General features: G+C 32.1%; 8 protein-coding genes across 10 annotated transcripts; 4 read left to right on the forward strand and 4 right to left on the reverse strand.

Moving 5' to 3' along the window:
* Positions 1-17,203: 17,203 nt before the first annotated feature.
* LOC114400767 (ABC transporter B family member 19-like) lies at positions 17,204-27,571 on the reverse strand. The gene is made up of 10 exons (XM_028363396.1): positions 26,916-27,571; positions 26,729-26,783; positions 26,078-26,253; positions 25,061-25,261; positions 24,168-24,427; positions 23,756-24,072; positions 23,380-23,603; positions 22,434-23,253; positions 21,741-21,982; positions 17,204-18,645 (listed from the first exon to the last, which is right to left on the reverse strand). Exons 1-10 carry the CDS (start codon positions 27,162-27,164, stop codon positions 17,437-17,439), a joined length of 3,753 nt encoding a protein of 1,250 aa, XP_028219197.1. The 5' UTR covers positions 27,165-27,571; the 3' UTR covers positions 17,204-17,436.
* Positions 27,572-52,069: 24,498 nt separating this feature from the next.
* On the reverse strand, positions 52,070-52,408 carry LOC114400405. Its single transcript, XM_028362846.1, has one exon. The coding sequence runs from the start codon at positions 52,406-52,408 to the stop codon at positions 52,070-52,072; it is 339 nt and encodes a 112-aa protein (XP_028218647.1).
* Positions 52,409-55,331: 2,923 nt separating this feature from the next.
* LOC114400406 (protein MAIN-LIKE 2-like) lies at positions 55,332-56,197 on the forward strand. The gene is made up of 2 exons (XM_028362847.1): positions 55,332-55,994; positions 56,084-56,197. The coding sequence occupies exons 1-2, from the start codon at positions 55,332-55,334 to the stop codon at positions 56,195-56,197; spliced, it is 777 nt and encodes a 258-aa protein (XP_028218648.1).
* Positions 56,198-62,213: 6,016 nt separating this feature from the next.
* On the forward strand, positions 62,214-66,737 carry LOC114398266 (cullin-3A-like). Of its 2 annotated transcripts, none has more exons than XM_028360445.1 (3): positions 62,214-62,398; positions 62,505-62,700; positions 64,461-66,737. In XM_028360445.1, the coding sequence occupies exons 2-3, from the start codon at positions 62,540-62,542 to the stop codon at positions 66,499-66,501; spliced, it is 2,202 nt and encodes a 733-aa protein (XP_028216246.1). In that variant the 5' UTR covers positions 62,214-62,398; positions 62,505-62,539; the 3' UTR covers positions 66,502-66,737. The 2 variants fall into 2 exon arrangements, with proteins under 2 accessions (XP_028216246.1, XP_028216247.1); XM_028360446.1 differs by having other exon boundaries at positions 62,513-62,700.
* Positions 66,738-68,985: 2,248 nt separating this feature from the next.
* LOC114399346 (thyroid adenoma-associated protein homolog) lies at positions 68,986-80,539 on the forward strand. The gene is made up of 4 exons (XM_028361528.1): positions 68,986-72,520; positions 72,809-73,068; positions 75,553-76,143; positions 77,974-80,539. Exons 1-4 carry the CDS (start codon positions 69,215-69,217, stop codon positions 80,372-80,374), a joined length of 6,558 nt encoding a protein of 2,185 aa, XP_028217329.1. The 5' UTR covers positions 68,986-69,214; the 3' UTR covers positions 80,375-80,539.
* An 876-nt stretch (positions 80,540-81,415) lies between these two features.
* Positions 81,416-85,940, reverse strand: LOC114400230 (DExH-box ATP-dependent RNA helicase DExH18, mitochondrial-like). Of its 2 annotated transcripts, XR_003663913.1 has the most exons (4): positions 83,272-85,940; positions 82,301-82,371; positions 81,782-82,027; positions 81,416-81,689 (listed from the first exon to the last, which is right to left on the reverse strand). XR_003663913.1 is itself a non-coding variant. In XM_028362570.1 (3 exons), exons 1-2 carry the CDS (start codon positions 85,704-85,706, stop codon positions 82,317-82,319), a joined length of 2,490 nt encoding a protein of 829 aa, XP_028218371.1. In that variant the 5' UTR covers positions 85,707-85,940; the 3' UTR covers positions 81,416-82,027; positions 82,301-82,316. The 2 variants fall into 2 exon arrangements, 1 of the variants encoding a protein (XP_028218371.1); XM_028362570.1 differs by having other exon boundaries at positions 81,416-82,027.
* Positions 85,941-110,562: 24,622 nt separating this feature from the next.
* On the forward strand, positions 110,563-113,862 carry LOC114399717 (putative NAC domain-containing protein 94). Its single transcript, XM_028361933.1, has 4 exons — positions 110,563-110,889; positions 111,112-111,382; positions 111,798-112,096; positions 112,797-113,862. Exons 2-4 carry the CDS (start codon positions 111,205-111,207, stop codon positions 113,421-113,423), a joined length of 1,104 nt encoding a protein of 367 aa, XP_028217734.1. The 5' UTR covers positions 110,563-110,889; positions 111,112-111,204; the 3' UTR covers positions 113,424-113,862.
* Positions 113,863-116,921: 3,059 nt separating this feature from the next.
* Positions 116,922-121,184, reverse strand: LOC114399011. The gene is made up of 5 exons (XM_028361107.1): positions 120,520-121,184; positions 119,147-120,435; positions 118,120-118,509; positions 117,402-117,637; positions 116,922-117,301 (listed from the first exon to the last, which is right to left on the reverse strand). Exons 1-5 carry the CDS (start codon positions 120,666-120,668, stop codon positions 117,050-117,052), a joined length of 2,316 nt encoding a protein of 771 aa, XP_028216908.1. The 5' UTR covers positions 120,669-121,184; the 3' UTR covers positions 116,922-117,049.
* Between the last annotated feature and the right edge of the window lie 22,995 nt (positions 121,185-144,179).

Here is a 144,179-nt window from a genome sequence, read left to right on the forward strand (position 1 = left end):
TAAGTAGAAAAAATAAAATGCACATCTCCTATAAGTTAAAACTACTTTATTCATAAGTTAAAACAAACTTTTGGAAATAAGAAACTTCTACAACTTAGTTTATTCATATATAAGTTAATTTTGACTTATAAAGACGCTTATTTTATTTTTCTTTTTTATTTCTTAGTTCATAAGTATTAGTGGTGAAACTTATTCAAATAAAATCTAACGCATTGCAAAAATATTTTAAATTGTTTCCATTAATTAATTAATTAGAAGACAAAAATAGAATAATAACCGTTACCAAAATTTTGATCATAAAGTCAATTAGTGCCTGAATTTGACATTGATATGTTGGTAACTTGAAATAAGCTAGGTAATTAATATTTTTTAATATAACTGTAGACATAATTGGTAGTTAGATGAGGTCACAAATTATGTTTTAAGACCTAATTTAGTGACCCATTATTAGGTTAGTGTCGGTCGCTAAAACTAGTTTATCATGTTTAAGTTTTCAATCATATCAGCCTCTTTTAATGGTCTATTTAAAGACAGTGCCAATACTATATATGGGCATCAAATGCAGGGTGAAGCGATCAAGCTATACTTTATATGTTGTGACTGCAAGTCTTCAAGAATATTGTTCATACAAATGCAATCGGACGACACTATTTTGTTATCTTATCCCAATTTTAAGGAATATGAATAGAATAGAATCAACTTCAAAGTAAAACTAAAAAAAGAAACATTATAAAAAAAATTAAAAAAATAATATTGTTCTTACAAAATTTGACAAAATCTTCTCACGATGATTTCCCTCCATAAGCTCCTCCCACAAACAGCGATGAGATGTATCTAAATTAGATACACAAAGGTAAGATAGGTAGGCTGGATTAGAGTTAATTTACCTGAACATTGATGAATTCCTTTTGTAGATGTGGAATGATTAGATCTCAATTTTTCTCGTAAGATAATATAATTAGGAAAATATATGATTTTATTTTATTTTTTCTCTTATAATAGATAATTTTCAATTTTTGGAGATATTTCTATCTTTTTAGTAAAAGATAAAAATTTCTCTCTTACCTTAATTAGATTCAGATTCTCTGGATATCGAGTAGACTACTCGATCGATCATCAAGTACAGAGGTTTGTCAAGTCTGAGTAATACATGTACCAACCTCAAAAGACAAAAAATTATAACTAAACTACACAATTCACCTTGCATTTGGAATAAATAATTTATTGTAAATATCAAAGGGAAAAAAATAAAGAGGTGCAAAGAAATAGGAAATGAATTTTAAGGTGCCAATAATGAAGCACTAAATGTTCCTCTTATTGTCTTCTTACTTCTCACATTATGACAATCAACAAAGTGAAAATGAAATAAAGATAAAAAATTGACAATAAAAGATGAGAACAGAAAAAAAGATTAAGAATGGATGTTAAGAAATATCACTCATAATGGCTAATGCAATTAGAAAGAGAGATAGAAAAACAAAGAGGGAGAAGGAAAAAAAGAATGAAAATGAAAGAAAAATAAGTGTTGAATATTCATTAAGGATTTAATAATTAGCGACCAATTAATTTGGTCGCTACCACTATTATACAATTATACATTAACGCTCATAATTGTCGGTAGTTAACTTTAAATTTAACTAAACAATTATTTTAATCGCAAACAAGTCAAACCACGATGACTCCAAGATGGTTAATATATTATCTAACTCAATTTAACTAAAGGTTATAAACCATGTTTATATAGCCAAAATATAATAAAGAAAGTGGATGATAGGAACATCTTGAATAAGCCAATAAATATGAGATAATGGGTTATTCTATATGAATAATCGATGTTATTACAGCTTTCAAAATGATTCTTTATGCTAATAATCAGTTGTTAAAAGTAATTTGTAAATAAGTAGAAATAAAAATTATAACCTTCATAATTAAAAATAAATCTTTAGTCTAATGAAAATATTTCACCTTCATAATTTTTTTTTACAAACAAAAGATTTCAATAAATTAGCTGATTAAACACAAGTTGTGCCCAACACAAGACACCAAAACAAACATATTGAAATCCAACTTATTCTAAGACAATAAACAAACCCAAATGTAAGGGGTCTCTTCTTCCATGGGAGGCTTCCTTGCCACTCTAGGTGGATTTTCCCTCACAATAGTGAGAGGTTTTTTCCTTTTCCATCTTTTTTTCCTTACCACCTATTTCCCCACCCTCCCTTTCCCTTTTCCAACTACCATTTGCATCTCTTTTTTTTTTTTTTTTTCTAGTAGTGTCTCTAATTACTTATATTACCTTCCTTTCTTTTTATAACTATCATTTTCCCCCTTTTCAATGAAGTTTGTTAGAGTGTTTATTGCAACTGGACCCTTGCCATTGGAGGTGGGTTTCAGGTCTTACAAAGAAAAGAAAAATTGAAGAAAAGCTCAAGGCTCTATCTAGATTATTTTATTTTATTTTTGTAATAGGAGGAAACATTTCTCTGTTTTGGAGTGCAATTTCTAGTTGCTATTTGTTAGTATAGCTAGTGTTGAGTGTGTGTCTCATCTTTTCTATTGTCTTAACTCTTCGATTTATCAAAGAAAAAAAACTCTGATTAATCTAAAGTTCGGTCGAAAGATTAGTAAAGTTTAACAAAAAATTATTTATGTTCAGAATTAAACTTGGATAATATCCAAATAATTTTACTTTAATTTCAACACATTAATTATTTATCGTAATCATTTGGTTGTGTGTGTTTGATCTTTCATTGTTCATATGTTGAGCAGTTGTAATACTATTTTAGCACCTTGTATGGTGCGGTTGTGCATTTTTAGGAATGAATTTCTCTATATATTTTTTTTACAAAAGTTTCTCTATAGCTAATATATAAAAATCTCAAAAGTTGATCATTTAAAAAAAATAAGAAAAAAATATTTAAAATTTTAATTTTAAAAATCTCAAAAGTTGATGTGATTGTAATTTAATTCAATTATTTATAAATAACTTATTATAATTAATATTGATTAAATAAATTAAGTATTAATTAAAGAAATAAAAAGGTAGAAGTTTTATTTAAGTTAATAATTAATTAAAAATAAATATTAACACAAGTTGATAATGTAAAAATATAAAAACACTCGACACAAAATAAAAAAGACACATAATTTGATAAAAAAAAACTGAATATAATGTTTACTCAAATTTAATATATAGGAAAACATATAAGAGTTCGCCATGAGTATGTTCTTCTGTTTGCAATAAAGTTAAAGTACACATAATAACAATGTTTTTTTTAAGCAATATAACAATGTTCATCCATGGCCATCTTGTCTTTTGTACATATTTTAATAAACTTGTATTCCACACGTTTGTTATCCCAAAGAAAATTAGGAGTGTTCACAGGTGGGTCTGGGTCGGTTTTAATCAAATTTAAGACCTAATTCAATCAAATTTAATCAATTTGGTTCGGTTCAATTTTTATAATTTTTTTTTAAACTCAATCCAACTCATTCATGAACAGTTTGGTTTGGTTCTGGCTAATGAGTTACTCATTTAAATTTGATCTTTTTTTTCTTATAACTATTATTTTATATCATGATTCATCTAAATATTCAATACAATTACACAATATTATCAAATGCCTAAAAGTAGTAAAATTGATTTATTTAATACCATCAACATAATATTCTAAAATAGACTAATATAAACTAAAACAAAAATTCTTCAACGAGATTTACTATAATAATTTGAATCACAATTATTTTCTACAAACTAATTTCTTGCAATAAGCTTTCCTACAATCAAATTGGTTAAAATAAATGAACAAAATATGACCCTTTAATATTATAAATATGACAAAAAAATATGAAAAAATGTGAAACAAATAACAATGTACCTAAAAGTAATATCTTAATAAGTTTCAATACTAGTAGTCTCAGCATGTAGTTCCAACACTTGGAGTGCCAACATTAATAGTATTTAAAATCAAATCAAACAACTCTAAAAAATTTGATCCGTTCAATTCGGTTTTGATCGAATCTATAAATCTAAACCTGTGACTCAATTCGTACATGAACGATTTCGATCGATTTGGTTCGGTTTTGATCCAAATACATAAATGATCCAATCCAAACTATTTGGATTAGTTTGGGTCAATTCAGGTTCACGAATAACCCGTACATAATAACTAATGTGCATAAGTAGATGTTGTAATTAAAACATATAAGGATTATCAATATTCTCCTATTTTATTGCTTCTTTTTGTGTGAATTATTAGAATTTCGACATCCTCTGAGTTTTTGTGCAGTAGATGCCTAAACTATTAAATTTATATTATTTTGGTGGTTTTTGTTTTGCAAACACACAAACAAGGGATTGGAAGAAAAGTTGAAGCATGAGGATACGTGATTAGCGCGTCAGGCTCGCTTAGCGAGCTGTAGTTGCTTAGCGAGAAGATCCTCACTTAGCGCACGTTACGCGCTTAGCGCCCAGTCACTTACTCACACTTAGCGTGCTTAGCACGAAATCATGAAAATCTTAGCTCGGATGATTTTAAGTGAAAAAGAGAAGGAAAAGAGAGGACACTAGAGTAGGAAACAATACATAACCCTAGAGCTTGAGGAAGAAGAAGAAGACAACCATTGGGAGCCACTCCTTATCCGCATATCCATTTTACTTCCATTTCCCTTCATATTTCTATCCTTTTTTGTATAGCTAAGCCTCTCATAACAATGAGAGGCCAAACAACCCATTGTTGGGGAGCTTTCCACCAAACTCTCTTGATGTAATGACCCTCATTATCTATTTAATATTATTATTAGTTTCATTGTCTCTTTCTGTGCTTGTTCACATGTATTTGGTTTGACCACCCATTTATATGCTATGTTAGGGTGTAGGCATTGGAAAATGTGGTTAATCCTTAGAATTGGAAAGAGCATCTAAATGCGTCATTGTTAGGGATAGTGTGAGGTGGTTTAGCCTGTTTATACATCTCTATTAGTCATGTGGTTCCACTAATTTAGTTCTTGAGGGATTAAGAAAGGAATTAGGAGAATTAGGCTCTCTCGTGTGAGGAATCATAGGTTAAAGGTTAAAGTACTTTAATAGATGTAGATGATAACTAGAGTACTATTAAATAGAGAAAAATTAACTATATTACATCAAGAGAAGTTTCGGTAGGAAGCCTCCAACATATTCAACTCCTGCATTTGCAATTCTTCATCATTCCTGGTGTTTGTTTTCCTTGCTTAGTCTTAGTCTAGAATCATATAAATATCTAATTTACAAACAAAATGATTCGAAATGCACAAAAACTGGTATACACCATCTTGAGTACAAACAAAATCTCTATAAAAATGATATCGGTCTTACCGTTTTAGAATATTACTTAGACGAATTGGTATACTTACCAATGAGTTAATAATATCTGTGAACCCCCTAAAAAAAATATATAGATAAAATATTTAATTCTCATGCAAGTCTCATTTGAGAATAACAACAATATTTGGCGTATGTGTTTTTCAATTAAGAATCATAATTATGACTGTGATATTAATTTCGAATTGCATATAACATCTGAATTAAGTTTGCTTTTGTCATCCTCATGATGAAAAAAAAATCTCAGTCAAAGAACAAAGCAAACAAGAAGAAATTTTCTTAAAATCATATTTTCCTAGGAAAATTTTAATAACTCAGATCATAATAAAAGCGAGCTATATCTTGAAACCAACAAACTCAGCAAAATATATATATATATATATATATATATATATATATATATATATATATATATATATATATATATATCTTGAAACCAACAACCCAAAAATAGAGTGATTTCGAGGAATCCCAAATGATTAGGGATTTTTTTTTTCTTTTTCATACACTTAATTTGGAATTTGGATCTTTGTATAGAGTTATGGAAGGGTTTTCTTTTCATACACTTTTTTTTTGTAGAGTAAACTGGAATGTATCAGTGTATCACCATCTGCCTCATAACTTGACCTTTTTCATTTTGATATCACATCCATGAAAACGAGATTAGGATTAATTATTTACAATGTGCCAAGTTTTTTTTTGTCTCTCTTTAAGCACGAAACTGGATCATTAATTGGTCCCCGGATTTGTCATTTCATGTTCAAATCAAGTATATTTAATCTCGACATTTGTCCCCCCTTAATCCTCAAAATCCCACTACTTTCGTGTTCTTTTTTTAGTTTAAGGATCACACATTTGACAAATCTCCAATGTTTTTGTCGTCCTATCTGGCCTAAGCTTCAGACGAAAATAGCCCACTATTTTGTCCATATAGCTAGCAATTTGGAAATATATTTATCTTCCAAAGTTTTGAAATATTAGGAACATGACTTGTCTCTTATTAAATCAATTTTAGACAGACATGATAAGAAAGCCTTTTGTTTTTGTTTATTTCACTCCAATTCCTTGGATTTAGCTTTAGTGATACACTATGCAAGTCCAACTACCTTATAGGCCCTACAATACATATGGGTCTCTCTCCATTAATTGTCCATTTTTTTCTTGCACCCCACAAAAATCAACCTACACCCCTTCTTAATTAAAATAATACCCGACTACCCCCTTCCAGAAAAATAACCTCTATCCGTAAGGTTAGTGTAGGAATTTTGAAAATATTAAATGAAGGTAAAGGCTTACGTTTTGTAGACAATTATTAAGGTAAACGCATACAGTGTAATTATTAAATATACCTCCCTCACATGAGACCAGGCCTTAAGTTTTGTGGACAACTTGTCAGTAAAGGCTTACCTTAACAATATTTTCTTTTAAGAAATAAGGATCATTTGGACCAAAAAAATGTCAGTATCATTTTGAAACAAAAAAAAAATGAAAACTATACATCGTACAGAACGTAAAAAACTAATTTTAATCTTATAATTAGTATAAATGATCAAGATTAAAATATTTATAACTATATGATTAAAATCGATTTTTTTTCATCAATATATCTCCAAATATATGTGTGCATATGTAGATACAAACATATTATTAGATAAGAGATGAAAACATAAAAAAAAAAAGTCGTATAATTAATACAAACAGTTAAGATAAATAATTAATGAAAATAATTACAATTATTCATATATAACTATGTGGTTAAAATTATTTTTTTCCATCGGATGTCTCCAAATTTTTGTGAGTATAAATACATATTATTAGATGAGAGGCGAAAACATTAAAAAAATGATCGTATTATAATATAAATGATTAAGATTGAAATAAATTTAATTATTCATAATTAATAAAATTAACTTCTTTCATGGGATATGTGTCTATACATATACATATATACATGAACTTTTTTGCTTTGATCTCTTTCAAAAGTAGTATATACTAAATATAAGCACTTTGAAACAAAATATGAGGAGGGGAGGGGGGGGGGGGGGGGGGGGGGATTGGTACCCTTCCCAAATTACCTAAGTCTTAAGACAGCCCAATAACATAAGGCATGAGGCATATTATACTTTACAGTTGCTTCCTGCACCTTTTTAACCTTCCTGAAAATCTAATCTATAATGTAATTTTATGATCCAGACTAATCTTTTCAGAATATAATATGGAAAGCAAATTTTTACATTCTATAATGACTAATCCGAAATGTAAATTACATTTTGAAATGGGGTGCAGGAAGCAATTGCCCATACACTTCTTAGTGTTGCACACTTGCACACTACAAGTCCAAATCAACTAACAAGTTGTGGAAATCAAAGAGATAGAAAATTAAGTATCATTTCGTTTACCACAAGAATTGCATATGCACTACCATAAAAGTGGATCAACATTAATTTTGTGTGTGTGGGTAACATCATTTGAGATATGTGTTATACATCTCTTGCCAAAATCTGAAAGCACAACAAAGGATCATTGAACTATATATAGGTAGATCAACTGTACGTGATATTTCCACCTTCTAGGGCTGATAAGGAACGCAAGCAATTATACATGCATGCTTACGTGTATGTGTGAATGTATTTACACGTTGGATTTATATTAAATGATTTTTTATATATTTTTACTAAATATGCAATATTCCATTTATATGAACTCAGATAATAACAAATACATCAAAAGAAAGTCTAACTTAATTGATCGAATAAGATCTATGAATTATTATAAATCTCTGAATATTTGTCTTCGATTCATTCGGACAAAAAAACTAATAGAATTGAAAAGGGATGGTAAAAAGTGCAAATGCATATGCAACAAACAAAAATGGGAATAAGAAAGAAGCCGTAAACTTTGGCGATAGGGATGAATCAAAGTTGGAAGTTGAAGCAGACCGATAAACGTAGAGAGAGGCACGATGCCATCAACTTGTTCTTTCCAGCAACAAGACAAGTTAGAACAAATCGAAATTACACAATCCTTTAACAAAGCTTTGATTGATTGAACATTAGTTTCTCACTCTCTTATGTGTGGCTCTTTATGGATGCACATAATCTTATCATATCCTCACATGTTCCGTCAAATAATTATTGTTTGGCCATAATGGAGAAATTGGCTGTTTTGCTACAGCTCCATCTCTTACTCTTACTCCCTTTTTCCTCTCTTAATTCCTCCTTTGCTTGTGAAATTTTTAATCATACATTCTTTTAAATAATATGGATGTGATCTTCAGCTTGTTTCATAAGTATAATGATAAAGGATTTTACTTTCTAGACAATTTTTGAGGTGTGCTTTCACCTTTTTTACTTACTGCAGCCTGTGACATGACTCCGTGTTTTTCTCCTTGTCCTCAAAATTCATTATCATACATTACAAATATTAGAGCAAAGTCCCTAATTTGGTTATATCAATGGGTAAATCCTAAATTGTACATATTCGTCATGAGTGTACGTGTATGAATGATCTACTTCAAGATTATTTTAACTTAATTATTAGTTTGGTATAAAAAAAGTTTAATTCATAATTTTAAATTCAAATCATAATAATTATATAATTACACTAAATACTTGTAGAGAGTTTTATTACACATAACATCCTTCTCAAATAAAAAACAATTCTCTTTTGTACACTGTACTTGTAATATGTAAAAATAAAAAAATAACTTGACATGGGTGTCAACAAAAATAAAAAGGTTAAATGATCATATAGTGAATATATTTTTCTTAAGGTTTTAATATAAGATTTATAATTTTATATCATGGAAAAAGTTGAAAAATAAATACATGCTTCTTTTCTCTCTTTTTTTTAACATATTGATATTAGATAATACACATTTCTAGTCAACAGTCCACACTTCCCAATTCCCATGTCAGCTCCTCCTCTAGATTCTCAACATGAAAGCCATTTGTCCGTTAGTATAGAAATATTTATGAGACTTGACACCAAAGATATGGCTGTTGTACCCACACCACTGCAATTGTCATTATCACTCACTACATGTTAACCATTGGACAATAAGCCTTTTAACCAAAACTTTAGTATCATCTACAAACACTTCTTCACCCCTATATTTAAAGTAGGTAAACCACTAGTATCTTATACAAATTAATTTGAGTTGCAAGTTTGGCTTAATTGATAGAGAATGCCATAAATAATTTTCTAAAAAACATTTGAATTGGAAATTGATGAGACAATAGTCTCCCCAGTGTCTAGCAATAATCCATTTTTAATAAAAATTTAACCAAAATACACTAACAAATAACATCTTCATTATTATATAATCATGAATCGTGACATATAGTCAAATTGTTGATTTTTTAAAATTTTACTTTAAAATTCATTTTGTTAATATTTATAATTGATTTACAATGTAAAAACTTTTATGCAAAATTTTGAGTTTGAGTCTTATAAATAAAAAAATATAATTAAAAAAAATTCTATTAAAAATGATAAGTAAAATTTTCCTAATAAAATTAATCATATGATAAAGTTAATAATACTTTGCATCAATATGGGTTAAAAAAATGAAATTCTTATAATAATACTATTATCACATAACAGTTAAGACATTGTTGCTGCAGTGCACCCAAAATTGTGTGGGACACCCAAATTATGTGAGTGCACGTAGACATGGCAGCAATGTATATGCTGTGTACATTGAAAAAAATGTTTCCTATAGATTGAACAAAAAAAATGCAGTATGTCCATTCTCTCTATCCCTGACCAATCTCTAAAATCTACAATAAATACAATGTCTTCTAGAGAACCGTTGCTTCAAACCCTAGCACAGGTTTAGGGCCATGAGAGGGATGTCAGAGTGACTGAGGAGAGAAAACAAAAGGGTCAGGAAAAATTACCAAGCTTCATGTCATAAGGAACTGACAAGAAGGGACCCTTTTTTTTTTCTGTAGACAAAGTGTAATGAATAAGCCAAACTAGGGTGAAACCAGTGGCATTAGTTAGCCAGAACAGTAATTGTTTGTTGTGATATTATTAACGTTGATCATGCATACCAGACTAGTGCACTGGCACCAAGAAGATGAGAGACTATTGAAAAATTGCAGAATATTATTATTATTATTATAATCAAGGTTTTAAATATTAATGGCAATTGCATTGTGATTTTTTTGTGTTACCGCAAATCACAAATATAATCAATACTGTCTTTATTGTAATTACAAATAGTTAAAAAATCTTGATTTTATCGTAATTACAAATAATTAAAAAAATCTTGATGTTGCATTCTAAATTACAGTAACGAACCATTTTTTAAAAATTATCAATTATCAATTATCAAATCCCATACCCCAAGCACAAAAATGGGGTGTGGCCTCGCCAGAAGACATGGGGCTAGCTAGCTGGAGGAGTCTTTCAGAATCTGACTTTCCCATACTATATGGTCAAAAATGTAAGACTCATCACTAGTCACACTACCACACAGCAAAAGCTGATGAGTTTTCTGTACACGTACCATATATTCAAGAATCTAACTTGAATACACGTAGAGGACGACCCCACCCCCTAACTGAGAAAATGCAGTGCTGTTGCACCATTAAGCCCTGTGTGATCCACATGCATTATAATCTGTCATGGTTAAATTTGGGAACTTGGGGCCATCTCTTCATGAAACACTTCAATGTGGTATTCCATTTCAATGGGTGGGATAGTAAGGTCATTTCATGAAAAAATTATTGCATGTGTGTTTGAAAATACGTTGCTTTTTTTTTTTGTTTGGATTGACAAATATTAATTACTATTTTGTTAATGGAAAGATTTAAATCTATGACTTATTCTTTTTTTCTTTTTATCATTAAATTAATTTTATATCTCCATGAAAATACGTTATGAAGTAAGAAATCAGGTATGGAATATTGGAGTGTAACCACCAAACACACTAATATGACTGCTAGTGTTAATATATAGGGAAAAACTTAGATGTAGTGTGTGTTTGAATTAGCTTTCAATTCTATTAAAACCAATTCCAAAATCAAGTTGAAGGTCAAAGCAATAAGTTGTGTGTTTGCTTTAGCATTTGAGACGCATGAATTAATATGAATATTTCCACGTCAAATTGGTTAAAACGACATAGAAACAACTTGGATTTGCTCAAAGTGATGCATGTCCTTTTTCACAATCTACACCAAATGCACACGAATAATTATTTCAACTTTTTTAATTTTAAACCATGATTTTGAGAGTCAAAATTGATTCTAGGAGATATCTAAATACACTAGTAATTTATTAGGTGCATTGGATGTTACTCTTCAATCTGAATTTTAGGTTCACTTCAATAATTTATATTATTTTAAATTTTATTATATAAATTATCGATGTAAAACTTCAATTTTATTTAAAGAACATCACTAAAAATACTTAGGAAATTGCATCAAGTTTTGTTCTTGTGTATCCATTATTCCATTGTCATTGAAGGATTACTATATAATTTATACTAATAGACATCATCCACTAACCTTCTTTTTTTTGGATCAGTACTAACCTATTGTATTTAATGCTCTCTATGAAAGAGTGATTTGGAAGAGGGATTGTAGAAAGGAAGGAATTAATTTGATGGTTTGGAAGTGCCAGCAATTTTTTTTCCCACAAAAACAGAAAAAGGTAACAGAAGAAGAAGCAACGAAGTTGTACGGCATCTAAGACAGCCTGGACCTTTACCCCCTCTCTCAACAACAGTTCTGCTCTGCCGTAAAAAAAAAATACATTTTGACCTTAAGACATCACTTTATGTTTTGGATGGGCCATGGGGCTGGTTTATTTTGTGTAAGGGACATGCTAGGTGCACCCAGCAACATTGCTGGTGCACCCAGCAATTAAGTGAATGGACAAAATTGCCCCTGTTAAAAAAAATAATTATTCTTCCGGAAGAAGGTTCTTCCGATAGAATAATTTATTCTACCAGAAGAACCTTCTCCTAGAGAAGCTACCGGAAGAAGTTCTTCCAGTAACTTCTCCGGAAGAAGATTCTTCCGGATGAACAATTTGTTCTACCGGAAGAACCTTCTTCCGGAAGCTTCTCCGGAAGAAGGTTCTTCCGGTAGAATAAATTGTTCATTCGGAAGAACCTTCTTCCGGATGAACAAATTGTTCTACCGGAAGAACCTTCTTCCGGAAGCTTTCCGGAAGAAGGTTCTTCCGGAAAGTTTTCGGAAAAAAGGTTCTTTTGATAGAGCACAAATTGTTCTTCCGGAAGAAGGTTCTTCCGGAAAAAGGTTCTTCCGGAAAGTTTCCGGAAGAAGGTTCTTCCGGAAGAACACAAATTGTTCTTCCGGAAGAAGGTTCTTCCGGAAGAAGAAATTATCTTTTTTAATGCAAGGGCAATTTTGCCCATTCACCTAATTGCTGGGTGCACCAGCAATGTTGCTGGGTGCACCTAGCATGTCCCTTTGTGTAATCCAATAGCCATACTAATTGGCCCATCTCTTAGTCAAGATAGAATAAGAATGAATAAGATAAAAGAACAAGGTAATACATTTTAGTTGTATGTAAATAACAAAATTGCCCCTCATAAAAGTGGAGGGTGATACCAACAATTGTGGTAGGGACAAGTGGTGGCAATAGTAGGAGAGATAGAAAAGAAGGCGGTATTGTGACTATAGTGAAGGTGATAGTGATAATTATAATAATAGTAACAACAATAGTAATAATAATGACAATACAATAATAATAGTAATGATAGTAATGATAACAACATTGGTTATCATTTGCAGCAATGACAACATTAACTGTAGCAACAAGTAGTAGCAATAGTGTGGTGGTGTGGAAGGGACGGTGGTGATCACAACTGTGGTAATAACAATTATTGATGTAGTAATGACCGTGATCACATATATAGATTGTGGCGGCACATTGATAGTAGTGCTAGCAACTTTAGTAGTAGTAACAATGATAATAGCAACATGGGGACTTAGACAATGGTAATAACAACGAGAATGGTTGAAGTCACAGTAACAATTATGATAGTATTGGTGGTGGTCTTAGCATAGATACAATTTTGATCATGGCTTGATCATAGTTAATTCAGCTTGATCATATTGTAACTAGAGTTAGCTTAGTTAGTTACAAGTTAATTATTCTTGTAACCAACTATATAACCATTTGTAATAACCAACTTTTGTAAGCTAATTTATTCTATGCTAATCACAACTTCCTCCATTTTCCTTTTCTCTTTAGCTTCCTCTACAAGCTTTCATACATCCATGGCCGACATGGATTCTGTTATGGTATCAGAGCTCTTCTTTTGAAAAGCTCTGTTGTGCAACTCATTCTTGTTTTTTTTTCTACATTTGTTCAATTTCTTCCTTTTACTATCCTTCATCATGAGTAACGATCAACCACAACAAGATCAATCATTAAACATCCGCAGCCCCTATTATCTTCATCCAGGAGAGAATCTTGCAATAACATTGGTTACTCTAGTACTCGATTCATAGAATTATAATTCCTGGAGTCGATCTATGCTTATTGCATTGAGTATGTAAAACAAAGTTGAATTTGTTGACGGATCAATTCAAGGATTTGCATCAAATCATGCTCTTCATGTAGCACAAAAAAGGTGTAATAACATGATGGTTTCTTGGATTGTTCACTCACTCTCACCTTCAATCAGACACAACATACTTTGGATGGATGATGTATGAGACATATGGAAGGACCTGAAATCAAGATATTCATAAGATGATTTGTTAGGAATATCAGGATTGTAGCAGGACATGACATCTATCAGACAAGGTGACAAAACCATAATTGATTATTTTACAAGATTACATATTATTTGGGGTGAGTTGGAAAGTTATCAGCTTGATTTAGTGTGTACATGCAATCCAAAATGTACATGTGATTCTCTTATTAGTGTTATAGAGAGAAAGAAGCAGGATTGAGCTATGCAATTTCTTAGGGGTTTGAATGATCAATTGAGCACTGTCAAATTCAATGTATTGATGTGGATCTTTTACCTAGCATAGCTAAAGTTTTCTCTTATGTAGTTCAACAAGAAAGACAGATGAATAGTAATGATGTGATGCATTTTCCTATAGGACACTAATTGGTAGACTGATTTATCTAACCAACACAAGGCCAGACATCACATATGTTGTACAACATCTAAGTCAATTTTTTTGTTGAACCTACCTCGATTCATCAACAAGCTACATTTAGAATTCTCAGATACATCAAAGGGTCCCTAGGTGTAGGGATTTTTACAAGATTACATATTATTTGGGATGAGTTGGAAAGTTATCGGCCTGATCCAGCGTGTACATGTAATCCAAAAGGTACATGTGATGTTCTTACTAGTGTTATGTATAGAAAGAAGCATGATCAAGTTGTGCAAATTCTTAAGAGTTTGAATGATCAATTCAACACTGTCAGTCCACTGTACTGATGATGTATCCTTTACCTAGCATAGCTAAGGTTTTCTCTTATGCAGTTCAACAAAAAAGACAGATTAACAGTAATAATGTGATGCATCTTCCTATAGGAGACTAATCGGCACACTGATTTATCTGACCAACACAAGGCCATACATCATATATGATGTACAACATCTAAGTTAGTTTGTTGTTAAACCTACCTTAATTCATCAATAAGCTGCATTTAGAATTCTTAGATACATCAAAGGGTCCCCAGGTGCAGGGATTTTTCTTTTTTTCAATAGTAGCATTCATCTAAAAGGATTTAGTGATCCATATTGGGCTAGCTGCATTGATACATGAAGGTCTATTACTGGTTATGCCATATAACTTGGTAATTCTTTGATTTCGTGGAAGTCTAAGAAAGAAGCCATTGTATCCAAAAGCTCCTCAGAAGCTAAGTATAGAGCACTGGCTAGTGCTACTTGTGAGCTAAAATGGCTTACTTTCCTGCTTGAAGAGTTCAAAATCAATTTTCAACAACCTGCTGCTTTGTATTGTGATAATATATATGCTCTTCACATAGATGTCAATCTTGATTTTCATGAGAGAACAAAGCACATTGAGATTAATTGTCATATAGTTTGAGAGAAGATGCAAAAAGAACTTGTGAAATTGCTCCATGTTTCCTCAGCAAATCAGCTTGCAGACATGTCTACTAAGGCTCTAATGCCTGGTGCATTTCAATTTCTGTATTTCAAGTTATCATATTGTAACTAGCGTTAATTTAGTTAGTTACAAGTTAGTTATTCTTATAACCAACTGTAATAACCAACTCTTGTAAGCTAATTCATTCTATGCTAATCACAACTTCTTTCATTTTCTTTTTCTCTTTAGCTTCCTCTGCAAGGTTTCATATATCCATGGCAGACATGGATTCTGTTAGGTGGTGAAATAAAAAAATAATAAAAAGTGTAATATGATTGTGTGAAGTGAGGATTAATAGGGGCTATTTGCTGTATCATATCATATTTGTTCCTAATGCAATGTTTCCCTTAGGATCACTATTGAACAAATAAACAAACTAAGTTTGATAATTTTATTCTACTTTATCATGTCACCAAACAAATTAAAACAGGATATAATAGTCCATCGTATCTTCATCCAATTCAATTCTTTGATCCACAGGCAGAGAAAAACATCGCATTTTCTTTGATTAAGTTCAATCCCCATGTTACGTGTCATTTCTATGCTTAAAAAAGTGTTGAATTTATCTAGAAGGAAATTAGCCAAATGACAGAAAATAATTGGAATCTTTTTGTCTATTAGTATAAGTAGTCCTAGCCATAGACTTATATGGTGTCTAAACAAGATTATCCTGAAAAATCCAACACAAAATTCAATTCAGTACTTAACATGCATTGAACTCAGTCTGCAGGCACATATAATTGAGGCTCACTCTGATGCTGATGCATCATCAATCCTTCCAACAACCAAATGTCATTTGAAAATCTCTTTCCACACCCCATTTGATCTCTATTCTTCCCACCCATCATTTTCTCCACTTCTCCTGCTCATAACCATGCATTTGTCTTCTCCACAAACCCTCCCCTCATACATAACTTTAAACACACTGGTCACTGCAGATGTATTTAGGACCTTAAAAGGGACCAATCTCTCTTGTAACTTTCTCTGTTTACTTTTGTGGCAGACCAAGTACACATATGGATGGTAGCATCCTTTTCAGTGAAGGTTACAAGTAAGTCTGATCCATGTGATAAAAGGATATGAGAGATCTGTCCTTGATTTGCATCCTTTAGCTTATGTTGTCTACATTGGGGCCATTCATATTCCCCCCCGCCCCCCCCAAAAAAAAAAAAAATTCTTGAGAGAAAATAAAAGGTGCACTCAATTTTAGTTAATTGTGGTGTGATAAAGTCCCCTTCATGTTCAATGAGTGGCCAGAGAGGGAAATCCTTCTAGACAGCATCAAGTGGGGTCATTTTGAAGATTTAAAGCATTACATTGAATAATGTTTCACCCATCCCTCATCTGCCTCAACTGATTGTGTCTCCATTTTGTTAAAAAAAGGAGATAAGTACGTTTTTTCTTTGTTGTTTGATTTTCCAGCAATGCCACTACTCCTCTTATAGGGGCCCCCTCCATAGAAAAAGCCATATGTTTATCTTTAACTAAGAAAAAATCATGTTAACAAAACACACATTCATGCAGTCAGCACTTTGCAACCGTTGAATGAAGATCGCGATAAAATATGAGTTCTTCGATCTTAATCAGACGATTAAGAATTGTTGACTGTGTGAATGCAAGTTATTTGCTGACTACATGCATGTAGAAAAAGCAAAGGGCAGCAACAAGACATTATAAATTGTACTAATAGGAAGGTAGAAGAAAAGGCTAAAAAAAAGAAGATAGATGACAGGCTTATGCACCATTGGCATGTGATTAAATATAATAATTGATACCCCATTGGAAATAGATCACTTTGAACTCAAGCTACAAACCTCATATCCCACATATCTACATCTAAAAGAAAGAAAAAAAGAAAAACCAAAGCATGAGGTTAATGGGACCCAAACATAATTATCACCCCCACAAGGTCATATTTATCAAATACAAAAAAAACAATAATCTCTTTCTCTCATATTCTCATATGTGATGATGTTGTAGCTGCAAGAGTCTAGAATATGCCCCCTCATGCCTGCTGACAAGTTCAGAATGGCTACCTTGCTCCACAATGCGCCCATCTTGAACCACACCAATGCAATCAACCCCTCTAATGGTTGACAAACGATGAGCCACGAGCACCGTGGTGCGACCCCTCATTAGCCTCTCCAAGGCCTCTTGTAGCACACACTCGGACTCAGCATCAAGTGCACTTGTGGCCTCATCTAGTAGAAGAATTGTGGGGTCCTTAAGCACGGCTCTTGCAATGGCAATCCTTTGCTTTTGCCCTCCAGAGAGTTGCACGCCTCTCTCGCCAACCGGTGTCTTGTAACCTTCAGGCAAACCACTCACAAATCCGTGCACGTTCGCAGCACGCGCGGCCTCAATCACCTCAGCCTCGGTTGCACCTTCTTTCCCATATGCAATGTTCTCGAAAATGCTTGCTGCAAAAAGTGCTGGCTCTTGCTGCACCAACCCAATTTTAAGCCTCAAAGACTTCAAGTTCAACTTCCTAATGTCCTTTCCATCCACCATCACTTTTCCAGCAATAGGGTCATAGAATCTCTCAATCAATGCAATAACAGAACTCTTCCCCGAACCACTTGCCCCCACAAGAGCCTGACTCTGGCCTGCACGGATCCTAAGGTTAAAATCCTTGAACACCATCACATCAGGCCTAGAAGGGTATGCAAAATCAACATGTCTGAGCTCAATTTCCCCGCGAAGCGATTCAACCGGATCAGCATCAGGATCATCAGGGTCAATTCTTGTTGATCGATCGAGGATTGAGAACACTGAACCAACAGCTTCGCCACCGCGAATAATCTCCGGTGCAAGGCTCACGGTTTCAGCCACCGAATTCGCAGTGATCACTAGGACCACAAACACCTTGATGACCTTTGAGAAGGTTGAAACACCTTTGCTGACCAAATGTGCACCATACCATAGAATGAGAGCCTCGGAGGCATAGAGGGCAAGCTGAGAGAGACCGAACAAGAAGCCGGATGTCAGGCTCCGGCGCAGGCTCTGGCTCTGAGGCACTCGGAGCTCGTGGCAGAACACCGATAACATCTTGTTCTGAGCATTGAATGCTGCAACTGTTCTGATGTTGCTCACTCCCTCTCCTGCTATCATACTTGTCTTTGCATGAGCCTTGGCTGTGTCTCCAGCAAACCCTTTTAGAGATAGTTGCTGCAGAATCCAAAGACAGAGAAAATCATTCCATTGTTAGCACTTAATCAACAGCATAATGTTCTAATTCTACACAAACCAAGTTAGATTCCTAGGATGTTCTAACTTCTAAGATTAAATTATTTGAAATCAGAAAAATGCTAGCAAAACACATTATTAATGACTAAAACTTATTAAGAATTTTGTAGGTTTCACTCTATATTGAATGAGTCTCGGTTATGATTTTGTAGTTTCAGATAAATTTTAAGAAATAATAATATGTTATAGAATGTGTTACTAACATTCCACATTGATACAAACAGTGAAATAGACAAGAACATGAGTACACCAAAAAATATTCAAAGTACACCTAAACAAAAAGACAAGAACATTAGAAACACTTGGGACATGTTTGGTTTTGTATTTTTATTTTTTATCTTCAGAAACCTTTGAATTAAATAAAAAAAATTAATAATTGTATAAACCAAAATTGAAAACTAAAAAATGTTTTCTGAATCTTAACAAGTTCCTAGTTTTATTGTAGTAATACTCTTAAACTTTTTCTTTTGGGAACGTGAAGCAAGAGTAATTCTTGAACCTATGCTACTGGATTTTGTTGGCTACTAAATCCATGCAAAGCAAGAGGGTAACAAATAACTGCAAGTATAACGGTAAACTTTAACAATTAAATGTTGAGCTTCTGCCAAGATTGGACAAAGGGATGTTGGTAATTTTCAGTAATTGCACACTATTCATTTTTGGTAAAAAGGTTCAGTGAGGGTGAATAAATCCACTGAAAAAAAAGAACCTAACGGGCTAAAGGGGTGGTGGGGGTGGGACCCGGAGGAGAGAGAATGTTGAATGTTACATGCATGGTATAGACAACTACTACATTAAAAGACATTGATAGATAATAACGTACATGTCCCTGATCAATCAGTCTATTTTCTTGCCCTGTGCCTATAGCATGCGCAGAATCTAGAACACTACCCCTTACAGTATTAACTCTACTGTTATTAGTTTGAAAATGATGCATGAAAATTTGATTTTTTTTTTTTAAAAAAAATATTAATGTGTCATCCTATTATTATTGTGAAATTTGACATTTTTTAAAAATATTAATGTGTCATCCTAATTCCTAAGTGTGACAAAGGCGATGTTATTGTGAAGTGTGACAGATTAAGTGAAAAATTATGTAGAAATACTTAGCATTAATTAAAAAAGTTAACCCATATGAAAAGTAAAAACAACTAGGGGAAATTTTGAATTTACTAATTATTAGTATTGTCTAAGTTTTTATTTTGTTAACTTTGCATGCTTTTCCGGGGGAATCATCGACACAAGCGAAAGTGAAAATCATCACTACTTTTACGCTTTTACATCGTGCGGGGTATTCCCGTGAAAAATATGCACAATAAAAAACTTATATCCCTAAATTATAAACAGAAAAATAATATTTTTACACAAAGTAAGACAAAAGTTACAGCAAAAAACATAACCCAAAAATTGTTCTGCAAAATACTTTTAAAAACTGTCTTTTGAAATAAAAAAGAAAAACTCCATGATAAAATATATATTAACTACATGTGACACTATATTAACTACTTTTACCAAACAATTAGATTGGAGCAGGATCGAGAATTGTGCACCCAAAAAGCAAGGTAGAAAGTCCATGTGATACTATCTCCAGAATTACTCACATGCATGTCCTAATTAAACAGCTGAGGTGTTATCCATATACAGCTAAACAATGTAAATGCAGCAAACCCCACATGGTCTCACGTGCATAGTCAAAATCTCCAATGGTTAAAATAAACACAAATATTTCACCCATTCAACCCTAAAATTTACTAACGTAAGTTTACTTATTTTCTAGAAGAAATATTTTATGGAAATAGAACTTAATTTATTAAAATATTCTTTTTACAAAATAAGTAGATGTATATTAATAAATCTTCACACTTAATATATCTAAGAAAATCAAAAATTGTAACTTATTAAAATGCTCTTAAAAAATAGTAAGTGGGTGTACTTGAACATAATATATAAATATATAAATAAATGACTATGAAGGTCACATGTCTAGGACCTGAAAAAGGACTGAATACGATCACGGGTGGGGAGCTAAAAAATAAAAGTTCAGATTCCTAGACAAATAAAAAAGGTTTGGGGTTTGCAGAAAAATAATGAATAAGAAAATGAATATAATGAAGTTTCCTCTTCAGTACCCCAAAAAATATTTTTTAAAAAATGAGTCTAGCTCTGCAAGGATTTCTATTCTACCAATGAAGAGCATGATTTCTATCTTCAATTCTTTACTATAATAAATTAAAATATACTTCCATAGACAGTTGGCAGAGATATTAGAACTCACAATAATAGTATTATAATAATAATAATAATAATAATAATAATATAATAGTAGTAGTAATTTTGAACTGCAAGACCAGTCTCAGTGTGTGACATCGAAGTTGATGGTCAGGTATGGAATCTGTACCCATAAAATAAATTAAAATTTAATGGCCATTATTAATGTGCTTTTAATAGGCCAATATATTATGAGTTATTTATTTCCCAGAAGTTAATGCACTGGACTTGGAAGAAGGCACGTGCATCGTTCAACTTTGGGTGGGGACTTTGTTGTTTTAGCTTTTTTGTCGTTTAATGCCAGCTTGTATGTGGAGCTAGATTTTCACCAGTGTAAAAGGCCAAGTATAAGGTAAGGATCTAACACTACACTAGTGATATATAAGAATCTTGGGATAGAAAAAATCTAGAGTTACCCCCTTGGCCTGACCCCACCACTAGTCATAGGTCAACACATGCAAATAACAAGACAATTTTAAAAGTTCACTTGAACCATGCTAAAAAACAATTTTTCATGTCTTGGGAGAAGAAAAGTGCTACAAAAACTTGCATCAAAACTTGGATCTAATTTATTATAGTAGTTTATATCATTGGCATATCATATGAATGTTATCATGATAATGTTTGCTTTTAAAACCACTATGGATGGGATGGGAGATTTGGGAAAACATGCATAAGGTCTGAGATTCAATATTAAAAAAAGAAAAAACATATGATTAGAGAGGAGGAGGGTGTGAGATTTAATTTACCTGAGCAAAATTGGCTAGAACAAGGAGAGGGAAAGTTGCCAAGATGAGCAAGGAAACCCTCCATTCAACTATGAAAGCAACTATGAAAGAAGTAAGGAGAGATGTCATGTTCTGTAGAATCACTGATATCCTCTCAGCAATGGCAGACTTGACATCAGCTGCATCTGTGGCAAGGCGAGCTGCAACAAGGCTTGAGTTGTGCTCCTCCTCATCGAACCATCCAACTTCATTCCTCAAAATAGCTATAAAAAAACAATACAAATACCAAAATTTATGTATTTGTTTTATTTGTTATTTCGAAGAAGAAGAAAAAACATAACCCCTTTTTTTACTAGCTTTTTGAAACACATGCCCCTTTAGTAATGATCTCCGATAAGAATTAGAGTTTTACTTCGGTAATCAGCATAACAAAAGTTTGTATAAAAGATCAGCATAAGTTACGATGATTGGCCTTGAAAACTATTTGCATAGATTAGCAAGATGAAACTCTAACTCTGATTGACCTAAAACAAATTTAACTTAAGTTTTATCCTTTGAAAAAACTTTAAAACACTTATTTGCTAGAAATAATTCATTCACAAAACATTGCCAAGACTTTTGGCAATATTTTCAGAAAGTGTTGAAAGAGAATGTGAGAACAAAGTAAAGTAGAGAATACCACACACATGCACACTAACACAAAATAAATCATACCGGCAAGCATCATTCTTCTGACCCTTGTGGTGAGGTTTTCTCCCATGATACTAAAGAAGTAATGTTGTATCAAGTATGCACCAACAGCATAGAGACCAGCACCAATGTAAATGAAGACATACTCCTTAGTCTTCCTCTCCATGGATGCATAATTACTGAAGTAAAAGACCTCAATCATGTTGCTCATAACAATAGCAAAAGTTGGGCCAATGAATCCAGAAAGAACAGAACCAACAGCTCCCATGATTGAGTAAGGCCATTCAGGAGCATTCATCTTGAGCAACCTGAAGAAATATCCATCTGGGGCAGGATTTTTCTTGTCTGTTTCAGCATTTGATATCATCTCAATGCGGCCATCGGCTCCGGTGCTATACTGGTAGCTCAAGTTCCTCAAGCTTCCAGACCGGAGGCTTAAGGACTTGGTTGACAATGAATGGCTCAAGCGAGATGACCGTGTCCGGCGAGTTGATGGGTTGGAGAAGTCCCTATTTCCAACCATTTCTTGGAACCGAATGAGTGAGGCATAGGTGCCTGCCTTGGCAATGAGTTCTTCATGTGCGCCTGTCTCAACAACTTGGCCTTGTTGTATAACTGCAATGGTATCAACATTCCTTATGGTTGATAGACGATGTGCAACAACCACGGTTGTTCTTCCAACCATGAGCCTGTCTAGTGCCTCTTGAACAATGTTTTCAGACCCTGCATCAAGAGCACTAGTAGCTTCATCTAATAGAAGGATTTTTGGATTTTTCAACATAGCTCTAGCAATAGCAATTCTCTGCTTTTGGCCCCCAGATAATTGAACTCCTCGCTCTCCTACCTGATGAGAAACACAAAGTACTGTAATTCACACACACTTGACTAGTACTAAATGACCAAATTTTAAGCCAAAACCAGAAATTGGTACAACTTAGTAAGGCTTGAAAATTATTAGTACTACCCCCACCTGAGTGTTATAGCCATTAGGAAGTAAGGTAATAAAGCTATGAGCATTTGCAGCAGAAGTAGCAGCCTCCACTTCAGCCATTGTTGCATCAGGTTTTCCATAGAGTATATTCTCAAGAATGGTAGTTGCAAAGAGTGCAGGTTCTTGATTCACCAACCCAATTTGATCACGTAACCATTTTAGTTGTAGTGTCTTAATGTCCACATTATCCAGCAGAACCTGACCTGCTTGGCCATTTCAAAGAGATCAACATAGTTGTTCATCCAATAATCAAAACTTGTTATCTTCATAAGCAAGAAATTTCAATAGTATCACAAAAATGTCATAGTAGTACCAAAAATTTGCTCCTTCAAGAGAGTTAAATGTGCTTAGTTACCTTCATTTGGATCGTAGAACCTTTCTATCAAGGAAACAACTGTGCTTTTTCCAGATCCACTACCACCAACAACTGCAACAGTTTTACCAGCAGGGAAAAAGATTGAGAAATTGCGAAAGATAAACATATCCGGCCTCGAAGGGTAGCTGAAAGTGACATCCTTAAATTCAATGTTGCCATTAACCTCAGCTAAGCACTTTCCTTCCGATGGATCTTCCACTATGGTTGGTTTCTGATTGATGATTTCCATCAATTTGTATCCAGCAGCTTTGCCTTTGCTGAAAGCGCCTAAGTTCGAAAATGACTGTCCCAAACTCCTGTTGAAGCAAACAAACATGTCAAGATCAAAAGGCTGGGCTTCATTACAAGTTTAACACAGAATCATCAAAAGTTACTCAAATTAGGCTCTCACATGCCACCAACAATGGCCGAGAAAATAGCGGTGAACGCCTTGCCACCATCTGTTTGTCCATTTCTGATGAAAACTCCAGCATACCAGAAAACTAGTGCCCAAGACATGCAAGCTATTCCATATGTGCATCCCAGGCCTAAACCTTTGGCCATCCCTGCCTTGTATCCAAGCTTCAATGTGTTTTGTATTGCATCGGAATAAGAATTCAATGCCTTGCTCTCACCAACATAAGAGTAAACTGTTCTAACTTGAGCAATTGCCTGTACAAATTGCACATAATGCAGACTAATTAGTCCCTACATTAATCTGGCACTTTTCTTTTTTTCTAATGGAGGCAATTTTTGAGCCAATGATTATGGAAATCAATGTAAAGGACAGATCTAAAACAATTAAAAAAGTAAGCAACTTTAGGCAAGACATAATTTCCTATCATGTACTTAATTGTAAGCAAGGGCCATAGTTGGCATTAGAGCAACACACAACCACCATCATCATCACCATGCTTTTTGATTATTTTACTCACAAAAGAGAAAAAAGCTAGCTAGGAACTTTCATGAGTGCCTCACACGACAAGACATCATTTCACACGTTAAACAACCATTGAACTTAAAACAAGGCGCAAATTCACATGAAAGAAGAGCATGCGCTCTCAAAAGTAGGAGGATCAAAATTCAAAAGCTTTTCCATAACCCCAGATTAAAAAAAGAAAATACACCAACAAAGGTTAAAAAAAAATAGAACAAACACAACAACAAGCACAACCAACTCATCCAAACATTTTATTTCATGAACATATTAATCTTGTGTTGCTTCCATAAATAGAAACATGTGCAACATTCATGCACATGATATGTTCAAAACCAAGTAGTCCAACCATGAAGAAGTAGCCTCACCTGCTCGGCGATGATGCCAGCATTCGCATAAGATTCTCGACTCTTCGATGTGAGGCCAGTGAGTGTGTAAGCATACAATCCACCAGCAAAGGCAATCCCAGGAATCACTGCAACACTCAGAAGTGCAAGCCTCCATGCTGAAACAAAACCAACCACTAGACCAGCCAGAAACGTTGATAGATAGTGTATGAAGTTCCCCACCTACAGCAGCATCACAAAATGATAAACCAACAAACATAAAACTACAAAAACTCTACGAAAAAATAGAAAACATCAGCCATGTGACTAATCCCCAGCGCATGTTAAACCGTGCTTTGCTAACATGTACCACTTTGCTCTATGATCATGTATGGACCCCACTTTAGTGGATATCCATCAACAACCCCAGAAGACCATGGTTTCTATATGTTCTTTTTTCTTTTCATACCATGAAGAAACTGCAATGCAACATCAGCTATGTCACTTAACCCTGGTGCACGTTAAGCCATGTTTTGCTAACGTGCACCACTTTGTACTATGATCATGTATGGAAATGGACCCCACTTTTAATGGATATCTATCAACAACCCCAGAAGACCATGGATTCTATATATGTTCTTTTCTCTATTCATACCATGAAGGAAACTGCAATGCAACATCAGCTATGTGACATATCCCGGCACATGTTAAGCCATTTTGGCTATCGTGCACCACTTTGTACTATGATCAAGTATGTATGGAAATGGACCCCACTTGTAATGGATATCAATCAGCAACCCCGGAAGGCCATGATTTCAATGTACCATGAAAGAACTTCCAACATCAGTTATGTGACTTGACTTAACACTGGCGCACGTTAAACCGTGATTAGCTAACGTGCGCTATTTTTTTCTATGATCATGTAGGGCCCCACTTTTAATGGATATCAATCAACTAACTACCCCCAAGAAGGCCATGGTTTCAAATTGTTCTTTTTTTTTTCTTCATACAATTGAGAGAGAGAGAAAAACACAAGAAAGATGACAAATTCAAAAGCACCTTCTCGCTTATAGCGTCTTGAACTAGAAGAGTATCTGTGGAAACACTGAAAACAATATCTCCTGTTCTTGCATCCGTGTCAAAGAAACCAACGTCTTGTTTAAGCACTGCCTCCAAGTACTTCTTTCTCAGTGTGCTCACTTGCCTCTCCCCAGTGTACATCCAGCATGCAATTTCTGGTGAAAAATTTAATTCATCATAAAAAAAATTAAGGAATTAAGAAATGGTAGATGATTTTTATTTGCTATTTTTAGTGTTACAAAATTTGATGCATGGTAGGGGGGTTCAATTATTTAATTAAGGTAATAGAAATGTGTACCAATCATCAATGGTAATACTAATACATGATAAAGATGAGAATGGAGTGATAGATAATAATGTTAGGCAGGAAAAATCTTAAGTGGTGAGAGTGAGATTGACAAGTGAAGGAAAAGGACGAGTGCGTTTTGTTGACAGACACGTGGGATCGATGTGAAGTGGCTCATGAAACAACAACAATAGTCACACACGAAGAAGTCTCAGAAGCAATGGTCCAATAAGTGTAATCGATTCTTGTTCACAGGTTAGGACCAACAAAACAAAGAGAGAGAAAGTAGGGAAAAAAGGTTCAGTTTTTTTTTTAGAAAAAGAAAGAAAGAAAATTTAACATACCTGCATAGGATGATATGCAAACGACAAGGCCAAGGTACACGAAATAGAGAGCATACTGCAATCACGATCATGAGAAAAAATTAAGGTAAAGAAGAGAAAAGAAAAAATAATTAAAAACATAAAAACTTTAGATCTTGGATCTGATAGAAGGTGTCGATAATAAGAATTCATTGATTAAATAATTAACCTTTGATACTTCTTCTGTCATTTTCTTCAAGTTCATTTGGTTTTTGCCAAAGCCATTAACCATTTCACCAAAGAGGAGGAAGAAAACCGGCATGGATGAGCCATGAATAATAGCTCCTATGCTGCCAGAGATCATGAGCATCCAATCACACTTGTCTGCAAATGAGAAGAGCTTGTAAAAGGGTAGTGTCTGCTCCTTCTTCTTCTCTGCCTCAGGCAATGCTTTATTAGGCTCAGCAGCTTCAGCCATTAGAACAAGTCACAAACAAACAAACACCGCCAAACTATGAAACACAGGTTCTGAAGTGAGAAAAAACAAAAGGGTGGAATCAAAATGGGATTTTTAGAGTAACCAGAGTCTCAATGCCATGAACAAGGAGATCTAGGCCTTGTGAGGTGTTTCATGTTGTGACTTTTTTCTTTACATTGAATGAAGGAGATCTGAAACAACAACCCCTTTTGATATATGCTATCTTTTTGCAGTGTCAATATCGTTTTTTGGTTTGGTAGAGAAAGCAAAGAGAGTTGAGAGAGAGTGTGTGTGTTGGTGGACAGTGGTCAAAGGAAGTTTGGGAGAAGAACAAGAGTTTGGGAAGAGAGAGAGGTGTGAAGTGTGGTTTTATAGTGTGAGTGGTTTGGTTTTAACTGAGGTTGTGAATTAGAGCATGGTAGTAGTATGATGATGATGAATAATCACGGTTAGGTTGGTAAAGCCACAGAGATAAAAGGAATCAAGTGAATAGTGTTATGGGGCTCTGTGCTGTGTCTGGTTTTTTTTTTTTTTTTTTCTTACTTTTCTTTAATAGGTGAAAAAATGAGAATTAAATACAATGTCAAAGTTTTTGTTTTTTTTAGAGTGGTCAAAGTTGTTATTAATTGTTATTCTCTCCTTTCTATATTTTTAGTTGTTCAAGACTAATAATTTATCTACATTAAAAAACAGTTAATGAAGTATTAAATACATCAAATATATAAAAAAAAATATTAAACCAATTAACAAAATTAGTTACTCACCTTGCATCAATTTTAATTAAAATATAAGTTTTTCAACTTATTTTATTAAAATTTGATATAAAAAATAAGAAAGAGTCATTAAAATTAATTATTCAATTAAGTAAAAGATATGTTACTGATAACAATAATATATAAGATAAAGTTAATTGAAATTTTTTATATTTAAGATAAAAATGATATTTTTCTTCTTATATTTAAGACCAAAAGAAATAATTAGTATTATATAAAGGTATTTTTAAAAAAATATTAATTAGACTTTAAGATTTTAAATTATAAGATATTATTTTAAAAAATATTTTATATTTTCTTATAAGAATTTTTTTAATTATTTTTTGAACAAAATAGTCTTAATTATTTTAGATTTTTGAGTCCATATATAATAAATGTTATAAATTATCCCTTTTCTCTCTTTAGGAGGATTGAAGAAATAAAAAGTTTAATTTTAAAAATTAAAACTTTATTATTATGTCTCCATAGTCCATGCATTAATTATTTAAGAATAGTTTTAAGAAAATATTATAATTATAAATAAATTTTACCTTAATAACTAAATTGACTAATTTTTTTAATATCCATAAATTAGTTATAAACATCTTATATGTAGAAATTGATAGAATATATTGAAATTGTGGAAATTTAATCTCTCAATTTTTAATTGTGTTAATTAGATTTTCTAAATTTCATCTTAATCTCAATCAGATTCCTCTATTAGCCTTCCATTAAAAATTTAAAAAATTTAGTCAAGGTGATACTAAATAATGACATAGAACTAATACAATGATTTAACATTATGGTGAAAGATAACATTTTTTTTAACATGCATATATGTTCATGACATTTTTGTGAGGATGAGATGAAAAATTAAGGTAACATCTGAAAATGGAAAAGAAATTTATAATACATGTGAAATGAAATTCAAACATATAAATGAATCATTAAGCTAATAAAATTGCTTAATAAATATATAAAAACTATATTATATATAATTTAAATAAGAGATTAAAATTACAGTAAATTTTTACTAAGAGTGGAGGTTTCACCTATGACACTTTGTTAATTTCTCCTATAACAAAGAGTCAAAGACTCCAAAATAAATGCACAAGACATTTAGATGTGATTTGAACCCACCCTCATCCTTTAAGGTTTGCCACAGCACTAGAAATCTAGAACCGCTTGGGTAATAAATTTGTTTCTTAAATATACAATTCACTACCGACAACATTAAAATATCATATTTATATAATATAATTAATATTAAACGTTACATTTATCAAATATGTATATATAATAGTATCCAAAACGAATTACTTTGAATATCTATAAAATTTTATGAAATACTCTATTTATTAAATAGTAAAATATACAGCTAATTCAACAAAAATTGGGAAATGGGATTTACCCTCTCCCCTTCTTAAAGTCCACCAGCAATGAATTTAAATTACACTATAACTTAAATAGGGATTAAATTACACATATATTTAGTATCATTAAATTAATAATATTAATAAGCATAAATTAATGAATATGCGCTAATAATATTAAAGTTAATATTAATAAATATATAATAATATTATTAAAATAATAATACTAAGTATAATATATATATATATATATACACACAAATAATACTAAAATTAATATTAATAAATGCAAATATAATTTCGTAATATATAATAAGGACCAAAATTACACATATATTTATTACTATTAAGGATGGGTTTCCACCTCTAACACTTTGTTTATTTCTCTTATAACAAATACCTCAAAATAACTCATTAAAATATTTTTTTGAATCATATTTTATAGATTTAATCTCTTTCGCCTTTAAATTTCTTCATCTACAATTTTTTGAATTTTTTATATTTCTTTCCCAAAGCTAGCCAATCCTGGTCAGAGTTTGAAGAAGAACGAACTTTAAGAAGATAGTCATTTTAAAAAGAAGAGAGTATTATTGAATTTCAATGTGTCTTGACATACAGACTCATCCTCTTTATATAGGAGAGGATTCGAAACTAACATACAAAGTCTTATCCATGGAAGGATAAGATTATTATAACAACGGATAACATAGAATCTACTTTATTACAGATAAGATAAGGCTGCATAGTCACAAGATAAGGCAACCTTTAAACGACTGACACATGGCACACAATGACTAGGATAAGATTACGGTCATCCTTATCCTGAAGATTACTCTCTTTACATCACACACCTTTGTACAAGTGTTCTCCAGCAGTTACTAGTCTGACCTGTGGTCTGATCTGGTGGATAATGACAAGTTGTAATTTTGTACCTCTGATCTGGTGAGACTTCTATACATCGGGTGATGATAACGATATCTCTTCTTGTGCAATAAGTCCTCCATTAATTGAGCATTATAGTCTTTCCAATCTTGTTCTAATGAGGAATAATCATCAGCTAAATCTTCTGCCTTTTGAAACTCAGGTTCTGGAACATAAAACTCTGTTCGGATTTGACCATCATCAGTATTCTGGGGTATTATCCTATCAGTAGGATAACTTTCCTTTGGCCTTTGAGATGAACTGGGCAGATTTGGATCTACATTTTTGTATGAGTAATTGTTGATCTCACAGAGATGCCTTGCTAGCTGATGACGATAACTTTCTTCCAAGGGATATACTTCAAAGGTTCCCCAGACTTGAGCTTCATTTCTAGACCAGAGTTTTCCTTGTTCCATAAAATAAGGACGGTGAATAATCACAATAGAAACTAAATTCTCTATGTGATCTTCTGAAATCCCTCTTTGTCTCTCAATGTCTAGAATTTGTTTCAGCTTCATACGCCACCATACTAAAGGAGAAAATCATTCTAACATTGTCCATAAAAGATATTCATCTTTATACGGATCTGTCAATATGTTGTATGTCATCAAAGGTTTTATGGTGATGGGGATTGAATACTGCACTGTGTTACACCAGATGGCCCATATGGTTGGTTCACACAAATCCCACCCAACTTCATAGAATAATTCAAATATACCTCCAAAGAGTATCTCAGGGTTAAATATTTGTGTTGGGGTGTGTTTGAATCTCATGGTCTCATGCAGAAAATGGAAGTAATAAGACTTAGCATATTCGAGGATTTGTGCAGGAGTATGAGTAACTAATCCTGGAGGGAACACTTTAATAGTTTTGGTTGTCTCAGATAATGGTTTTGCCATGAATATCAGTGGGAAGGAGTGAATGGAAGTGATTACCTTAACGGTTTTTTGGTTTGGTCTGGATAGGAAATCAGGAATCAAATTATTCTTCCCTTTTATGTGTTTCACAAAAAAATCATACCTGAAAAACCAATCCTTGAGCCTTAAAATTAGAGGATCTGGAGGCATCTTGTTTTTAAATTCCAAAATTTTTGGAAATGATGAATTATCCATGTGAACCTGAAACTGATGTCCTCTCAAATGAAAATCAAATTTCTTGATTCCATTTTTTACTGCCAAGGCCTCTTTGAATGTAGTGTGATAATGTTTCTCAGCTTCACTTGCATCAGTTTGTAATATCCTCTGGCCTGTTCCAGGGATCTTTAAGGCTAGGGGATTTTGAGCAATCTTTTTTAGCTCTTTGATAGATATCGTCTGTTCTTCTGACCATGGAGAAGAGTTTTTCTTCAAAAGTTTGGATAATGAATTGATATATTGGGCTGCTCTGGGGATAAAATCTCGGATATAATTTACCATTCCGAAGAATTGTTGGATCTGTTTAACAGTGAGATCTTCATCAGGAAAATTTAGTAGCTCTTGAGCTATGTGAGGCTAAGGCTGGTAGGTACCCTGGGAAAAATGCATTCCTAGGAAATCAATTTGGGATTGAGCAAGCTGGATATTTTTTTCTGAGAGCATGATCCCATGCTGGTTGGCTATTTCAAAGAATTGATTCAACAACTTTTTATGAGAGGCAATATCTTTTGAAATAAGGAGAATGTCTCATATATGTAGACAAGAGTGTTTTCCAGAATTGGTTCAAAGATTTTGGTCATGGCTTTCTAAAAGAGAGAGGGTGCTACTTTTAGACCAAAAGGTAGGACTGTCCACTGATACTGAGCATTTGGAATACAGAAAGTTGTTTTATATCGGTCTTCGGGTTTTAGGCCAAGTTGCCAAAAACCTGATTTTAAATCAAACTTTGAAAATAAGTTTGATTCTCTGATCAAGGTGGGGAGAGATGAAACCTTTGGGATGAGAAACTTATCATCTTTAAGAAAATGATTGAGAGGCTTATAGTCAATGACTAACCTTTTCTTTCCCCGTAATTTTTCAGCTCTCTTTTCTACATAAAAAGCTTGGCATGCCCAGTTTGACTGAGTTGGCTCAATCAATCCTTGCCTTAGCAGATTATGCATTCTTGTCTGGCTGTTTGAAGATCTGAGGGTGTCATCCCTGGATGGGTTGCTTTGGTTGGATTGATATATTCATTTAGCTTGAATGGTAGATCAACAAAGTATTCTTTGTTTTTCCATAAAGGAGATGGATGGTTGAAATCTTCATGACTTTCTGCGCACAGGGAGGAAATTTTTTGTTTAAACTCTCCAACTTCTGGCGGGGCTTCGGCTAAAGAGAAGAGCCTTGTGATTTCTGAAAAAGGCTTGAATTCTCTTTTGAATTTGATCCCCGTAGAATGTATCTGGAGTTTATTGACAGTAGTATACACATCCATTCCTATGAGGAGATCTCTATCAGACAATTTGCTTCCAATCACCTTGGTCCAGATGATACAATCAGGGGAAAACTTGATGTCTATAGGAGCATGTGTTACTAAGTCAGTTCTAAAAAATTTTCCATCAGCTGCTACAAAATAGGCTACTTCATTTTTCCAATATTCTTGTGGAATAATATCTGGATCCATCATCGTCCTCTGAGCTCCAGTATCTATAAAGGCAATAACCTTAATTGTTTTTTCAAACTTTTTGCCAACACCTGAATTTCAACACATGGTTGAGGAATCGCAGGCTTGATAGATTGTTCTTCTTGTATGGAGAAGATGGGGATTGAAGGTGTTGGGGATTCTTCATCAGAAGAGTCTGTATGGTTTAGGGCAAATTCAGTCTCATCATCTGGCTCACTCTGTTCAGAGTACAGAGATTCTATATCATCGTATTCACCGATTTGAAGATGAGAGATTAGTCTGATGGCTTTTTGTGACTTCTTAGGACAATGTTTTGCAAAATGTCTCGTCTGGTTGCAAATGAAACATCTTTGTCCCCTAGATTTTCCTCTCCTTTGGCTTCTCCTGAAAAACTTCAATGGCCTTCTTTTCTCCTTTGTGTGTGTTTGTAAGGCTTTCTTTTTCTTTGGTGAGCAATGACAAGTTTTCTCTCTGCATTTGATTTCCAAGTAAGGTTTTTTACATGCTCTGCTATACTTGGCTTTTCTGTTCATGATGTCTGGGAAATGTTGGTGTTATCTGCATAATTTGTCAACGACCTCCATAGTGAATTGATGGATTTGTCCCATAGACATGGTAGAAAAATCCGTTTGGGCGGCTGCTACCATCTTGTTTAATTCTGGTTGTATCTCTTCCGGTAATGATGCCACATATGTATTCTTCAGGCTTGGATCATTGAGACCATTGAGAAGATAAAATCTCTGGTTCATTCTTTGGAAGTGTCTGTCTAAATCTTTTATTTTTAAAGAACAACACCTCATCTCAAAGAATTCTTTCCTAGAACAGCTGCGGTAGATCCTAATTCATGGAACTGATTTTGACGCACAACTCCTAGATTGTGGTACCATTCCTTCAGTGTTCCCGTCATCTGACAACAAAATTCTTCAATTACTTTGTAAGTATCAGCATCTTTCATGAATTTTGTATCCAACCATGCTCCTATCTCGATGAGTTTTTTTCTCCATTCTTTTGAGGGAGTATCATCAAGGGTAAACCAAGGTCCTGCATTTGGCTTGGAGGATGAACTCTTTGAAATCATTGGTTCTTCTTCTACAAGAGAATCATAGAATAGTTCTTCTGTGGAGCGAGCCATCAAAATGTTCGATATGTCCTTGTATCCAACCTCTTCTTCTTCATCAGAATAAGATTTTTGTGTTTCTGAAGAAGATTCTTCAGATTCTGTTCCAGTTTCATCAGATCCTTCTGAGGCTTCTAGCTTTTTTTAAATCGAAAACCGGGAATATGGATCCTGAGAATCTTGAAAGTCATGAGGGTCATTCTTTTGAGTTTCTCCTATTCTTGTAGGAGATTCAGCTGACTCTTGGGAAGAGATATTTAGTCTTGTAGATTCTTTCTTTGGAGGTTCTGGTTTTTTCTTATAAGCTGAAGCTGTGGGCAAAGACCAGGATTGGCTAGCTTTGGGAAAGAAATAATCTGGAGGGTTTGGGAATGGAGAATAGAAAGTAGGAGAAGGAGGGGTTAAAAAGGAATAAGGATCTAAGCTAAACTTTTGTTTTTCTATCATCTTTGATTCTATGTATCAATCTAGATCCTGGACTTGAGCTTTAAGCCTCCTTATTTCTCTTTCTTTGGCATCAGACGCTGCCCCAAAAACGGTCTTTCTCCATTCTTCTTCAAGGCAAGCAATTTCCTTGGAAAGTTGATGGTATTGCTTTTTCATCCTGTCAGACAGGTACTGTAGCTTTTCATCATTTGTGCTTACTTGGATACATATTTTGTCCATCTTCTCATCTATCTTTTTCAAGAGATGGTTCTGGGCTCCGGCATTATCTGTCTGCCAGTTTAAAACTTCTTCGGCCTGGCTAGGGCTTTTGAGCTTTCCTTCTGGCCCTACTTCCGTCGGAATTATGTAGAGCTTGGTTGAAACTTTTGTCACTAGGTCTGTCTTTTTGTCAAGAGATGGAAACTCTTGATCATAGGATGTGGAGGAAAACATCATGCAAGGTATAGTGCTGCCGGAATCTTTAGAGATGGATGACTCCAACCTAGGATTTCTGCCATCCTTTTTTCTTTCCAAAAATGGTCTTCTGGGTATTTCTTCTTTATCCCCATCCATGGTCCATTTTCAGGGTCGCTTCTTCTTTGTGGTGGTGGAGGCGGTTTGCAAGGCCTTGGATCTGGCTTCCATCTATCCTCCTCATCATCATTTGTGTCTCCATCATGTTCATCACAGGAACAGTCTGAATCACACATTTCTGAAGCAACATCCCAGATAAAGTGTCCATTTACTTTATCTAAATATATCACACCTCCATCTGCCTTGACGGCAAATATCGGCATTTTGTTGTCTTCTTTAACTCTAGGTTTTATTATTAAAGAATGAAAAACCTCTAAAGAGTTGCTGCCACGGGCTTCATCTGGTTTCTTGAAGGTTGTGGTCACAAGCCCATCTACTGATCTTCTGAAAGTGGCCTAAGAAGTACTAAGAGGCTTAGTATTCTCTCCGAGCTTCTCGTAACCGGTCACCCAATGAAGAGGGATCAGCTCCTACAATTCTTTTCTAGAAATGTTTCTGGGATCTGGACAATGGATGGAGTTTCTTCCTGGTTGTTAGCCAGGATAAAGAGAGCACTGTCATGGCTAGTAGGCAGAGATAGATTGACAACATGATTCTACAATCTATATATAATCTGGTGATGCAAGGTAGCAGAATGAGCTTTGGATACTTGTTCTGCTCCAGTGATCAGGATTTGGACTTTCATTCTTTGTAGGAGAATAGGATCTTTCAAACTGACGTTGTAATTTGGAAAGATGGTGAGAACCACACTTCTGGCATGAAGAGTAGTTAGTACAGTTCCGATCACAACATTTTCATAGTGGATGTAACTGGAGTCCAGAAGGGAGACTCTGGCAGTCACGGGAAGTCCTCTTCTGCCATGTAAGGATAATACCAGCCTAATGGCTCCATAGTGAAAATGGGTGTATCCCTGTTGTTGCCATCCTCTGATAAGTTGTTCGAGGATTTCAATATTGACATATTGCTCCTCAGAAGTAGCAGTTAGCGAGCACTAGTCCATTCTTGAAGACTGGACATATTCTTTCATATGGGGTCTTCTAGTGGTGATCAAACTGGTGATAGATCTTAACGAGTAACGATGTCTTTTGAATATGTTATAAGGACTTAACAAGGGATTTAGGGACTGAGATATTTGGGCGTCTTCTGGAATATATGAATATTCCACAAGATTTTCTATTTTTTCTGAAAGGGTTTTGGATATATTTCTGGGTAGGGAAAGAGTAGAATTTAACAAAATAGGTTGCTTTTCAGAAGTTTCTACCATTTGTAAAGAGGTTCTCTTACTCCTCGTCCTCATATCATGGTTACCATCTAATACTCTCCTTTGGGACAACCAGGAAGAAACTCCATCCATTGTCCAGATCCCCAGAAACATTTCTAGAAAAGAATTGCAGGAGCTGATCCCTCTTCATTGGGTGACCGGTTACGAGAAGCTCAGAGAGAATACTAAGCCTCTTAGTACTTCTCAGGCCACTTTTAGAAGAAAGTGAATTTCATGTGAAGGTGATATTTTCCATCTCTAATATATGTAATTTAAGATTATCTCTAATTACGAATCCGTTTGTTTCTATCTCTAAACTATATACGTAATAGAGAGGGAAAAAACCCTAATTTTTGTTGATAAATCTAACTTTTTTAATAATGACTTATTTTAAAACTAATTAGTCGGAAATGAACATTATGTTAAATTGATCAATAAATATACTTGCATTGGTCATTGGTTACTATTAAAATAAATCAAGTAAAACACATCATAAAAAGAAATAGTACCAAGATAACATTTTTATTTATTTAAAATTCTAGCACTAGTTTTTTTTTTTTTTTTTGACAAGCAATACTAGCACTAGTTAGGAAAAGCAAAATTACAACTTCATTCAGACGCATGCATTTCTTTAAAAGCATAGCATAGCATAGCATGAGTGTATATTTAAAGTGAACATTTTCTTTAACGCTAAATTATACTAATACGCCTTATTATTAGTTTATTAATTAACTACTAGTATATATTAAGCTACTCTCATCCTTTATGGTTGGTAGTTTTACATCACATACACATTTTAAAAACTAGCCTTATACTGTAGCTCAAAACATTTAATATGGATACCTAAACAACGACTAACATTTCAAGTCAACTTATACGTCACTTTAACCTCTCTATTTTTCGACAGTATCACTTTAACCTTAAACAACGACTAACATATATCTTGATTTTTTTTATAATTTCTCTTTAATTTTAAAAGTATTATATTTTTAAATTATTTATTTAATTTTCTAACAGAATATTGGTTATGAATAATAAATATCTATTATTTCTTAATTTAATTGTTTTATAAATTTATTTTAATTTAAAAATTTATGCACAAAAGTTTACTATTTCTCACAACAATACTCATAATAATTAATGGAACAGTCGCTTCTATGTTTACAAAACCCTTCATGCTCATAATTTTAAGTTTGAATCGTGTCATAGCTGTGCTTATATGAATCACTTCAATTTCGAAGAAAAACACAAATTCCTTTTAAAATAGATAAAGTTAGACATGCATTTTAAATATTGATTTTGTGTATGGTATGTATTAAGCTTTATTTATGACAGGTTATGAGTGAGAAGTAATCAATTTGGATACTCCAACCTGTAATACAACGGTTAACATTTATTACTTTAAATAAAATCTTATACTAGTATTCTTTTATCATTATCTTATACCAGCTTAATATAAGGGGATAGAATTTCAAATTTTAGTTAAGAAACTCAAGTCTCAATAATCACTTTTTGATATATTGAGAAATTATTTTAATCACTGATTATTTTGTATATAATGTATTTCCAGATTGATATAAAATATAAAATTATAAAAAAAGTCAATAAGTTATTTAAAATAATTTAAATTTAAACTTTAAACTAGATAAAGAAATCAAAATGGTACGTTTCATTTTTTTAATGAAAAGTTTGGACCATTCTTTAAATTAAAAAAGAATACTGAATTTATGATATCTCTTATAGATTTAAAAAATTATTATTTTTAGCTTTTAAGTAAATCACTAGAAGAACCTTTTTTATATTTTTTTTTTAAAATTATATATAGCTATTACATCATTTTTAAACCTTTTTGTAATTAACAAGAACTAACAGATGAGTTAAGCACTTGTAGTTAAGAAAGTACATTCTAATTTAGTATATAAAGATGTGTCACTTGAAAAAAAAAATATTTAACACTTGATATAATTAATATTTGCATAATATAGTCAAAGGAAAAATTTTATGCTCGATTAAGCGGATGAACAGGGAACTAATAGAAAATTGATTACCTAATTTAAGTAAAATTGTGAGTTATTGATCAAACAAACAAATTAAAAACACCCATCTAATAATATATAGACATATAGTTATTAATTGTTGTTATTGTTACAAGAATTTGTCATTTTTATGTTCAATTTTATTTATAAAGAAGACAATCCCTCATCAAATGCTAATAAGTATCAATATAAAAATGCCAATAAGTATGATGGAGTGGAAGTTTCATACTTTCATTGGCATGGCCCAAAACATCTCTTCTATCATTTGAAAACAATCTTGGTGTTTTTCTTTTTGGGTTCAAATTTTTTGTCTATTAAGAATGGTATTCTTCCATCATATAGTTTCAGATTGTTACACAAACAAAATTCAAAAAAAAAAAATGAAAGAAAAAAAGTTCCGTCCATCATCCATAAAAAGATTTTTTGTGGTCCCAAGTTGAAATGCAAATTTATGTCGCTTGCACAAATGATCATCACAAGCATTCAGAGGAGAGAACAATCATTTCACACACCAAACAGTACACATAAAATGGAGAAAGGTTTCCTCAAATTGCAACGGTCAAATCTCTCACCAATTTTTTTTTTTAAAGGCAAATCTCTCACAGTCTCACCATAAATAATCAACCCAGAGTTTCATTTTTAAGTATTTCTTTTGTCTTTCTATATATATAAAAAAAAGTAGTTCTTTTGTCTTTATACTTTATTAGAACTTAAATAAAATCAACTTATAGTTACAAGTTTTTCTCTATGTTGTCGTCCAATTATGAATTATTCTATTCAGTAAAATTGTTAAATCAGTCAAAAACTTAAAAATTAACTTGTAATTAAAAGTTGAAAAGTTAACTTATTAAATTAAAAGTATTGAAGTAGTTAAAAATGTCAAATGACAAAAAAATAATAAAATAACGATTCATTTTAAAAAGTTAACAAAAAAATGAATTAAAAAGTTAACAAAAAAATGAATAAATGTATAGATAAAAATAAAAGAAAATATAAAAAAGTAAAAATTAGTGTTTAAAAAAATTTATTTCTAATAAAATTTTTAAAAAATATTAAAACTACTGAAAAATTACTAAAAAAAAGTATTTATCAAACATGCAAATGAATTTTTCAGTCACTCAAAAAAGTTAAAAACTAAATGAAATATGTTATTAAAAGGATTAAAAGGATAGCCTAACTTAAGAGAACATAGTTAAATTGGTTCAGCATGTTATTGTAAATTTTTTAACATTTGATGGTAGAATAAAAAAATCACACATTAATTAGTACAAAACTTCTATTTTTTTTTATCAATACAAATTTCTTTAAATAATGTCGCGCCCTCAAACTTTTAAACAAAGATCACAAATATCTGAACTAGATAAATCTTTGAATTAGTTTCGCATAAAATTTAACCGAGAACGATGATATATAGGGAAGTAAAATTATTTTCTAGAGTTAGTTTAATATGTATATTCTGCTTCACTGCTAGCTGTTTAAAATGAAGGGTTTTGTTTTCTTTCTTTATTATTTCTCTTTAGAAAAATATGGGAAAAGAAGAGAGTTCCAATGCAACTTTTCCAATGAATTTTTATTCTCTCCATTTCCGAAGAAAACCACTTTACTTTTTAGTAAAAATGATAATAATGTGCTAATAATCAGAGTAAATATAAGCACTATAATATTTTTTATGTATGAATATTTCTATGCGTAGAAAAAATCAGGTTAGAGTCTAAAACCTTCGGATATTTTTCAAAATGGGTCAAGCTGGAATGTCAAAGTTAGAAAGATGGGTGTTAGAAACATAACTTTATTATGGGATAAACTTACTTCATTGACCAATTTGTGTACCTTTTTTAATTCACAAAATCGTGGCTTCTTCTAGTTTTCAAAGAGATAAAGAAAGCTTAGGGGCGTAAAAAAAAAAATCTAAAAGGGAATGTTATGTGTTTGGAGTGGTTAGAATGACTAAATCAAGTGAACAAACATACTTTGCAGCAATGATCCTAGCTATGGCCTAAAATCTCACACGAGCTAAGCTTGTCACCATCACACTTTGGAAGTAACAAATTGTCTATTAGTAAGCCTACAAAAACATTCCTGATACTTTACACCAAGTCACATCCAAAGGGCTATCTTGATTACTTTTGCCATCTATCAATCACACCACTTGTATATATGGGCTTGGATGAAGGATTTTGGTCCAGTGGACCCAATAAAAATGTTATGGGTTATGCAAGTGACCCTTTCTTGATCCCTTCCCTGTATAAGCCCTAGCCTATAATTCTAGCTCCTTTACAAAAAAAAAATTCAAAGCTTTATATGTCACATGTTGGAATTCAATTAAAAAAAAGGTAAAATTAATTTAACACTAATAAATAAGTTAACTTTAATAGGGATCCATTATGAGTGTAGAAGTTAAGTTTAATCAGTGTAAAAATCATCTTTAGTGTGACTTTTAATCTAATGATCATACAAGTTGATAAATTATCAATATAGTTATTTGTGATTGAATAAAATTACAAAAGATATTTATCATGTTTGAGACAAAATTGAATACTTAATATGGGTACCTCTTTCCATAAATATTCTAATTTTGTTTCATCATGTTTTATTACACTAGTCCCTTCAACTAAACTTTAGTAATGTCATTTCATATACTGCAAATTATAAGATTTTTCTTCTTGAAAAACTCATTGTTGAAATCAAACCTCATATAATACGTTTACTGTTTGTAAATATTGGAATTAATATCAAGCCTTGTTCTAAATTCCTGTTCCTCACGAATAATGTACTTCATACTTGTCAAACAAAAAATGGTCACATGTTTTTCTTTTATTATTTTTAAATTAGTTCAACCATTCATTTTAATTCTAATCATTCATATAAAATCCAAATAACAAAGATATTTCATATCACTAATGGCATGCAGTACATGATAAATCCATGTGACAAGCCTTAGCATCTTCCTGGAAAACAGCATTTACCGTTATATATCATAATTCTATAATCACATTGCTTCATTGGGCATATAATAAAAGTCTAATCCCTCTTCCAAAAGATGACTTAACTAAATGATCTGATCTGTTCAGCTATAATTTTTCATCTCAATCCACAAACATAACAACAAAAAGATGAAAATTCTTCACTTGCAAACAAATCATTACCATCTGATCACCCAAGTGCATTAATCAATGAAAAAGGAAGCTATAAAAATACATGGATGCTTAATGCAATAACAGCCTCAGAAATTGAGGAGGCCACACAGAAATTGGAATTGGTCGGGTAGTTCTTCAACAGTCAATTGTATTTTTGTGTGGCTCTTGGGACCTCTCTTGCTCAAAAGTCTAGGGATTGTTTGTTTATAGTCTCAAGTGTAATGAAACAAAGCCCAATATTGGTTTGAATTTTTTTTAAGCAAAATATATTTACAAACTGATGAAGTGGCTTTAGCTGTGTTGTAGCCACTTTTGGGAACATGGGATCCGTTTTGGTGAGCTAATTTAGTCGTTAGCATGTGACATGCTTTTCTTAATTAGGATTCCATTTTGTCCTTTAAAACCCTTATTGTCCTATAGCTTGTAGATGCCGTATAGCCTTATCTCATTGCTAATCTCACTATTCTATTGTTTCCATATGGTAACATGTAGTCCTTGCTCCTTATGATTATCATTAATAAACATGTATTTAGGCTTCAAAATGTAGACTCATGGTCCAAAGTTGTGGACCACACACTTTGGTGTATAGGGTCCTACTTCTCTCTATTGGCTAGCTAAACTTATATTAAGTAGCTGCAATTGAATTAAATATTAGTAGATTAGTAGCTGTAAGTTGTTCTTTCCATTCTTAATCATCATTATTAACTAAAGATCTTTAATGTGATGATCCTTAGTTCAAATAGGTAGAATCATCTCTCAGCAGCTAAGATTAAATGATTACTATTGTTTTTCCCTTTGTTTTTTAAACATGGCAGCACAAGAGGGTCAAATACCACATACTGCAACAAATCATTCAAACTCTTTCAATTATTTACCCACTACTACTAATTTATTATTACTTGCTTTTTGCTCATGTAGTCGTTCAGGGCACCATGAAAAGTGTGCAATCCCTCTGTCCCATTTGCTCTAATTGTGTTTGAATTACATCATGCATTTTTGCCCTCACTTTCCATTTTCTTTGTGCCATTTTCTTGACCGAGTCCATTCCACACACATTCAGTTCAAGAAAAAAAAGGTTGTCTTCTGCTTTAAATGGGTGCCCTACAAGAGTATCAAAATGTTACTTTCCTAGTCTTTGTAACTTGCTTTGTGGCCCTGATATATAATGCTTATATGCTATTTACTAATATTTAGGGACATCTACATGCATGGAGTGATATGAACAGAAGATTATTTGTCACTTAAACATCTAATTAGAGTTCAATCTTTAGGTTTGTGTGTATAAAAAAATATCTGCGGACAGAGATCAATATCTTAACTGCATATTTGAAAACACATTGAGTAGCATGCATACAAATCATGTCCATCTAGTAAAAAACATGAAAGGTTGTATAATTCATATTAGAGCATGATTAAACATATTCTAAATAAATCTCAGTATTTCGAGAGATTAAACTTTAACTTTCTACATAAATACTTTGAATTTACTCCAAACTAAATACTGTTTAGGAACAGAACAGCAAGACCATATTCTTGATATAAAGCTTCCCTTTCTTTTCAATATGCATAATGCATATTAGTGAAAAATATATGGGGATAATAACCCTGGGCCTTTGATCCATTCCTTACAGAACATAACCTCCTTGAAGGCACATTTCACTCTACTTTTGAGGGGGCCCTTGAGGCCCATCATTATCTTAATGATTTGACCAAGCATACCTCACTGTTTTCTTCCAACTTTATAAGCTTTGATTGCTAAGGGAAAACAACACACTATTTTAAGCAATAACGGCGAATAATGATCGAAGGCACCAGCAGATAGCTTTTTGCATGTGGACACTTTCATGAGTGGTCATGAATTTGACGAGTGAGACCATGTCTGGCAGCTCACAATTAGAAGAAGCTTCAAGCACACAAGTTTTTGTGTATTGACATGCAAAAACGTTACCCCCTTTTATTGAAGTCAATATAATAATAATGATTGGATAAGAAATCATGCAGTATGCAAGGGAGAAGATTCAGAGAAACTTAGACACATTTCTACATTTTTCTTTCTTTTTCTTTTTATTTTTTCTCACTCCAACTTTATCTTTTAGGGTCCATTTGATAGAATGAAAAAAAAAAGGAAATTGAATCACGACGAAAATTTTGAATTAAAGTAACATATATTTTATAAAAATATGAGTCCCATGTGATTTTATTACTCTTTTTTTTTTTTCTTTTTCTACAATCGAACAGATCCTTAATGCAAGTTTTTGGATAAGACAACTCATTTCGTGACATCATATACTCTATGTTTCCTTAACATTTTAATAACATTACTGTGTTTGTGAGGCTTGAATTTTGGATCAGCTATTTCTGAATAAAATGTATAATTCCAGAGTAGAGGAACTAGAGTATCTGTATATTCTTCTCCTAATTAATTTTGTTTTTCTAAGACCTTGTTTAGATAAAAATTTCAATTATTAATTATATGAAAAGAAAAAAAATGTAGAACAAATTAAGTTTCAACTATAGTTATAAGTTATAATGCATTTATTTACTTCGATTTATATAGAAGGTCCTTCATTTAACTTTTAAAAAAAAACTTATTATAACATACGTAGAAGTTAATTTTAACTTAATTATGAGAGAAATTTTTTTTACACAACTATGAAAAAAACTTAATTCATTTTTATTTTTATTTTTTTTATAAGTATTTATTAAAAAGATTATTTAAATGAAATGTTATCTCGTGCACAAAAAATATGGCAACAGTGAAGTATTTTACTTACGATGACAAAATATTTGTTCTTACATTAGTAATGTTTGGGGTGAGAAAATTGGCTGTTAGATCACACTTCCTCCGCTAAAGATGTGTCATATCAATTTAATTTTTGAAAAGTGATAGAGTAACTAAAGAGGATAAGGTGAATTTATAACTATTCATTACAAAAATAACGATAAAAAATTATAACAAAAATCATATACATATATAACAAACAATTAAATTATTAAAAATTCTAAATTGTTAAAACTTAAAAGATACAAAAATGTACTTTGTCCTTTAATTTGGAGTACATCTTTTATTCAGAGATTAAATCCATGGTCATTTATACCAATTGTGCTATTCTTTCTACAAAAGAGAAGAAAAAAAATCTCATTATTCATGTCAATTGGATTTTTGTTTTTGGAGGAATACTATGAAGTAATTGCTTTCACATCACTCATGGTTTGACTCTTAAAGATTAAATGGAAAATACGCAATTTATTCATCACTATTTTACAAATATTCGTTTGGATTTATTCAGTAATTATGGTGAATCCAAAAGCAAAAGTCCAACGTACAAAAACATTCTCTGGCAAATTTTATTTGACAACAAAACTTCAATTTATTCATTAGCCCTCAAACTGTAGTTAGATTATTTGGGTTTTGTAGGCCCAACTCTTAAGACATGTCCATAACTATATGGATTGAATGGAACATTCAGAACTTTACTTCCTACACCCTCAAAAGACAAAAGGGAACAAAAATACCCTCACCAGGCACCCCTTCCTCCACAAGAAACCCTAGTCATCAACTACCCACCTTTGCACCAAAGAGGATCAATTTGTGCTGGTTAGCATAGGGTATAGGGGAAGTGTTGGGGTTGATGTCCCAAATGATGATGCAAGTGGTGTCAATGTTGGAGGTGGCAATGCACTTGGGGTCAATGTCATTCCAGTCAAAGGAGATCAGAGGGATGCAGGACTTGTTGGTTTTGTTGTTGAAGAGGAATATGGCCTCAACAGAGTTGTCATGGACCTCCCAGGTAAGAATGACAATGGGTAGAATCTAGATAGAGTCTTATAGTACCTGTCATCCCATATACATGCATTTAACAGAGTTGTCATGGACCTCCCTTTGCCATCGCCTTGGCCTTCGGTAATTTGCACATTGATTCCTTCAGTTTGGGAGTGGTCGAAGGAAAGGAAGGAGTGGCGGTTAGGGAGAGGGTGTCAGGGTGGAAGGAGAGGATGTCAACACGATTGTTGTATTCTTTGATGAAGGTTTCAAGGGTGAGGTATTGGGGTGGTGCAACCATATTTTGAAATAGTTATTCAAAATATGATTTTTATATTTCAATATAGATATTTCAGAATAAGAACAAATAGTCCAAAAACCTATCATGTATCACCCATTTTGGAAAATGAAAATTATATTATGGAATAAGAACAATAAGAGCAATCTGGAATATGACTATTCTGTAATAAAGTAAGGGCAATATTGGAATTTAGAAATATTTGGGGGTGTAGGAAAAAAAGAGGAAAATCTGGGCCATTGTTTCCTGCGTCCCAGTTCTGCTAACTGCACCTCCTTAAACTCATAACTTTTAGAAAATTCCCAAAACTACCTTGCAGCCCCTTTTATGTAGTTCATCCTCATTTTCAACGGTTGGAAGCTTAAACAAGAATAATATTTGTTCAATTCAACCAATTTAATAAAATCTTTTGTTTATGAAAAAAAAAGGTACATAGTGCATTTGCATGCCATATCTATAACCAAATGAGTGCCTTTGATTAAACACTGGTTAATGAGGTCCTCCCTGGGTTCAATTATGGTCAGCAATGAAGTTGAAAAAAAAGAAGAAAAAGGAACATAGCAAAAGTGCTTCAGAAAACCACGTTTGCATCAATTTGTTACTGCTCGTCACTATGCACCAGTGACAACTTAAAGTTCAATAAATCAAATAAATAACAAACAACTTAACTATCTATGTTGGGGTTGACTTATAGTACTAACACTCAATGATGTAGTTTATCGGATCACATGAAAGCATTCCGGATTAGATGATCCATAATGCTAAAATAATGATGAATTATGGAGCATCCTAATCAAAATTATGAAACCCACCCTTACAGCAGATCCTATCCAAAATTATGAAAACATAATTCAGAATTAAGTAATCTAGACTCTAGAGTACAAATTGTTTCCGGATAAAATAATTGAGAATTATGTCTGCAAAATTCCAGATTGGTTGTTCTGGAATTGTGTAAACATTTATGTTTTCATAATTTGGATTAGGTGTTCCGTTAGGACACAAATAATTTTCACTATTTTGGATCTGTCTATCCATAAATACAAGTATATATGAAGAAAAAAATCTACTAACTTACCTTAAGTAGTGTCTTCGTCAAAAGGGAATAACAGCTAGAGAAACTCAAATTTATTAATGTTAGAGGGGAATGGGTGAAGAAGCTCAACTTTATAAAAAAAAAGATAAAGGGTAATTTTCGAATTTAAGAAATTATGGGGAGGGAGTTAGGAAAACTTGTGGGTGTAGGAAGCAAAGTCCTAAACTGTCTTGAGTTCCATCTAGTGGCCCAAATCCAACGACATACATGGGAGATACTATATAGAATCCCCTTTTTACTCTTTGCATGCCCACCAATTTTTTCTCTCCTTATAATATACTATTTTTTTGGTTTTGGTCTTCATAAAAAAATAATCAAAATGATCCTTGTAATTTTCTTTTTGGTTTTGTCTTTGCAGTTTTGTTTAAGTCCTTCTAATATATATATAAATTTTTCATTTTAGTCTCTATAATAGTTTGTTCATTTTGACAAATGGATATATTACAAGGACTAAAACAAATAACAACGACTAAAATTAAAAAAAAATACAAGGAAATTTTGAAAAAAAAACATTTATAAGGACCAAAACAAAAAATAGTTTATTATAAGAACTAAAAATATATTTAAGTCTTTTAAATAAAAATATACTTTTACAAAAATTAGTTTTTGTGATGCAATTATGTTTTCTTTTATTTACACAAAGACTTCTAGCATTTCATTCATAATCCACTGGGAAATACAAGATGGAACACAAGAGGAAACATGGGAACAAGGATAAGATGGAGCCACCTTTGCTAAAGCATGGACAATTAGATTGACTTGTCTCCTAACAAAACCAACACTGAAACTTTGGATACTAAAAAATAAACTCCTACACTTAACTAACACAATGCCAAGTTCAAACACCTCATGGGGTTGGGCTTCGAATTCTATCATCAACACCCATACTATCCATTTCAAAAATGGACATTTTGCAAGCCCAAGGAAATAACATATGCTTTAATGCAAACAAAAGACCACTAGCTTCCCCCTACATTACTTCAAGCCATAGATTCATCCATCCAATGGAAACCGATAGCACCCTTCCTTGATCATCACAAACACACAATCCAAAGCCAATACATTTATATCTTTTATGAGAGGATGCATCAACATTATACTTCAACTTACCACCATATGGTGCCCTCCATGACTCCATAAAGTTTTCATTAGGAGCTTTCTCATTGCTAACAAATAGATTCTTTGCTCTCAACCAGTCTTGGAAAAAGGAGTTTGCTCTACTCAAGACCCCAACATCACGACAATCTTTAGCTTTCGATACCTTATCATTTCTTTGTCTCCAAATAATCCACATCAACGTGGCGGGTCTTTGTTGTTGCTGGGTGCTTAATGATCTCATCAATTAGAAGAATAACCGAGAGAAAGAATCACAACATTGGAAATCAATTCCTCCATTTTATCCTTCACGTGAATTCCTTCCAAGCACTCCAATGTGGCCAGACAGATTGCGAACACATGACATGTATGATGTAATTATGTTCTAATGCAATACAAAAGCTAATTTATGTAAAATTTACGAAAAAAGTAAGGGTATAAAGGTTAGTGAAAAGAAGGGGTTTTAAGGGTTTTTTTAAAAAAAAACTTGGAAGTGTGAAAAACAATAAAGGGTTGTAAATAGAAATCCCCCTAAATCATCAACTCCGTCCATTATAAAATTGCATGTGCCATTATTGCATTCTCACTTTCCTTTTCTCTTGCATTTTAGAAAATAGGCCACTGTTTTGTTTTTGTGCCTTGCAAAGCTGGTCCATTGCTCTAGTTATAATGTATATGACTTTCTCTTAAGGCCTGATTTAGGTGAAAGAATGTTTGAGCATTTTTTAATGAAGGAGTATGAAAAAATAGTGAGATTCATTTATTTTTATGAAAATTAATGCAATTTTATGGATTGCTTTGTTTAATTTGAATTTTTTATTTTATTTACAAATAATTATAAAAACATCAAATTAAATTATTTATTTATTATTTTTATAAAAGTGTACAGAAAAATATGAAAATAGGATTTTGCTATTTTCATTATTTTATGTATGGAAATTTAAAAATAAAAAAGAAAAGAAAAATAGAATGAATTTTTTAATTATTGATTGTCTCAATTAGATCCGAAGTCTAATTTATTTACTTTTATTTAGGTTTATCTATTGATTATGTTGTGCATTTCAGGTGGGCTAGTCATTTTACAATTGGGGTTAGATTTGGGGAATTGCTAGGTGTACCTACTATAATTTCTTGTGTACCCAACATTTTAAGTGAACTGTCTAAATTACTCTTCGTTAAAATTTTAAAAAGCTCTCCATTTCCTCTCCCTCTCCCTACATTGAGTTGTTGTGTTTCCCTCTTCTTCGTTATTCGTTTCTTCTTGCCACGTTACTGTCGTTTGTGCCTTCATTTGCATGATGTTGCCAGTCCTCACCACTGTTGTTGCTTTCGCCGTAAGTTCCTCTTTTCCACTCCTTGATTGAAGGACTTAAACAAAGCTACAAAGACAAAACCAAAAAGATAACTGAATAAATTATAAGTATAATGCATACAAATACATATTTCCAATATAATTATCTAATTTATTAATTTATTAATTAATAAAATAATAATTGAATAAATTATTATTATTTAAAAATAAATTAATATTTTTTTGTTATAATATTTATTTAATAAACAAATATTGTTGTATATTTTTAATATGAATTTATTTATTTAATCATATTTGTTTTTTTAAGTTGGTTTTTAATAATTAATTAATTAAATAATTAATTAATTTACGAATTTTGTTTATTTAAAAATGAATGTATAAATATTAGTTATTTATTTATTTTTAAAATATAAGTAATTTAATTATATTTGATATTTAAATAGTTTTTTTTTATAAATTTGTTAAATATCAAAAATTCCATTTTTTTTTTATAAGTATATATTGTACAATTTGGTTAAACAAGAAAATCTAATATTGTACATGACAAATTCTTTTTATTGATATAGTCGTATAAATATCATTACACTAATATTATTAAATATTTATATAAATAGTGCTTGGAAGTATAAAATTAAAATTTCTTCATTTGTTTATAAATATTTAAAAGTATTCCAATACTAATTTGTAAAAAAATAAATAAGTCATTTATTAGAAATAAAAAACAAGTTTGTACTTAGATTTTCACCATATATTTTAGTTTATTAGAATTAGTGATGTGAAGTTTATAAATTTTAAAAAAGAATTTCTATATTGATTTATGAATATATAAAAGTATTAAAAATTTTATTTAGAAAATAATAAAATATTTATTTATGAATTATCAAATAGTAATTTATTAAATATTTTAAATCAAATTTATTTATTAGTCAATTTCTTAGTTAGTTTATGAAACTCAACTATTATTTGAACGATGACATTAATTAATTGTTATTACTATTTAAATTTGTAGATTATGGTTAGAACGAAATGATTGTGTCATGTTTTAGGTAGAGTTTTAGGAAGAGTCTAAGGGACACAAGTTAGTGATGACCGACAACATCTGCATGTAGACAACGGGCAGCTGCAGCTGTTGCTAAAAATGTTGATCATCTAGCTGGCGCGGTTCATGAGCAGCCCCAGGAACCAATTACTCATGATGTATGTGTTGTTGCCTAGGATTTTCTATACGGGCCCCACAATACATTGGTTTTAACAAATTATGTTTATCATGTGGCAACCACAATTTGGGTAGGAGAGGTACTTAATACTTGAATTATATAATATTTGAATAACTATTTTTCATTCAACCTCAAGTAATGAATTTTATTTTTTTTAGGAACGTCCTAAGTTGAAGGGCTTTTTTGCTAATTGGGGGTAAAAAAATTCGCAATTTTCCATTTGGGGATATATTTCAAAAAATTACCCAAAACGGGGTAAATCGTAACACCTGTTACGACTTTTTAATTTTTTTTATTTTTTAACTGAAGTCGTAAAAATATTTATGACTTCAGTGTAAATATAATTTTTTTACGACTTTAAAGTCGTATTTTTTTTAAAAAAATGTATTTTGTTTATGACTTTAAAGTCGTAAAACTGTCTTATTTATTTTTTAAAAAATTTTCTGAGGTACAAGACTTTGAAGTCGTAACCTCCCTCTTAAAACAAACGCTATTTTACTATTTGTAGCCTGTTTTTAATTTGTTAACCTTTTTTTCATAAATTTGTTTTTTTAATTTAATAATGTTTACAGTTTTATTTTTTTAAAATAAATTTTTTAAAAAAAATATATTTAAATATATGATAAATAATATTAAGTTGATTTTATTAGTGTATTTTTTGTGATTTTATTTGATATGTTATTATTTTATTTTAATGTTTAATTATTTAAAACATGTTATATATTTTTATTATAGTTTACTTTAAATGTTTTTTATTTAAAGTTTAAATAATCTATCAATAAAAATTAAAAACAACATAATTAATACATTAATATAAAACACACAATACAAATGAAAGAAAAACATAAAAATTACAAGTTATTTTAGTCATGTACTTGTTTGTATGGACAGTTGCTCCGATTATGTCCTTCAGTTCTACACAATGAGCATTTCTTAAGCCTATTTGGAATTGGTTCATCCATCTCATTATGTATCTAAGTAGTGGTTGACCTGCCTGATGTTTGTCGTCGTTTCAAAGGATCAGACATAAAATGCGGACCTAAGTATTAAGGCCATGTGTCTTCACTTCCAAGGAAATGAAAATGATGTCGATAAACTTTGAAAATATTTTCCAACTTGTATACAGGGTCAACAAAGTCATCATAATTTAAATTGCAAAAAGCACACGCTGCGATTGCATGTGAGCAAGGTAGTCAAAGTGTTTGAAATTCTCCACAATCACACAACCATTCATTCAATTTGACAGTGCATGCCATTGCTCGTCGACCAAGTCGCGTATTTGCAATTTCTTGAACCTCAAACTCCTATGTCTCGAACATACATGCGAACATAATGTGAGGTAGCAATGTGTTGATTTTCTTGCATCATGACATATACGTCTTCGGAGTACCTATGCCCTGCATTTATCATATTCATGATTTTGATGCTGTTAGTGACAAATGAATCATTTATTTTATTAAATGTTTCATTGACTAAGGCAGTAATAGGTAATGTTCGAGCTCCTTTCAAAACAGAATTCATACATTCAGCAAGGTTGGTAGTCATATGGCCATACCGTTTTCCTTCATCGTAGGCCCGAGTCATTTTACTCTTAGGAATTTGATCCAACCAATCTGCTGCTTGTGGAAACTCTGCTCACATAGCAAGCAACTTAGCCTCAAATCGTGATTTCCTCATCTCATATCCTGTGCGAAAAGATAGAATAATGAGTAAAAAATTTAGTGAACATGTAATAAAGCAAGAATATGATGCATGAAATAGGTAGAAACATACCCATATTGATGACTTGTTTTTTTAAGTCAACATTTTTAAACTATTTGTTGAAATTTGATGCAATGTGGCGAATGCAATACACAGACGAAACATCTGGTCCATTCTAGCCAACGCGTTCGGATTGTAAAGCTGCTAGCAAATCGGTTCCCTTGTCTGATATAATACACAAATTTGGTTGCGGAGTAACATATCTTCGCAAATAATGCAAGAACCACATTCAAGCTTCTTTAGTCTCACTCTCAACAATTGCAAAAACAAGTGAAAAATTGTTCCTACTACCATCTTGTTCGATGACAGTCAACAAAGTACCATGGTATTTGCCAGTTAAAAATGTCTCATTTACTTGCACAAGTGGCTTGCAATATTTGAAGCCTTCAATGCATGGATTAAACGCCCAAAATACACGATTAAGAATCACCCTAGGAGGGTTATCGTCACATTCCTCCATTGAAGATGAAGTTTTGTATTTTACTATGGTACCTGGTATAAAGTGTTGAGCAGCTGTGAACCATATAGACAAGTAACTATATGATTGTTCCCAACTTCCAAATGCCATTTCAAGAGCTTTTTGTTTAGTTGTCCATGTTTTTTTGTATGAAACAGTGTAATGAAACCGTTGATGCATGTCTGCAATCAAGGTTTTGATTTCGATACCCGAATTTGTTTTCACTAAATGAATAATATTATGGGTAATTACAGAAGAATCTAACCTAACATGATCTTGTGATATGGTAGAATTTGTGCATGTGTGAATATTGTTTAATTTCTTCAACTCCCACCTTTTGCGTATTTTGCTGAACGATACTCTCGCCCTCCAATAACATCCATTACCATATTGATTACACATGACAACATATTTGTCACTCTTGTTCTCGACTACATCAAAATTAAATGAATGCATAAAATGGAATTGTTTAATGGCATTCACAGCAGCTTGTTTTGATTCAAATGTCAACTCTTCATAAAGGTCATTTGTATTAACACTCGCTGTCCTTTGATAAGGATTTAAGTACTCTTGATTTTCAGAAAGTTGGCTACTAATAGTTTCAAAATATGAAGATGACTCACTTTGATTGCTTGTTTCACCATGTTCACCAAAATCATGTTGTTGTTCGTCATCACTGAAGTCACTAACATGATCTCTTATTATGGGTTCTTTAGTAGTCATCTGTAAAAAAAAATTATTGATTAGTAAGGAATCATTGGATTACATGTAATGTAAAAAATTAAAACCTTTTTAAATATCTATTTTGTGTATGTAACACTAAAAAAATTATGTCAGTATGACTCTAAGAAACACGTCAAAATCAGAGAACCAGGCTGATTGTTTGGATGCAACAGATGCACCGAAGTGAGAATGAACCCTCCTTTTATAGGTTTCATGGGAGTGAACAGTGTAATAATAATTTATCTAACTCATATTCTAAAACACAAAATAATAACTAAACCGTAAATTAATAATAACCAAACAGTATTATTCTAAAACATAAAATAACAATTTAACAAAATTAATTGATCATCTTTAATAATTTATGTAACTAAATCGTAAATTAATAATAACTAAACACTAATATTCTAAAACACAAAATAAGAATTTAACAAAATTAATTTAATATGTATAATAGTTTATCTAACTAAATCGTAAATTAATAATAACTAAACACTAATATTCTAAAACATAAAATAATAATTTAACAAAATTAATTGATCATCTATAATAATTTATATAACTAAACCGTAAATTAATAATAACTAAACACTAATATTCTAAAACACAAAATAATAATTTAACAAAATTAGTTTAACATGTATAATAATTTATCTAACTAAACCATAAATTAATAATAACTAAACACCAATATTCTAAAATACTAAACCATAAATTAATAATAACTAAGTGATATTAAAAATGCAAAACTAATTAATAGTGAAGTCGTGTGGTATTCCACGACTTCAACAATTGTCTTGTGAATTAATAGTGAAGTCATACTCCAAAGTAAAAAGCAGTTTATAAACAACAACAAAAAATCAGAAAATTGAAAGGCCATCACTTGTGCAGCACAAAAAACAACAAAGAAAATCAGAAAACAGATCCTTGAAAATAGCATACGCAGTGTATTGTTCACTCATGCTAATGCAGTGTATTATTAACTCATGTTGCAACACTGAAATAGCAGAAAACTGCAGCCAAGGAATAGCTTTAGAACCTGTGAAGGTTGCTCAGGCAAGGCAGTGTATTGTTAACTCATGTAGTCATGAAGCATGCTTACACGATTTCCAACTTGCAATAATTATTATTAGTTATATATTATTAATAAAACACGTATAGTAGAAAACTGCAGTCAAGTCATGAAGGTTACACGATTTTCAAGGAAATAGCTTTAATACGTATAGCTTATATATATATATATATATATATATATATATATATATATATATATATATATATATATATTATTAATAAAGTTTTATTATATAATAGTATGGGAATTAACACGTATAACAATTACTTTCAAGTTTTATCATGTTTCGCTTTAAAACATATTTACTTAAGATGAATTAAAAATGGGGTGTAGAATTTTTTATGGTTAAAAATTGTCACAAATAATTTAATATTTAATAAAAAGTGACACAAGCAATTTCTATCGTCAGAAAATAAACACTAAATAAAATAATAATAAAATTAACATTACATCATCATTTAATGGCATACATAGAAGGTAAATACTAAAATCTTAATGAAAAAATTGTTTAGAGACTTTAGTCAGTTAAATTTTAAGGACTAAAACTTAAAATTTGATTTTTAAGATTAAGAACTTAGTTAACTCTTGAAAGCATATTTTAAGTCAAATAAAAATCACTCACAAAGTGTGTACGTAAGAGAATCCAACTTTTATGATTTATGATAGACAATGGACAATTTATGATAGCATGGGAATCTTGCAGTGCTACCAGCAACCTACATAGTAAAATGATTTATCATAAAATAGAATCTTGACAAAAAACAATAAAGTAGTCAAATTTAACTTATTTTGTACAAATGATTTATCATAGCACAGACCAACTTCATTGTGTATATTAGACTTAAAAAATTGTTGAGCAATATTCTACAAGTTAACATATTGGACTTCAAAAATTGTTGAGCACGAACCACCCTCCTTTCATACCTCCCTCCTTTCATTTTTCCTTATTCTTATTTTCATCCTTGTATCCATTTACCAATGGCATATGCACAATCCGGACTAGTTGATTGTTCGTTATTGCGCTTACAAGACAATCATATTTCAAATCAAGTATGGGAAGGCCAAGAGAGAATCATTCGTCCGAGATATACTTATGTTTAGGTTTTTACCCACTTGGATCAAATAGATAATTAGGTAAAAAATCTAATCAATTTAGCTGGTTTTGGACATATTATAAATGTTGGAAAAGTTGATATTAACCAGCATTTGGTTAGTGCGTTAGTTGAACGTTGGAGAATGGAGACACACACATTTCATTTTCCACATGAAGAGACAACCATTACTTTACAGGATGTGGCCCTACAGTTGGGCTTAAAGATTGATGGATTGCCGGTAACCGGTTTTATCACCGGCGATGTATGTGTTGCTTGTCAGACATTACTCGGGGAAACTCCACCTGATAAGTATGTAAAAGGTAAAATGATTTACCTAACTTGGTTACGGCAAAATTTTCAGCAACTTCCTGTTGATGCTGATGATGTTGTCATTGCACAACATGCTAGAGCTCATATGATGATGATTATAAGCAGTTGTTTGATGTCAGATACATCAGGTGCAAGAGTTCATTTTATGGATCTTCTTTTATTATCAAATTTAACTGAGGCAAGTCATTATAGTTGGGGTGCAACAGTATTAGCATCCTTTTTTCGAGCTCTAGATCGGGCTGTGAAGCCAGACCAAACTGAAATCGGTGGATGTTTGTTGTTGCTACAGTCATGGGCGTGCGACCGCATTAAATGTATTACCCCAAAGATAGATCACCTATCCATGGAAGAAGTACGACAAGGACTCGGATTTCCTCTTGCACGAAGGTGGTCTCGTCCAAGGACCGAACCAAATATTCCAACCAATTCAGTGAGATTGATACGCATCATATTTGATAAACTAGATATTAATGAGGTTCATTTTTGAATTTTCATGAATTAACTATTTTTTCCAGTTTCTTATTCCATTATAAATATGTTACAATAATAATGTATGTGTTGCAGTTCTTGTGGGCTCCTTATGACACACCAGAAATAAGGCCATTAATTAATGATGTAGAGGTATCAATGATTGTTCGAGCAAAAGTCCCTCTTATATGTTTTGCAATTGTCGAATGACATCCAATAGACAGGGTCATGAGACAATTTGGACTGCGACAAATTATTCCAGATGACCCATCAAATCTAGATCAAATCCACAACATAGATATGAGACGGAGAACAAATATTTTTTGGCCTCACCATCATCGTTCAGTGGATTCTCAAATGGAATCATTGGAATAATTATATTGTTCATGGTGAAATGGACCAAGGTCTTTTACATGAAAATTCAGAATACATGCAATGATATATACGTCGAACTAGACGATATATATCTACAGAGGTTGTAAATCTACTTTACAATTTTAATCATTCTTGATATCATTATTCATTGTTATTTCTAACTTTATAAATTTGAATCATAGTATTATTTTGGTCATCACCAACATCAATCATATGCGGAACCTAATGTACCTCCAGTACATGTTCCTGGATTTATGTCCCAACATCATCCATCACAAGCACAATATCAATCAACAAGTTTTTCTGGTCATGCGTCTCAAGGATGTCAACAAAGTTTTCAACCACTGGGGTTCTCATCATATATACCTCAATATTCATTTCAAGTCCCTTCTACCTCAAATGTTTTTTATGGCTCCTCACAAATGTTTGCCACCACTTTCAACACTCCTCCATCTGCATATAATCTTGCACCATCGAGTTCTTGTTATCGTCCATCATTACCTACTCAAATACGTGACATAAGTCACAAAGATGAGGACGAGAATAAGGACGAGGATGAGGATAACAATAATAACAACGATGACGATGATGATGACAACAATGGTCATCATGTTCCTTAACAACAACGGACGATTACACGTCAGCATCCTAGAACAAGAGGAGGTAGAGGCCGTAGACCGAGAGGATAACAAACACGGACAAATCCAATCCAATAAGATGAGAGACCCAGACGCATATCTAGAAGAACTCGTTGTGGGACATCATCTCATTATTAGTTTAACAAATATGTAATTTTTATTTAAATATAATCAATTTTTAATTTAAAGTCTTTCAATTTTTTTAATGTATTTTTATTGATAGATTATTTAAACTTTAAATAAAAAACATTTAAAGTAAATTATATTAACTTAATATTATCACCAAAAATATACTAATAAAATCAACTTAATATTATTTATTATATATTTAAATATATTTTTTAACTTTTTTATTTTAAAAAAATAAAATCGTAAACATTATTAAATTAAAAAAAACAAATTTACGAAAAAAAAAGGTTAACAAATTAAAAATAGGCTGCAAATAGTAAAACAACGTTTTTTTAGAAAGGGAGGTTACGATTTTGAAGTTGTATAGCTCAATTTTTTTTAAAAAAAATAAGACAGTTTTACGACTTTAAAGTCGTAAAATAAAATACGACTTTGGTTCTTTTTTAAAAATATGACTTTAAAGTCGTAAAAAAAAATTATATTTACACTGAAGTCGTAAATATTTTTATGACTTTAGTTAAAAAAATAAAAAAATTAAAAAGTCATAACAGGTGTTACGACTTCTAACTCAAAAGTCGTAACAACTTTTACGACTTATCCCGTTTTGGGTAATTTTTTGAAATATACCCCGAAATGAAAAATTTCTAATTTTTTTAACCTTGATTGGTAAAAAAGTCGAGTTGAAGTTGTCTTCTCATGGAATGAAGGTACAAAAATTTGGAAGGCTTACACCAGAAATTGAAGGCATAGTGATTGCTACAAGATTAAGTCTCCTGATTGCATGTTCCTTGGACACTAGCGACAGAGGACTTATATCTACTTTTGTGGAAAGTTGACACAAGAAAACTAGTAGTTTTCATCTTCTAGTAGGAGAGATCACTATCACTCCCAATGATGTGACATCTTCTAGTAGTTTAATGTAAGTTTTTTATGTTTATTCAATTAACAGTTTAGTTACTTTCTCTTATTGGATTTTATTATCATTATAATACTTTAATATTTTCTTTTTCCTTCCTTTTATTTGTTTAGGAATTAAAAATTCACAATCAACATTTGATTGTAAGATTAGAAAGTCTCAACTAGATGTTAATTTGGGGGGAAGAACTAAATTTGGATTTCAATTACTATGAAAACTTTAATGTCTTACTATGGTAGAATGGTAATAAGAATAGATTTTCATATTTGTCCATAATGACTAGTGGGTCGTTGAGCATTCCAATTTCGATTGTTGCATTCGAATAAGCTTTTAGTATTGCTTCCATTGTTTTCAAAAAGTACACGAGTCATCTCTTATAAAAAGAATACATGTTTTGATTTGTACTCACAATTAGTTACTTGATTTTGTTAATGGTAGTAATTTGTTTAATTTAAATTTAATTATTTATTATTATGATAATCATCTATATGTGTCATGTGATTTTCTAAATTTGATTACTTTTTATTTTAATTATGTAATATGTAGTGCATATAAATTAATAATAAGTTGAAAATATCATAAAATTTTGTAACTATTTTTTTATTTTTATAAACTCGCATCAAATCATTTAGGTTAGATTTGTAATTTGATAGATTTTATTTTACAAAAATTAATTTCATGATAACATTACAATGTTCACTAAACTTAAAACAAAAATAAAAAATTGCAATAAAATAATATAAGGTTTCAAATATAATCATTAAGAAAACGACATTGTTGCATTTCACACAAACAACAAATCGTTATAGTGAATAGAGATGTGTAGATATTGTTGTGATTTGTGAATTGTAAATGTTATAAGTGAAGAAAAAAAGGGAAGAAAAGAGTATTGTGAATGACGTGACTTTAATCTGGCTGTTAGGGTTCAAAGTAAGGTGAGATTTTTTTAAAAAAATTTTGTAGGAGAAACATGATAAAGAAGGTGAGAAACATACTAATGGGCGTTACTAAGAAACATTTTGATCAGTTGAATTTTGCTAGCTTTGAGATGCAATCTTAAGTTAAAAAATAAGAGAAATTATGCACATATTTCATAACCAACATTTGACACTCGCAAGACTTTTACAAGTTTTATTATAAAGCATGCTACAAATATACAAATAACTTTAAGAGACCAAATTTTAATTTGGTTGTAATTCTTATTCTTCAAAATAATTCGTAGATTCAAAATATAGAGAAAATAGTTTTAAGAGAAAGAGAAGGTTGAATTTTTGTGTATTGCGCAATCTAATGGTGTAGTATCCATGATTCTAGGATGCTACTTTCTTGGGATCAAAAGTATAAAAAACAATCAAAATCATATAAGTAAAATTAGATTATTATGACAAATCTAATATCAACAAAAATAAATCATATCAATTAAGAAAAATAACCAAATATCAAAAGAAAGAAAAAAATATCAACTAGCTAACATTTACACAAACAACCCATGTTAAATTATCATGACCAAATATTATATATGTTAACAAAAACCCATCAAAACTAAAGATACAAATCTTATATCAACAAAAACATTACATATCATAAGAACAAAGCAAAATTATAATAGATCCACTAAACCATATCATATTAACATACCAAAATGATTTTAAGTTTGTGTTTGGATAACGTTTATAGAATTGATCTTGAATAAACATGATTCAATACAATTGATTTATTAACTACATGTTAGTCTAAAGTAACATAATTTTTGTTTCAATAACAACTATTAGAAAATTGATTTCCACAAAACGATTGTTTGAAAACTTATGGTCAAATTTGATTTTTAAGTGTTTAATTACTAAAATAGATCCATTTTTCTATAAAAGCAATGTCCAGTTACAATATATAATTGAAAAATAAAAATATAAAAGAAGAAATCTAAAATAAAATAGTGCAAATTTAAGCTCGTAAAAGATTATTAAATATTAAAAATAAAAAGTATAGTTGTGTTATTGTATTGACGAGATAACTACTGTGTTAAAAAGATAAATAATATAACACAAACAACATGTGGCTAAAAAATATTTATATATATAAATGAAAAATAGTTATTGTTCTTCATCTTAAGTATTATGAAAAACAAGTAGAAAATTTTGAAACATCTTTACAAACAGTCGCACAAAATATAACCAAACACGATTTCAATATTGCATAAGACATAGTTATAACTTATAAGGCTTTTTTCAAGTTCTTACACTCTGAGAAGAACAAACTAAAATATACCTAAAATAAAAACCGATTTTGGTTAATGCACTAGCTATTTCGTGTAGCTCCAACTTCAACTTATGTTTTTGATTTTAATCAAAGTTAGAAATTGACCTCTAAACATATCCAAAATAACAAAATTGTATTTACTTGAATCATGACTCATGTTTGATGGTTCCAAACATGGAACCAAATACACACTATATCATTCATGATTGTGTCTGAAATGTTTTTACAACATTTTCAAATAACTTCTAATTTTTTTACTAGTTGAAAAACTTGTTTGATTGTTTGGTAAGTAAGTTTTTTTTAATAAATTCTAAATTTTTTTGAAATGTCACTTGAAATAATATTTTTTTAAATGTTAGCTTCTAAATTTTATTTTATTCCATTTTTGTCCTTGAATATTTATTTAATTTCCTTTTTAATCTTTTATATTTAAGGTAAACTTTCAGCTACTATTCAGCTTTCAGTTAGTTTTGCCCAATATAACTTAAAGTTTAAAATATATTTTTCGTCCTCATAAATATGAAAATGTTCAAAAATTTTGATTAGTTTTTTTGTCCTTGCAAAATTAAAATATATTACTTTTTGGCTTAGATGTAGGTTCGAAAATCCAAACCTAATTTTTTAATTTAAATTTCAAAAAATGATTTTTGGGTATTAAAACTGTCACAAAATGCAAAAAAGTAAAATGCCACAAGTTTTAAAGCCACCTTTTTCCTAACCTTTTCATCTTCTTCCAACCCATTAAACCACAACCCCAAAATCATAGATGAAAACCACAATCATTGAATGGATTGAACCTAAACATCATTGTTTTGATGAAAGTTAACAGCTTGGGAACCAATGCGGTGGATCTCAAAAATAGTGATTCAGTGAATGCTTGGATTGAGTACAATGGAAAATGTGGTTTTTTTTTGTCTACCCAAGATAGCATTGAGGTGCAGCATTGAGTGGTGAAGTTCTACGGAAGTTGCAGTGGTAGAGGTTAACGAATGATCGACAAAGATTGTCGAGCGGCGATGGTTGCGACGAATAGATATTGGGATCAAAACGACACTTGAAGGTGAATCACATATGCGGGCTCTAATCACATGTGCCATTTACAACTTTCTTAGTAGTAACCAAATATATCGACAAAGGAGCAACCAACTATAATCCTGGTTACCGATTTAACTGGTGTAGATGTGGACTTTAACGATCAGGATGAAGATGGAGTAGAGTGCAAAGAAGATAAGCGTGTGGATGAAGATGGCTTTGTCCTTGGTCTTCATGCTACCAAACTCTAGCTTCTTCTCATTTCCAAAAACGAAAAAGGTAACCAGATTAACATTGGTGTCCAACCAACCATTTTCCCAAGAAATAAAAAAAGAAAAAAAATCTAAAATATTTGAGAAAAATAAAAATATGACTTTTGGTGAAGAGTAAAAGATGGTGGCTTTTGTATTTTTTGGGAGGGACATTCATTAATGAATGAAACCACCTAAACCTGATTGTTGACAATCTAGTGAGGAAAGAAGGGGCTCAAAAGTTTTAAAGAAGATTAGGAAATAGGGGCTAAAATATTTTTGACGTTTTGTTTTTTTTGTATTTTATGACTGTTTTTATTCCCTGTAACTTGTAAGAAGACATGGACCAATAAAAAAGTGACACTTAAGAAAAAAAGTGACAAATAGATATGATAATCCATCAAACCTAATTCTAAAAAAAAAAATAACATTTTAATTTTATGAGGATGAAAATACCATTCAAAATTTTATTGGGACTAAATCTGAATATTTTCCTATTTGCAAGCATATTTTTATTGAACTTAAATTATTCTAGTTAATTTTATCCCGCATGGTCTAAATTATTGTTTTTTTATTGTCCAAAAATGGTGAAAAAAATGTCTGTGATTGGCTTTAAGACAAAGTCCTCCTTAGTCAATCACTCGAAGTATGAGGTTCACTACTCATCACTTACTACTACCATTCATTCTCTTTTGTTCATTCCCCTTTTCCCCACTTCATTTCATTTCCCTTTTGCTTCAATTGCCTTCCCTTCTCCACTCACACAAAAACCCTAATTCCCCAATCGCTTCTCTCTCCGCACCCCATCGCTAGGGTTCGTCTTCCTCTCTCGATTCCCCCAATTCCCTCTTCTCCGTTTCTGTTTTTTTTTTTTTTTGTTTCTTTCTTTTCGTTCTCTGAATTGAACTTTTTACGCGTAGCTCTGTAGGGTTCGAGTTCCGATTCGCGAGGCAAGATGAGCACGCAGAAGAAGCGAGCGTTACAGATAGAGGCGTTTAGGCACCGCATCGTGGTGGATCCCAAGTACGCCGAGAAGACGTGGAAAGTTCTGGAACACGCTATTCATGAGATATATAATCACAACGCTAGTGGCCTTAGCTTTGAAGAGCTTTACAGGTTGATTCATTCGTTCGTTTAACTATCGATTAACGCTTCTTCGATTTCAATACTTCAAACCTTGTTGTGAATTGTGCGATGCGGGTTTGGATTTTTTCAATAGTGTGGTTTTGTTGGGTTTTTTTTTTTTTTTTTGTGATTCTGCGGCATTTTTTAGAATTAATTTGTGTTATCGAGGATTTATAGTGGAATGTTTAGATTGCGTGTGGTTAAAATTGTGGATTAATTGCTTTACTGAACGTTTTGTCTGTTTGTGAAAGTTTTTGATCAGTTCCGTCTGTGAAAATTTGAATGGCGAATTATAGGGTTTGAATTTGAACATTATCAAAGGTCTTTTTTTTTTTTTTCCAGCTGTCTATTTGAAATGAATCTTCTAATGGTAGTCCTTCACATAAGTAGGTTGTGTGAAGAGAGATAGACCTAAAGAGATTTTTTGCATGTCTGGTTGCATGTTCAAGAGATTTTGACGCGTGTCAATTGGAAGCAATAGTTTGTAGCTTCCGCATCATTTACATGTATTTGAGGTGATTTTGTGAAACTACGCACGTTTCTAAAGCAAAACCAAACACTTGCTTTTATTTTGATAAGATCCCATGTGTGTAGTGTTTTTTATATCTGTATTAATCGAAAAGCTCTTTTTAATGATTTTATATTCTTTTTTTCATTTGTCTACCTGAAATGAATCTTCTAATGTTTGTCTTTCACCTAAAGAGATTTTAATTTTGACAAGACCCGTGTGTAGTGTATTTTATGATCTCTTTCTTCATTTAATCTTGTCATGTGAAAAAACTAACATGAGAGGATCCATTTCTTGTCGTATAACTGTATAAGCATCCTTTTATCATCTATGGAGAGTCTCTAGCCAATTGAACTTTGAGTTAATATTATGCCAATTTTTATGTATTTTTATTTTTATTTGCATACAACTTAATTTCTTATACATATATCATATATTTTCAACTATCATGTGATTTCTGTTATGCCCACAATGGTGTAAACTATATGATATAGTGGATTACTGGATTTCTGCCATTTTCCACAATCTGCAATTGCTAACACTGTTCTATATGTGTGTGTCTAAATATTTAAGTATTCTTTTTAATTGGGTTACTCTCCCCGTTTGATTGCCAAGGAAGATTTTTAACAATTCTCTATTTGAGGTTATGATCTAATGATGTTGTCCTAGAATTACTATTCAATTTGTTGATTTTGAGGAGTTTAAAGCTTTTGACCAGGTCTGAAGCCCAGGTGAAGGAGGAGGGTTGTGTTAGGTTCTCGGCAGCCAATGTAAAACTTGTCTTGATACTGAACATGACCCTCATCAAGTGGTTGTTTCCTTTGGGGTTACAACTTCTAAAAGTTGACAGATTCTTATATGGCACATGTTATATTGAAACATTCGCTGTGATGCTATTTGGCTGTCGTAGATTTTATGCTTTTTGTATGGTCAGTTCACCAGCTTTTGCTTATTCTTATTCACATGGACAAAAAAAATGCTGTGTTAGCTTAGTTCATACCATTTAGTAAGAAGAAAAAGCCATTAAGCTTGCCATTTATTAATAATTTATAATTGAACAAAAATCAGGAGTTTTTATATAATTGATGTTACGTGATAGGCCTGTAGTCTAGTTTTCTTTAAATTAATTATTTGCCTAAGCTTTCTTTATAAACTATAAGTATTATAGATCTCCCTACCTACCAATAATCATATCCGTGTATATAATTTCCAAATTTCTGATCATTGTGATATGCCCATTCAGGAATGCTTATAATATGGTGTTATACAAATTTGGGGAGAAACTTTACACAGGACTTGTGACGACCATGACTTCTCATCTAAAAGAAATTTCTCAATCAATTGAATCTGCTCAAGGAGAAATTTTCTTGGAAGAGCTCAACAGGAAGTGGGTAGATCATAACAAGGCATTACAAATGATCCGAGATATACTGATGTACATGGATCGAACGTTTATACCAAGCAACCATAAAACTCCTGTTCACGAGCTTGGATTGAATCTTTGGAGAGATGTTGTGATCCATTCCAGCAAAACTAAGGCTAGGCTTCTAGATACTCTTCTTGAACTTGTGCTTAGAGAAAGGAATGGTGAAGTAATAAACAGAGGATTGATGAGAAATATAATAAAGATGCTTATGGATTTGGGTTTGCCTGTTTACCAACAGGACTTTGAGAAGCATTTTCTTGATGTTTCAGCAAATTTTTACTGTCGTGAGTCCCAGAAATTCATTGAATCATGTGATTGTGGTGATTATTTGAAGAAAGCTGAGAGACGGTTAAATGAAGAAATGGAGAGAGTATCTCACTACTTGGATCCTAGAAGCGAGTCAAAGATAACTAATGTGGTGGAGAAGGAAATGATTGAGAGTCATATGCACACTCTAGTTCACATGGAGAACTCAGGCCTGGTTAGTATGCTTGTGGATGACAAATATGAAGACTTGCAAAGAATGTATAACTTATTTCGCCGGGTGTCTGATGGGCTCACAATTGTTAAAGATGTCATGACCTCTTTTGTACGGGATACAGGCAAGCAGCTAATTATGGATCCTGAAAGGTTGAGAGATCCTGTGGATTTTGTTCAACGTCTCTTGGATTTGAAGGATAAATATGACAGGGTTATTACTATGTCATTTAACAACGACAAGACATTTCAGAATGCCTTGAATTCCTCTTTTGAATATTTCATCAATTTGAATGCCCGGTCTCCAGAGTTCATTTCTTTGTTTGTGGATGACAAACTTCGCAGAGGGTTGAAAGGGGTTGGTGAGGAGGATGTGGAGATTGTACTAGACAAAGTCATGATGCTTTTCAGATACCTACAAGAGAAGGATGTGTTTGAGAAGTATTACAAGCAACACTTGGCAAAAAGGCTTCTTTCAGGGAAGACTATATCCGATGATGCAGAAAGGAGTTTGATTGTTAAGCTCAAAACAGAATGTGGATATCAATTCACTTCTAAGTTAGAGGGTATGTTTACTGACATGAAAACTTCTCATGATACGATGCAGGGCTTCTATGCAAACCTTGGCACTGAGTTGGGGGATGGCCCTATGCTATCTGTCCAGGTGCTTACGACAGGATCATGGCCTACTCAACCTAGCCCGCCGTGTAATCTTCCTGTAGAAATACTGGGTGTATGTGATAAGTTTCGGACATATTATCTTGGCACCCATAATGGTAGGAGATTGTCCTGGCAAACTAATATGGGGACTGCTGATTTGAAAGCAACATTTGGTAAGGGCCAAAAGCATGAGTTGAATGTTTCCACATATCAAATGTGTGTACTCATGCTTTTCAACAGCGCTGAGCGGTTGACTTGTAAGGAGATAGAGCAGGCTACAGCAATACCCATGTCAGATTTGAGGAGGTGCCTTCAGTCTCTGGCCTGTGTCAAAGGAAAAAATGTTCTTCGAAAAGAGCCGATGAGCAAGGACATAGCTGAGGATGATGCATTCTTCTTTAATGACAAATTCACCAGCAAGTTCTTTAAGGTAAAGATAGGGACTGTTGTTGCACAGAGGGAGTCTGAACCAGAAAACCTAGAAACTCGGCAAAGAGTGGAAGAAGACAGAAAGCCACAGATCGAAGCAGCCATTGTGAGGATAATGAAGTCTAGGCGGACTCTAGATCATAATAATATTGTTGCTGAGGTCACAAAGCAGCTGCAGTCACGGTTTTTGCCTAATCCTGTTGTTATTAAGAAGAGGATTGAATCCCTTATTGAGCGTGAGTTTTTGGAGAGGGATAAAGTGGACAGAAAACTGTACCGCTATCTTGCTTGAACTGTATGTGCTTTTGATTTGGCATGGCACTTGTGTGATTCTGTCTGTCATAAGTTTGATTGCACATCACAAATTGCCGCAAGTAGTGTAACTCTCCTTTGCATACTCAACAAAACCTAGATTTGTTAGGGTTACTTCATTCAGGCTGCAAAACTTAATATATCTTCTTTGCATACTTAAATATATCATTTTTAGCTTCTTATTTCTAAACAACAATAAACCAAATCTTTTCTTTAGCTTATATCCCTCAACTGTAATATATTCTTCAATTTTCATTCACTTTAGATTTGGAATTATTTCTTAAACCACACTGCTTGTGAAAAGCTTCTACCAGAAATGATTATTAACAGGTAGAAAAGAAGCTTTTACCTATATGAATAGCATATTCTGTCAAAAGGTTCTTGTGCTAGTTAAGGTCTTTGGCGTCCTAACTCCGTAGTAAATGAAAAGGAAAGAAATTATTCTGATTTGATGTTTATTATGATATGATTGAGCGGGTGATATGTGAGCGGTTGGGATCACAGTAGGAAGAAGATAAGTGATTCGTTTGTTACCCAAATGATTTGAGATAAGTAGGCAATTTTGTCTTGAGTCTATAAATAAACTCATGGCTGCAAATTGGCTGAGTGGTGTTTTTTTTATAATAATTTTTGTTTTATCTGAAAGAAAATTATATTAACACTCCCTAAGATTTTTTCAAATACACACAATACTCCTCGTTTAATGTTTCCAAGGGGGTGTCAATGTTTGTTTTCAAACATTAAGGATGACTATATAAGAGTTGTTAGTTTAATGTTTAAGGCTTATTTATTAATTTGGTTTTCAAGTTTTTTAAAGTTTTAATTTGATCCTCAAATTATTTAAAAATGCATCAATTGATTATTTCCATTAAATTAACACCGATGATGTTAGGATGAAAATTCTGACGGTTTCTGCAAACAGTAGTGGCTAAAAATTATCACAGAGCGAGTGTAATTTGGCTTTTATTTTTATTTTTTATGCCTTCCAACTCCCCATTTCTCTCTCTCTCTCTCTCTCTCTCTCTTTAACTTCTCATTATTGTTTTGTATTCTTCTTTTTCTTCTTCTTGCTCCTAGTTCAACTAGCACAACCCTTTTTCCAGTCATCTTACTCACACAGCAGAGACACTTGATAAAGGAAAAGTAATAAGACCTATTGGAGGTGAAAGGTCAAGCAAAACCCCTTATGTTAAAAGGGGAGATAATTTTTTTTTTTCTACTATTCCTAATCCATAACAAAAGTAACACATAATTGCAAACTAACATTTTAGAAGTAGTTCAAGATTTTCAAAAACATTTCATAAAATTTATATTTCGGATTACCTTATTAGGAATTGATATCAAATCCTAATCTTTTGGATTAAGTAATTTGTAACAGTCTTCTCGAATTAGTTTTTGCATTTTGGATCAACTATTCTGGAATGTACAGTTCAAATTTACGAATCATATGATCTGAAATACTCCAAAAAATCAAACTTATATATCCTATGATCTGGAATACTCTAACAACAATCTGGAACACTTAATTCAGATGAAAAAAAATTCGAATTATCTAATATGGAAACACACATATCTTTTATGGATTTATCAATCCTTATATAAAAAAATGCAATTCGGAATTCACTTGGGACCAAGAACAACACACACAAACAGAGCAAAGAAGGTGAAGAACGTGGTGCACGGAGACTGCTTCAGGGAAGAAGAAGAAAAAGAGGCTAAAGGTGGCCTTAGGGTTCAAAGTCAGGCTAAGACAATTTTTGGCCTTTTAAATTTCATATGGGTGCAGGTTGAGAAACATGGGTGTCGGAAGTAATTTGATCAAGTTTTTCTTGACCTTGGGCTTCAACTTTAGATGATTAGGCCTTTTAAGATGGATTGCAACTAGCAATACAAGGGTTTGTTACGAAGGCTATTGCTTCTTGCACCTCCATAATTACTTCCCTGTACCTTTCCAAACTTACAGACCATTTAATCTGGAATGAAAAATTACATTTCGAATTAGTCTTTATGAAATCTAAAATTTTACAGTTGAATGAATCAACTATGAAAGTGCAGAAAGCATTTGCCTACAATGAATTTAACCACACATTTTAATTTTTTGAAAGGGACACATTTTAATTTCTATGATGCAGTCTTTACAACTTTTTTGGTAATTCCAATTCAAACATTCTATATGTTTTAAGTCATAATGCCTATAAAAAAATGTTTTAACTGATATACAACATTTACTTACTAGTTACTACTATTATTTTGCTATCACTAATTCACCACGTTAACTAATTTCATAAAACATAAATCATAGAAGAAAAAACTTGATTGTAAAAATAAAAATAAAATAGAAGAAGCAATTGAAATATGGAGGACCAATACCAAAAAACAAAAATGTGGAAGAGCAGTAGTATCACACAATCATCGATCGTGACAGCTGAAGACTAAAAATATAATTAATCCCAAATAAAACTTTAATTAAAAATTTAAAAGCAAATTACCCCTCCTCCGTACCCTACTGCGGCGCCTCCTTCCTCTCCAAACACCGAAAACGAACACTTCACACTTTCACTCGCTCTCTGTATGTTTGTGTGAGGCATATCATCGAACATTACCCCGGCGCTTCCTTCTTTACTTTCTCTTCATACACCAAAAACGAACTCACACACTCTGTCTTAGTGTTTGTGTTGGGCATTTCATCAAACATGTCGTCGGCGAAGTGGCGCGCATTGCAGCACCGCCACCGTTACACCTACACCGCCGTGGTTTTCCCTCCTTCATTCCTCTCCTCCCTCCCCCTCCTCCTCTCCGATGACCCTCTCCTCTCCGCCTTCCACTCCTCACTCCTTCACTTCACCTCCCTCTCCTCCACCCTCTCCCAACTCTCCCAAACCAAACACCTCGCCAACACCTTCCTCCACCTCCTCCAATCCCAACCTAAACCTCCCTCCGAAGCTGAACCTTTTCTCCTCGCTTCCTCACTCTACCTCCACCTTCTCTTCCTCGAAAACTCACACCCCCTCCATAAAACCCTCCTTTCCCCACTCGCCAATACGACGCCGTTCCGCTCCACCCTCGCCGCCTCCTTCGAAACCCTCCTCCACACCAAAACCTTCCCGCGCTTCTCCGTTTCGCGCGCCGCGCTATCTGTCCTCGGCTTGCCCAAGCTCGACTACCTCGCTGCGGTTGTCGAAAATTGCGGCGTCCTCGTCGCCTACGACGCCGTCAATGGCCTTGACGGCGTCATCTCCGAGACCTCCCGGCCTTCACCTGTTGTCATGGAACAGTGCCAGGAGGCGCTGTCGTGTCTGTATTACTTGCTGCAGAAGTTTCCTTCCAAGTTTCGCGAGGGTTGTGAATGTGATGTTATGGAAGGGATTGTGAGTGTTGTGTTGGGTGTTTTGAGCTCAACTGCGTTTTCCAGGGATTGTTTTGTGGCGGCCGGTGTGGCTCTGTGTGCTGCTTTTCAAGTTTGTGTTAGTAAACAAGAGCTTGGTTTGGTTTTGATTCGTGGTGTGTTTAATAGTAACTTGCAGGGTTTAGATTCGGATGGTGGTGGTTGTTGTGATGGGGACATTGGTGAGGTTAGGGATGTGATTGGGAGGATTCCTTGTAAGGGGGATTTGTATTTAGGAATATTTGGTCTTTCTGTGTTGAGTAGGCTTTGTCTTATAAGAGGGATTCTTACCGCAATTTCTAGGGACCTGCTTAATGCTCATTTTAGTGGTGTGAGTGGTGTTAAGACTGTGTTGTATGACGGGGTTTTGCCTGAGCTCTGTAGGCACTGTGAGAATCCTGTTGATAGTCATTTCAATTTTCATGCACTGACGGTGATGCAGATTTGTTTGCAGCAAATTAAGACGTCGTTGTTGTCGAATTTAACTGATTTGTCTGGGGAGTATGAGCCGATTCCGGAGGAAATGGGGATGCGGATACTTAAGATTATTTGGAATAACTTGGAGGATCCTTTGAGTCAAACGGTGAAGCAAGTGCATTTGATATTTGATCTTTTCTTGGACATCCAGTTTTCCCTCTGCGAGGGTGGGGACAGAATAAAGGAGTTTCTAGTGAAGATTGGATCGGATCTTCTTTCGCTGGGGTCGCGGTGTAAGGGGAGGTATGTTCCTTTGGCGTTGCTGACGAAGAGATTGGGAGCGAGGAAGATGTTGGATATGAGCCCGGATTTGCTGTTTGAGACAATGCGGGCGTATGTTGACGATGATGTCTGCTGTGCTGCCACATCCTTTCTGAAGTGCTTCCTCGAGTGTTTGCGTGATGAGTTCTGGGAGAGTGATGGCATTGAAGGGGGGTATGTTTTCTATAGGGGGCATTGTCTTCCCCCAGTTCTTTATGGGCTAGCTTCTGAATTCTCTAAACTTCGCACCAATTTAAATACATATGCCCTGCCAGTTTTGCTGGAAGTCGATGTGGATAGTATATTTCCTATGCTTAGTTTCATCTCGGTTGGGCCGAATGGGGATGAGAATGGATTGCAATATCCAGAGCTTGTTTACGTGGACATGGAAGTGAATCTTGAACAGAGAATTGCAATTCTAGTTTCATTGCTCAAGGTATCTCGGTCGCTTGCTTTGGTTGAAGGGGACATTGATTGGGCTGAAAATCCTTTAGCAAACATAAAGGAGCCTGGTCTGGGAACAGACAGCCATGCTATTGTTTGCATAAAGGGAATAAATGTTAAGATCCATGTTCAGTGGCTAGTAAATGCATTGACTCATGTGGATGAGTCACTACGGGTAGATGCTGCTGAGTTGCTTTTCTTAAACCCCAAGACAGCTAGTCTGCCTTCTCATTTAGAGCTCACTCTAATGAAGGAAGCTGTACCTTTGAATATGAGGTGTTGCTTCTCAGCTTTTCAGATGAAGTGGAGCAGCTTGTTTCGTAAGTTTTTCTCTAGGGTTCGAACAGCCCTGGAGAGACAATTCAAGCAAGGAAACTGGAACCCTCTTGAGTGTAATGAAGGTAGTGAAGTTTTTTGTCCTTCAAAAGGGAATAATGATTTGACAATTAAAAGAGCAGATGATCTTTTTCACTTTATGAGGTGGTTGAGTGGATTCTTATTTTTCTCATGCTATCCTTCTGCTCCTTACAAGAGAAAAATAATGGCAATGGATCTCATCTTGATTATGATAAATGTTTGGTCTATCAAGTCATCAAGTAGTTTGGAGTTTAATAGGTCTTTGCCAGGAAGTCATCTCAATCCTTACAGTAAGGGAATGACTTCATCTGATTCAACTCTATTGTTAGTTGGCTCAATTGTTGATAGTTGGGACAGGTTGAGAGAAAACTCATTTCACATATTACTCCATTTTCCGAGCCCACTACCTGGAATTTCTAATGAAGACACGCTGAAGAAGCTAATTGCTTCGTCTATGAAATTAGTTTGCAGTCCACGTGTAAGGGAAAGTGATGCTGGAGCTCTATCTTTACGGCTTATATTTAAGAAGTATGTGTTGGAGCTAGGTTGGTTGATTGAAGATTCATTCAAGGTTGTCCATTTAAGCTCAAAGTCTGAATTGGTAAATGAAGTTAACCAGTTCAATAAATTCAGGAATCCTGTAATACTGTATTTGAAATCAATGATTGATTGGCTGGATGCTGCTGTAAGAGATGGGGAACAAGATCTTTCCAAAGCATGCAAGAACAGCTTTGTCCATGGTGTATTACTTGCTTTACGTTATACTTTTGAGGAATTGGACTGGAATTCTAATGTTATATCAGCCAGCATCTCGGAGCTGAGATATTTGTTGGAAAGACTTCTAGACCTTGTAGTGAGGATAACTTCATTGGCACTATGGGTGGTTTCTTCAGATGCTTGGCATCTCCCTGAAGACATGGATGAGATGCTTGATGAGGATAGTCTTTTGATGGAGATACCAGATCATGAGTGTATGCCTTCATCTGAATATGAGAATAATAATTCAAAGCCTTCCCATGATGGCCGATCATCAGATCAGATAGTCATGGTTGGTTGCTGGCTGGCTATGAAAGAGGTACATAACTTGAACAGTTTGTAGGAATTGTTAGTTGCCTTGGAATATAATAGGGTATTAGCTCTCTAAAGGGTAACAAAAAGAATGTTTCAATTTATCATTCACTATTTCTTGACTGTAAATTTACATGCTTATAATTGTTGAAATTAAGCCAAGAAAACATATTTACAAATTATAGTGCATTGATTATTTCAATCATGAACAAGTGAAAGTTGTTCAGCATGTGATGTATGAAGTCTACATTTTTTTTTTCCTGTTCCTAATGTTTCACTATGTTTTCTTTGTCAGGTGAGCCTTCTTTTGGGGACTATTATAAGAAAGGTTCCATTGCCAAGTAATGCTTGTTCAGATTTATCTGAGTTAGAGGGGCCTTCTGTTGACACTGCTGGCTTTTCATCTGATTCTGTTCTTGACTTGGAACAACTTAAAACAATAGGGAATCACTTTTTAGAAGTCCTCTTAAAGATGAAGCATAATGGTGCAATTGATAAGACAAGGGCTGGGTTTACAGCTCTTTGCAATCGATTACTTTGCTCAAGTGACTCAAGGTATGGAATATGGATTTTTTTACTCTATTTTTATTTCTATGAAATGCGTCATTGGTTTTGCATATTAAGAAAGTTCTTTTATTGTTGAAATTATTGAGTGTAAATAGAGAAGGATTAAGAGAGAAGAAAGGCTTACTCAATAAGGAGGCTACATATATGTAGTGTGTAAATTATGTGATACAATTAGTCTATTACAAAATACAGAAAACTCACCCCTATTTGTACCAGCGTTGTCTATCCTTGATAGGGTTATTAGTAGCTTATCCCGAAAATGCTATAATGGGATCATAACTGATAGCAGGATGACTGTTATACAGAAGATTATAGATACAATATAAACTTCATTAATGATAGTTGGGAGTGGGACCTCAGGTGGAGGAGAAATCTTTTCGATCATGAAAATGATATAGCTGTGCAGTTCATGGAGGAAATAAGCTCCATTCCTATTCAGAGGAATAGTAAAGACTCTATGGTGTGGTTAGCTGAACCCCATGGTCACTACACTACTAAATCAGCTTACAATGTCTGCACTAACCTCAATACAGCAAACACAGATGGGAAGATATATAAGCAAATCTGGAAATTGAAAATTCCCCCTCGGGCAACAGTTTTCTGTTGGAGACTCCTTAAAAATAGACTCCCCACCAAGGAAAATCTCCTAAGAAGAGACATTAATATCCAGGACCAAAACTGTCCTTTGTGTGGTACTGCTCTGGAGGATGTGGCTCACCTTTTCTTCAATTGTAATTTGACAAAAGGTTTATGGTGGGAATCCATGAGATGGATCCGGGTAGTAGGCCCCCTGCCAAGTCATCCAAAGTGCCACTTTACTCAATTCTGTGAAGGCTTTGGGGATCCTGTAAATCAGGATATTAGGGGTGGTTGGTGGATTGCCTTGACTAGTTCTATTTGGCACCATAGAAACAATCTGATTTTCCAAGGAAGCCCGTTCGACCCCTATAAAGTCATGGATCATGCCATTTACCTTCTTTGGTCCTGGTTCAAGGCTAAAGATAAAGATTTCAATACTAGCTTCACCCACTGGTCTTCCAATATTTCGAAGTTCTTTGGATAGATTTGATGGGTTTCCTTAATCTCATGGTTTAGGATGGGTTTTTTGGAGGGCAGCACTCTGGTGCTTTGTATCTATCTCTAGTACCACTGGTACTAGTTTTTCTATTATTAATAATATATATATCTTTTGCCTTCCAAAAAAAAAAAAAAAAAACAATATAAACAATTTATGCTAAACATATAAGAATAACAAGAATTACATGTTGATTTAGAAACTATGAGGTGTAAAGAACACATTACAGAGGGCAATGAGATTCAGAACACAGGAAGGGAAGTTATATGTTGATCTGTTATTTATTTTACATTTTGATGGAAAAAAGAAATTTTATTGGAGAGAAAATTGAAAAAGTCCAATTAAGGGGGAGGATAAAATATCATTTGATAGAAAGCATTTGACTAAGGATCATGATTAACTAAAGAATGCAACACTGAAGTGAATCCATAAAGATAATCCTTATCTCATGACAAGTTTACAGGCATTGTGATGCTCATAATGACAGCTTTTATGTGTCTTGATTTCCTTGGTAATGTAGTTATTCCAAAATAATGCAAGGTACTGAGTTTGGAATTGGATCTTGGAAGTGGACCCTGCAATTCTACATATCATTTTTGGTATACTATAATACTATGCTTTCTAAAATTAGAATTCTAATTCCCCATGACTATAGTAAGCAATTAAAAAATAATTAAATAAAGCATTCTCGAATCTCCATCTAGTCAATTATAGTTCTTAATAAAATAAGCCTCTGCAATTCTAAAATTATGTTTGGTATTATTTTTAAAATTTGAATTATAATTCCCAATGAGTAATGACAATCCAATCAATTGAAAAATAATCAAATAAAGCATTCTCACCTTTTAATCCAGACCCATATAATTCTAACTCCAATAACAAACTATTAATATGGCGCTTTATATATTTTTGTGGCAATGTGCAATATATTCTATACTTGGGTGCATTTGGTTGGAGTATATGTGTAACTCTTGTACAGGGGAGATTTCATTGGATCTGTTCTTGACTGTTCGCTGGGTCTAAGTGGATGGAATTTTTGTTCTTGTGCTTTCAAATACTGAATGCCTAAGGAGGTGGCTTTCATTGCTTTTTAGTATTTCCTTTGCTGATAAATATTAAAGCAATTAGGTTTTTAAATTCCTATGTTCTTCATTTATATCATCATAGATAAAACACAGATGTGTGATAAATGTGTTGTAAAATTTTGATTTTACGATCTTGTCATGTACAACACACTTGCTTATGTAATGAAGATTCTTGGGCTATATCATGTACCCTCATATACATAATACAAAGAGAATTATGTTTGTTTGATTTAATTAGGGAAGGTTAGTCATTACTCATTAAATCAGAAATCATGTTTTTGCCATTTCTTAGATGTGTATCTTCCTTTTCAGACTTCATAGATTGACAGAGTCTTGGATGGAACAACTTATGCAAAGAACTGTGGCCAAAGGACAAGTAGTGGATGACTTGCTGAGAAGAAGTGCTGGAATACCTGCTGCATTTATTGCTCTGTTTCTCTCAGAGCCAGAAGGCACCCCAAAGAAGCTCCTGCCACGGGCATTAAGGTGGCTTATAGATGTAGGGAATGGGTCAATGCTGAATCAGACTAAAAGCAATAGCTTGAATGGTGACCCATGCAAGCCAAATGATTCAGCAAATGGAAATAATTATGCACTGTCTGCTGAAAGAAATGTGAGACAGATGTTGTCAAAGATCAGAGATGAAGGTGTCATTCCTACAGTACATGCATTTAATGTTCTGAGAGCTGCATTCAATGACTCTAACTTGGCTACTGATACATCTGGTTTCTCAGCTGAGGCTTTGATTTTGTCTATTCGCTCTTTCTCTTCACCACACTGGGAGATTAGAAACAGTGCTTGTCTGGCTTATACTGCTTTGGTTCGTCGCATGATCGGATTCCTCAATATTCATAAGCGGGAATCAGCACGACGAGCAATAACTGGGCTTGAATTTTTTCATAGGTATGGCTATTGGATCTGATTACTTCAGCTTTTCGAAGCCTTCCATATGAGTAGAACATGTTCATATTTTTAATCCAAGAAATTTATTGCTAAAAAATGGTTTATTGCTTCACGAAAGTATCCCTGAAGCTTTTAGGGCCTTCTAATAGTGGTGCTGCTTGCAATACCCATGAATGTGTTGAGTTAGATGCCATGTGATGATAGTTGTTAATAGTGCGCTGTAGCGGTGTTGCCTCTGGCCGCTATTGCAGACTTTGTAGTGAAGTGTGTTTTTGTTTAGTGGGAGTCACGACTGCCATCCCATAATTATAGCCATTGGGGTTGCTCTGTTGACAGAGGGAAAATCCACTTGTTACCTGTTTTATGGGACACTGGTCCTATTATATTTTTGGTATTTCAGTCTTTATTTGAGAGATAGGCTTTCTGTTACGAGACTCACTCTGTCATGAGAAGTTGAGAATGAACACTGGACTAAACAGCTGTGCTGGTAAAGCGCACCTCCATTTCCAGCAAGTATGTCCATTTCAGGAAAATGATACTAAAGAGTGTTGTATGAGAAAACTTTAAAGATGAGTCTTTTAAGCTCCTGTAATTCAAGTGGTTTCATTTTCAGGGAACATACTCGGTCTGATTATCCTCATTATAAGTTTTTTAAATCATACATACATACTTGTTAGGTCTACAGTTATGTTCCCATAGTTGAAGTATGGCACTCGTGCACTTCTGTGCTTTACACATTTTTTTTATTTTATATTTAAGTAAACTGATTTTTTACTTTGTTAAGTGCATACAAAAGTTGGATTAATGATATTATATTACTTGCATAGAAAGTATATTCAATTAAGAAGGTATTAAGAATTTGAGACTGAAACCACAAATGGAAGAGAATAAAAGGTAGAAAAGTAGATGGAATGGAATCAGGCTTTATTCCTTCAAAGTCTTGTGATCAAACATATATTGTAAGTAAATTTTCTTTTATACATTAGGGTGGAATTAATGAATTTGGGCAAAAGCTGTAGGTAAAAGTATGCCCTGATATTTTGAGGATAAAATCATGCATTGATCTGAATTGTGGAGATGGAAAAGGATCTGACAATAAACTCCTAGGACATAGAAGGACTTTCTATAGAAAGGTTCTTATCATTTAAGATTAGTAAGCTGTATCTCAATCTTTTTATGATAATTGTTAGAGTTATAAACCCTTGTCAGGCTTTCACCTAGTAGCCCAAGCTTTTGAGAGCGTTTGATCTTTGGCAATAATTGGCACATTGATATGCTTACTGATAAGTGGACACGGGCTTACTGAATGAATTTCAAAGATTGGGACATCTCCATGTTGGGGACATCGTATGTCTGGCATAATCATAAATTTATTATTATATCACTTTTTCTGAAGGTGCCATAAGTTCACTGGTTTCTGATATTGCTTTAATCTGCACATTACCTGTTGATAAGTATAGATATGATCAGATGATTTCTGGAAATAAGTCACTGGGCATTTGTCCATGAAATTTATGTTGCAGAGAAGTAAAATGCATGTAAGTAACATCCTTGATCCTTCAAATGGAATGTTGCAGCAGTTGTGATCTTCCTTCACACTGTCCACTAATGATGTTTGTATCTTTTCAAAGTTGAAACTGCTTTTGGAAACATTTTCAATTTTTCATGAAATCATGAGTTGTATGCAGCCTATGGGCCCATTTGTCTTAATCTAACTTCACATGTACTTTCAATAGTTCTAGATTGCACTGTCTGTTATGAGTTTGAATGTTTGGAGATAGTGTGAACAGTTAATGACTATTGACTTTTTAATGTTTCTTTTGGACCCAGGTATCCGGCACTGCATTCATTTCTATTCAATGAACTAGAAGTTGCAACAGAGTTTCTCGGTTGTGCATCTTCAGCAGATTTAGAATCTATCCGTGGAAATAATCTGCATCCAAGCTTGTACCCTATTCTGATTCTTTTATCTAGGCTTAAACCTTCATCAATTGCTGGTGAGACAGGAGATGAGCTAGACCCTTTCCTTTTCATGCCTTGGATTAGAAGGTGCTCAACCCAAAGCAATTTACGTGTTCGTGTTCTTGCATCTAGAGCTCTGACCAGTATAGTATCAAATGAGAAATTGCCATCAGTCCTTTTCAATATTGCATCCGACTTGCCCTGTGTAGATAAACTGGTCAAATCAACTAATTTCCCAATTTCCTTCAACTTCATTCATGGAATTCTCTTGCAATTGAGTGCTTTGCTGGATATAAATTGTAAAGGTCTTGCTGATAACTCAAAGAAAGATCATATCATTGGTGAGTTGATCCAAATTCTTGTACTTCGGTCATGGATTGCAAGGCCTACTCATTGTCAGTGCCCTATCCTCAATGAAACATTCTTAAGAGTTCTGGATCAAATGCTCAATATAGCAAGAACATGCCAAATCACTAAACATTTCTATTCCATTTCAAAGCTACTTTTGGAGTTGTCAACAGAATGCTTAGATGTAGAATCATATGGGTCATCATATTATGATCCAACCATCGCTGAACTTCGTGAGCAAGCAGCCATTTTCTATTTTGGATGTTTTTTTCAAGCATCTATAGATGAGGAAGAGATAATCCATTTACCAGTGAGACATTCTCTTCCTACTTCAGAATCATTGCCTGAACATGAAATAGAGAACACATCTCTTAGTCTTTTGGATAGGTTGATTTGCTGCTTGTCAGATTCATTATATGAAGTTAGACTTGCAACATTGAAGTGGTTGCTGAAGTTACTGAAAGCATCTGAACCCTGTGGTAAGGTCTATGATCTTTTCCATAATGACATCAGGGCTGTTGAACTCTGGGCAAAAACTAACCTTAACGGAACCTTAGTGAAGATTTTGGCATCAGAGAAGAACCACAAATGTAAATATAACATTCTGAGGATCCTTGTAGCTTGGAATTTGCTGCAGTTTGAAAAGGCTAGCCATGACAAGTGCTCCGGTACAAATTATGTTGGTGAAATGGACTTTGACTCTGTGTTCCAATTTTGGAATGAAATAGTTTCCTTGTACAAGCAAACAAGACATGCAAAGACCCAAGAGACCCTTGTTCGCTGTCTGGGAGTATGCACCAAGAGAATAACAATGTTGTTTGCAAGTTCTATTCTGTCAAATGAAAGAATAGAGTTTTTAGTATGTGGTGAAATTAATCAGGAGGAAATGTTAAGTTGGTTGTTTGACTGCATTGTTTTTTTCTGTAACATGATTAAACAACGTAGTTCATCATCTGAACCAGCAAGTATGCGCCAAGCAGCAGCTGAATCTCTGATAGCATCTGGTTTGCTTGAGCAGGCCGGGCTCCTTGGCTCCTTCGTTTTGAATAACCAGATTCCCTTGGGCACTTCATCTTCTTGTTTTGTGAAAAATGAAGCTGTGAATTTGTATGCTCATCAGGTACTAGATGCATGGTTCTCATGCATCAAGCTTTTGGAAGACGAAGATGACTCAGTTAGATTGAGGCTTTCCTCTGATGTTCAGAAGTGTTTTACAACAGAGAAAACTAGAAGCAATCTTACTACTGGGTCGGTTCCAATCCAAGTAGATAGAGTGATAAGATTCTGTTTTGATCATCTCTCTTCCATTTTTGGTCACTGGATTGATTACTTTGATTACCTTTGTCAGTGGGTATTACGGGCTGAAAGCTGTGTAGCACCCCAAGGAGATCTTGTGAGACGGGTTTTTGACAAGGAGATTGACAATCATTATGAAGAGAAGCTGTTGATCAGCCAAATTTGTTGCTCCAACATGGAAAAGTTACCTATTTTGAAGTCCTGGGCGGACAAAGATGAATTCAGAAGCTATTTAGATGGACGGAGAGCTAGATTTTCCCATCAATTGGTGTCATATGCTGAAGACCATATTGGGAAGCAGGAAGGAAATGATTGGATAGGAGGCGTGGGTAACCATAAAGATGCATTTTTGCCAGTATATGCAAATTTACTCGGTTTTTATTCTCTTTCTAACTGCATTTTCCTTGTATCTGGCAATAATGATGCCAAACCACTTCTATCTGATGTAGTTGTTGTCGGAAGAGCCATCAATCCATTTCTTAGAAACCCTTTGATTTCTAACCTATTTAAGTTAGTCATACAATCACATAAGAAAATGGCCGGTGATGTTGCTAACGGCTTGTTCCCTGAGATGGGAAATTGCTCTATCTGGGATAGTTTTAATCCGTATTTTCTTCTTGGCTAGGATTTGTATACTAGTTGTAATTTACACTAAGGCCGTTTATGGGAGCCTCAAGCAAATTCTGAAATGACTCTACAATTTTCCCAGAGTGATGATGATTATGCAGAAGAACAGTTGTAACTATATTGTGGTGGTTATTGTTTTTGAGATGCGCATTTTCCTCGTGGCTATTAACTGTATTTTATAACTTACTATCTTGGTGTTTATCTTGATGCTTAAATTCAAAAGAAAAAAAAATAAAAATCATGCAAACAATTTTGTGTATAAAATAGCGACCTCGAATTAAATTTTGGAAAGCAACTGTCATCTACTACTTATGTCACCCAAAAGTAACCTATTGTCTGCGGTTCTCTCAACTCACTACAATTTTTCAGTTGGATCACACAACTCCGTTGTCTCTCTATTCCTAACTTGAAAATTCCATTTAATGGAGAGGAGTTTATTTTCCATTGTCTGCATTACCTACAAATAACAAGTAATACATGTTGACAGTGTCAACCTGTCTTCTCAGTCTGTTTTATTTCTTCCCAAAAATGTCTTGAAACACATTTGACTAAAACTAAGATACCACAAGACAAAACCACGGACAAATGGTAAAACAAAAAGACTTAATTATACAATTGGTCTCTTAATTATATTTTAAGGATTATTTTAGTTTTAAAATAAAATAATTATATCCTTTCTATCTATTAATTATTTGATGAAAATCAGTATTTTTTATATCAGTTGTCAAGCAACTGATTTAAAAAATACAACATTTTACATCAATTATATTAACAATTGATGCAAAAAATACTGATTTCCATCAAATAATTAATTAATTTGACGAAAAGGATATAGTTGTTTGAATTTAAACAATTAAGAGACTAAATGAACATTTTAATAATTAAGAAACCAAATTAAACCTTAAAATATAATTAAGCCAAACAAAAAAACCTCAGGATGAAAGCGTAACTACGGATACAAAGAAATAGGTTAAGGTATGATGAGTCCTTCCAATATCAATTCTTATAAGGAAATTACGGTTGACCTATTTGTTCATTGTTAAGCTGCAAAATCTATAAATCTTTATTATTTATAAACTCTACTTTCTCAAATCCATCTCAAGACAATACTTCAATGTTTCTGATACAAAGTAGATTATTACAGGGAACTAGAAGTATGACACATTTTTATATCTAAGTTAGAGCAACAAAATTAACTATTTCTTAACAAATTATATCCTTGGTCGTCCTAGCCATTCCCCGTTTCACATCCTCAAGTCCTCAAGTCCACAACCAAAGCGTAATAAGAACAATGGAGCCTAAAACATTCAACCCTGTACTAAAAGATGTGTCAGCGTAGAAAATAATTCAGCAAAATTTCTAAGGCTACATTTGATTTAAGTACAAAACAGAACACTTGCAGCACCTCAAATGCCCCAATTTGGTTTATCTGCATAAACAGGATGCAAAATGCATGATCCATAGTTGGTTTTTCTCTCTATAGATGTCACTATCCTTCATTCCTAATACGGTCTTTAATTTCTCTTTCTTTTGAGGTCAGGTGCAGTGCTGTGTCAACAAGGTCTAACCACAGCTTTGGCTAGTAACTTGTGAATTTATTGAAAGCCCTGGTATGAGTTGTTATGTTGCAGTGTGGTCGTTGATAAATTACCTGCACACCAAAAAGATGAAACCCCCATCAAAGTTATGGTTCGTTGAGTGAAATAATTTACAGATTAGAGGAACTAGAGCAGCAACCATTCATAGAATTGAAAAAAAAAAAACTACAAGCGAAATATCACATGATATTCATTTATTATCCGATTTTCCTAGAAACTCGATGTTAAGGTAGTAGTAAGCAGAACATCACAGGGTACTCTTATCACACAGAAAATAAATCCAAAATCTAGGTCCCCAACAGAAGTGAGAATATTAGCAGAACTACCTCCAAAGTCATCATATTACGCAGCCACTTCCTTTGAATGACCAAGCAGTAAGGATTTTTCATGCCGTTTCCTGAAAAACAAAAAATAACTAGTCAGGTAACAAAGATCATGGGAAAGATAAACAGAAGACAGAAAAAGGAATACTAGACCATATAAAAAACTATGATTCGTGAACACATGTACAATTCAGAAAAGTAGAGGTCAAGTGAGGAAACAAAGCGCCAGTCAGTTTTATTTATTTTAGACAATTCCGATAAATCAGATAGATTCTTAACTAATGTCCGATAAATCAGAAAATTCAGACTTCCAAAGTAATTATTTCTTTATCCACTCGGGCCATTCTGATTTCCTATTTTAGAATAAAAGTCTATCACCTGTACAATAGCCCCACAAATTAACAACAGTGTTCACCTCACCAGCTCTATAATGAGAGAGATGTTAGCAATACACTCTTCAATACATTCTTCATTGTTGATCCATTTTTTAATTTCAGTTCAAACTTTAACCCAAAAGTGTAATTATAGAATACCTGCATTAAAAAGTGATCGATTTATGAGACATGACTAATTTGACCTTTTACAAAATAAACCAATGATAGAGAGTGTGTTGCTAACATTTCTCCCTCCATGATATTGATCCTCTTCACCAAACAACCACCCCAACCAATTTTTTTTCCTAAATGTCAAAAATATAGAAAAAATAACACTAAAATATTTCCCATGAACTATCTTCAACAGTAGAACTTTACCCCCCTAATGTTTTCTACAACCACAAATCTTATTCCACAAAGATGAGCCAACAGATATACAGACACAACACCATAACCAGCCAGGGACTTAGATAAAGAAGCCATAGACTTAGACGGTAAAAACAGCAGAAGTTTGCTAGCAAAGGAGAGATGTTTGCATTCAACATTTAGTGAAATTAAATGAACACTTGGATAAAGGTAGATACATCCAGGGACACTTACTTCTCATATAATTTTAAAAGCGATCGCAGCCTTGAATAGCCCATTTCCCTTTTTTCAGTTTGTAATTCAACTTCACTCCTTGTTTCTAGTTGCCCCCCTTCACTTTTTTCAGTTTTTGGTCTCCCTTTAATCCTTGATTCAGGTTTCCAATTAGCTCTGACAAGAGATTGACCCAGTAAATCAGCAATGCATGAAGCCATTGCCTCAACTTTCTTCACATATGGAAATGTCTCCTCGTCAAAGTGGTTTGACAACCACAAATACATAGATAATACCTGATGCCTAGTCTCAAGGTCCAGGAGTTCTGCATCATTTCGAGCAGAACTTCTAGGCATGCCCATAGCTACATTTACAGGAAGCTTCTGACCAAATGATGTGGCATATCTAAGCAAATGGTACATAGCTTTTGGGTCTCTAACATTAACAGGAGCAAAACAGAAGTTAAAATGATCTTTTAGAGATAATCCCTGGACCTTCCCTAACATATTAGCAATCTTCTTGATGTGATTATGTTGACACAAGAAGTATGACCCGTCCAAACGGCAATTTTCACCAAATTTTTCTAAAATCTGGGGAAATGTTAAATCTGGAAGTTGCCCGGAAAACAATTCAACCTGCTCGTAAAATGGAAAAAGGCCTACTTTTTTTACATCATCAAAAGGTTGTTTCAAACACTCAATCAAGTAGTCCAAATCATCTAAATGCATGGTTGTGGCGAGTCCATCAGGATAAAGGTATCCTCTCCGACCAGCTCTTCCTGCAATTTGCTTAACCTGTGATGCTGGAATAGGAACCATTTTGTCACCATTGTACTTTGCAAGGCTATTAAAAATCACCCTTCTAATGTTAAGGTTCAGGCCCATTCCCACTGCATCACTAGCCACCAGAACATCATATTCATTACTTTGATCATTGAACAAACTAGCCTGCTGTCTACGAGTTTCAGGTGGCAGAGCACCATATATAACACAACAGCGGTGTTTAGTCTGTTTCTCAATGGCCAATTTAACCTCAAATATCTCTCTCCTAGAAAATGCAACTACACAATCCCCAGACCGAATATTTTCAAAATTTCCAAGCAGGGTCTTTGCTTCGACCACCAACGGTTTGAACCTCTCATAATGTTGCTCACACAACTCATCTCCAGTGTCCTGACAGATCTTCCTGACAATATCCAAAACACTAGGATCACCGCACAAATGTATCTCGTCAGCCTTCAACCCAAGGAGAGCCCTTGTCCATGCATACCCCCTATTCGAATCTGCCATCATCTGAATCTCATCAATAACGGCCACTTCATACAACTCCTGTGCCGATGCCATTTCCACAGTGCAAGCAACATGATTTGAAAACGGCACACGCTTCTTTTCTTGTCCAGTTAACAGACTGCAGTAAATCCCCTTCGCATTAACCTTGTCAAAAACTTCCATCGCCAACAACCTAAGTGGACTACAATAAATCCCCGACTTCGCCTCCATAAACCGCTGCAAAGCATTATAAGTCTTCCCACTATTCGTCGGCCCACAATGATAAATTATCTTCCTTTTCATCGCCCGCGCAAACGGAAACCAAGTGTGAGGCTTCGTGAGGTCAGCCGACTCAACCATACTCCTGAACCTCTTGATCTCATCAGGAAAATTCTCCAAACAAAACTCAACAAATATAGGAAACAAAAACCTCATGGCCTCATCACTCGGCCCAAGATATACCAGGTACTTGGCAACATCGGTGGGGCACTTCTTTTTGAGAAATTTGTGGAACTTGTGTGCTGCAGTGGGGAAAAATGACATACCAATGTAAATAGCAAGGGCCTGATTGGATGCCCAACCTGATTTGGCAAACCAATGGCACACTTCCAGCAGCACCTCCACCTCTGTTCTGTCCAGCCTTGGACCCCATTCCACTCTACACATTTCGCGGTACAATTCGACCGGGCCACGCGATGCCACGTGCATAAATTCCTCATTCTTCTTCCCTAACTCATTGTTATTATCACTTCCACCACCACCCTCACCACCACTACTACTAGTACTACATTCTACAGAATCATCAATCTCTAAATTGCACTCATTACTATCATCATTTGCAACAACCCCATGTTCAGGAAAACCATGGACACTATTAACAACCTCCTTTCCAAGCTCAAAATCAATTCCCTTACCGGAATCTGCGACGAACTCGCCTTCCGGCGCCTCGGTGGTGCCGCCATCGTCGCCGGCGGCGGAAAACGGCCTGGTGGGGCGAAATCTTTCGCCGGAAAGTCTCGAACTTTGGGAGAATCTGGGGCGAAGGAGAGGGTTCGAGAAACGGGTCGAAATTGGGGAAACCGGGTTTTGAAAAGTGTGGAATTGGGAGTGGTGGTTGTTGAAGAGAAGAGCTTGAAGTTTTGAGAGGGTTCTCTTGCGTGTGTACAAGTGGAAGAGACCTCTAGCCATAGAGAATAGGGTTTTCAATTGAGAGAATGAAAGATGACACGACAAGAGTGTAGCATTTAAGGTGGGCTTTTATTTCGTTGTTTTGGTCTTGTTTGATGGTGGATACTTGAAAGAGGATTGAGTGTTTTTGTTTGAGAGAAGGAGAGGAAATTGCGGGAAGGGTCTGGTTAGAGATTTTGATGGTTGAAGAAAAACTAGGGCAATGCAGGATTTTAATTTTCTATATTTTTTAAATTCATGATATTAGTAGGAAGGAGAATTACAAAAAGAGTTGGTATTAACGTGTTAAAATAATGTGTTAAGGACAAGTTCAAATGCTGGGGAAAAAATCACATCATTGTGTTGCTTATGAGCGAAATTATTTTGTTTTTTGTGAGTTAAAAATTTTAGTGAATTGGATAGAGATGACTCATCGGACTTTATGGCATAAAGATATTCTTATGAGTTAAATCACTTTAGTAAACATATATAGACATTAAATTAAACTTCCAAGCAAAAGAGTTGAAGCTAATGATTTTTCTTGAAAGTCCTCAAGCAATAAGAGATGACTCTCCAACCTCGATTGCAAAAACATAGCAATGTAAGAACTAAAAAAAAAACAGAAAGAACTAAAAAAAAAAACAGACTAATCTAATTGAATACTCTAATTTCACAAATTACAATTCTAGCCGAGAAATCATGCATCGAACAAATTTAGTTTGAATTCTATCATATAATAACTTATATAGTAAATTATACATGTTTCTTTTGAAGTTTGTAAAAATTACATATGTCTCCCATCTATTTTTAACACCTACCAAAACCTCTATAATTGATCTGAAAATGTTACACATGCCTCCCCTGACCCATTAACTTCATTAAATCTTTTAACATAAGGAAAAAAATGTGTTTCTCACGACATTTTAATGAATTTTGATTTCCAAATTATATTTTCCTTCAACCTAATAACATCTGACGTTAAATCAGAGAACATTGTTGTTCTCATTTATGGAGGTTTTTGTTTGATGCCGGAAGGGATTGTGTAACCAGAGACATGTAGTGGATGTTTGTGGCATGTGATGTTAGGCATGAAACTGATATTTTCCTTTACGCATTTTTCATTTGACAAAAGCTTCATGGGTTTTTGTTTTTTCTTTTTGTTTTGTGTTGTTGTTTATTTAATGGATTGTTTCCTCCTTCTTTTTCTTTTTCCTTTGTTTTGTTATTTTCAAATGTGAATGATTAAATCTGTTGGATTGACACAAGAAATGCTTATAAAACTTGTTATGTTATGATGTAGGTAAGGTGTTCAGCAAAATGTCGCAATGAAGCTTCAAGTGTAAGTGGCAGTATGTGATTACTTTGATTGGTGTGAAAAGGATATTGAAGATGAGCATGATAAATTTATGTTGGAAATTGAAGATTTGAAGAGGGAAATTGCAAAAATGAAGACCAATTTCAAAGTTGTGGAAGTTAATTTTTGAATGGTTGAAGAACAATGTGATTGCTTTCACATTTTTAATTGTAATTGTTCTTGGCATTGTTATTATTGCAACTATATTTAAGTGACTAGGTTGGAGTATGTAGTTGAATGTTGAAGTGTTAGATGGTCCTTATTAAGCATGTTTTAACTAAGTTTAGACAATCCTTTATTGATAGTGGATTATTTTTGTTAATGGTTGTTCAATTTAACAATTGACATGTCAGTTAGTATGTAATTATGTTACTATTTGAAGAGAAAAAAACATTTATTTTCTGGCTTCCCTAATTGTCATACAACTGATAAAATATCAGGAATACACACAAATTCTTATTTTGATTGACATACTAATCACATCTACAAAGAATTAAGACACCACATGAAACTTTTTCTATATATAATCATAAAGCCTTTTTCGAAATTCACCCAACCCAAAAATAAGGCACCACATGGAATAAAATAAACTTGTAAGATTTAATCCGTTCAGTCATAATAATTGGTCACCCTTCTTCAATAGTGTAAATCACTTAATCCATGTTGTCTTAGAGTCATGTTTAGTCATAATAATTGTCACATTATGTTCTAAGTTTGTGTTGAATTTTTATTTTGTTGATTGAATTATAGATACATTTGTTCATGTATTCTTGTAATTCTTAGCCTATTTTTTGAGTTTTGAGTCTAATTCATGCATGTTATTTAGTTCATAACATGTTCTAAATCAATTCCTAGAAGTAGTCTTGTTGTTGAATGTTGGATTGAGTGGCCTCAGAATAATTAAGAAGGGGGGTTGAATTAATTATTCCTAAAACTTTACCAATTAAAAATTACTCTTTTAAGGCTTTTACTTTTGTTGTTAAGAGAATATGGAGTAGAAGAGAAACTTAACAGAAAGTAAAAGCGAAAATTAAATGCACAGCGAAAAGTAAAAGAGTAGGGAAGAAGGAAACAAACACACAAGAGTTTTTATACTGGTTCGGCAACAACCCGTGCCTACCTTCAGTCCCCAAGCGACCTGCGGTCCTTGAGATTTCTTTCAACCTTGTAAAAATCCATTTACAAGCAAAGATCCACAAGGGATGTACCCTCCCTTGTCTTGGGAGAGGTCACATTACCTCTCAATGCCCCACAAAGAAAACCATGATTATGAGGGATCAAGACATTTATAGTAGTCAAGAGGAGACTACTTCTTTCCCTTCCTCTAGTGGAAGTGAAGATGAAGTAAGGGGTGAAAAGTTTAGTGAGGAAGTCTACCCCCATGAAGAAGGTGACCTCCTAATGGTTAGAAAGCTCCTTGGAGGTCAATCTTGTGATCTATCACAATCCCAAAGAGAGAACGTCTTTCATACAAGATGCAAAATTTTAAACAAAACTTGTTCTCTCATTGTGAATAGTGGATCTTGTTGCAATTGTTGTAGCACAAGATTAGTTTCCAAGTTGAACCTCACTATCATTCCCCACCCAAAACCTTATAAACTTCAATGGCACAATGAACAAGGGGAAATGATAGTTAACCAACAAGTGAAGGTACCTTTCTCCATTGGGACATATAAGGATGAAGTTAATTGTGATATAGTTCCCATGGAGGCAGGGCATATTCTTTTAGGAAGGCTATGGCAATTTGATAGGAAGATAATTTATAATGGCCTAACTAATGAGATTACCCTCACCCATCTTGGCACTAGATTTGTGTTGCATCCTCAAACACCTTCGCATGTGGCCAATGATCAACTAACTATGAAAGATAAGGGGGATGAGGAAGAAAAACTAGAAAATCAAAAGAAAAAAAAGGATAATAAGGCCTTGCCTTGAAAGGCCAATGGGAAGGAAAAAGAGGAAAAGGATTCCTCCAAGAAGATTGTTAAGAAGGAAAATCATTTTGCAACAAAATGTGATATCAAAAGTGTACTCCTTCTTAAACAATCTTTCTACCTTCTCCTATCAAGGGAAACATCCTTTAGCACCGTCATACCTCTTGGGCTTAATGTTATTCCTCAAGTAAAGGAGTTGTTGGATGAGGGTTTGGTTCGCAAGAACTTAAATCCTTGTGCTTTGTTGGTGCCCAAAATAGGTATTATTAGGCACCAAATCCCTATGATAGGTGGTATGATGAATGTGTTGAGTGGTGCAACCCTCTTTTGTAAAATCACTCATGCACCCAACATCTTCATGATTTGTGTACATAGGGACTCATTAGGTAGGTTTGTTCTTATTTTTAGTTTCAATACAAACTTAGGTACTTATATGGGACACCTTAGGTGTGTCGTACTTTTTGGTAGGAATAATCAACATGAAAATACAGAAAATGTATGTTTTATTGCATTACTTAATTTTTTAAATAGTGATCAAGGGGTTCCCACGAACCCTAAGAGAATAAAGGTCATTTCTGAGTGGTCCACTCCACCAAGTATAAGAAAAATTTGGGGCTTCCATGACTTAACAAACTTTTACAAAAGGTTTGTTCCATATTTTTCTATACTTGTAGCATCACTCATTGAGTTGGTGAGGAACCATGTTCCTTCATGGGAAGATGCCCAAGAAATAGGTTTTCAGACCTTACCTTACTCCAACATATCAAACACCATTAATATATATGTTTTTATTCTTTTTATAAGTGTTGAGGGAAGAAGCCTAGAGTTTCAAGAACCTCTGGATTTGAGGTCAAATCCTTTTCAAGGGGGAGGGAATGATGCAATCCTACCCCCAAGGGCATTGGATAAAAGACTCCAAGAAGATTGAGCCAGAGATGCAAGAGAAGGCCTTAAGATTCTCATGAGCCTTAAGGTAGATTTTGAGTCCATGGGCTAAGTATGAGTCCACTTATCTTTGTAAATATTAGATTAGGATTTCATTATTTTTGGGCCTTGTATTTAGGGCTCCATAGTGTAGGTAGGGTACCCTAGGAATGTAGGATTTTTCAGCCCTTGTATTTTAAGGCACCTAGACTAGTTTTTGTATTAGGGGTAATTTTGTACTTTCACATGTATTAAGTGAATATTTGATATGTGTGTTGAGAAACAAATTTAATTGGGAAAAGCCTAATCCAATTAAATTTTAGAGGAGGAGGTGAACATTTGCTTGCTACACCCCATTGTCACATCTTATAGTCACACTTTGTGCATGTCCTTCATGTTTTACATGTCTCATGACACCTAAGCACACTTAGTGGAGAATCTTGGACTTGATCTTGGATTAGTAGGCTGAACCATTGCTAAAATTCACTAATCATAATTAGTGAAATTTTGGCTCCAAAATTTGGCTCCACAAATTCAATTTCAAATTCAAGTGAAATTTGAATAAAAATTTAAATTTCCCTCCAATTTTGTGTGACACTTAGGCTATAAATAGAGGTCATGTGTGTGCATTTTTTCAACTTTGATCATTTGAGAATTACACTTCAAAGTTCAGACCTCTTTTGAGGCAAAAAATTCCATGCTCCTTCTCTCCCTCTCATTCCTCTCATCTTCTTCTACCTTCAAGCTCTTATCCATAACTTCCTATGGTGGTGAGCTTCTTCTTGACTCATCTTCTCCTTGAAGTGGCGTCTCCAATCATCATTCTTCCATCTCCTTTCCGCTGCCATTAATCTTCAAGAAATAAAGAACTTCATTGATGAAGAAGATCCAAAGCCTACAAGCTCCACATGGAGCTACATCATTTATCCCTTGAGGTTGTCCTTTTCATGATTGGTATTAAGAACTAACTAGTTGTTATATCAAATGTTGCATTGCTTACTTTTCCTATCACTCTAACAGTGGAGGTCCCCTTCTAGATTCAAAAGGAATCTTAATTAAGATTAATACTGCAATATTTACATAAACAGACAAGTTATATTACCATCACAATCAAAAGGAATTGGACTGCGTTACCAAACATTGATGTATATTTGAATATGATAGTTGAGGAAATCTTTCCAATCCACTTGTCAAAAATTTCTATCACTTTTCACTTCATTACTGTTGTCTCCTTGGCAAGCGTACCAAGTTGCAGAAGTAGTATAAAATGGTAATGCCTAGTATCGAATTCCACAAGGACTATGCTTGTACTCAGAGTTATATGTATATCTAACGATTAAGAAATTAGTGACTCAAATCGAATCTTGTTCATTGATTAACTACAAGTATAAACTAAAAGGAATTAACTACAAAGCAAGGAAGATGAAGGTTAAGAAAACAAACGCTCGAAGTTGTGAGATGCTGTTGTGATGAGTTAAGGAATGTGTTGGGGGTTCCGCTTGCCAAAATTACTCTTGATGTAATCTTAATAGATTTTTCTCTTTTAACATTAATATTACCCGCATCTACTAGTCTATTTTAACCAAGATCCCTCGAGTGTAAGAACCTAAATCACTTAATATCGTTCTCAATCCCTAGGTGATTGATTACTAAATTATTTCATTAAGAGCATAGATGCATGAACAGGCTAAAGAAGACCATTATATCCCTAGATATGGCTCACTTTATATATTCTTCCCAAGTTCTTAGCATACAAACATTTCCCAATATTTAAATTCTAATACAATACATAAAGATGCATGATCAAACCATAAGTATGTGAATAAGCATAGGGATGAATAATAATAATATAGTTTACAGAGCTCCCAACAAACCATAAAGATAATTTAGAATCATTACATCAAAGAGAGTTTAGTTTTTAGAGCTCCCAACAACGGGTGATTTTAGTCTCTCATTGTCATGAGAGACTTACAAACATAAAAGTGGGATAAAAAGGAAGGAAATGGATTGGCCAGAGCTCCAAAAATGGATTCTCCTTGCACTGTCTTCCTTGCTTTCCTCTGCTTCTTCGTTACTTCGTTGGTATTGTTTCCTTACCTGTTTATATGCTTCACCAATTGATTGACCAATTAGAACTCTCTTGTGCGCTTAGTGCCACACTTGCACCGAGCACGTTTGTACAACTGGATCAAGTGGTCATGTGCTAAGCGTAGAATGTGCGCTTGCTCGTGACAACTGTCTTCCATTGTGGCTTCTTGCGTTAAGCGACTTGCTTAGGGGTTGTGCTAAACGTGACACTTCAGTTCATGAATCCTCTTTCGGTCCTCTGCTACAACTCTACAAAATATAACAAGAATTACTATAAAAATCATTAACTTTAGCATCTTCTGGGTAAATACTCAGAAGAAGCTAAATTTCTATTGTTTTAATACAAACTAAGCAATAAAAGAGAAGAAAATGAGATAATTGCTATATGATTTCAGTATACAAATAACGTATGCATAACACTTATCAAACTCCCCAAAATTTAAAGCTTTGCTTGTCTCAAGCAAAAGTAAACTAAAACCATACTAAGTTAGATCAATGGCAATGTTTAAGCTGTAAGCAATCACAACAACTAAGATGATTGCATATCTTCCAACAAGTTCAATTTCCAATTCTTAAGTTCACATGAGCCATGGTTTCATGATGCAATCACTCAAGGAACGCACTCAGAGATTGAAAAGGTTAGTAAGCATGACAAGTATTCAAGAATATTAACCTTGTTTCACTCCTCACAAGACTAATGTTTCACTCAACACACAAGTGTTTCAGCTATGTGTCTATCGTTCAAACTAACTGAAATTACAAATCTCAAATTTGCTCATTATCTAATAAGTGCAATTGCACACACATAATATGGATCACTAAGGACTTTTTCAGGCTTGTAACTTGACTGGGCTAACAAGGAATCATGATTTTTCTCAGAATTCAAACATCTAGGTTCTAGGAGAGCATTCTCCCTTCCCTATCTACTTGAAGAAACAATTTCTGCTCATGACCACCAAACCTTTGTATCATGCCACTATTCACAACACTTAGCGATTTTATTGATATGTATTTACCTTCAGACCTTGTTCCCCTTTTTTGTTGTTGTTGTTGTTTTGTTTTTTTATATTAACATATACTACAAGGGAATATAGTTTCGATTTTCTATGTTCTGATAAATTACTTCCCTGTAACAAAATTCATCCAAGACACTTCCTCCCCAAACTTGTCTTGATCCGTAACAATGCTCTCCTACAACCTAGATAAGGTGTATGTGTACAACAAAAACACGGACATTTGGCTTAGGGTTCAATGACAAAGTTATTCACATTTAGGCTCATGAGGGTGCAAGAGATTCACTTATTCATTTACTACAGGTTAGCTATTTGGCCACGTGACTGAAATCTAAAAACAACAAGGCCTTGATCATATCCATATCATGTATGCACTCAAGCAATTCAAGAAAATAAAATTAGTCGTTTCTCTCACAATTAAGGTGCACACAACTCACATGGTACTGTGAAACATTAAGTTTCTCATTCACAATTTCCTGTCATGCAAGCTAACCAACTCACTCATGTGTATTAAAATCACAAAACCATCACTCAACAACAACACGTGCTCACTCACAAATTGGAAACTTCAAAACAATACTACTCAGGCACAATTTATCTTATTCATGCAATTTGTTCAACTAGGCATACTTCCAAAAAGAATTGCCAAATAAATCAATCCAAAATATACCAAATAATTATCTATCATGCAAAATTTTAATTAAGCAGTAAACCAAAGTACTATAGTGCAAGTAATATCATAGAAAGAAAACAATAAATAAAGAAAAGTGCATAATTAGATGGCCTAATCCTATGTAGATAATGGATTCCCTGGCTGGAGTTTGAGTCGTTGAGACATCAACAATATAATCAAGATTTTCCCCATGCTCAACAACATCAACAAGAGGATCAACAGTAGTAGGTCCTACCACAGTCTCTGTAGCAATATCAATTACAAACTCCACCTCAGCAGTAGCAGCAGTAATCTCCGCCTCAGCAGTAGCCTCAACAACAACAGTAGGCTCACCCCCCAGTAGAAGCAGGCCAGTCTCTAGGCCATGCAATGCACTTGGAATTCCTCTATAGACATGATGGGTTGTTGGCCTTGATGGATGCTTTGTAGTTTGAGATCTTCCAAGGCGAAGGTCTGAAAAGAAGAAGGAGTGGAAATAGGAGGGGTAAGAGCTGGTTGTGGTGCTGAAGGGACCTCCTGGGTGGCTCACCCCCAAGTCTTCTTGTTCCCTTGGAATACTACAAAAGTGTTTGTTGGGTTCCAACAGTTCTTCCGTATATATGCCAAGTTAATCATAGGGCTCAAGGACTCGAAGGTCAAGGTATTGGAATGGACCCCTTTGGCATCATAGAGGGTTGTGATAAGAGCAGGGAAGCTGAATCGGGATGAGTTGGACTAGGCTATCTGGGTGATCTGACATGAGATCATGCTCCCTAGGTCCATGTCCATCTTCATGATGATCCCATAGATAAGGCGAGCCCGATCCATGTTGAGATTAGAGATGTGGGATGTAGGAGCGAGGTTGGAGTAGGAGAGTGTTGATGTATTGACAAGTGCACCAATTTGTCCCAAGTAGTAAAGTCAAAACGGAAGTTTGAGTGTCGAATTCACAAAGACTTTGTTTGTACTTAGGTCGATGAATATTTAATTAATAAAAGAAGTTAAAGAAAATTTAAATTGAAAAGGTTATGAGAAAAACAGTAATTTAAATTGACAAAGAATTAAATTAAACAAGAATTTAAATTAATTAAAAACATAAAGGAAAAGAAAAGCCAATTATTATAGAAGTTAAATTCAAAAGATGAGAATGTTGGTAACTTAGCCTATCAACCCTTTGATGTAATGTTAACGATTTTTCTCTATTTATAAATATTCTAATTTACACCTGCATCTATTAATATTCTCTAACTTTGGTCTCCCACATGAAAGAACCTAATTTATCTATTTTCTCTCCCAATTCCCTTTGCAGAGCTAAGATAGTAAATTATACTAAGAATAGAAATGTGTAACAGACTAAACAAAAATCAACTTATCCTTAATGATGACTTTATCTAGATAGCATTTCCTAGTTCTATTAGAAAATAATGTTTTCCAACGTTACCCTTAAAACTTACCATGCAAATGGGTGATCAAGCCACAAACAATAATATTAAACACAAGAAAGGATAATGCAAATATAATATTATTAAATAGATAGAAAGAGAAATGACTCTCAATGCTTGCTTCTCTTTCTTCTAGCCTTTGCATTCTATAAGGAATTGTATTCTCTTGAAATTTCTGTGTGTTTTTTCTTTCTTCTCTCTTCTTCTTTTATAGGTGTAGATTAGCTACAGATTAGCTTAGCTAAGCGGGCTTCTCGCAGGTTTAATCCATGGGGTTTTCATCAAAACCAAATGAAGAAATCATCCCATGAAACTTAAGGTACCACTAATGGGAGGCTTGTTTTAAACCATATATAGATTTATTAAGCTTGCAAACCAAATGTTCACCACTACTAGAGGAGAAGCCTTCAAGTTATTTCATATAAACCTCCTTCTCTAAATCACCATTAAGAAAGACTGTTTTCACATCCATTTGTTGCAACTCAAGGTCAAAATGAGCAACTAATGCCAAGATAATATGAAGAGAATCTTTCTTAGATACAGGAGAAAAAGTCTCTGTGTAGTCGATTCCTTCTTTTTGAGTAAATCCCTTAGCAATGAGTCTTGCCTTGTATCTTTCAATGTTGTCTAATGAATCCCTTTTGGTCTTAAAGACCCATTTACAACCAATGGCCTTTGCCCCATTAGGCAACTCTACAAGGTTCCAAAATCCATTACACTGCATGGAATTCATCTCATCCTTCATGGCATCATACCATAAATTTGAATATTTACAACTCATGGCTTGATCAAAAGTTTCGGGATCATTTTCAGCTCCAATATTATAGTCAGATTCTTGCAAATATACAATATAATCACTAGAAATAACTGATTTTCTTACTCTAGTAGACCTCCTTAATGCTGCATTAACATTTTTTTAGGGATCATGTTGTTTAGCTGGTTGTTCATCATTTTTAGGAATTTGATGATCTACTGGATTATCAGCAACAGGTTATGGAATGCCAATCATGTGTTGTTCATCATCCCTTTGAACTTGAGGGTATGAATTACAACCAATCTTTCACTTGATGTGAAAGGTTGAGACTTTATATAATCAATTTCAGAACTTAAGTCCCTCAATTGATCACTCCCACTGATCAAGTCATTTTCAAGAAACTTGACATTTCTTGATTCCACAATCCTAGTAATATGATATGGACAGTAAAATCTATAACCTTTAGACCTTTTAACATATCCAATGAAATACCCACTAATAGTCCTCGGGTCAAGTTTCTTCTCTTGTGGATTATATATTCTCACCCCAGACGGACAACCCCAAACACGCATATGTTTCAAACTCGGTTTCCAACCTTTAAACAACTCAAAAGGTGTCTTTAGGACAACCTTGGTTGGAACACAATTTAATATATACATTGCCGTCTTTAGTGCTTCAGCTTATAAGGATTTAGAAAGATTAAAGTTGCCAAGCATACTCCGTACCATGTCCAATAATGTTCAGTTCCTTTCTGCCACACCATTTTGATTTTGAGAACCAGGCATAATGTACTGGGCAACAATCCCATGTTCTTGAAGAAACTTTGCAAAAGGATCAGGTGCTTGTCCATTCTCAGTATATCTGTCATAATATTCTCCACCTCTATCTGATCTCACTATTTTTATTTGCTTGCCACATTGGTTCTCAACTTCAGCCTTAAAGACTTTGAAGGCATCCAATGCTTCATTTTTGTTATGAAGCAAATAAACATTCATATATCATGAATAATCATCTATAAAGGTGATAAAATATTTATAATCACATGCATCCATATCTAGACAACAAATATTAGTATGAATTATTTCTAATATGCTTGAACTCCTGTTAGTCTCTTTCTTAGACATGTTGGTCTGCTTACCCTTAATGCAGTCCGCACAAGTCTTAAAGTCAACAAAATATAGAGTATTGAGTACTCCATCTTTCACTAACCTTTTAATCTTCTCAATTGAGATATGTCCTAATTTCTGGTGCCATAACATAGAGGAATTATCATTAATATTACACCTTTTAATACCAGTTTGAACATGCATTGAAATATAAGTGATATAATTTTGTAAACCAAGATGATAAAGACCATAAGACAAGATACCATTCCCAACACATTCAGAATTATAAAATAACTCAAACAATGTGTCTTTAAAATTAAAGGAATATCTAAAAGGTACGAGTCTAGAAACAGAAATCAAGTTTTGAGAAAAACTTGGTACATAAAAGTTCCTTTCTAATTTCAAAATAAAGCCACTACTTAAAGTTAAAATGCAAGTTCCAATAACCTCCACAAGTTAGCCTAGCTTATTGCCTGATAAAATGTTTTGCTTACTTCCCACTGATTTCCTTAGGTTTTGCATACCCTATAAAGAATTTGCAATATGGATAGTAGATACAGAATCAATCCACCAGGTGTTAATATTAACACTAACCATATTAGATTCATAACATACTGATGAGATTGACTTACCTTTTTTCTCAAGCTATTTCTGGAATCTGGGGCAATACTTTTTCATGTGTCCCGTCTTCTTGCAAAAGAAACACTTTGCCACCTTCTTAATATTAGCTTGAGGTGGTATTTTAACATTCCCCTTCTGATTAGCTTGAGACTTAGCTTCTTTGTTCTTCCCATAGGTAGTTGTTAGCAATGCACTCTCACCCATCTCCATTACATGCCTTTCTTCTTCCTGAACACAAATGGTCATTAATTCATTGATAGACCATTTGTCCTTATGTGTTTTGTAGGAAATCTTAAACGACCCATATTCCTGTGGAAGGGTGTTCAAAATGAAGTGCATCAGGAAGGACTTAGACATATCAACCTCCAGTTTCTTAAGTTGAGATGAAATATCTCGCATTTGCATTATGTACTCATGCACACCTTTCATACTAGTGAGCCGAAGAGAGGAGAACTTCATGATCAGGGTGCTTACTAAAGCCTTATATGAAGTGATGAACTGGTCATCAATGGCCTTAAGCAAGTCTCAGACCTTTTCATGCTGGTTGATAGAACCATGTATCCCGACCGAGATTTTGGTCTTAATGAACATCACACTGAGCCGGTTGGATCGCTTCCACCGCTCATATAGCACAACATCAACTAGGCTTTCATCAGCGATTGTAGGTGGTTCGTCTTTCCTTATAGCATAATCTATATCTATCCACCCCAATTGCAAAAGAATTCTCTCCTTTCGTATCTTATAGTTATCTCCTTTGAGTTCGGGAACATCACATTGAATATCAGAAAACTAACAGTTTGAGAAGCTGCAAAATCCAAAGGATTACGTCAAAATTTGAGACATATTAATCTTAATTGTGTCTTTTACCAATGTAAGCATATTAGAAAATTGAATCTTGTGACATAAAAATTGATTGTGGGCTAAATTTGTAATTCAATAAGAAACAATTAAACCTTATGATAGAATAATCAAATCACATACTCAAATTCATGCTTTACAGGTACAACATGAAAATAATTTAATTTTTTATTGCTAATATTTATTTTATGATAAAATTGACAAATTATACATACCTTATGATCCCTGTGGGTAAACCATGAAAAATGTCATTTTATCCCAATTAATCATACAAATATAATAAAAATTCCTATGGGATAAAATTTATTATATAAAGTATAATTAATCACAATATTATGTCTAATTCCTTATATGATATTTAAACAACTTAATATATAATTTTAATCAAATTATAGATTTCGGGACTAATCCATAATTAATCAAAATTATAAAAATCACTTAGACATAAAACTTAATCATATGAGAATAAATCATATTATTCATTTCAAGATCAAGATATAATACAATGATGAATAAATTCTCATATATAATTTAATAATTGACACATAATATTATGCATTTGATTTCATATATATATGCATAGAATAAAATGTTTGCAGAATATATTCATGCATAAAGTACATCAAAATTGTATAAATTGTAAAGGTAAACAGAATAAGGATATAATATATGAAAAACAAATATATATAAAAAAACCTTCAACAATTTAGTGGCTTGTGCATAATAAAGTATCTTGTTAGACTAAAATTTTTAATCGGGATGTTGCAAACTACAAAACAAAATGAAACACAGGTCATTAACAAAATGCGGAAAAACAAAAATCAAAATGTACCTCTAGCCATTGCCATGAAAGAGCTGCCTAGTTTTGGTTCTTCCAAGCTCTCTCTATAGATGGTGTATCAAAATAAATTAGAAGAGGTGAACTTAGGGACCAAATACATGTGCTATATATAAGTATTCTACCGTCAAGAATGCATTTAGTAGCCATTACTATTCATTAGTGGTCATTACCACTATTAGTCGTCATTTACGACTAACTTTTGTATTGAATGGTTATATGAAATTAACATCTTTCCCTCAATTTATGGTTCTTTTTGTAGGAGTTGTACATATTTGCATGTTTAGTTTGATTTTGCTCAGCAAATACTCCCATTTTTGTGAATTAATGTGAATCAACTTCAGTTTCAGGCTAAAAGTAGAAGAAGGTGAAGCAGCTGGTGTAAAAAGGGACATCATACATAGAGGGGAAAAATGAAGATACACACAGAGAGATGAAAAAAATAGAACAAAGCTCCAGCTTTCAAGAGAGTTTAGGTTTTAGGAGTGATTTTAGGGTTCTAGAGGTGGAGGAGACATCCTCATCCATTTGTAACCTTAGTTTTCTTCAAAAATCTATCCTTTGTGCTGAAAGTTACTAATTTACAATGGAAGGCTAGATCTCTTGTTGGAGATTTCTGTTGAACACTTGATGTAATATCTTTTCATTATTTATTTAAAGTAGTTTTTATGTGTTCATTGCTTCTATCTGTGCTTATTTCTTGCATGCTTGTGGCTTGATCACCCATTTGTATGTAAAGTTAGGATTTTTAGTATTGGGAAGTGCTTTAAAACCTTAGAACTTGATAGAGCATGCTAGAAAACTGTATGTCTGGGGACGAAGTGCAGTGATTTAGTTTATATTATGTTGTAATCTTAATACAACTCGTTTAAACCAAGTTTGTTGAGGGATCAAGGACGAAATTTAAATAGAGTTAGGCTCATTCACACGAGAGATCTTGGTTTGGGTAGTTGTTTTTAGCATAAGAACACTAAAATAACGTTAAATAGAGAAAAATATTTAATAACATCAAAGTTGGTTTAGTAAAATGACCCAATGTTTTTACTTAACTATTTTCACCTCTCACTCTTAGTTACTTTAGTTTGTAGTTAATTAGAATTATAGACAAAAAACCCCTTTTGATTATTTACTATTAGTTACTTATTGAATGCACATTTTATGAATGAAACAAGTTCCCTGTGATTCGATACTCGGTTCTTACCATTTTATATTACTTGTGCGACTCAGTACACTTGCTGATTAGCATTTGCAGATCATTATTCCCGAACAAGTTTTTGCCACAAAACTACCACCCATTAGTAGCTATTCAATATTTGGCTTCTCAATTCCAAAGTTGATGAAACATTTCATTTTTCAAAACTTACAGACCAAATTATTACATATAATACGTTTTGCAACTTACAAACCACACTCCTTTGTGTAGAGGGAATGAAACCAGGCGGAATGTCCATGTACACTTTCTCTTCAAAATCCCCATGGAGAAAAATATTTTTTACATCAAATTGGTGCAACGACCAGTCCAAGTTTGCAACAAGTGATATTAATACTCTTATGGTATTCAATTTTGCTACTGGAGAGGAAGTTTCTTGATAATTAATTTCATACGTTTGAGTGAATCCCTTCGCGACAAGCTTCACTTTATATCTTTCAACAAATCCATCTGCCTTGTGCTTGATAGTAAACACCCATTTACATCCCACTGTTTTCTTCCCCTCTGGTAATGGCACAAGTGGCCAAGTGTTATTTTCTTGTAACGCTTTCATCTCCTCCTCTAGTGCTTGGATCCACTTGGGATTTTTCATAGCTTCATTTACTGTATAAGGAACGTCATCTGTAGATAAGTTATAAACCAATACCTTGAGAGCCTCAGATAACTTGTGAGTTGAGACACAATTGGCAATTGGGTGCTTTGACTTACTAGTTCCATGATCCGGTGAATACCGATTAGGAGGCTGCCCCCGATTATGCCAGAAAGGTAATTTATAACCAACAAAAATGTTTTAAGGAGAGTTTAGAACTTGTACCTTAGAGATATTCTCAGGAGATTGGTTTGATTGTGGCACTGCCAAGTCATGGAAGGGTTGTTCACTTTCAGTTTCTGCAGATTCTTCAATTTCTGCTCCAACCTGCTCATTATTTTCAACATCTTCAATTTATTTTCTTTGATCTATCAATATTGTCTCTGATTCTCTCGGCTGAACCTCCATCCATACATCATTTGAAGCTTCGAAACCTGGCCAATCTTCCCAATTATGCTCTTCACTCATTATCTCCCCCTAACGAGAGGAGTGGGAAGATTGGAAAGTAAAGAAATTCTTTGATTCAATAAAGGTGACATCCATGGTGGTATAAAGACGCCTTATGACTGGATCGTAACAACGGTATCCTTTCTTATGAGCTCCATAACCAAGGAAAACACAATGAGCAGCACATGGATCTAACTTCGTTCGTTGATTTTTATGAATGCGAACATATGTAACACAACCAAACTTTCTTGGAGGAAGCATTAGAATAAATGGTAATGTCACATGTTTTGCTAGAACTTGAAGTGGAGTCTTATAGTTCAAGACTTGAGATGGCAGTTGATTCATCAAGTACATAGCAGTCACCACTGCATCTATCCAAAAACATTTAGGTACATATGCTGTTGAAAGGAGAGCTCCAGTGATTTCTAAGATATGTATATTTTTGCGCTCTGCAACACCATTATGTTGTGGTGTTTGAGAGCAAGATGTCTCATGATGCTAACCATGTTCCTTAAAATATTTGTGAAATTTTTCATTATCATATTCCTCACCATTACCAGACCGAAGAATCAACAGTTTAGCAGAAAATTGTGTTTGGATCATATTATGGAATGATCTAAATATCTCAAAAACTTCATGTTTATGCTTTAGCAAATATAGCCAAGTCATTCGTGTACAATCATCAAAAAATGTGATAAGCCATTGAACACCAGAAGGAATATTAATAAGGGAAGGACCCCAAACATTAGATGATCAAAATGCATGATAGAAAAAGGTGTATCACATTTATTCGAACAAATTGGATAAGGTACACAATGACTCTTAGCTTGAATACAGGCTTCACACTTGAAGTCTGATTCATTGACCTTTGTAAATATCTCTGGAAATAAATAACTCAAATATCAAAATGACGGATGCCCCAATCGGTTGTGCCATAACCAAATTTGTCTTTCCTTTACTCAAATAGAATGCACATTATTTGCTCTACCATAACTGAAATCATTTAGGTAATACAACCCTCCCCTTTTAGTACCAGGACCAATAATCTCCTTGGTGAGAATATCCTGAAACAAACAAAAGTTGGAATACATTACAACACAACAATTCAACTCCTTAGTCACTTGATTGATAGATAACAATTTGTTAGAAAGTAACGGGACAAGTAAAGTGTTTGGTAAAGAGAAAGAAGGAGAAAAATCAACTGTTCCCGCCCCTGTCATTGGATAAGTTACTCCATTGGCATTGGCAATGCATGTCCACTTCGGTTGAAAGGTTTTAGAAAAGTCACATGGATCAAATGTCATGTGGTCAGTTGCTCCAGAGTCGATGATCCAATTATCATGGTTTCCCAGTTTAGAGCATGAATAAGAAGAACCTTGGTTACCTGAATCATTTTGAGAAACATGGCCACTAGTGATTCTTGTTGTGTGATAAGAGATAGTTAAGGCTCTACGCTCACAAGAGTTGCATGACTAGAATTGTTTCCTCCACTTGATTCACGCTTTTTATTTTCCTTGAGTTCATGCCACCAATCTGGATAACCATGTAGTTTGAAACATGTTTCTTTTGTATGTTTCATATTTCCACAATGTCTGCATCCTTCTCCTTCTCCTTGTGATTGAGATTTGATAGTTGGCTTGCCATTTGAAGTCATTTGAAGAGATAATTGGTGTTGAGGTTTATGCCCTCTCCTTAAAAGTATAGCACCTCTTGACACAATATCTTTATTTACCATCATCACAAATTGCCTCAAATCTTCTCTTCAGACTAGTGCATAAGCTTGTTGCACCGTTTGGAATGGTTGCATCTGAAGTACACCCGCTCGAATCTTGTCAACACAATCATCAAGCCCATCTAAAAAGGTATAGACTATGTCTTCTTGCAAAATTAAATTATATTTCTGAATATCAGCATCACATTTCATAGGATTTGGTCGACGGAAATTAATTTCTCTCCATAGTCCTTGTAGGTTGTTATAATACGTTTCAATAGATCTGTCGCCTTCTTTGAGTCTGGTCACTCTTCTTTTGAGATCATATACTTGTGATGTATCAGCGCCATCAAAGTATGTTGTAGCAATACTATCCCAAACAACCTTAGCCGTTGGAAATCTAATAAAGTTGCTAACCAACTTTAGATCCATAGAATTGATGAGCCATCCCTTCACCACTACATTTTTCGTTCTCCTTTTTTTGAATGCAGGGTCTATTTGTGGGGGTTCAGGAAGATCTCCATTTATATATCCCAATTTGTCTTTGCTTGAGATATACGTCTTGACAATTTGGGACCATAGTGCATAATTGGTACCATCTAATTTGATTCCAATTTGTATTGCAGCTTCAGAACTTGAAATTTGACTCTATGTTTGGTTGAGATTCAATGCTTGAGTAATCCTTGTTGTAAATTTTGCGAGGAGTGAATTCTCCCCTTCCTATTTCGGCACCCCTATTGTAGGCGTTTCCATTTTTCTCTTTTTCGTATGGATCTAGAATTCCTGCTCTGATACCATGTTAAAGAGGAGACAAAAGAGAAAGAATATCTTTATTTTTCCTTATTTTCCAATGTAATAAAGGGAGGCTATATATAATTTGTACATGAAGCTATTTTTGGAAGAAAAATATAATCACACTAATCTAGGCTAAAATAATTCAACGGATATTCAACGATATAAATTAGGTAACAAGAATATTATTGTTTCCTATGATTCCTCTTTGATAACTCACGTCAACAGTACGGTCATTTGGAACTTGGAACACTACTTCTCTTCTAGTTCTTTTAGAGTTTGCCCTGTTAAATGTCAATTGATGAATGCTAGTCACCTGCATCCATGGATTCTGTTGTAATTGCAGAAAGAGATTCAAGGAAAGAGTAATATGCAAGTGCAATTCATATCTAATCAGTTGATTGTTTGGACTTTGGAGGCTGATTAAGTGATTTTGGTGTCTAATTCAAGAGTGTTGTGTTATATTTGACACATATTCAGTTCTACCCGAGCAATATGTTTGCTTATCAGTTGAAGAAAGTAATTTTGGATGCTGAACATACATTTAGAGAATAAACTCATTTTGGAAACATGATTGGTTACTCCCAATTTGTTTGCGATGAAAATTTTGTCTTGAAACTCAATTTTGCAAAATGAAGACTTGGATTGCTCGTGCAATGAAAACTTTAATCCAAACATGAACTTAGTTGCCCTCACTGTTTACATGCTTGTGTTTATCTAATATATGAATACTGAACTAAGTATAATCTAATTACACAGAGAGCCTGGTTGAGCCATTTTTCAACCGGTTCACAAACATAGGTAAGTAGGAAACTAACATACGAAATGGATGATGCACACATGCTTGGTTTAACATAACATTAATTGTGAGATATTCATATTCCGCGTGGTTTTTTTAATTTGCTAGGCATTTAATTCATTCTTTTCCTCATTTGTGTGTAAATGTAAAGAAAATAAGAAGATATATATACAATAGTAATTGACAGAGGTATCAAAATGGAATAACATGACATATGATATATATACATTTGATAAACATTTTATAAATAAAACAGAGTAGAACATAAGATTAGAAAAACAGAATATTGTTGACACATGGTTTATAAAACTCATACTTTATTTAATTTAATTAACTGAGTTAGACCATTCAGGATCGATCTAAGAGTAAAATAAAAAAAATCATATATATTAACAAAAATGTATGTTGACAAAAAACCTAAAATATAGTTTTTCTTTTAAAATACTTTTTTTTTTAATTTACTTTAGTTCCTCTCACCATTGGGTTGTCCTGTTCCTGATACCGTCTTAACATATTGTTGATTTTTTTGAAAAAAAATTATAATTAAACAATAAATTAAATTAAGAAGACAAATACGGCAATATCAAATAAAAAAATTAAGACAAATTGAATGTTTCATTTCATTCTACAAACTTACCAAACCATATAAAGAAAAAGTAAAAATGTACAAGTCATCACTCATTATCATTAGTTAAACGGCTAAATTTATTGGACAGCAAATCTGTCATATAAATGAGTCAGTAAATGTGAGCATGGAATTCTCATGATTTAGGGACAAAAATTATACTTAAGGTCGTATCTTTACGTAATTCTCCTTATTATAATACTCTTTAATATTTGTGTGTGTTCAGTGTATTTTGTTGAATACTTGAATTGGGTAACTGGAATTCTGGCGCCTATTATTATAAAAATGTATTCACAAAATAATAAAATAATTGCTTAAATTAAAATATTTTTTTAAGCATGCTAATTTAATTAGTTCGCGTGAAATTAAAATATATTATTTTTATGTCTAATTATAATTATAAGATATTTTTCAAAAATTTGGTTTCACTTTTTTATAAGATTCTTTTTTAATTTCTAAATACATTAATTATTTTTTTCCTTTTATATTTTTATTTAATTATTTTTTTTAAAACATTAATGAGAAATAAATAAGTGAATAGAGAGAATAAAAAAGTAATTTAGAATAAAAGTATAAATAACTAACAAATTTAATATGATAATTATTTTTTGAAACGATATGAATTTTAAATTAAAGACGGCGGGAGTATATTTTGAGAAGGTAAAAAGTTTTTAATTGTCAATTAAATGTCTCAGCAAATGAAAAATAAGTGTTTACATACAAAAAGGAAATTGAAAAATAAGTGAGAACGTGAAATATATGGTCTATATATATCAACCAATTGAAGAAGAAGAAAAAAACACTGCATTACAAAAAACTTTGAGAGCTACGTACCAATTTCGTGTGAAACATGGATAGAGTGTTTGAAACCATGAATATTCCACAATCCTCTAAAAAATAACACTGCATTACAGAAAACTTTGAGAGTAACTGTGTTTTCTTCTCATTATATTTCAAAAATTAATTAATGAATTTTATCATAAAAAATTATTTTCCAAATGCCGTGCATATCATTTACCACTTTCCTCTAAAAAAATTCATTTACGTCTTTAATATATAGGTTAATTAACTCCATATATCCGAATTAAATAAGGATGGGCTAACCAATTGAACTCCTAAGCTGTCATATAATAAGAAGACACCTCTAATTTTAGTTATTCTGTCATATTGTAAGGTGTAGGTGTAGTGTAGGGACTAATTAATTAAAACTTATATATTTTGTTTTTTCATGTAGGAACTAAAACTCAAAATAACTATAGAGATTAAATATACGACTTTTAAAATTAATTTTACTTCAGTTAAAAAAGTATCTTTTACTTGACGAATAATAAAATAAATTAATATAATATAAAAATTTAAAAATTAACAAAATATTAATATTTTTAACAGAAAATTGAAAAATAATTAAAATAATATATTTCAGAAAAGCATAAATGATTAAAAGAAATTTTTTAAAGCTTAATATACTAAAATGAAATAACTGCTCAACATAATATATTAAAAGTAACATAAAATGAAACAACTGCTCAACATAATATATTAAAAGTAAGATGAAGCCTTTTTTATATAATAATGGTACCAAGGTTTGAACTTTCAATCAAAATTTTATGCAAGTTATTTCAACACCGACTATTAGGCTGATTTTACGGGGTTAGGTGTAATTTGTTTTGGTTCACTTTGATTTGACAACAGGAATAAAAAAATCAAACCAAAATGAAATAAAAAAAGGAAGTATTTTTTGTTTCCAGTTTTTCTGGTAATTGATTTAATTTTTTTTAATTATTTTGACAGTTTAAAATATTTTGATTAGATTTTAAATATTTTGTGTTTTATTGATGATAAAACTGTTGATAATTACTAATAAGAAATAAAAAAGACATTTTTATATTTCACCCCTCTATCTAGCACTTACACAATCACGTGAAGGTAATATATAAATTTCCCAACAAGCAAGAAATCCATTGGAAATTGGCCAGTTGTTTCCATGTTGTTGCTTCCTCAATCTATTCAGGGAATATTTATTTATAGTTAAAAGTTATTTGAATACAAACGAGATTAGAACTCTGATTGAAACTTGATTTCACACAGTAATTAACGTTAGCTTCTGCACTGACTTATTCATGGCGCTGTCAAAATTGCTTTACAGCGATTCTACTTTGTAACGGATAAGGCCTATGGGTTGAATTTGTGGCAATAACTTTTCAATTAAGCAAACAGTATCTAAATCGGAATGTACCATTGTGTAACTGTAATATAGGTGGTAAATAATTTTCACAATTAATTAAATATGTAATTTGGGTTAAGGTGTGAAAAGGAGTTAGGTTAAATTAACCTAAATTTCTTACATATTATATTTTTTTGTTTGTTGGTTTGACCGGACACAAAAGTTCAAGTTAAATTGGCTCAGTTTTTTTCAAAATAATTTTATTTAAATTTTACAAGAAAAAATATCTATCTACATAGATTTAACAGTTTTCGGACCTCAATTTCATGGGCACGAGACTAGTTCATTTGGCTTGCCAAACAAACCCAATTTTGATAACCTAATCCCTTATTTTGATTATCTTATGAGAAAATATCTATTAAAAAATGTTAATGTTTTAAATAAATATCAATTCCTCGAAAAATTAATCCATAATTTTGGGCTAAGATATACTTGGGTTAAAGATAAATTATTTAGAAATTATGCTACCTGAATATCACTTTCTAATATGAAAAACCGGCTAAACACACTGAAGCAAATACCACATTCGGTACTTATTATAAGGTCCATATAGTAATTTACCAAGGATTAAAAAAATTTAGTTAACTTAATTGAAAACATTAAATATATCTTAACTAAGTTAATATTTTTTTTTCTTTCTAAAACTACTCATGTGAATAAAACTAATAAATATTAATGAATTATGTTTTTCTCATATCCATTCTAAAAAACTGACTTTAATAAATGACATTCTTATGAAAAAAAAAATTAATGCAGGAATATCTTAGATTAGATTTTATAAAAAAAAGTTACATTTTTAATTTGGACCTCATAATAAGAATCGAATCGAATGTAGTATTAACTTATTGTATAATAATGCTAATTTAATTAAAAAAATGAAAATAAAAAATTTAAAAGTTTCACTCAATTCACAGCATTAATAACTAACTATTGTATAGCATTATTTTGAGTCATAATTAGTATGTTTAGGGGCTGATGTCCACAGACAAAGACTTAGGTAGCAGAAGAAGTTTGACCACTGTTCCAACATAGGTTGTAAACCCTAAGACGCACGAAACAGACAACAAGAGCATCAAACGAGACCTAAGTGCTGGTAAATTCACCATGTTTGGATTTTGTAGTCTCACCCTTTGATCTTTTGGAATTTAGTAGAGACTCCTAAATTGCTAGCTACCTAGCCATAATGTGCGTGGTTAGCAATTTTATGCCATGTGATTTGAGCATGTCATCAACTTCTCTGCACAATTAGTTTGGACTTACTACAAATAATGTTAGTAAAAGTGGAAACAAATATCATATTTTCTCTAAAACCAAATGACATCTAACATAGACAATTTTTTGTTAGAATTGCTTTTAAAGGACGTACAATCAAATTAAGATTCAACGAGTACCTACAAAAATGACTTGCAATATCCATCAAATAAGTCCTAGTCTAGACATAAGTAATCACTAATACATATTTTTATGTACAAGTGCATATGTGACTACTAATTTACTATACTACCTAACTTGTCCCACACTCATACAGTCATACTTATATATAATAAATAAAATTATATAAATAAATATTTATTATATTTTATTGTTAGAATTCAAAAAATCTTTGAACTATTTTTTAATCAAATTTAATGTTATAATTTCAATTAATATTTTGTTGTCATTAATTTTTCATATTTCATTTTAATATTCAAGTATTTTTTTTAATTTGTAAAAAGACACATTAAAATATTATATTTAAATAAAACATGGATATAATAGGTCCAAATATTCTTATAAGCTAATTAATGTAGTTTATAAAATTTATGATTACTTGTATTTGATTTCTTTGGTGTGAAAAAAATAACTTATAAATTTGGATACTCTTTAAATGAGTATAAGATTGCTCTAACACCATACTATCACTCCTAGTCCTAGGTCAACTAGTTGAACTTACTCAAATACTCTGTTTCCAATAAATGGGAATGCCCTCTCAATCAAGAGTGTATAGCCTAGCATATTGAATTAATTATCTTTTAGACTAAGTACCTAAATTGGTGACATGTCACTTGTTGGTTTTTTTTTTTTCTTTTCACTGCTATACACACTTTCTTTCTATTTTTTTTTTCCAAATTACACCTATTTACATAATAATATCCAAATTATACCCCTTTTCATAATCTTCTTTGAGAAGTCGAGATTGATTATCCCGACTTCTATACGGTACTTCTTTTTTTAATTAATTTTTATTTGTAAATTTTTATTTTAATTTAAATTATTAAAATAATATAAATATTATATTTTATAAATAATCTTTTCATAAAATTTATTTTTAAAATTAATTAAAAAATATTTATATAATATAATATTTATATTATTTTAAAAATTTAAATTAAAATAAAAATTTACAAATAAAAATTAATTAAAAAAAAGAAGCACCTTACGGAAGGCGGGACCCCAACTTCTCAAAGGGGATAAAAATGAATGTAGTTTGGGTATTATTAGATAAATAGGTGTAGTTTGAGGAAAAATTAGAAAGAGAGTGTATATAACAGTAAAAAAAAACCTCACTTGTTCATATTTGTCACGGAACATGAGGAATATAAGACGTGAAAAGTTTGGTAAATAAAAGGGAATGTTGCAATCCTAGAATTAGCACAAAAATGACAAAAATTGTCCTATAAGGTTCCGCAGAAGAATTAGGCAGAGAATTTCCCATACTGAAAGCAACATTAAGAATATTATATAGTTCATTAAAGAACAATTCAAAATAGAATTAATTGATCTGTTAGAAAATGAAAAAAAATAAAATAATTACGTTAGAAGCTTGCCTTGTCATTTTGTGCTTGTCTTTGATTTGTTGAAGATAAAAGGAAATGTTTGTGAGCATCATCAGCAATGAAAATGAAATAATCACACACATTCACAATATAAAAAACACCCCTTAATGCTTCTAATTCTGCAGTCTCTTCTTCTGATCCTTATTTTTTGGTCATTCATTCACACAACAAAGTATATTAGGGGTTTTACTTTTTTCTTGACTTAGTGACATCTTCCTTTGCAAGAACCTTAAATAGCTTACAAACACAACCTCTTCTCAACACCAAAGTCATCGTGATTTTTATCCAAATTCTCAACACACTTTCTCATTAGAGCAAATCCTAAAAGGGCGGCAGAAGCTTTGAAAACAGAAAATTTCTTGGGAGGCACATAACAAGGCCTTGAACTAAGCAAATTTGTACACACTGTGAGTTAGCATAACTTGAAACTATCTTACTATGTTCTTTTAACTTCTACTTTGTCATTATTCATAATTGAGAACAGCAAATTAATAATGATGGGTTTTGTTTTGTTTTTCAAAACTTACAAACTACAAACAATATGCTTGATGCTTGTGTTTCCATGTACGCAAATTTGATAACCATGAGTATTATAATAATATCTTATATTTTCTTCTTATCGATACTAGAACAACAATACAGGTGTTGATATCTTGAGAAGCTTCTCTATATATTTGCATTTGGTTTTCTTGGACAAAGAAATTCAGAGAGAGAGAGAGAACATGGAGGAGAGGAATGAGATGGAAAGAATTGATGATGTGATGCCAGGATTTCGTTTTCACCCCACTGATGAAGAGCTTGTTGATTTTTATCTCAAGAGAAAAATTCAGCAGAAGTCTCTTCCTATTGAACTCATTAAGCAAGTGGATATTTACAAATATGATCCATGGGACCTTCCAAGTAAGAACTCTCATGACTCACACACACACACACACTCATTGTTCTCTACCTTTCTCTTCTTTTGTTGTTTTGCTTTATATGCCACATAGACAAATCTTACATACAGGGTCAGACTAATTTGCAACCAAGTCTTCCTATTTCATTTTAGTTCCTATGGTAGTTTTGGTATTCATAATTTTGAAATGTGGTAGATTTTGTCCTTGGTCAAGTCAAAATAAAGCATAGGATTAAGAACAAAATTCATCATATTTCAAAATAACAAGAACCAAAACCATCATTTTTATAGTTAATATTGACCAAATCTTAAGGGACCTAAAATATATTTTATCCTTTTATTTTTCTAGAGTGAGCATCAAAGGTTCAAAACTCTTATAATTTTAACTTGGTTTCAATTTTTGTTTTTATGCACATGAAGAGCTGGCAGGTACTGGGGAGAAAGAGTGGTATTTCTACTGTCCAAGGGACAGAAAATACAGGAACAGTGCACGTCCAAATAGAGTCACAAGAGCTGGGTTTTGGAAGGCCACTGGAACTGACAGGCCTATATATTCCTCTGAAGGAAAGTGCATTGGTTTGAAGAAGTCTCTTGTGTTCTACAGAGGAAGAGCTGCTAAAGGAATGAAAACTGACTGGATGATGCATGAGTTTAGGCTTCCTTGCATATCAGACTCATCCCCTCCCAAAAAACTCTCTGACAAAAGCCTCCCTCCAAGTGTATGTATTGCACCAATTTCTTATACATACATACAAACATACATACATGTATATGACATTTCAAGTGGCAACATGAAAGATTTAGAGGGACTAATCTTGATCACTTCATATTACATGCAAGGTCAAAATTAGATATATGTTAAGCATTTATGCACTCATAGTGTAATAAGTTTCTTTAGTCTATAACTATATAGAAATTGTCCAGCCGTCACCACGTGTCGGCTGGACAGTTTTTATATAATTATCATTCTTTTTATTAATTTCATTGTCCTTTATACTTTTTATATTTTTTCTTAAAACCGTGCAAATACATGGACAATTACATAGTATCATTTAATCACAAATTATCATGTATAATAAATTTGTTGACTTTTACTGTAATTACTTTAAAAGTCATATTAATGATGTATTCGATTGGTTAATAGTGTAGAATTTTTAAACTAACAGTGTAAAAATTAAACTTGTAAGTTAAACTAATCTTTACTATCCATGTAAGAATGAACAACTAAGATTAGTTCTTCTTATCCTTCGTACTCTCACCTAATTGTATATAGGAGAGAGCATGGAAAATGTGAGAAGAGTTAATTGATAAACATATAGAGAGATAAATAGACATAGAGATAGATAGATATCGATAGACAGATAGATAGAATTTGTATTTCAATTGTGGTTATTCATGTAGTGCTTTGTGTGTTTTCAGGATTCATGGGCAATTTGTAGGATATTCAAGAAAGCCAATTCCTTCTCCATGGCACAAAAAGCATTATCTCTCCCTTGGATCTCTCAGTTACCTGGAGGCATGGTATCTGACATGTTCACACAAGGTTTAAACTGCCATAACATAGAATCACCAGCCATTCAATTTTGTGGTGACAAGCAGGATGAGTTACACCAAGTCTCCAACAATGCCATCAACACCAACTTCACAGCCTCAGATATTCCCACTTACAAGCCCATCAACAACAGCACAGCTTCCAAAAGTCCTGTTTCAGATGGAGACCTTGCTGCTGACAACTTCATATTCTACACAGGGCCCACCAAGTGCTGCAGCACACTACTTGATGCCACTAATTCCATGCTTTCTCATCCCAACCCTGACTACATAGCATTTGAAGAGCCAAACCAACAACATTATAGTGGCTTCTCAATCAATCTACCTCAAGATATGCAACAAAACATGAGCACAGAAACAGGAACCACTGGATTTCCCTTCAGTTTGAGTCCTCCTTATGATGCTGCTTGGAAGGCTTCTTCTGTGGCATGGGATTCACCTCCTTGCCCTAGTGACATGTCCACTACCTATTCCACTAATAAATGCTACACTTAATTAAACAAATTAGGGGCATTCATGGTGTGATCAGGTATTGGCAATAGAAGACTTTTGGCTTGTTAGTAGTTACCATTTTGTTTTTACAATTTTAGTATATTTATCACTAAAATCAATACCATTAGGTACTGATTTTTCTTGTAAATGTACAAGTGCTATCACTTTTTCCCTGTTCATATTTATATGTACCTGAATGTAACTACCAGTACCACCTAGAAACAAAAGAGCCACAAATTTTATGAACCATGTGCTGGGAAAATAGATCTTCTCATGTTGGTTTTTCATGTGACAGGGTCATGTGAAGGAAGAAAAAAAAATGTAGACACAAAGATTTCAAGGTCTTATGAAAATTTGTGGGATCATTGTCTCTGTGTCTATATTTTTTATTCACGTGATTTTTATCATTTGAAAAACTCTCTTGGAATTATTCGTTTTTGGAGGGGGGGGGGGGGGGGGGGGGGGGGGGAGACACTTTGTAGTTTCGAGGAGGTTTGCTTTGTTATTTGCTTATATGTTTCACGTATTTCATACATTTACCTAGTTGTACATATAGTTTCATATCTCCACGTATAGTTTTAATTTTATTTTAATCTTTTGGTTTATTGTTTTATTTATCTATATCCTTGTTCAAATTGTAGTATCTAACATATACTAGCTATTAAATTTAGGCTATACAATTACACATAATCAAAATTTAATATCATATATGATCACTTAAAAAAATTATATGATTTTTAAAAAAAATTTACATAATTAAATTATTTTAATCTGGTAAGATCTAATGGTCAATTATATTCCACTTACTTTTTAAAAAAAAAAACAAATCCTTTAATCACATATGCTCCCTTATATACTATACCATTAATTAGGCATCTAACATGTTTCGATATTAGGTAGAAAGATTGATAAAAATAAAATAAAATCAGAAAGTATCTAAAAATTGGAAAGAGGTTCTTGGAATCTTCTTCGTTATTTGGAGTATAGCTGAAAAGGCTAAAAGTTAAAAGAAAGCACAAATAGATTTCTGTTAGGAGAATATAGACTTTAATTTTGGCTTATACACAAAAGATTTTGATGATTAAAAATTATAAATAAAATTTAGCTTTCGCTGTTTCGAATAAGAAATACTATTGGCACATGAATTCACATAGTGAGAGGATATACAGTGGAGGAATGTGGCGTGCAAGAATGAATTTGACAAGTCAATTGGGACAAATTTTGTTCACTTTCACGTTACTTGGTCCCAATAATGAAATTCAGAGATGATCTAGTGCATCATGGGAAGTGAAAAAAAAAATGGATTAAGCATATACAACGTCATTAACGTGTATAGAAAATATATGGATAATTAGATACACACACGCTAAACTCTATGAGATATATAATAATATTCTTGTTATGCAGAGAAGCCAATTTTCAGGCCACCGCGTACAGAGATAATAGAGTCACAAGTTTCTTTACTTTTAACAAAGTCAGGATGATCGAGTACTGGTTGCTTGTATGGATTAACTTATTTTGTCATTAAATTTTTTTAATTAATCTATTTTTAAAAAAATATTTATTGAGAATCTAATTAAAATATACATAATAGTACATTTTATATGTTAGTGTTATATTTTAAAAATATTTTAGTTATCATGACCATATAATAAATGTAAATTTAAATCATTGCAAGTTACTTGTTTCATTATGTTCTTTTATTGCACTTAGAAATAACAACAAATAATAAATGGTCTCCACCACGGTAGAGATTTGTTGTGTACACAACCATTTATTGGAACTAATTATAACAAAAAACATTGTTGTATAATCAATCTAGTATAACTTTAATTTTAATCCCATTGACGTGTGTAATAATATTTGTTTTATTTATTTTAATTCCATTAACATGAAATTATTGGCATTATGCTAAATTAGTGCTCGAAGAGCATAAAATCTCAACTAAAATTACGGCCAAATAGAGAAAAAATAATAAAATAAATTGAGAAAAAATAAATGTGGTATGTAACTATGTATAAAAAGATCAAGTGTGGTCAGATGTATAGTTTAATTTTTATACTGACCAATGAGCTACTTACTGTATCAAATACTGTTCCATTTAATTGCAACAGATTTGCACACTCCAAGTCAATACCTTATATTTTCTATTTCAACTTGGTCAGACATTGAATGATGCCTCCAAATTGTTTGATAAAATGCATTGGATAATGTTGAAATTGATACTTTTTGCTTTATATGAAAAATGGTCTTAAAAATTTCTTGATCAGCTCCTAATTGTTAGCAATTACAATTATCAATAGTATAAAATGCACAACCTTATATATGGAAATATGGATTTTACACCTTGATTCATAACATGCATGCTGACTGATAATGTAATATGGGTATATAAGATGAATGAAAACTTTTATATAATCATGTAATTTTTAGTTATGAAATGAGATTTGTAATTTTTCTTCCTTTCTTTCAATTGGGAAACAATTCAAATATTTAATTTTAAATTGTTAAGATATTATTCAAATTAAGTTATTGTTTAGATTTAAAAATATTATTCATTTAGGAATTTGTTTTTTCTTATAAGATTAGAATACTAGCTTCATATATAAAAGTTCTTAAAGAAGAAAAAAATCACCAGAGGGGATCATCACCCTTAAGTGAGAGAAGATCATACCAATGAAGAATTTACAAGTTTGCCTAAAAGACTTGTGATGGGAGTGTGGATTATAGATGAAGGATTGAAAGTCCGAATCACAAAATAGAAAATAATATTTTTTTTATTCTTATAATGTTGCATTTTTTTTTTAATTTTATGGTGTGTTCTTTGTCATCTTTGTAACTAATATTATTAGATCTGTGTTTTTTCTCCAGCATTTTCTTCATGAAAACAAATGTTTGTAAAATTGTGGAGAATATTAGTCATATACTAAAAGTTTGATGGTTCAAAGTAATTGCAAACCGCTGAGAATTATTCATCAAAGAGACTGTTTTTCTATTTTTCTATTTTTTTTTCTTGCTTATTAGTGATTCTCCTCTCTTAACGCTGAGTCTTTAATTATTATATACCAACATTGAATGAAATATTGGAAATTTGATAGACGTTTTTTCTTCTGGTGACCCTTTTAACAGGTACTTGATAATCTCAAACTCGAAGATGTGAGAGTAATCCGTTGTTTATACGGTGTGGGAACAAGTTGCAAATTATTAGAATTGAAGGTTCAGCAAGTTTAATGAAACTGAGCTTTGGTGTGAATAAATCCCAGTGGTTCGTTTTGATCTATGATGCAAATTGGTTAAACTGGACACTCCAGTTTTTTCTTAACTTGAGAGGATCTATGTCCCCCCACACCCTCACACACAAATTCCAATCCGAAAATAATTTTGTTTACTAAATATGTTCAAGTTTATATTAACTTTCTCCAAACATGAGGATGGTTTTATTTATTTATACAAGAATCATGCTTAAATAAAATTCCCAAGCCTCTCTTTGGACAGTTAAAATGGAGGTGGTAAAGATTATATCAAAAAGTTCTTAGTTGTAAGGGGAGAAAACACTTTTCACTATATCCACAATGGTCTTCTAAATGTGGAGTAACATATGTACAAAAAACAAATCTAGCGTATAACTATTAACAAGGAAAAAGCAAGAAAGATGGTTCTATATGTATACTTCTGTTTACAAAATTGATGTTACTTAGTTTATTATGACACCATGCTAGTTGATCCCTAGATATTTTTGACATGTTCAACACTCTCCAAACCAGTTTCATGTCCACTTGAGGAAAAAAGTAAAGCAAATGATCTCTTCCATCTTCCTCATGCTTTTGGAACTTCTTCATTATGCTACTTCTCTTCAAAAGTTCATTAAGTCTCTTTTCCTTCTATATGTCCAAATAAAGAAGAGTTATTTAACAAAAGAAAAAACATTATTAAACCCTTTTCATTAAGCAAAGAAGATTTTGTTTTAGAAGCCTTAATTACCTTTCGAAGTTCTGCTTGAATCTCCCTAAGAAATTCTGAATCTGCAGGGTCTTGGAGCTTTACTTGAGTTTCTCTAGGACCTTTATGAGCCAAGCTAGATGCATCTTTATCAGCTCTAATGAAACGCGAAATTATCTTAATTGATTCTTCTAAAATCTCTACTAGCATGTCAATTGTGATTTCATCTTTATCTGCATCTCTTGTTTTGAATTTCTCTTCTTCCTTGGTTTTGTCCTCTGCAGTCAATTGAGGTTCTATAGTATGAGATACTATTTGTCTTATGAATGGATTTTTATATAGTCCTCCACATAGCTCAAAGGGACTATGAAAATGAGGCTAATAAAAGTAACTACTTAAAAGGAGATGTGACCAAATTTACATTATGTTGAAAAGGACTAACTTAGTGTCTTTAAATGTCAACCAATTTTGTGTGCGTTACCAAGGTAAAACTGCATTTTCATTTATTGGAAAACAATACTAAGAGCACTAAAGGAACTGAATCTATGTATTATTCATGAGAGAAATGTTAGTAATAAACTATCTATTATTGGTTAAAATTTGTTAAAAATTACAAAATTATAAGTGTGACTCGTTAAATAAAATTGACCCAAAAATTTGTAGTTTCTAATAAATCTCAGTTAATAGTAAAGAGTGTGTTCAAAAGAATGTGTTAAAAAATATTGCTAATATTTCTATTGTCGATATTGAAAGTTCTCACCTCTTATGACAGGAACTTGAAGAAAATTTTGCATAGCACAACGATTCCTGGCATAGTATTCAACTCGTGGACCTTGGAAACGTTCATTCTCTATAAATCTTAGCAGAAGCACTTGAAAATGCTGGAACTCCTCAGCTACTTCATTGTAACTTTGAAACCTGCATTGATCAGATTCCCATAACTGCAAAGCCTTCTCATACTCCAACTGAAGGAAATCCCAAGAAAGGCACAACTGTCCCACATATGCCATTTCCAAGTCACTGTAGAATTCTCTCACGAACTTTTTCAATGGGTCAGAATCAGATTTTTTACGCCTCATGAACTTCTTCAATGTGGAAGAGTTCTCACGACTTGAAAATGATAGCACAAGGTCCTTGGTCTTCAGGGCACCTATAATATGCCGTGACAGTTAGAAAAAACGATATTTTGATTGGATTCTTAACCACCAAACTAAGCATAATGCAATGGCCAATTAGATTCAAAATCATAAATTTATATAAGAACATGTTTGCTGACTTGGTTTGCATAGTAGTAGTAGTTTATAGAAGATGCTATTTTTTAATTATGAAATAGATGATAATATTTAACTAAAAATGCCATTTTTTAAAAGCATTAATTCTGTTTTAAGTAAATACTATTTTGCTTGTTTTAATACTGACAACTTAAGTCATGAAAGATGGAAATTTTACCATAGAGGGTATAAAATTGATTAAATGAATGGCTCTCTATATGAATACTATATCTTATGATGTTTGGAAGATAAAAAAAAAATAATAAACTAGAGTATCATAATGAACTCTACTGCTATAGATGTTTGGAAAATTCATGCATTCACAGTGTCCAACTAATCAAATTTAGTGGATTCTCACCTTCAATTATAACGATTTATCCATTTAGGTATTGATGATAATTATAAGTTGAATGAAATTGTTTATCAATCAACCACAAACTCATTTAACAAATGAAGGAAAGAAAAAAGCAAAGTAAAGCATTGAGTGAAAACAGCTGAAAGGTTAGAACTACTGACCTATGGCAAACAGCTTTTGGTAATTTAAGATATCAAATTTCCTCATTCTTTCTGTGTAGCTCTTGTAGAATTTTGTAAGATCATTTATGGCACTACCATGCTTGAATTTTTCATCAATTTCCCATGGCTTCAAGTCTTCCATTATTATCCTTTGCGTCTCAAAGGTGGTAGGCAGACCAGTATCTCTTACCTTGTTAAGCTCTATCTTGAGCTGTTCTATCAAATCTTGATGTTCCCATTGTGCATCAAACCGGTACGAATCCTCAAGATCTGAACCTGTTGAACTATGCAACAAGTTCATGCCATGCCTATCTTGAAAACAATTCCCTTTCAACTTTATGTTCTCAATATCTTGCATTATAGTTTCTTCTTCCAATCTTCTTATCCTAACCATTGTTGTATCTCTATCTTCAGCATCAAAACTCTCTGATCTTTTCTCACCCTCAAAGTTCAAATCTTCTTTTGTTAACACTGCATTTTCTTCATCATGGTTTCCCAAAGTGTGAACATTAGTAGTGGTTCCAAAATCTGTGTCTGACAAAAATTCATCTCCTATAGAACTGATCATAGAATTTGACTCCGTGCTTTCACAAATGAAATCATCTTCAGAAAGGAAATTGTTATCAGCTGAAAATTTTTCAAATAACACATTGTTATTCAGATTCTCCACTAGATGTTCATCAGCTTGTTCTACAGATGGCACAGTCTTGAGCTCCACTGCTGCATCAACACACCTTCTTTCACAACTTTCAGGTTCAAAATTTCTCTCTGATTCATCAACAGAATCATTTTCCAAAGGAAAATATTCTGAACAAACGCATGGTTCATCCAAGAAGCTGCTGAAACTCTTACTTGATAGGAACTCATGCTTGTTGGTGCTTTCAGAAGCCTTAACGTTATCAGTGTTCACAGAATCAAAAGTTTCACAACACTTCCAAGTTTGATACCGGAATTTGAAAACCAACCTCAGTTTCTCTTTTTCTTCTTCTTCATCAAGGCCAAGATTTCCAGCACAGTTTGTAATAGTAACTGTTTCAGAACAATCCTCATTGAACTTTGCTTCTGGTTCAGAACCATTTGATTCATTTTGATGACTACACTCTTGTTTAAATTTAATAGCATTAGTAATTTCCTCCAATCCTTCACTTTTCAACTCTTCATCTTCGGAATATTTAAAAAAATCTTCTTCAGCCTCAATTTTTGTCTCGGAATTGTTGGAGTCATCATGATAGTTCTCATGGCAAAGATTTGAAGAACAAGTTGAATTGATAGCTTCATGACTGGTGTATCTGAAATTAACAGAAAAAAAAAGTTAAATAGATGACAGAAGTAACTAAAAGCTTAATTGGTGATGAAAAGTTCAATTTCAATACCTCATGAAGATTCTGCTGCAAATCCAGAACAGAGTTTCCACAAGCTGTGAGAGGAATATCCAAACATACCCAGAGAAAAGATCCATCTTTTGGTCCAAAAAAAAAATTAAATATGACCTTATAACATTGAAAAAGAATGGTTTTTTCATGGAAATCTCATTCTAAGCGGGTTTTTCATGCCAAGAATGAGTTCATTCCTATTGAAGCAAAACAGAGGAGTTAAAACAGAGGAGGTCATGCAAACTATTGATTTTGTACCTTGAATTTTTAGTAACCTTGTAACTACAAAGAGTAAGATATATTCATAAAAATTCAAGATCTTATCATGGAGGAAATATGAGATTTAAACCATATTTGAAGCAAGAACTAAGGGAAGAAAAGAACATGTCAGCTACTTGATTTTTTGAGTCTATTTTGGGTTACTTTAGAGCCATGGGATTCCTAAGAGTTTAAAGGGTTCTATCGACCATTATTCTCCTTTATATGCTCCATTGATACGAGACACACAAAAAGGGGAATTGTGTTGAATTCAAAGTTTTGTCAATTTTTGTTTTGTTCTTTGCCCCCAATTTTCTACATGTAGAAACAAAATGTTGCAGGTTTCACGCATTTGTAAGGAATGGAAAATTCATAGTTTGTGACAGTGAAAACTCAACCATGCATCGATTGAGAAAGGACTAAACAAATTGCATGAATTTGAGTCATGTCATGCTACTTGCACTGTGTTTATCTTGACAAATATATATAGCGCACGCACATGTATCTAAATTTAGTTTGTATGTATTCAATAATGTATTGTTGGGGTTGAGTTAGTTCAAATTTGGGAGAAAATGAGATCTGAACGGGTTTGGATTTCATATTTTGTTTTCTTTTGCTTAATCCGAATCAAAATAAATTAATGTTAAATGGGTTGATTCGATTTGAATTGTTGGATGTTCAGAGGAGACTTAATGTCAATAACCGAATCAATTATCATCGGTTTTTATTGGTTTAGTTTGGATTTGACCCAAACTAAGAAACAATATGAAACATTTAATTGATTTGATTTGAATTGTTGGATTGCTATCTTATTATTTGCGTAAGAGTTTTTAACTTTCATGTCAAAAAATGTATCTATTAATCAATTAAAAATATCATTAATATATATTTTAACATAATTATTATTTTTTAAGGTAATAAGATAAATATTATAAAAATTAATTAATTTATCATAAATGAAAATTTATAATTAAATGACATTATATTTTCTAGTGCATATGCTGTTTACTCTTTTGTTTAATTTATTTACATATTTATTATTAAATTTATTAAATGATGTGACAAATACTTTTTTTATAATGATACTACTACATAAAAGATAAACTCATTTAATATAAAAGTGAGCATAAAACTCTGTTTTTTTCAGTGGATTTTTATCAATTTTATTACTTGATCAAAATATTATTCTCTATGTGTTTCTTGTATGAGATAGTGACCATATGCATCGACCATTGTGGGTTGACCTGGCCCAAGAGCTGTCTTTATAGTTTATTCTATCCGAGTGGGTGTGGAATTTATGCGTTTGGTTTTACCTTAGGCCTGCATGCCACAACCATGGGAAGCTTCCTAGGCCTAAAGAAGACAAAAGTTTAATTAAAGTTTAAAGGGAATTATGAGATTTACTTTTCGGTGTTTGTTTCATTTTACGTTTCATTTTAAGCTAATGAAAATAACAAAATGGGTGGGGTATTCTAAATTTCTGATTTACTCAATATATGGTTTGTCTGTATGAGAACTCCAAATTCAGTTTGGAGACAAAAATAAATTTGATATCATATTTGGTTTTTCTTCAAATGTATGTTTGGGGGATAAAATTTAACATAAAAATTTAATTTGGGATAAATAACTATTGAAATACTTTTGCAGATTGTAATCCAAACATGCAGCTAGCTGAGGTGGAGCTAGATCATTTAATTAGGGTAAAAAAATTAATTTAATATCATTGTTTAGGATATAAACTTAAGAAATTTTTGTTTTTAAAAAGTACTACAGTACATTTTTTTGAAGTGACTACAGTACATTTAAAATTCAATGATGCTTTAGTAGTGTAAAGGCTGCTACTGGTTTGAGTGTGTCTAAATTAATGATAATACTTCCATCCTTTTTTATGCTTAAAAAGTGATTAAGCATTTGATATTTCTCTATAGAATTATAATAATTAGGGTATTGTGTATGATTACTGTGATTGCTTATGTGCACTATAAAAACTTCACACCTGTTCATGATTAGCCATTGTTTGTCACTCCGGATAAGGTTCTCACTAGAAATGATATCAAGCTTTACAAAAAGTTTGAAACGCGTATGTGGCGAAATAGGCCATTAAAGTTTTAACACTAGTTCAGATAGTTTTGAGGGGGGAAAGATTCAGTTATGATGAACAAAATAATTCCAATCACCTAGAGTAACTTTAATGATGAGGTTTTCTCACCTTTTATATATATATATATATATATAAGGTCTTTTTGTTTTCTTCTTCTCTTTTCGGTCTTCCCGTTAAAGCAACTATATCTTCCAAAGATATGCTATTAGAGTCCATAAACTTGACAAATTAATTATTTTGTGGCAAAAAATTGGTCCATTATACAATAAATACAGTCAATGCGAAACAATTTGAAATTATATGAAAAGAGGAGTGTTATTTAACATATTTTTCTGGAGTAATGATATATGCATATTTATTATCACACATGTCATCTTTACTAACATTTTTTATAAGACTTAATAAAAGTTTTAGTAACAAATTATGTATAATATTTCATAAAATATCATAAAAATATATTAATAATATTTTTTAAATGTTGTCAAAAGTTTTTAACAGTATTTTTATTAAGTATTAGATGAAAAAATATTATTAAAAATCACATGTATAATAATGATATATACATATATCTTTAATTAATATTTTTTTCACATTATTTTTTTATGATTAATATTAATTGTTAATTTGTAAGTTTTTTTAGTGATAAAAATTTGAATCATTAAATTAACCTTATAACTCTCTAAAATGATGACAACTTGATTTATCAACCGCACCAAATCAGCATTTCCATTATAGAATGAAGTGGATAGAGTGAAACTTTCTAGGTCTATTCTGATTTTCAGACTTCACAAGTTAATGAAATATAAATGAAAAATAATAATTGAGCCAGGGATCATGACCTTAGGAATGACTTCATGAAATTTGAATACAGAAAATCCAAATTCATCATAGTAAATTATTAAACAAATAATTAAGCACTGATATTATGTTGATATAAGTGAAACTGATTTTAGATTTTATAAGTAAATTCTTATGTCTGACCTTTGCAAATAAAAAAGAAATTAGTTGAAAGGAAAGACCGATTAGAAATAATCAATATTTTTTTTGACAAAACTGATTAATAATTCGTATCTATAAATGGTAAAAAAATTAATAATTAAGGAAATTTGGTGAGTATGATAATTGGAGATAGTGTAAAAAAATTTCTTCCTTATAAATATACCTGCACTCAATATCATGTTTGTCCTTTTTTTCTTCTATTTTTTTCCAACAGGTGCCATGCGTGCATGGATGTGGCTGTATACGGTATGCCACAAAAACAGTGCATGCAGATCAATGATTTAGTGATCTACTTTAAACGACTACTACTCTTGAGTGTAAAGATGGTACCATTATCTTAAATCATGTCCAAAGAAAAACATGAACTTACAAAAAGAGTCACATGATGATTTGGAGGGATTACATAGTGCTGCCAAGCTGTAAAAGTCGATTGATAATGATAATCATTGAGATAATTGGCTGGGTTCTTGCAAATTTTGTTCTCAATAAGATGTTTGGGGACAGCTTATTATTCATATCTTCAGTTGACTTGTGAAGGTTTTTTCAATAACATTATGAGTAAATTTCTCATTAAAGTTTTAACAACTTCACTAATTATATTAAGGAACTGTTTAATTATTATATAATGTAATTACGTTTAATGATTTAAAATGAATACTATCAAAAATAATTTTATTGAAAATGAGCACTAAGTTTGTGTGCTTTATTTTAGGGCATGAATATTATTTGGATAAAATATGTCTAGTCCTTCGATATATCTAAAAAAAATTGAGTCAAAATTTTAATATATCTTTTTATATTTACCAAACGTTACGTGGTTTTAATCTCTCATTAGAGATTAAAATACGTATTCTTATTAAGATGCAAGGATCAAAATTATAGTATTGGATTTTTATAGAGATTAAAATCATTTTTTGAAATATTTTAAAAGACTAAAAATATATTTTATAAATATTATTTTTAATGAATCTGTTATGCTTCTTAATTCAAAAGCTTGATTTTGCACGAGCCAATAGGAAATGGGCCGAAAATTCAGTGAGAACTAGAGGCTTAAACGGTTAAACCCGTGAGGGGTTGCAACTTGAACTTGTCGTGCTTTAATTTTAAGGCTAATCGTAGTGATAGTGATGGCAGGATGTTACTAAATTCAATTAGGAGGCTCTGTTCACAAATTTGTATTCCCAACCACAAATATAATTCAAAACACTTGTTTTGTTCTTAGGTTTCTATATATGGGAGTGGTTTTATAGATTTCTTTATGTAATTTTGCTATCTTTGGGTGCTTTAGGCCGGTAGAAGTAGAATACAAGTTTTGAGAATCAATGTTCAATATATAATTGTATTAACTACTCAAAAGAGTAGTGTTCATCAGAATAATTTTATCTAACTTAAATACGATTATACGATTGTCTTATATAAAGAATATTTTTGGGTTGTAAAAGAAATTCTAATTAATTTAGTGTTATGTTAAGTTTTATTCATCATAATTTTAGATTTATGTAAAAATATAAGATTAATTTGATGGTTAAAAAAAGAAAAGAGGACGAATTATTGTGTCAATTTGAATTCCTTTCATTAATATTTTAATAAAAACTAATAACTAATATTTGTTGATAAAAAATTATGCCTACATTTGATTTTTTGTATAAGGACTTTTTAAAGAAATAATAATATTCCATTAAAATTATTATTATTTGGAGATGTAACATTATTTAATAAGTCATTTTGTTTTACACTTATTTTAATTTTTTTATTACATTTATACTTATTTTTTAATTGATGGTAATTGCAAACCGCCAAACCTTAGTGTTTTAGATCAAACCGGATTCATGTTTAACAAAATTTAAACAAAAAAATTCATTGGTCTTTATAAGTACGCTTAAGAAAACATCAACACTACCTAGGAGCTTAATGTTTTACAAATTTATTATGAGAGTAGCTAATCTTCTTAATTTGCTGCTGAGCACTTTTATCATCAGAGTAAGGAGAAGTCCATTGTGAGCATGGTAACTGTCAAGTTATAATAATCCAAGAACAATGCTATAAAAAATGGTAGTTAAGAACCCAATTTGTTAAGATTAAATTGCCATATATTACTTTGAACTTAAATTGTTTATGAGCAATGATGATACTTACTACGTATACATACCTTGAAAGTAGTATATTTGCCATCACCCCAATTACACCCCTCAATATGTCTCATTCAAGTTCCAATTTGAAAAAAAAATATCAAATTATTATATATAAAACCAAATCAACTTCTTGTCCCGCCAAGATAATAAGACGAAGCTAGCTCAACTTGAAACCTTGCTCCATGACTGTGGCTTCACAGTTCACAATGGATAAAACCATCACGGGTCACTTCAAAGCCTATTATACAATTAACCCACCGCAACGATAATTTGACAAAGTTGAAGCTTTCATATTCTATCATAATAAACCCTTTCACAACAGCATAATCGTTGATTAGAATATTAACTAATAAAAATTGTTATAAAATTAAATACATATCATAAAATTTAAAATTAATTATAATTTAATCAATATTTTCTTAATTAATAATGATTATACTAACCAACATTGAGTCTTAATTTCTACCACGTAACGAACCAATGTTTAAATTTTTAGTGACCAACTATATTTTAATCATAATTGTCTTCGTAGTTATTATTGTAGTTTATCCTCTATAATGTATTTTCTGCACATGAGAGGACCGGAACAAAATCCAAACAAATTATTTGTCTTTATATATGTCTATATCATAGTGTGTATGTACTGTATCTTACGGGTCAACCTTTCTCACCTTTTAGCTATTTTCCCTCATCATTATCACGAGTTTATACATCAATTTGACGACTGAAGCAGCTTCATTTTTTTTGTATTTTGGGTACAAAATTTCCATTTCTTTTGTTTTCTGGTTTTCGTGTGCTCTTGGGGAACTATTACACCAATTTAAAGCCAAACACCACCATGAATCTCCACCAAATTTGATGGAATTCAGAAGTATGTTTCTTAATAGGGTTTATCTAAATCACATTTTAAAGTCAAATTGCTTAAAGGCACATCACAAGTCACGGGCTGAAAATAATCTTAACTACTTTGGCCTTTGAAGTCCAACATATGGAGAAAAAGGTGGCAAAAATCCTGCACAAGTCATTCTAACAAAGGGGAAATGAAAACTAATATGATGACCCATACATATACCCATTTGTAGAAAGCAAAAGACTAAGAAACTGCCTATGTCTTCTCCCTGCCTATGTCTTCTCCCTTTGTCTATGTATCTTCGTCGTCCCGCCTCCGTCGTTGATATTCGTGTCATTAGTGATCATCATTATAGTCTCGTCTTATTTTCTATCGTCACTGTAAGTCTTTCTTCCTCTTTGTTGGTTTTATTGTGCAAACATGATTGGAGATTGAGAATCCCTATAAGAGATACAAATTGTTAATCTGTATGCTTATTTTTAATTTTAATTTATTAATTAATAAATTATCAATATAATAACTTATTAATTTAAAATTCATTTAATAATTTAGTTTAAATAATATTAGTTTAATAAATATATATTGTTGTGTATTTAAAATATGTATTTATTTAATTTATTATATTTGTTTTGTAAGTTGATTTTTAATAATGAATTAATTCAATAAATAATGATTGTATGTTTTTTGTTTAAGAAATTAAATTATATTTGAAATTTGAAATAATTATTTGTAAAATATTTAAATATGATTGATTCAAAATTTTTATAAGTATATATCATACAAATTAGTGTAACAAGAAAATGTATATAGGTAAATGATAACTTTTTTTATTGATGTAGTCATATAAGTATTTTGACACTAATAGTAATAAATTTTTTATATAAATAGTATTGGATAGTGTAAAAAAAATACTCATTTATTAGAAATTTAAAAATTTGTGGTAAGATTTTTATAATATATTTAAGTGTACAACAGTTAGTGATGTGCAGTCTAATTTTTTTTAAAAAAAAAAATTGTGTATTGATTTATGAATATATAAAAGTATTAAAAAAGTTAAATAAAAATTTAGTAAATATATATTTATGAAAGTAAACAATTATTTGAATGATGTTATTGATTGTTAATGATGCTTTTAATGTGCAGCTTATGGTTAAAATCAGAGGTTTGGGTCGGACTTTAAGCAGAGTTATAGGAAGAGCCTTAGGGAGAGAAGTAAGTTGTGATGCCGATGAAGGTCCCCAATGGCAAAGGCCCACAACATCTACACATAGACAACGGGAAGCTGCACCTGTTGTTGAGGATGTTCATCACGTGGATCATACAAATGACGAGGTCCATGAATAGCCTCAAGAAGCAATTGTTGATGATGTAGTTGCTAATGTTGAGAGTTTTCTAGGCGAGTCCCATGACACATCAGTGTTAATGGACTATGTTTATCATGTTGCATTAACTGTTTGGAATGGAGAGGTATTTATATTTTTAAATAAATCATATTTTCATAAGTATTTGTTATTATTGTTGAAATGATTTAAATTATGATTTTTAGAAACGTCCTAAGCTGAAGTTATCTTCCCATGGAAGAAAGGTTGAGAAATTTCACGGCTTGCTCTAAAGATTGAAGGCTTAGTGGTTATCACAAGATTAAGTCCTTTGATCACATGTTCGCTGGACACTGATGATTGAGGACTTATGTCTGCTTTTGTGGAGAGGTGGTATGAGAAAACTAGTAGTTTTCATCTGTCGGAAGAAGAGGTGACTATCACCTTGAATGATTTGGCATCGTCGCTGCATTTGCTTATTGAAAGGATAGAAAGGTTGTTCAACCTAAGGATAGTGACTGAAGGAACATAAGCATACACTATCACCAAAGAATGCCTTAGCATCGCAAGAGGTGTGACTGCACAATAGAATGTATACGTTCGATTGAGACGAAGGCGGCATATGGAAGACGCATGAAGACTTTTACGATTTTTTAGGTTTAGTATCAATTATGTTTGCAATATGCCTTAACAATATTTATTATGTAATGTTATTTGACAAGTTTTTTAATTATTTTCGTTTAAAGTGTAAGTGAATTTAAAAGTAATGATGAATTCACATTATTATCTTAAACCTTTAATATCCCTAATCAGTCAAATCACCCTAATTATTCAAGTAACACTAAACCCTAAGTATTGAATTAACCCTAACCCCTAATTAAAAAGGTATAAGTAAATCCTAAATAGCGACATAAAAAATTTCCCTAGTTGGAAAGGTTTAGGTAAACCCTAATTAGTCATGTGACCCTAAATCCTACGTAGTACAATAACCATAAACCCAAACCCTAATTAGTTAGGTGGCACTAAACCCTGATTAATGAAATGACTTTGTCATAAACACACTAAAACATACTCCCAATAAATATCATCATTTCAAACTTAAGTAAAATAGATAATTATGTCAACGTCGAAGCAAACACGTGTACATTATCGTATTACATGACAATCGCATAAGTAACTAAATGTTCAATCTTCACCTAAATCAACAAAGTCTATTTTCAACCTTGACAAATTTGTATACTGCTGCATTCTACTAATATATGGTATGGGTCATTATTTTGCTTGATGATGACAATGTGTAGATCATAACAAAGCTATTGGTGATAATGGACAATGGTCTCTTAAAAATACCTGTTACATAAAGACATACACATTCAAAATATCAGAACATATTTTTTTACAAAAATTACACAAATAGGATGATCATGCTTTTACTTGAACAAAATGATTGTCATACCCATAATCAATACATATGATGCGATGCATAAAAGAATCTGTTGGTGGTTGGCTTCTAAGAGGAAAAAATGTCATGCTTTATTGGAGAGAAAGAGAAACAAAGATGACATTATACCTTGATGCAATCACACATCTCATGTCAGTTATATTCATCCACTTATCCATGGTAACCTGCATGTAACAATTATAATTAGATTTATTTATAGCAAATTTAATCGAACAAAATGTAACAAAAACAAATTATACTATGGATAATCTATCAACAAGTAGGGGCTGCTTTAATTCCTCAAATCTGTCTATGCCACCAAGTAGGTTGATATACTCATCAGACTATTTTACAAGTTTTTTAAGCAAATGATTACGCACCAAAGAACATGAATCTTCACCCATGCCTAATAAGACAACAATTGTATGATATCCACAATTACCATCAACTTTAACATCAACAATGTTTTCAATGGAATCATGAATGCATGGATGAAATTAATCCAACATTGGCATGGTCCTTCTTTGAATTGTTTTCTCAGATGATGATGCACTACGTTTGACTGAAGAATTACTATTTTGTACATAATGTAATGCATCGATATACTCTCAGTAAGACAGATCACGTTTTGTTGATCTTTGATGTTTGGTCATCGATTTCTTCTGAGCACCTTTTGTTTTCACCTTTTCTGGAGGAGCACACATAGAGTTTAAATCAGAGTAGACAATTTCCCAAAGTGTACTCTTGAGAGTAACTTTGCCACAAACATCAAGCTCTTCAAACCGCTTGGATATGGTTTCCATCTCTTTGATTATGCTGACTTCAGGCTCAGATAACCCTTGGTCTGAAAAACTTAGCCTCTGCCAAAACATATGGATTGTCTCAAGTGGTATGGTGCCAACAACATATCTAGCTAGCTCACATGCACATGGAAGACCGTGAGTAGTTCTCATTATACATCCACAACGAGAAGGGTTTTTGTCAACATAATGTACATGCTCAAACTCAGCAGCAATTTGGTTTAAAGCATACCTTGATACCTTGCCAAGTAGTCTTTTGTATAAGGTAACTTTAAAAACATGTCTAATCACATGTGTACTTGTCTCAAAAGATGCCTTAATTTTAATGTGTTGCAGTGTGATCATGTTGTTCATGACTTCTCAAACACTACATAGGTCTCCAAGGCTATTTTGTAGTAGTCTTTTTAAGGTCCAATGAGCATACTCAATCCTACATATGAAATACACAACCAAGTAAACAAACAAAATCATTTTAAACTGAACAATCGTAAACCCTAACAAAAGCAAAAATTTAGAATTTTCATACCTGTTAGTTGTTGTGTTTCCTAAGTGCATCACCTTATTTGTTCATGCTTTAACAAACATTTCTTTGTGGGGAATCAACCATGTTTGGTTGACATAGTCAACAAACATTGGCCATGGTGAACAAGCAATTTCAAACTTCTTAAAGCACTCATCGAACTCTTGCTCAGAAGGACAATACACCAAACTCCCCCAAGCTTCCATGACATAATCCCATGCATTGTTTTTACCAGCCAGGGTTTTACACTTTGCCTTGACATTCTTATCAATGTGAAACTGACACAACAAATTGGTTGTCTTAAGGAATACAATTTTCACTGCATTCACCAATGCTAGATCTCTGTCGATGGCGATAATTCCAAGGAATGCATCACATCTGAGGAAAAGACCTTGATACCGTTGTAAAGCCCAAAAAACATTATTTAGATGTTCTCCCTCCAAATAGGCAAAAGCAACATAGAATGACATCCTTGTTGGTGTGACACCAAAAATATCAAGTAACGACAACATATAGTTGTTTGTTTTGTAGATACTATCTATAAAAAATAACAAATTACAGACGTTGGTTAATTTCACTGCATCAGGATAACTCCAAAATATGTCACGTACAACATCTTCATCCTTCAATCTATGTCAATGAATATACTAATTATGTTCAAGAAGTTTTATTAGTTGTTGCATTTCAGTATTACTATCTCTTATGGAAGAACGATAAACATTTCTTGCATTCTATATTTGCTTAATTATTGTATAACTATTGACATTGTGCTCCTTCAACGTTAGAAGAATATTTCTTGATTTCACCATTGACTTTTTCATATTAACCACAATGATTTTCTCATCCTTTGTTAGTCGACCAACATATGGATGTCCAACTAATGATTTGGCCAATTCATGATTGTGACTATCACAAATTAACTTCATCATTCACCCTTCGCCTCCCACAATTGGTTTCGCACGCAGCTTAAAGGGACACCTACATTTTCTATTGTCATTAACTGTTCTTACCAAATCTTTCTTCTTTGTCATATACTGACCACTCCTTTCACAATCAATTAAAACAAATGAAGTCTTTCCTCTAATATCATTATTTGTGTCTGAACTCATAATCACTGTCATAAAACTAATTTCATAAGCAACAGATCGAACCCAATGCAAAACATCATCATAGGTAGCAAACACCTACAATGCAATCCATACAACTATAGTCTTCAAGGGACATTCATTTAATTACTTTAATAATAATAAATCATATTAATACCTGAGAAGTATTGAACGCATAAGAACAATCAACATGTTCTTCATTCAAAATAGCTTCGTCTTCATTTTGTTCATTCATATCAATTTATTGCAACATTATATTGCCATATATCCACTGATCTTCGTCCATCTTAACAAAACATTGAAAAATTTCAATGACAAACAAAAAACCCCTAACCACACCATAATTATACAATCATATAATTTTTGCATCTTTTACTGCATTTATTAATATAATACATTAAATTAAAAACAAAAAATAACGAATTTGTGTATAAATTCTTTTCACATTAATATCACTTTCAAACTATACAAATTATAACTTTCAAATGAATAATGAAACTATATCTATTTAACATTTTTTTAATTAAAAATTCTAATTTTATCTAATTAAACAATAAAAAAATTTATAAAAATAACAAAAAAAATTAAAAAGAACTTATAAATTGGCAATCCATATGCTTCTTACGGATTGGTAATCCGTAAGTTTTGTACGGATTATCAATCCGTAAGTTATATAAAATCTACAGATTATCAATCCGTAAATTTTATATAACTTACGGATTATCAATATGTAAGTATTACGCGAAAAAAATCAAATCAGTAACTTACCTCTGGCGTTAATGGCACAACCAACCACTGATAAAATCACCACTTATCGACGAACCACCGTAAACAACACACCTACACCAAAGAAGACACAACAACGAACGAACACCTCTCACGGAAGATCTCTAACGAGAATGATGGTGAAGGGAATAAAAATGACGCATGAATAAGGAAAGCGTAGAACAAATACTTATAAAGGAGGGGTATTATTGGGATTTAGAAATTTTGCTGGGTATACTAGCAATTGTGCTGGTGCCCAAAGCAAAACCTCCCAAGGTTGTCAAAATAATTGGACCTATTAATTAGGCAGAATAATTAGCCCAGTCAATTTATCCATTAGTTAATGTTAACTAAAAAAGGAAGATGCTAAATGCATCTGTCATATTTACTAAATGTATCTTTCATATGTATTTTTATATTTTTCCTCTCAAAATTAAATTACCCATTTCCAGAAAGTAAAGTGAATGACGGGGTGATTGGATTGCAAGATATGATGAAGTCCAACGTAGGTGCTTAAGTGTTTTCTAAATTTACTAGTTTATAACATTTTCTAATTTTTTCAGTTATATTTGATTATAAATTTGGAAAATTTTAAAACAAATAAAATAATTACTTTTTTTATTTTTTTTTAAAAAGTAGGTTGATTGCAAACCCAATTCAATCTTTGCCACAAGTTAGATTAGGTTAGAATTTCAATTCAATGCAAAATGGGTTCAATCTAACCTGACCCTCTTTTCAGAGGGTTGTGGGTGGAGTTGGATTAACTCATTTGACACCCTTATTAATGATGATGTTATGCAGAATAGTTTTTAGAAATTTTGTTGTGCAACGGGCAGTCTTTCCATTCCATTATAATTGTTGTATAAGAGAAAAATATTTATTCTAAAATAACTTATTTTAAATTTTTAATGTAACATTAATTATTTTTTTCATTTTTATTTCTTATAATATTTATGTTAGACAATAAAATCTATAAATGAATTAATAATGATATAAGATTAATTTTACAAAATTATTATTCGCTATCATCTTGTATTTTCTTGATATGAGTAAAATAAACTACAACATTATTATTTTGGAACAGCCAGGGTAATATATATTCAATTTTTTTATGATTTATAAACGCTCTGCAAAAATGTGAATATTTTAACCACCGAAAAATACCTTTTTCTATTGACTTATACTAAGGGCTAATTTCAGTTTAAAACAAAATATCACTCAGGCAAAAAAAATCACGTTTTCTTTCCTCAAACATAAGTTTTAAAAATTACAGTTGTTTTTCTTCTTCTTTCAAACAAGTTGCTTCTCTTATCTTATACTATGGTAAAATTAGTTGAAAAACTAGTTAAAAACTAAAAAGTTAGTTAAAAGTTGAAAAATTAATTTATAAATTAGAAGTAGATATTAGAGTAGCTGAAAAGTATAAAATAATAGAAAAATAACAAAATTTTGATTTATTTAAAAAAGATAACTAAATAAATAAATAAATATATTAAGGATAAAAGTGAAAGAAAATATAAAAAAACTAAAAGTTAGAAATTAATATTTTAAAGACAAAATTGTAAATTTGGTCTCTCTATTTGTCTCAAAATTGCAAATTTGATCTCTTATAATTTAATTCACGAATTTAGTCCTCCAATTTTTTGCAATCTCATTATTTTAGTTCACAACTCCGAAATTAGATGTTGACTATTAATTATTTGTCTTAACCGACACGTGCCACGCTTTTACTAAAGGTTGATGTTAATTAGATACACAAAATTAACGTCCGATCAAAACGTGACAGATAACGGTTAATGTTTAATAAAAGCATGACACATGATGGTCAAGACAAACAATTAACCGTCAACGTCTAATTTCGGGAGTTGGGGAGTGAAATAATGAGATTGCAAAAAAAATGAGAGACTGAATTCGTAAATTAAATTATAGGATGACCAAAATCAAATTCTAGAACAAACACACGAATCAAATTTGCAATTTTGTCTATTTTAAAAAATGTTACTTTAAGTAACATATAAAAAAAACACTATCAACTATTAAAAAGCTATTAAAAAAATTATTTACCAAACAGTCAAATATTTTTTCTAATTGTACTCTCATTTATTAGTACCTACTTAACTACCTAAATCAATTTACAACTACATTCTATTTTTAAATAAGTATAATTTAATAAAAAAAACATTTTTTTTATCAAAATAACTTATATAATTATTCCTTCTTTTAAAAAAAAAATATATTAGCTTTCAAAAAACATAAGGAAAGAATAATATAGAAGGCAGACAAGTTCCAACACCCTTAATGGCCAGAGTGAGTTGAGGGTGACAAGGCAGGTCAAATAAAGGACAACAAATGACTTGAAATATACCCAATTCTAGCCTCTAATTACTACCAATTAATTGCTTCTCGTTGTTGTGGTGGCACAAGAACATTGTGAGAAATCCTCATATCTAATCCTTGCCAATTGCTTACTCTTTCAATTGCACATGGCATAAATTCAATTCCACAAAGTACGTCATGTGTACGTAGATATTCGAATATATATATATATTTCCATTTTTACACTGTTATTATCTATTAATATATAAAAAAAGTGATCGATTTATTGTAATAACTATTTTAAGAGTTATGTCTATTATGATTTTTAATTAGTCGATAGTATATTTTTTTACATTGACAATGCTAGCCATTGAACTCTAAAAATTAACATGATGAATGGATAAAGTTACAGATTCGTTTGGAAATGATATTAAGCAATCAATTTAATTTAAAATATATATTTAGAAACTCATAAATTTATCTATCTTCTTAATGCTTATATACTTTTGTATCAATTTTTTTTATGTTGGAAATGATGCTGAAGGAGTAATAATAAAAACAAATAAGTGGATTTGTACTATGTCAAACTAATCAAATCCAAACTTAATTATGCAAGTTAGACTTTCATTTCTTATTAGTCATATTAAAAGTTCATATTATAAATTTATATTTAAATAGTTGAGCCAAAACTATTTTAAATAATGTCAAACTTTATCTTTTAAAATACTCTTTCAAAACTCAAAACACAACATGTTATTGATAATTAGTTCAATTCATGATGATAATTTTTGGGAAAGAAAATTATCTTCTCTAAAAATTCTCAAGTCAAATAATTGGGCAAGTAAGTAAAAAAAAAAATTAAAAAAAAAATATTGTGTGAATTTATTAAAATGTTTGTCTTATTTTCAATTTTAGACATTTTGTAGAATCTCAAGCAAAATGGAGTATACATATATAATCGTCCAAATTAATATTTTTAGACAAATATAACAATTAATAAATAGTAGCATAAGATTTCAACTCCTATTTTTTTTTTTTTTGCACAGCAAAAAATTATATTATATTATTAAGGTGAAACAAAACAGCCATAAGGAGTGACCTTCCTGTCACAAAATTAATTACAACAAAATCCATGCAAACCAAATACAAACAAATATCACCTCTAGCTAATGTCTAATATGTCTAATGATTAAGTTTTCATTATTTAAATTGTTAGCTTCTAACAATTGATCAAGTACAGACACAACTCCCCAATGAAAACCTTCATGTGATTACTTCAGTATTACTGACACATTAGTTTCTCAAATTGATATTGGATGATAATTTTCTTAACCTTGTCGTCCAACAACCCTTTGAAGACAAATTAATTTGCTAAAGTTCATATATTATCTATAATTGAAAAGTTGTTTGGTCATATATACTTGGCCAAAATCACATATAAAATCATCAGTATCAATTGAGACATACGCATGCATGCAAAAATACTTTCACTTTTTTTACATATATTAAAATTATATTTTTAAATTGTTAAAATATTTTAAAGATATAATTTAATACAATAATCTCTTTAAAAATATAATAAAAGTATATTCACACTCATGAATATTAATATACTTTCACTTGTACTTTAGAAAGAGTATTTAGCAAATTACAATTTTAAATTGTTAAAATATTCCTAAAATTATAACTAATTAACATATTTATTAAAAAAAATAGAAGTATATTAATATTCAGATGCATTAAAACTTAATTAAAATAACTGATCGAGGACATAGGAAACTCAATAATTATCTGTAACAGCTAATATAAATCTCTTTCAAATGCTACTTAAAATATTGTTTTCATGAAATTCATATGTACTATTCAACCCAGATTTCTTTCTTTCTGGCGGGGAACTTAACTTTGTGTTCTTTCAACTTGCAAGGAAAAGTCACCCTTAATTAAAATGTATGAGTTGCATTTTAGTTCATTACTTGTTCTACTTAATTAATAATGATATTAAATATTTTTTTCGACTATCAATTTTGACATGGAACGGATCTAACTAATTATTGTCAAAGATGCAAATACCTCTAAACCAAGAAAATTCAACTTCCTTTCAACTAGAGAGACTGCTATCTAATAATAATAATAATTTGAATAAGAAAAAACTAGAGAGACCAGCAACCATAAAACTTCTCTACGGGTTCATAGGCCAAAAGTAATATCATATTCATAATTTGTTGACCTTTTCCACTAACTACTCTTTCAAGTTATGTCGACTTCATATTTATTGTGGGTGGACCTTATCTTCAGCATTACTCTCAATCTTAGAGATAAAAAAATCTAATGATGTTAAATCTTAAATCCTTCATGTTTTTAGATAGCAAAGAATACTTGTTGCAATTACTCAGCATTATTTTTTAACTTATAGCTTGGTTGTTGATTTGTCTTGTCACTAGTTATGTAATTTCTAAATCAACTAATTAATGCTTGTCATGTCCTTACAAATAAATCGTTTCCAAAAAAAAAAAATACAAATCGTAAATATCACACACAAGTTGTGAAGTGCTAATCAACCTTTAATATATCAATATATTGAATAAATTGGATTTAAATTTCATAAATAATTCTTGAATTCAAATCTTATATATGAAAAGATATAATAAATGAGAGGAAAACTCCATTAAGATTCTTTCATCAAAATATTCATCGGTGAAACTCATAAATATTACACATCATAATGATCCAAAAATCAATGATTAACATCAGCTTTTAATTAACAAAATATTTATGACAAAGATTTATTTAGGTATTAATAAAACAATTATATATCAAATAATTCATTAACTTTTAACCAAATAATAATAATTCCTTAACTCATGATGTTTTGTATTTTTGCTTGTAGCGATAACTCTACAAGTATAGTCGTACCATATAACTCGAGTAGAATATTTGTAGTAGGATATCTTAGACTATAGGATGTAAGTTATAAGAAAATGCTTAATCATCCTTGATGTTTTGAGAAGTGCATTTTTGTCCTGTTTTTCTTTTATCTTTTTGTGCACTACCTTTTTGTCTTTTGCACCTAGATTTTGTGTACGCAAATTTCGATAATTTTGCAATGACAAAAGTGATGAATCAACAGAATTATTTCATGTTTGAATTAGCATTTTGTTCCTTAGGTTTAAATAAATTTTTGGTTTTTGATAAATAATTAAATTTTATTTATGTTGTTTAACAAAAAAATATTGTTGATCTCTGATAAATTTAAATTTTTGTTTTTAGTCCTTAAAGCCATAAAATACAATTTAAATTACCATTGTATAAAGTGTTATCTAAATAAATTTAGGGACATAAACAAGATTTTAAATTTATCTAGGACCAACAAAAAAATTATTAAGGATAAAAATAAAATTCAAATATTTATCTGGAACAAAAACATATTTAAGTTTAAGTAAAATATAATAGACTTAAGTATACTTTTTTCTTTAACTCAGGATAAATTTATTTTTGTTCTCTATTTTTTTAAAAGTCATCCTTGAAGTATGAAAATAACATCTTTTAGCCATCATAAATAGTGTTACACTTGTTGTTGACATGGCTAATCACATCCATGTCATCATACACCACATGAAAATATTTTATTTTTTTGATTTAAATACTTTTTATCCCTCAAATTTGGGCCAAGTTTTTATTTGAGTTTCTAAAATTTAAAAGTGATTTATTAGTTCTTCTAATTTAAAGATAGTTCATGCAGAAGCAAAGAACACATGGGGGATTAAAATGTGTTGTTAATTTTTTTTTTTCTAAGAATGAAATCTTATTTGTCGTCTCTTGTAAATTTAGCTACAAACAAATAAAGAAAAACTTTATCAAACGATGATCAAAAACCAATTTCTTGATATATCAAAAACAAATGTAATATTTAAAGACAAATTCGAACCCTTGTCAGTTAACACAAAGATAAAACACACAAGAGTTTATACCGATTCATTTCTATCCCAAGATTACGTCAAATTCTTGACAATCCATCAATATTTACTAACTTATCACAAAATTACAAGTATTCTTTACTGTCATTTCTTAATCTTACAAATGCAAACTCTATCCCAAGCTTCACTTAATCCAATATTCTTTGTCCTATCAAGTTAGTACTGGCTCTAAATAAATCAACAAGATTTGTTGGAAAGTTACATACTGACTAATATTAGATCATCTTGCAGACAAATATATCTCTCAACACTTTAATCTTTTCTCTTAAGGTTTACAAGGTATTTTGAGAGCTTAGTATTTAAACAAAAATTTACAAAAAGTTTTACAAGAAAGAATGAAAGAATGTTTTTCATGCAAGATAGTTTGTATCTTTTTTCTTCAAAGCCTTTATTATTTATAATCTTTATCTTCAAGTATTTATTGTCTTACAACGGATGAATTTTTCACTCTATTTTTCGTTTAAAGTCTTGAGGTCGTTGAATATTTAATGTTTGCATTAAATGCATGTCTCTTCTTCATGCAGAGTCCATGTTGATTGGTTGACGTGTCTTATACTTCAACACGAAAATCACTTCTTTCATCATAGCATGTCTACACCAATATAGTGCGTCTTTTGATGAAGATCAACAATTTCAGAATGTAAACTTCATTTATTCTTCATAGGAATTTGATAGATTCTAGGAGAATATTTTTTGTATAAAAGAATATTAGACACAATATTAAATGAAAGTTTTAAATGTACTTACTTAATATTATGTCAGATCGTCTTATATGGATTTATCGTTTGAAAACTCAAACGCAAAAATACATATCATGATCTAATAGTACATCAAACACAACTTTTAACATTTCTATTTATTTGTGTCTAATTAAAATAATTATGAGTCATGATTTGTCTTTAAGGCATTAATCTCTTTTGACTTAACAGTTCATTTAAAGTTGACATTATAAAAAAAAAACTACTGATGTGGCTAATAACTACTATCTTGGGTCTTTTATATATATATATATATAAAAGAAAAGCTTAAGTACATTTTTCTTCCATGCAATTTAATGTCTTTTTCATTTTCGTCCCTACAATTTTTTTTTGTCTTAGATCTTGCAAAATGTGTTTGCTTGTTTTTCATCCTTAAAACATTTTAGATAGTGTTTTGAACAATACAAAAATATTTTATATAATGAAAAATGATATCTAAAGTGTTTTAAGGAAAAAAATAAAACAAACACATTTTAAAAGAAGTAACAATTTTATTTTTACAGGGATGAAAATGAAAAAAAAAATACTAAATTAGAGGGATGAAAAAAGTATTTAAGCCTATAAGAAACAAAAGAGAACAATTTTCGGTCCTAATTATAAGAAACATAAGAGTATTTTATGAATAATTTTTTTTTATCCCTAATTAATAATGAGAGAAGTGGAAGAAAAAAATTAAGAGAATGAGAGAAATATTAAGAAGCAAAGATAACAAGTACCTCTTCCCTTCTCACCCTTACAAAAACATCAACATTTTCTTCTTTCTTGGTGAAGACATTTCCCTCCACATCCGTTGCTAACTTGACCTCAACAAACATATTTTAAAATATTATTTGTTAATCTAAATTTTGAGAGTTTAAAATTATTAAAATCATACTTTTGAAACTACCAGAAAACACATCCTTAGCTATGCCTACATATATTTTTAACAATATTAACTCTAAGGATAAAAATGAGTTATTTTTAAAATTAAAGGACTAAAAATATCACTTTTAAATTTGAAAGATTAAAAAAACTTGTAAAGATGGGTGACTACAAAAAAATAAATCTTAAATTTAAAAAATTAAAAATACCACTTAAATATAGGATACCAAAAGGAAACTTAACAAAAAATTGAAGGACAAAAATATATTTAATATTTCACATTATATATGATAACTACATAGCATATGGTGACATGAACGTCATTATATAGCCACTTTAGCAAGTGTAACACCATTTATTGTTGCGTTTTGAAGGAAAGGATAACCTTTTAAGCTAAAATTCAATCGGAGGTGAAAGTAGAAGACTATAAAATTGAAAAGAAGCGCACAGGACTTTTTTTTTTTTAATTGAGTTTTTAATATCATCCATTATATTTTTATTAATTGTGATTAAAAGGTTAAAATTGATGGCTAGTTCTCATTATAAGTGATGTGTGATTATATATATATATATATATGATGGTGGTGACGATAACAGTAAGTAGGAATGATCACAAAGACAATGATGATAATAATGATGATGGTAATGTTGATAGATTAACAATAATCTTAAAATAAAAAAGAATGATGTGATATGAGAAATGATATTACTTAGATATGAAAGAAGAAAGAAAATGTAAAATAAATAAATAAGAGAGAAAGATATTTTTAAATTAAAATATAAAGTACAATAATATTTTTAAATTAAATTTTGATAAAATAAAATTAATGTTGAGTATTGTTGCACAGCAATAATAGATATTAACAAATATATATATATATATATATATATATATATTATGAAATTGATTATCAAAAGGTTTTCAAATTCAAAATTTCAATTTCATAGTTGACTTGATAACTCAAAAGCCTTTTCACATATAGTATATTAGAAATCAGAAAACATAAAAGCATATTTAAATAGCTAGAAAGAAAATCAAAGAAAGGATACTAATGTCACACATGCACATGCATACAAATATAAACTACACTTCAAATTTAAAGATAATCGTATTTATTGAAAACACACATTTTTTTATGTACTTTAAGATAATCATAACTAATTATAACTTGAAAATACAACTACATCTTAGGTGTATTTTAAAATAATCATAATTATAACTTAAAATAAATATTCTTTCTAAAAAATAAGTGTATATTAGTAAATCCGAAAACATAAAAGCATATTTAAATAGCTAGAAAGAAAATCAAAGAAAGGATACTAATGTCACACATGCACATGCATACAAATATAAACTACACTTCAAATTTAAAGATAATCGCATTTATTGAAAACACATTTTTTATGTACTTTAAGATAATCATAACTAATTATAACTTGAAAATACAACTACATCTTAGGTGTATTTTAAAATAATCATAATTATAACCTAAAATAAATATTCTTTCTAAAAAATAAGTGTATATTAGTAAATCTCATAAGAACTTAATTAAAATATACATCGCCTTGTTTTTGGAAAGAGTACAGTAATAAGCTGCACATTAGATATATTTTAAAATGATTAAAGTTATAACTTATCAACATTTTTGTTCTAAAAATTAAATAGGTATATATATATATATATATATATAAAGAAAAAGAAGAAAAAAAGATAGCAGACATATGAGAGAGAGAGCGATTCCTTGTTTGCTTAAACTTGATTAAGTCCAAAACAATGACAATGAATTCTTATTGTGATGTATTGTTGAGATTTGACACCTGAGTTAAGAGCTTGAACTTATGTCTGCTATCATATACAAAGACCTTACACTCGATTTGTCCAATACGATCACAAAGAGTTCTAATGGGTTAGGCATATTCTTTAAGAGCTTGGACTCAACTCTGTCATCATAGGGGGCACATGCCTAACATCTTTAATATTCTGATGACACTTCAGAGTTTAAAGTCAAAATCAAACCGCTTGGTTAGCTGTAGTCCCTTTAAGTCTACTGCTATTCACCCACAGGTAATAAATTTATTAACCTAGGTTGACTCTTGAAATAATCTTGATATATTTGCAGGTTATTTTATTTCAAAATTATTTTTGAAAGGTGTAACCGATTAATCAAACCGAGGTAACAAACATACACATGTTGAAACAAAATCACTTATACAAATAAGGTGTAGATTCTTCACTAAAAATCACTTTCGTACAAATAAGGCAGATTAACTCTTAACCCTTCACCAAAAATTAAATGGAATGGAACTAAGGGATTTTAAAAGAATTCTGAGACATTAGATCTAGATTGTAAGAGATTATAGGTTTTTGCTTATTTTCATGCTTAACACAAAGTGGTATTTATTATAAACACATATAATAAAAAACACAACGCTTTTTATAGATATTTTTTTGTTAATACTCAACTCAGCAAAAAAATGCTTCAAGTTGGTAAATGGATACAAATTAGTATGTAAAAATTAATCTTGCCCCAAAATATCATAATAAAAACATGTCAGTATATAACATAACATGTTAATGCCACACACTTCCACAACTTAAATCCACACCTAGCTATGGCAATTTGAATTACCTTTACATGTACTTGTCATATCAGTGAGACATACACCAAAGGGTTAGCATACTATTCCAATAGCAATAAACCTAAAATTCCCAATTTTGCTTTCAACTAAACCTATGAGAGATTTAAAGGAGTCCAATAATAAACACCATCATCATTTCTTATTTTTTTTCCCAATCATATTTTTCTTTTCATTAACCAGCAAGGCAAGGAAGAAATTAAGTGAAATAAATAAAATTTATATTAATGAATTCTTAATTTGTTGTTGTTCAAATAAATACATAAAAAATTATTAATTCAAATTGAAAATTTAAGGCTTAATATATTATGTTTTTAGTTCCTGAAATTTGGAGTGAATTTGGTTTTGACTCCCCAATTTTTTTTTAAATATTTTAGTCTCTTAAATTTGAAAAAAAATATATTTCTAGTCCTTAAACACTAAATTTGAGGAAATAAGATGATTTTTTTCAGTTGTTTTTAGTGAACTAAAAACATGCATGTATTTTCAAATTTGATTGATTAAAATGATATTTTTTAAATTTGAAGTACTAGAATTAGATTCACATCAATTTTGAGGAATTAAAACTGTAATTAAATTCACATTATATAGAAATGAGAAATTAAAGTTAAACAATATATACGTAAGAAAGATCATAAACCTAATGTCTTAAGATTTTGAGTTAAAGTGCAATGTTAAGTTCGCTTGTATAATTTTTTTAAGTTCTATTGGTGAAGATCTCCTAGATGTTTTATTCATCTTTGATGTACAACAATTGATATCAAAACAACAATTGATATCAAAACTGATGCTTCAATTAGGTGATTGACTAACTTGGATAAGT

The sequence above is a fragment of the Glycine soja genome, chromosome 19, assembly GCF_004193775.1.
Source record: "Glycine soja cultivar W05 chromosome 19, ASM419377v2, whole genome shotgun sequence".
NCBI classification, from domain to species: domain Eukaryota; kingdom Viridiplantae; phylum Streptophyta; class Magnoliopsida; order Fabales; family Fabaceae; genus Glycine; species Glycine soja.

Excerpts from the sequence above, each read along its gene's own strand:
- LOC114400230 (XM_028362570.1), bottom strand. The coding sequence starts at position 85,706 with ATGGCTAGAGGTCTCTTCCACTTGTACACACGCAAGAGAACCCTCTCA. Across the intron at positions 82,372-83,271 it reads CTTTTAAAATTATATGAGAA|GAAACGGCATGAAAAATCCT; the intron begins GTAAGTGTCCCT and ends TTTGTTTTTCAG.
- LOC114400406 (XM_028362847.1), top strand. The coding sequence starts at position 55,332 with ATGGAGACACACACATTTCATTTTCCACATGAAGAGACAACCATTACT. Across the intron at positions 55,995-56,083 it reads ATAAACTAGATATTAATGAG|TTCTTGTGGGCTCCTTATGA; the intron begins GTTCATTTTTGA and ends TATGTGTTGCAG.
- LOC114399717 (XM_028361933.1), top strand. The coding sequence starts at position 111,205 with ATGGAGGAGAGGAATGAGATGGAAAGAATTGATGATGTGATGCCAGGA. Across the intron at positions 111,383-111,797 it reads TGATCCATGGGACCTTCCAA|AGCTGGCAGGTACTGGGGAG; the intron begins GTAAGAACTCTC and ends ATGCACATGAAG. Across the intron at positions 112,097-112,796 it reads ACAAAAGCCTCCCTCCAAGT|GATTCATGGGCAATTTGTAG; the intron begins GTATGTATTGCA and ends GTGTGTTTTCAG.
- LOC114398266 (XM_028360445.1), top strand. The coding sequence starts at position 62,540 with ATGAGCACGCAGAAGAAGCGAGCGTTACAGATAGAGGCGTTTAGGCAC. Across the intron at positions 62,701-64,460 it reads AGCTTTGAAGAGCTTTACAG|GAATGCTTATAATATGGTGT; the intron begins GTTGATTCATTC and ends ATGCCCATTCAG.
- LOC114399346 (XM_028361528.1), top strand. The coding sequence starts at position 69,215 with ATGTCGTCGGCGAAGTGGCGCGCATTGCAGCACCGCCACCGTTACACC. Across the intron at positions 73,069-75,552 it reads CTTTGCTCAAGTGACTCAAG|ACTTCATAGATTGACAGAGT; the intron begins GTATGGAATATG and ends CTTCCTTTTCAG. Across the intron at positions 76,144-77,973 it reads GGGCTTGAATTTTTTCATAG|GTATCCGGCACTGCATTCAT; the intron begins GTATGGCTATTG and ends TTTTGGACCCAG.
- LOC114400767 (XM_028363396.1), bottom strand. The coding sequence starts at position 27,164 with ATGGCTGAAGCTGCTGAGCCTAATAAAGCATTGCCTGAGGCAGAGAAG. Across the intron at positions 24,428-25,060 it reads CTGGCATCATCGCCGAGCAG|GCAATTGCTCAAGTTAGAAC; the intron begins GTGAGGCTACTT and ends CAATTTGTACAG. Across the intron at positions 23,604-23,755 it reads GTTCTACGATCCAAATGAAG|GTCAGGTTCTGCTGGATAAT; the intron begins GTAACTAAGCAC and ends ATGGCCAAGCAG.
- LOC114400405 (XM_028362846.1), bottom strand. The coding sequence starts at position 52,408 with ATGGCATTTGGAAGTTGGGAACAATCATATAGTTACTTGTCTATATGG.
- LOC114399011 (XM_028361107.1), bottom strand. The coding sequence starts at position 120,668 with ATGAAAAAACCATTCTTTTTCAATGTTATAAGGTCATATTTAATTTTT. Across the intron at positions 118,510-119,146 it reads CCAAAAGCTGTTTGCCATAG|GTGCCCTGAAGACCAAGGAC; the intron begins GTCAGTAGTTCT and ends GGCATATTATAG. Across the intron at positions 117,302-117,401 it reads TTCAAGCAGAACTTCGAAAG|AAGGAAAAGAGACTTAATGA; the intron begins GTAATTAAGGCT and ends TTGGACATATAG.